The sequence below is a fragment of the Salmo salar genome, chromosome 16, assembly GCF_965601325.2.
Source record: "Salmo salar chromosome 16, fSalSal1, whole genome shotgun sequence".
Taxonomy (NCBI): Eukaryota; Metazoa; Chordata; class Actinopteri; order Salmoniformes; family Salmonidae; genus Salmo; species Salmo salar.
Window position 1 is genome coordinate 2,409,343 of NC_138306.1, and position 144,179 is coordinate 2,553,521.

General features: G+C 43.9%; 1 protein-coding gene across 2 annotated transcripts; it reads left to right on the top strand.

The window, feature by feature from the left end:
- The first annotated feature begins 363 nt into the window (after positions 1-363).
- Positions 364-75,867, top strand: LOC106573024 (LHFPL tetraspan subfamily member 3 protein). 2 transcript variants are annotated; one of them, XM_014147623.2, is made up of 4 exons: positions 364-2,093; positions 55,845-56,081; positions 73,281-73,308; positions 73,599-75,867. In XM_014147623.2, exons 1-3 carry the CDS (start codon positions 1,661-1,663, stop codon positions 73,295-73,297), a joined length of 687 nt encoding a protein of 228 aa, XP_014003098.1. In that variant the 5' UTR covers positions 364-1,660; the 3' UTR covers positions 73,298-73,308; positions 73,599-75,867. The 2 variants fall into 2 exon arrangements, with proteins under 2 accessions (XP_014003098.1, XP_014003099.1); XM_014147624.2 differs by having other exon boundaries at positions 73,284-73,308.
- Positions 75,868-144,179: the final 68,312 nt, after the last annotated feature.

Consider the following 144,179-nt stretch of genomic DNA (forward strand, 5'->3'; position numbering starts at 1 on the left):
GAGTGGCCTTATATTGTCCCCAGTACAAGGTGTACCTGTGTAATGATCATGCTGTTTAATCACCTTATTGATATGCCACACCTGTCAGGTGGATGGATTATCTAGGCAAAGGATAAATGCTCACTAACAGGGATGTAAACAAAGTTGTGCACAACATTTGAGATAAATAACCTTTTGATGAATATAGAACATTTCCGAGATCTTTTATTTCAGCTCTTGAAACATGGGACCAACACTTTACATGTTGCGTTTATATTTTTGTTCAGTATACTAGACATATAGCCCCCCCCCCCCCCTGTTATGAGCACAGCAGCAGCGGTGGCGATCAGTTCTGCACCGGTAGTCTACCATTTTGGAAAGAGACCGGGGGAGGCGCGCCGCGTGCACTAACCAAACCGGGCCAGTGCAACGGAATCTGTCTGTGATGGACAATTTCCCCCTGACCGAGCCGCGTGAGCAAAACGCTTCCGCGATTATTGTATAGGCTCCATTTCGACGAACGAACGGCTCGGATCATCTAATTGCAGTGATTTAGGAGAGATTGTCATCCGGATGCTGTTCCGTAGCCTAGCCTACAGAGGGTAGCCTACCAGAGCTAGAGTGGGTTGTGATGCATCAGTGTTTTTGACGGCTTTTCACGTAGGCTATACATATCTTCGACAATAGTGCTGAGAATATAACAGCCTATATTAAACCAGCTCATGGGACAGACAAACACAGACTTGTTATAGATTGAGAGAACGGAACACCGTCAGCGCTGACACGCTCATCTCTGTCCGCTTCCTCTGGTGAGGGTATTGAATCGTGTCTTTCTCTTTTTTCTCATCCTCCTCATCCTTCTTCCGGCATCACTGACGGAGGCTGCTGATGCTGCCGTAGCTCGTGAAAAAAATATCTGTAGCAACTACCTGGACTGGGCTGTGCGTTATCTATAGCCCGCTAGATGCTGTGAATTATCCCGCAGGATTGTGATTTGGGCTATACAAGAAGGAAAGCATCATAGACATTGCGTTTCGTTTGCTCCGGTTTGACGCCGTCGCTGTCGTAATCATTGCTTAGGAAAGAGCCATAGGCTATTGCAAAAACTGCTGTTCTATTAGCTATTGGAAGTCCTTATTATTTGTTATTGTTTTGAATCTTAAAATGAGTAATGTGTTATGGGTAATATCCGAATAACAATCTGATATTTGCTGTGTTTTTCAAGGAGGTATTCCGGAGACATACACGTGACATGTGCCAGAAGCGATGTCTGACAAACGGTTAGACGGCCATACATAGCCTATGAGAAAGGTGGGAGGAAATTATTTCTCATATAGGCTAGTTCAGGAGTCGCCACATTCTCAGAGTTATCATTTAGGCTAAATAAAGGCGCAAGCTTGCAGATTAGCTTTTGGCTATTCAGTTTATGCGCCAGCATCGGGGTGCGACGTCATGAGTTGAATATGCTTGCAAGATGTTGCCTTTGATGTGATTCATTCAGTTGCATGGGTGCATAGGCTACTTTGGGTTGCATTTATTCAGCAAACATATCTACTGACTCCTCCATTGCTCAACTAATTAATTAGTCAGTGCCCCCCTTTGCTCATAGACCTACTTTAATAGGCTTATTACCTACTTCATAAGAATACCGGGACTGGGATACAACACAAACTGTGCTACAATGATACCCGGATCGGCTGCGTCGATGCTCCCATCGATGTCTTCGGAAGATATTAAACTATACCAGCATAACTATGTCCGCAACTCCCGTGCCATCGGACTCCTGTGGGCCATCTTCACCATCCTGTTCGCCATCTTGAACGTGGTGATCTTCAGCCAGCCCTATTGGATCGGGGACGGCGTGGACACCCCACAGGCCGGCTATTTCGGCCTCTTCCACTTCTGCACCGGCGACGGGATCCAGAGAGAGCTCGACTGCACAGGGACCTTCACCGAGTTCGCTCAGATCCCTTCCACCGCGTTCAAGGCCGCGTCGTTCTTCATCGGGATGTCAATGATGCTGGTGATAGCTTGCATTGCTTCTTTCACTCTCTTCTTCCTGTTCTCCACCACCACCGTCTATAAGATCTGCGGCTGGATGCAGGGGGCCTCGGGTAAGTCAGTGAGTGCCGCTAGGTCAGCTTGTTTTTTGAGTAATGTCTTGGAAGTAGTCCTAAACCTTCCACCTGCAAGGTTTGTGTATAGCGTTTTAGGTTAGCTATATGCCTACAAATGAACTGAATATTATGTATTGTCAGCTTATCTGGCCTGGTAAAGTGATCAAAAGTTAACACATATGCCTATTATTTCAGTGTCTTCCTATGCATGGAACTAATCAAGTGTTAGGATTTCAGGTTTCATGTTAAGAAATAGACTAATGCGGACTGCCTGTGCACTGACACATTTTTGGCCCTATATTGTAACAATTCCAATGAATTAGGAAATAGCCCTATGTCTATCCATCTAGTATGTTTTCTGGTTAGGAGGGTATTCGGTCCTGCCGACTGTATGGTGGTAGGCAGGTGGTGCTGAACAAACAGCACTACTGTTTTAATCCTGTCTGAAAAGAGTGCTGAAAACAGATATGTAATGTGGCACTGTCCATTGTGCTGAAAGGAGAGCCATGTAGATTGGTTAGGTATTGCGATTGGCGCTGACAATGGTGCTGAAGGGACCTGTAGGGGTTGTAATGCTGTACTTATGTTGGTTGACTCTGACCATGGTGCTGAATGGACAGGCATGTATACTGAACAAAAATATAAACGCAAAGTGTAAAGTGTTGGTCCCATGTTTCGTGAGCTGAAATAAAAGATCCCAGAATTTTTCCATACGCACAAAAAGCTTATTTCTTTACAATTTTGTGCACAAATTTGTTTACATCCCTGTTAGTGAGCATTTATCTTTTGCCAAGATAATCCATCCACCGGAGGAGTGGCATATCAAGAAGCTGATTAAACAGCATGTTCATTACATAGGTGCACCTTGTGCTGGTGACAATAAAAGGCCACTCTAAAATGTGCAGTTTTGTCACACAGCACCATGCCACAGATGTCTTAGGTTTTGAGGGAGCCTGCAATTGGCATGCTGACTGCAGAAATGTCCACCAGAGCTGTTTCCAGAGAATTGAATGTTAATTTCTCTACCATAAGCCGCTTACAATGTTGTTTTAGAGAATTTGGCAGTACATTCAACCGGCCTCACAACTGCAGACCACGTGTAACCACACCAGCCCAGGAACAGAGTATTTCTCTCTGTAATGAAGCCCTTTTGTGGGGAAAACTCATTCAAGTGGGTGGGCCCATACCCTCCCAAGCTCACCCATGCCTGCGCCCCTGCCCAGTCATGTGAAATCCATCGATTAGGGCCTAATGAATTTATTTCAATTGACTGATTTCCTTATATGAACTGTAACTCAGTAAAGTTGTTGAAATCATTTAAAATATTGCATGTTGGGTTTATATTTTTGTTCAGTATTGGTTGGTTAGCGGGTGGTTCTGCAGGGAGAAATAGGTCACAGGTGCATGCAGTTCAGAATACACTGAGTATACAAAATGTTAAGTATACCTGCTTTTTCCATGACATGGACTGACCAGGTGAATCCAGGTGAAAGCTATGATCCCTTATTGATGTCACTTGTTAAATCCACTTCAATTAGTGTAGATGAAGGGGAGGAGACAGGTTAAAGAAGGATTTTTAAGGCTTGAGACAATTGAGACATGGATTGTGTACGGGTGCCATTCAGAGGGTGAATGGGCAAGACAAAACATTTAAGTGCCTTTGAATGGGGTATGGTAGTAGGTGCCAGGTGCATCAGTTTGAGTCAAGAACTGCATGGCTGCTGGGTTTCCTGGGCTCTGGTCAAAAGTAGTACACTATTAGTAGTACACTATATAAGAATTAGGGTAACATTTGGGACTTAACACCATCAACATACAGTATATTTACTTAGTGTTTTTATGCTAATGTGAGATAATGCTAATGTGAAATAATATTTTAGAACATTCTAGTTCAGATTTTGTCAAATTCCTGGAATCTTCTTTCCTTCCTCTCCAATCAAGCTAAACATGTAAATAAGCATTGCATCAAATGGTTCCTACTCTCTCTTTCTCTTTTTCCCACTCTCTCTCTGACCACACACACACTGAACACACACCCAAACACACATACAATCCGAATGAGAAGGTGATTATTTGGAAGGAGTCCAGGTCTATAATGTGTTATCTTGGTCTGAATAAAGGCAGCAATAAGCCAGTCTTAATGAGGGCACCACTGTGCTCGTGGTGCTGCAGTTAGAGAGATGAAAGAGACGAGGGAAACAAGCAGCCTTTTCAAACCAACAGCAGTTGTGTGTGGTGGTGGGGGGGGGGGGTATGTGGGTGTGTGTGTGCGTGCGTGCAAGGCGAGCTTCACTATTCATCAGAGTCAACTTCCATTACTTTTTGTTTCGCTCAAGGTTAGGTTAGGGAAGGCTTCTGCATATATCTGACGTGGCTTGGCTAGGGCAGTGGTGCACAGGTGGTTCACTTAACTTGCGTTCCTGATGTGACCCTTACCATAATGTTATGTTTTCTAGCCTCAAGATTAGAGAGTAATACAAATCAGTACAAGTCAATATAGGACACAACTGTTGGAAGCATTGGAGTCAACATGGGCCAGCGTCCCTGTGGAACACTTTCAACACCTTGTAGAGTCCTTGTAGATGTAGAATTAAGGCTGTTCTGCTGGCAAAAGGGAGAGGGGGGGCTGCAACTCAGTATTAGGAAGGTGTTCCTAATGTTTGGTATACTCAGTGTATGTGAGTGTATCAGTTAAGTGTGTGAGTGAGCATATATCTATATCTCTGGATCTCAGAGGTGCACTTCTCTCTCTCGGTTTAAAACCTGGGGAAAGAGCTGCGAAAAGGCTTCATGCAAAACCAAGGAAATAGGTTGCAGCGTTAATGAAAGAGTAAAAACCACCAGGAGACAGAGGAGGAGCAGTAGGGTAGAGATTCTGTTATAGCTACTCAAAATGTCTACCATTCATGTGTGTAGTGCACTCCATGCGTTTCCTAAAAAGGCGATGAGCGCATAAGTGCTCCTTTTCGGTCCCACTCGCCACTACTCCCTTCCAAGGACTCAGTTCCCTACCTAGTCTTGAAAAGCCAACCCTAGGTAACTAGGGTCTGGTTTAAATGACAGACTCTTTTGGTATAGAAAAACTACATCACTGCCTACGTCGCTACCTTATCCGCTTGAATAAAATGCTAAATAGTAGCTAGCAAGATGGACATCGTGGAGGTTCTTTTTAATGAGTGCATTTCGTGGATAGTTTGCATCAACTGCCTTGACTAAAACCGCTGCAAAGGTTTTGCCTGCAAACTTTGGTTTCAAATCGGAACGTTCTGGCATGTCTGCCTCATGAGTCTGATGTTATGGCTATGTTGGCTAGCTAAGTCCATGCGCAGAAACACGTCATCAGGTCTAATGGTCGTCTCGCGCCGAACTGCGCATACGCAAGCCATCAAATGAAAGACACTTCTTCGATATAAAGTTTCTGGCTAAATAAAAACGTTTCAGTTTGTCACTTTCACTATGTTCAACTACTTAAGACATTGGCTTAAATCTAGGTTGTGCATTTCGATATCAAGAAAATTAAAAACTAAGGAAGAATCTTTCACTTCTCTCATTGACTTATCAAACCCCAGCCTGGTCTATTTGATCTGTTTCGCAAGCGTTCCCGGAAGTCTTGCGATGTTGCGCCTCTGGGTTTAGAAACTCTGTGCTTTCTCCCTCTTTCTATCCCTCATTCTTTCTATCCCTCTCGCTCTCTGTCCTCTCTCCTCCCTCGCTTCCTATATCATCAGATCCTGCAGCTCTCCTCTTTGCAGTCTGTACACTATGTGCTCCCTCTCTCCTTTTCCCTCTCTATCCTCACTCTCTTCCTCTTATCCTGGAGATCTCCACTTGGTGCACCAATTAACAGTGAAAAGCTTAACAAAGCCATCAGTGCAGGCAGTGCCCTTAGAGGCAACCAGAGCGTGAGGTCAGTGATAATTTCTCCTCTACAAATTATGTTGTCATGTTGTGCACATTTTTATCTCCTTCCCTCTGTAGTTTCGGCTGTTGTTTTTCAGCCAGAACATTGGGAATAAGCTGTTGTTCCTGTAGTGAGAAACAAGCACATTGAAAATGACTCATTGGAGTGAACTAAGACATTACCTAGACTTAGAGAATGTGTGAGCTCAAGAACATTTAATCTATCGTACTGTTTAGGGTTATCTGCTTGTACAGATAACACTGCTTGTGCAGATAATAGCTATTTTGAGGAAGGATGGACCTATCGACACTGAGGAAGGGTGGATCTGTCAACACTGAGGAAGGATGGACCTATCAACACTGAGGAAGGATGGACCTATCAACACTGAGGAAGGATGGACCTATCAACACCGAGGAAGGATGGATCTATCAACACTGAGGAAGGATGGATCTATTGTAGGAATGACGCTGGAGAATAGAAGCAGGTATGGGGAGTTGACATTTAATTAGGAACTGACATGTAACAGGACAGGAACAGCGTCAGAACTGGGAAACACAAAGACAGATGACACACAATGCAGCAGCGGGGAACTGACAAATATAGGGAAGGTAATAAACAGGTGATTGAGTGAGTCCAGGTGAGTCCAATATCGCTGATGCGTGTGATGAGGGAAGGCAGGTGTGCGTAAATGGTGGCAGAAGTGTGTAATGCAGGGCAGCCTGGTGCCCTCGAGCGCCAGGGGGGAAGAGCGGGAGTGGGCGTGACAGTACCCCCCCCTCACCTGGGCGAGCCGGCCGAGACATGGGCGCTGGGCAAGCCCGCTGGAGGTAAACTCCCCACGAACCGGCATGGGCGTGGGAGCCTGGCAAGCCGGTTGAGGCATAGGAGCCTGACGATCCGGCTGAGGCATGAATGCCCGTCGATCCTGCTGCGGCGTGGAAGCCCGATGATCCGGCGGAGCATGACATGGGATGGGAACCTGCCGAGCCAACCGAGGCAAGGAAACCTCTCGAGCCAGCTAGGACGTGGAAGCCTGACGAGCTGGCTTAGGCACCCCCGTGCTCAGGTCTGTTCAACGCTGGTCCGAACAATCGGATTCCACGCTTCAAGATTGCTTCAATCACGTAGACTGGGATATGTTCCGCATAGCATCGGAAAATAACATTGATGAATACGCTGATTCGGTGAGCGAGTTTATTAGCAAGTGCATTGGTGATGTTATACCCAGAGGGTTAAAATATTCCCCAACCGAACTGCATACGCCGGGGACCCCTCCTCTGTCCAGGGGGGGGCGGAGGGACCTCCCGCACCTCAGTTTCTTGAAGCGGACCAGCCACCACCGGCCTGAGGAGAGACACATGAAACGAGGGGTTAATACGGTAATAAGGGGGAGCTGTAACCTATAACACACCTCGTTTATTCTCCTCAGGACTTTAAATGGCCCCACAAACCTCGGACCCAGCTTCCGGCAGGGCAGGCAGAAGGGCAGGTTTCGGGTCGAGAGCCAGACCCGGTCCCCCGGTGCGAACACTGGGGCCTCACTGCGGTGGCGGTCAGCGCTTGCCTTCTGCCAACCTTTGGCCTGTTTAAGGTACCTGTGGGCGGCCTCCCAGGTCTCCCTCGTGCGCCTCATCCATTTGTCCACCACCGGAGCCTCGGTCTGACTCTGATGCCACGGGACCAGGACCAGCTGATAACCCAACACGCACTGGAAGGGCGATAGGTTTGTAGAGGAGTGGCGGAGTGAGTTCTGGGCCATCTCTGCCCATGGGATGAACTTCACCCACTCCCCGGGCCGGTCCTGGTAATACGACCGCAGAAACCTACCCACATCCTGGTTCACTCTCTCCACCTGCCCATTACTCTCGGGGTGAAAACCCGAGGTAAGGCCGACCGAAACCCCCAGATGTTCCATGAACGCCTTCCAAACCCTGGATGTGAACTGGGGACCCCAATCAGAAACTATGTCCTCAGGCACCCCGTAGTGCCAGAAGACGTGTGTAAACAGGGCCTCCGCAGTCTGTAGGGCCGTAGGGAGACCGGGCAAAGGAAGGAGATGATAGGACTTAGAAAACCGATCCACAACGACCAGGATCGTGGTGTTGCCCTGTGACGGAGACAGATCGGTCAGGAAGTCCACCGACAGGTGTGACCAAGGCCACTGTGGAACGGGAAGGGGTTGTAACCCTCTGGGCAGGTGCCTAGGAGCCTTGCACTGAGCGCACACCGAGCAGGAGGACACATAAACCCTCACGTCCTTGGCCAAAGTGGACCACCAGTACTTCCCACTAAGACATCGCACCGTCCTACCGATGCCCGGATGACCCGAGGAGGGTGATGTGTGAGCCCACCAGATCAACCTGTCGCGAACCTCAAGCGAAACGTACACCCGTCCAGCTGGACACTGTGGTGGATTAGGCTCTAAATGCGACGCCCACTCAATGTCCGTGTCTACCTCCCACACCACCGGTGCCACCAGACAAGAGGCCGGAAGTATGGGAGTAGGATCGATGAACCGCTCCTCCATATCATACAGTCGGGACAGTGCGTCTGACTTAGTGTTCTGGGAACCCGGTCTATACGAAATAGTGGACCTAAATTGGGTGAAAAACATAGCCCACCTTGCCTGGTGCCCGGATGTACTCCAGATTATGGTGGTCAGTCCAGATGAGGAAAGGGTGTTGAGCCCCCTCAAGCCAATGTCTCCATACCTTCAGAGCTCTGACGACAGCCAACAACTCCCGATCCCCCACGTCATAGTTTCGCTTCGCCGGGCTGAGGTTCCTCGAAAAGAGCGCAGGGGTGGAGCTTCGGTGGCGTACCTGAGCGCTGTGAGAGCACGCCTCCAATCCCAGTCTCGGACACTTCCACCTCCACTATGAATGCTGAAGAGGGATCCGGATGAGCCAGCACGGGAGCCGAGGTAAACAGAGCCTTCAGGCGACCAAAAGCTCTGTCCGCCTCAGCCGACCACCGCAGACACACCGGTCCCCCATTCAGCAGTGAAGTAATGGGAGCAGCCACCTGCCCAAAACCCCGGATAAACCTCCGGTAGTAGTTGGCAAACCCTAAAAACTGCTGTACCTCCATTACCATGGTTGGAGTCAGCCAATTATGCATGGCTGTAATGCGGTCACACTCCATCACCAACCCTGATGTGGAAATGCGATATCCTAGGAAGGAGACGACCTGTTTGAAGAACAAGCATTTCTCAGCCTTGACGTACAGGTCATGCTCCAACAGTCACCCAAGTACCTTGCGCACCAGAGACACATACGCAGGGCGTGTAGCGGAATATATGCGAATGTCATCGATATAAACCACCACACCCTGCCCATGCAGGTACCTGTGAATCTCATCTACAAAGGATTGGAAGACTGCTGGAGCATTCTTCAACCCGTACGGCATGACGAGGTACTCATAATGGCCGGATGTGGTACTAAACGCTGTCTTCCACTCATCTCCCTCCCGGATACGCACCAAGTTATACTCGCTCCTGAGATCCACTTTTTTGAAGAAGCGTGCCCCGTGAAATGACTCAATCGCCGTGGCGATGAGAGGTAGCGGGTAACTGTACCCCACAATGATGGAATTTAGACCTCTATAGTCAATGCACGGACGCAGACCTCCCTCCTTCACAAAAAAGAAACTCGAGGAGGCAGGTGACGTGAAGAGCCGAATGTACCCCTGCCCCAGAGATTCAGAGACATATGTCTCCATAGCCACCGTCTCCTCCTGTGACAGGGGATACACGTGACTCCTGGGAAGTGCAGCGTCTACCAAGAGATTTATCGCACAATCCCCTCGTCGATGAGGTGGTAATTGGGTCGCCTTCTTTTTACAGAAGGCGATAGCCAAATCGGCATCTTCTGAAGGAATGCGCACGGTGGAGATTTGGTCTGGTCTCTCCACCGTCGTTGCACCAATGGAAACTCCTACACACCTGCCTGAGCACTCCTATGACCACCCCTTTAGAGCCCTCTGTTGCCACGAAATCTTGGGGTTGTGACAGGCCAAGCAGGGAATCCCCAGCACCACTGGAAATGCAGGAGAATCAATGAGGAAGAGACAAATTCTCTCCTCATGACCCTCCTGCGTAACCATGCCCAGTGGAGCCGTGGCCTCCATGACTAGCCCTGACCCTAATGGTCGACTATCTAAAGCGTGCACTGGGAAGCGTTTATCAATCCGAACAAGGGGATCCCTAAACTATGCGCAAAACCGTGGTCAATAAAATTCCCCACTGCACCTGAATCTACTAGCGCCTTATGCCGGAAATGAGGGGAAAACTCAGGAAAGGAAATCAACACATACATGTGACCAACAGGGGACTCTGGGTGAGCCTGGTGCCGACTCACCTGGGGTGTCCGAACAGTGCCCGGCCTGCCGTCTCGACTCCCTGAAGAGCCCCTTCAGCACCGGTCAGCAGTGTGCCCTCTACAACCACAGCTGGTACAGGAAAGGGCTCCTCCTGTGGTCACCTTTGCTGCAGCACCTCCTAGCTCCATGGGCGTTGGAGCGGGGGGGATGGGGGGTGAAACTGACAGGGCCCAATCCGGACGTCCGTGGGTAGCCAGCAAGTTGTCCAGCCGAATGGACATGTCCACCAGCTGGTCCAAGGTGAGGGTGGTGTCTAAAGGCTAGCTCCCTACAGACGTCCTCACGCAAACTGCACCTATAGTGATCGATCAGGGCCCTGTCGTTCCGTCCCGCGCCGGCGGCCAAGGTCCGGAACTCTAGGGCAAAGTCCTGTGCGCTCCTTGTCTCCTGCCTTAGATGGAACAGACGTTCACCCGCCGCTCGGCCCTCAGGTGGGTGGTCGAACACTGCCCGGAAGCGTCGGGTGAACTCTGGGTAGTGGTCCCTTGCCGAGTCTGGCTCGTTCCACACCGTGTTGGCCCACTCCAGGGCATTGCCTAAGAGACAGGAGACGAAGGCGTTTACGCTCTCACCTCACGAAGGAGCCGGGTGAACGGTTGCCAGGTATAGCTCCAGCTGGAGTAAGAACCCCTGGCACCCGGCAGCCGTCCCATCGTACTCCCTCGGGAGCGCGAGCCGAATTCCACTGGATCCAGGCAACGAAGGAGATGGTTGTGGGACTGGTTGGAGTGTGGCTGGTGGAGGTGTAGGAAGGCCACCTCTCTCCCATCTTTCCATTGTCGCCATCACCTGATCCATCGCGGTCCCCAGACGGTGTAATGCTGCCGTGTGGTGTTGCACGCGCTCCTCCATTGATGTCGGGAGCGCATCAGCTCCTGCTGACTCCATCATATTCCGGTGCGGGATTCTGTTGCGACATGTGTTAGAGGTCGGTGAAGGAGTCACGCGCAGGAGAGCAGAGATGTCCAAGTAGCGTCTTTAATAGGCAAGTCCACAACACAAAAAGGCCAGGTACAATACCAAAACAAGAAACCGCCATGACACAAGAGAACACAGTGCTCACGGAAGGAGGAAAACGATGCTCCTAAACTTATACATACTCAGTATAAACGTAAATAAACCTGAGGCACAACCTCAACGAGCAACATAACATGTATAATCCCGCACAAACCTAAGCAGGCAACAGGGGTAATTATACATGTAAACAGAGGCTCAGCTGGTATACCACGCTGGACCATGCGACAGCGGTGCAGGCAACAGGGGTAATTATACACACAGAAATTAAACCAAATGAACCCAGGTGTGAAAGAACCAAAGACAAAACAAATGGAAAAGGAAAAATGGCTCGGTGATGGCTAGTAGGCTGGCGATGCCGACCGCCAAGCACCGCCCAAACAGGGAGAGGAACCACCTTCGGTGGAAGTCGTGACAAAAAGGATTTTTATTTAAGGACTCATACGCGAAGGATGTACTGCTTTCTCCAGAATGGGCCCAAATCCCCATCATTTGCGTGAAGAAAAGACGGAGAAAAAGGGGGCTGAGGTCGGACTGCCTTCTGAGAATTCTTTAGCGAGTGAATAAACTTCCACTGCCATCCGTTCTATTGGCCAACGTGTAATCATTGGAAAATAAAATGGATGACCTATGATAAAGATTATACTACCAACAGGACATTAAAAACGTTAACCTCTATGGGCTAGGTGGGACGCTTGCGTAACAGCCACTTGCAGCCTGTGGCGCGATTTTCAAAACCTTAAAAATCCTATTACTTCAATTTCTCAAACATATGACTATTTTATAGCTATTTAAAGACAAGACTCTCGTTAATCTAACCACACTGTCCAATTTCAAAAAGGCTTTAGAACGAAAGCAAAACATTAGATTATGTCAGCAGAGTACCAAGCCAGAAATAATCAGACACCCATTTTTCAAGCCAGCATATAATGTCACCAAAACCCAGAAGACAGCTAAATGCAGCACTCACCTTTGATGATCTTCATCAGATGACAACCCTAGGACATTATGTTATACAATACATGCATGTTTTGTTCAATCAAGTTCATATTTATATCAAAAACCAGCTTTTTACATTAGCATGTGACGTTCAGAACTAGCATACCCCCCGCAAACTTCCGGGGAATTCGCTAACATTTTACTAAATTACTCACGATAAACGTTCACAAAAAGCATAACAATTATTTTAAGAATTATAGATACAGACCTCCTCTATGCACTCGATATGTCCGATTTTAAAATAGCTTTTCGGTGAAAGCACATTTTGCAATATTCTAAGTACATAGCCCAGGCATCACGGGCTCGCTATTTAGACACCCGGCAAGTTTAGCACTCACCATAATCATATTTACTATTATAAAAGTTTGATTACCTTTTGTTGTCTTCGTCAGAATGCACTCCCAGGACTGCTACTTCAATAACAAATGTTGGTTTGGTCCAAAATAATCCATCGTTATATCCGAATAGCGGCGTTTTGTTCGTGCGTTCCAGACACTATCTGAAATGGTAAAGAAGTGTCGCGCGCATGGCAATTTATGCAATTTTAAAAACATTACAATACATTCACAGATTTCATAACACAATGTGTTCCCAAAGGGCCCCTACTCCACCACTACCACATATCTACAGTACTAAATCCATGTGTATGTATAGTGCTTATGTTATCTTGTGTGTGTGTATGCATGTGTCTGTGCCAATGTTTGTGTTGCTTTACAGTCCCATAAGGTTTTTAAAATCTTTTTTTTAAATCTAATTTTACTGCTTGTGTCAGTTACTTAATGTGGAATAGAGTTCCATGTGATGGAGTGATGGCTCTATGTAGTGCTGTGTGCCTCCCATAGTCTGTTTTGGACTTGGGGACTGTGAAGAGATCTCTTGTGGCATGTCTTGTGACGTATGCATGCGTGTCCGAGCTATGTGCCAGTAGTTTAGACAGACAGCTCGGTGCATTCAACATCTCAATACCTCTCATAAGTATTGCTTGCCTGATGTAGAATACCTCATGATAAGCTGTAGACCAAACTATCAATCAAGAGAGTTCTCATCTATATTATTTGTAGCCATCTATTTACCACCACAAACCGATGCTGGCACTAAGACCACACTCAACCAGCTGTATAAGGCCATAAGCAAACAAGAAAATGCTCATCCAGAAGCGGTGCTCCTAGTGGCTGGGGACTTTAATGCAGGCAAACTTAAATCCATTTTACCTCATTTCTACCAGCGTGTCACATGTGCAACCAGAGGAAAAAAAACTCTAGACCACTTTTATTCCACACACAGAGATGCGTACAAGCTCTCCCCCTCAATCTGACCATAATTCTATCCTCCTGATTCCTGGTGGTAAGGGTGGTAAGGGTAGGCAACAACACGTCTGCTACGCTGATCCTCAACATTGGGGCCCCTCAGGGGTGTGTGCTTAGTCCCCTCCTGTACTCCCTGTTCACCCACGACTGCGTGACCAAACACGACTCCAACACCATCGTAATATGGACTTGGTATTTTATCAAATAAGGCAATCTTCTGTATGCCACCCCTACTTTTTCACAACCCAACTGATTGGCTCAAATGCATTAAGAAGGAAAAAAAATCCACAAATTAACTTTTAAGAAGGCAAACCTGTTAATTGAAATGCATTCCAGGTGACTACCTCATGAAGCTGGTTGAGAGAATGCCAAGAGTGTGCAAAGCTGTCATCAAGGCAAAGGGTGGCTATTTGTTTTACACTTTTTTGGTTACTACATGTGTTATTTCAGTGTTGATGTCTTCACTATTTGTCACGTCCTGACCAGCAGAGGGTGTAGTTGTGTAGTATTTTGGTCAGGACGTGGCAGAAGATGTCTGTGTATGTTTGTTCTGGGTGTTGTGTTTCTATGTTGGTCTGTGTGGCTCCCGATCAGGGACAGCTGGTTATCGTTGTTCCTGATTGGGAGTCATATATTTAGGAGTATGTTTGTCACTTGGGTTTGTGGGTGGTTGTGTTAACACTGCTATGATATTTGTAAGTAGCCTGTTAGCCTGTCTGGAGTCGTTCGTGTTTATTGTTTTCTGTGTATACTTTGCTCGAAAATATTAAAAAGATGAGTCCACATTCCTGCTGCGGTTTGGTCAATTCAACACGGCAACAATTACGACACTATTATTCTACAATGTAGAAAATAGTAAAAATAAAGAAAAACCCTTGAATGAGTAGGTGTTCTAATGCTTTTGACCGGTAGTGTAAATAAGAAACAAATAAAATAATAACAGTAGGCTACACCAAAATAAGTTTCCATTCATACAAAGTGGCAGGTAAATTGCCACAATAGAATTGCCATTGTAAATGAGGAAATACATTTTGTTTCTATTGTACAGCTTGTGAAATGGATGAAAATAGATAAATCACCATTAGTATGTTCAAAAAGGACTGAGTTGTTCCCATGATAATTGTAACGGACCAAGGTGTAGCGGGAACGTGTATACTCATCTTCTTTATTTATTTAAAAGAAGGAAAAACAAAAGAAACACGTATACAAAAAACCAACGAACGCCACTAAACAGTCCTGTCAGGTGCACAGACACAAAACAGGAGACTACCCACAAATCCCATTACAAAAACACCCCTATACATAGGACCTTCAATCAGAAGCAACGATGAGCAGCTGCTTCCAATTGAAGGTCAACCCCATTAACTAAACGTAGAAATAGAAAGACTAGAACTAACATAGAAATACACTTACATAGAACATAGACCAAAAAACCCCGGAACACATAAAACAAACACCCCTCTTACATAAGCACATAGCCCAACAAACCCCAAACCACATAAAACAAACACCCCCTGCCACATCCTGACCAAACTACAATAACAAATAAACCATTTACTGGTCAGGACGTGACAATAATACCAACCAGAGGGTGAACATACTGCATCTTGAAAGACTGTGATTGCAAGCAGGACTAAGGTAACACCAACATACATATCACCACCTTCCGGAGACACCTGAAACCCCACCTCTTTAAGGAATACCTAGGATAGGATAAAGTAATCCTTCTAACCCCCCCCCCCCCCCCCCTAAAAGATTTAGATGCACTATTGTAAAGTGGTTGTTCCACTGGATATCATAAGGTGAATGCACCAATTTGTAAGTCGCTCTGGATAAGAGCGTCTGCTAAATGACTTAAATGTAAATGTAAATGTAATATTTCAGAGAGCGGTAATGAGGTGACCAAGAATGGTTGTGCCGTCGATGTTTGCAATAGGCCCCTTGTTATTTGATTATATTCCAATACATTCTGTAGGCTACCCATTAGCCTATTCATTGGGAGATAATGAAAGTTGGGAAAACTGATAATAGCTTACTGTTTGTGTTTCCCTCCCTGAGTTGATGAGCTGCTTTTGGCAATCAATTGATTGACAGATATAGGCCTACTGTAGAACAATAAACTTTCCTCCAGTGTGGATGCTTGCCCCATGTTTTATGGTTAGGCTATGTATAATGTGTCAATATAGGTATGGTATTTGGGGTGGATGGCCATTACATAGGTGAGATTTCCATTGCAAGCTGTTATGCGCCAGCTACAGTAGGATTGGCCTACTGTACTTTCATTTTGATGCCGGCATTTTTGTTGTGGATTGAAAGCCGGTATTGTGTGGCTTTATTATTTAATTTCGTAAAACTCTCTATGCATTTTAACCTATCCAAAGACGATTTTGTTAAACTGAGATTCGAACCCATGACGACTCTGGCATAATTATGTGTGTGGCTGTAACCGCTGGACCAGACAGGCATTGATGCCACCAGTAATGGATTCTTCCTATTGCTTGCCTTTAACATATAATAAAACAATTAGTTAAAAAAAGAAAAATACCACAACCTGCAGTCTAAGGTACAGTGCAATGTAGGTAACTACAGTACTTATATTAAAATATCTCTTTGTGTATCTCTACCTCCCTCGCTCTCTGTATCTCTCTCCCCCTCTCACTACCCCCTTCTCTTCCCCCCCCCTCTCTGCACAGCTGATTAGCTTTAAAAACCACTTCTGCATTAATACCTTACTGTACTGCTTTTTAATTAACAAAGAAGCCAGTTGAACACCATTTAATTAGGGTGCTAGGAGGCATAGGGTAACCATCAGCCATGCACTTCAAACACACACAAACACATGCACACATGAAAAACATTCGCCCACACGCACTTCACACTCTCGTTTGATGGCGTCAAACACCTGAACTAGGGGTTGGAACCGGTTCAGGGAACCGAACCAAAAAAAAACGGAACAAAAAACAGAACCGGGCACGAAAGGGATCTCTAGTGAACAGAACCATTATTTTTAAAGCATGGGAACCGGTTAATAAAGCGCCTGCACACACAAGTTTGTTAGCTAGCTTTGGTCCAGGACATTCAGCTAGCCTCTGCATTGAGCCAACTCTCGGATGTTCAAAGTTCCTCCATACAGTATTTTACCACTCCTCCGTAGTTAGGTATCTAGCTACCATATAATGATGGAATTCAGTGAAGTAATGATAGGCCTACTAATATCTTAAACACATTATAATGCACATCATATTATGATGCCAAGCCTCCTCCATATCCATCCCTCTCTCTTGCTCTTTCCCCACCCGCAGCATTTCTTCACATCTTGCGCCCTACACTTGTCTGCTCATCAAGCATGTAAACAAATAGCTTGGCTGGTCCATAGAAAGCTGCTCTATCTGCACTGATTGGTGGAGTAATTTAATGATCTGAATATAAAAACAATGTCGATTTCACAATGAAAAAATTAACAGAAAGGAACGATATAAAGAATATGGTTAGGGACTGTGAAAGTCACAATGTTTGTGGAATTCAAACCAAACCGATCAATGCTGATGAATGAATACATTGTTTGTGTATATCGGTGGGATCCACCAGGTTGAATAAGAGAAAGACGTCCCGAATGACATGCCATGTCATCCTGCCTGACTCCTCCAGTGTCCCAGAGTTCCCCGCTGGGAGTGGACTATAGATTTCCTATCGGAGATAATCTCTATGATCTGAGAGTGGGAGGGACAGACACACACACACACACACACACTGCTGATGATTTATTCCAGAGATGAGGTGAGACAACAAGGACACTGTGACCCATTAAAACTCACCACACTGTAGTGACAGCAGCCGCATGTGGGTGTGTGCGAGTGTGTGCATGTACATGAGTGTGTGTGCTTGTCTGTGAGTGAGTGTTTGTGTGCATGGGTGCATGAGTGTGTGTACATTCGTGACTTTTTGCATGGTACTGGAAAGATTCTCTATGTCAGTATGGGGTCAGAAGGTTTATTTTCCGATTCATTTTTGTTTTGTTCTAATGGTAGAATTGATTAGCATAGTGTATATATAGTTGCTTGGTAGGGCATGCATGTACTATGAATTTACTCTGTTACATTAAATATCATGTTAAAATGTGTTGGACGTGCACTAACAATACAATTGTCCAATGCTGATTATTCTGCCTATTTGCTTGATCATAAAATTAAAACAATTGACAAAAAAAAGAAAAGAAAAGAAAGAGAGGTCAGAATGACCAGTGCAATACAATGTACATGATTTATTTAGTGCAACGGTCTGTCTTTTTTATTTTTCTATGGCCATTTCCATGGTTTCACAATGCATGCCTCCAAAGTGTTAGCCACATAATTAGTTAAGTCAATGACCTCTTTAAGCAGGCGGTACCAAGCCCCCACAGGCCCTTAGCCCTAATCCTGGCCTGCTTTCACATTGACACTGTTTGGTCGGTGAATCACTGACTGAAAGATACAAGCCCTCAGATCCAGTCATGGCCTCTTCCCAATGTCCAGCTCTCCATCCTTTTGATCCTCGCTGCAGCATGGTAGCCCTGCCGGCCTGGCCAATCCCCATCCTCTAATGAGGTATACAGGGTCGAGGCTTGGGACGCATCTGGACCAGTTATATAAGAGAGAAAGAGAGAGAGAGCGAGCTCTGCAGCCCCACTTCTAGCTGCCTGCTTTCTGCTTCCTGCTCTACTCTGCATACTGCAGTTAACACTGCCTGCTGCACTCTTCCCCATCCCTCCATCACCTACATCTGCTAGCTAGCTACAAACTGCAGTTATCACCGACTGCACTGCTCTCTCCCATCCATCTATCTACCATCCCTTCATCCCTCCATCACCCAGCTCTACTAGTTACAACCTTTGCTGCCTGCTCTGCACACTGCAGTTAACACTGACTGCACTTCTCCCCCATCCCTCAATCCCTCAACAAAAACCTATTCTGCAACCTGTGCTCCCTGCTCTGCTCAGCACACTGCTCCTGTTACCACTGACTGCACTCCTCCATTCATCCCTCCATCTCCCATCTTTGCTAGCTACAACCTGCAGCATTGCGTGTGTCAGATAGACAAGCCCCAATTAAGATGAATGGAATTCCAACATTCTTCTAAAACAGAGGGACGTACAGTTGAAGTCGGAAGTTTACATAAACTTAGGTTGGTCTGATGAAACATAAATAGAACTGTTGGCCATAATGACCATCATTATGTTTCGAGGAAAAAGGGGGGGGGGGGGGGGGCTTGCAAGCAGAAGAACACCTTCCCAACTGTAAAGCACCTGGTGGCAGCATCATGTTGTGGGGGTGCTTTGCTGCAGGAGGGACTGGTGTACTTTACAAAATAAATGGCATTATGAGGAGGGGAAATGATGTGGATATATTGAAGCAACATCTCAAGACATCAGTCAGGAAGTTAAAGCTTGGTCGCAAATGGGTCTTCCAAATGGACAATGACCCAAGCACTTCCAAAGTTGTGGCAAAATGGCTTAAGGACAACAAAGTTGTTGCCATCACAAAGCCCTGACCTCATTCCTATAGAAAATGTGTGGGCAGAACTGAAAAAGCGTGTGCGAGCAAGGAGGCATACAAACCTGACTCAGTTACACCAGCTCTGTCAGGAGGAATGGGGCCAAAATTCACCCAACTTATTGTGGGAAGCTTATGGAAGGCTACCCGAAACGTTTGACCCAAGTTAAACAATTTAAAGGCAATGCTACCAAATAATAATTGAGTGTATGTAAACTTCTGACCCACTGTGAATGTGATGAAAGAAATAAAAGCTGAAATAAATAATTCTCTTTACTATTATTCTGACATTTCCCATTCTTAAAATGAAGTGGTGATCCTAACTGACCTAAGAGGGGGAATTTTTACTAGGATTAAATGTCAGGAATTGTGAAACACTGAGTTTAAATGTATTTGGCTAAGGTATATGTAAACTTCCGACTTCAGCTGTGTCTTCAATGGTTCTCTTGCTGCTTCTTTCTATACATATAAAATAACACCCTGTGCTCAGTAACACGCTATTTGTAGTGGTTGCAGACTACGTAGACATTTCTTCAATAAATGCCTACAGACAGCTGTCAGCTGGGCTTTCAATGGTACCGTTATTCACCATCATTCTAGTCTTCTCACCATAAGACTAGTGAATAGTCTTCTCACCATAAGACTATGGGTGTCACACCAGTCTTCGCTTTGGCTCCCCCTCCTGTCCAGCTCAGCCGTCCGGCCCTTCACTCATCAACCCCGGACATGTCTCGTCATCATTACACTCACCTGGTTTCAATCCCCACTCTATCACTGTATATGTAACCCCTCTTCCATTTGTCTTTGTTGGTCATTGTAAATGTTACTTGTTTTCCTGAGAGGAATCTCGCCTACTATTTCCTGAGTACTTTATATTTTGCAATTTGGGGTCACCCAGTGCATTTTTATTTATGAAGAATTATTTTGAGCATAACAGGGTTTGGGTTTCGTCCCACTTTGATCTATGGTGCTTAAATAAATTCTGTAGTTTTAAACCTGCCACTGCCTCCTGCCTACTCCTCTCTACACCAGTGACAATGGTTACCTTTTTATTGTTCAGTTTTATTTTTTTAAACAGATTCATTGAAATTGACTTACCTTACTGAAATTCAGTCGCCATGTCACTCAATTATTTGCAGATGATGCATTTCCTCCTGGGCAGCTCACAGTAAGGGTCTGGTCTGGGCGGGCTCTCGTCGTCTTTTGGTCAGACGGGAATTTCCCTCACGCTTCATAAAATGTGCCACTGGATTTCCTCTCAGACCCTCACTGGAAAACTCCACAGGCAGAATCAATCATCCTGTTCGTTGACGCCAAATTGTTGTTGAAATTCTACACAGGGACACTTTAAGTCAATCTTAAATTAATCATTGTTTTTTAACAGCAAGCTGGAGAGGTCACAATCAAACTTAGATGCATAAAGTACCGGTCTGAAGTGAGCTCCACCGGAGCAGTCCCTTTACTTCTCTTATATACTGCTTACACAGACAAGTTATATATGCATGATTTAGCTTATTCATCATTCATAATTAATTCAGCATTAATGTTTGGTTCATGCATGTGACCGACCAATACCTCATGAGGCTTCTTCTCTCTAAGCTGAGACCTTGAAACTGAGATATCCCTTTCGTTCTCAAAACAAGGTTCTGGGCGTACTGCCAAATTGCAGATACTGATAGTGAGTCAATAACTTGCATGAACACAGAAATGGGTTATTAGAAAAGCACAAACACAGAACACAGAAACTGGTTATTAGAAAAGCACAAACATAAAATGTTCCATCACACAGTCATACGCAGTACCATTGCCTGTCCCGGTCTGCTAACTGATATCCCCGGTCTGCCAACTGCTTGCTTGCTAACCCGGTCTGCTAACTGCTAGCTTGCCAGCCCCGGTCTGCTAACTGCTAGCTTGTTTAGCCCCGGCCTACTAACTGTTAGCTTGTTAGCATTGGCCTGCTAACTGTCTGAATCGCCGTGTCCCCAGTCAGCCCAAACACTCACTGGACCCATATGTTCACTTGGCTACGCATGCCTCTCTCTAATATCAATATGCCTTGTCCATTACTGTCCTGGTTAGTGATTACTGTCTTATTTCACTGTGGAGCCTCTAGCCCTGCTCAATATGCCTTAACCAAACATGTTGTTCCACCTCCTACATATGCAATGACATCACCTGGTTTAAACGTCTCTAGCGACTATATCTCTCTCATCATTGCTCAATGCCTAGGTTTACCTCCAATGTACTCACATCCTACCTTACCTTTGTCTGTACACTATGCCTTGAATCTATGCTATCGTGCCCAGAAACCTGCTCCTTTTACTCTCTGTTCCGAACGTGCTAGACGGCCAGTTCGTATAGCCTTTAGCCGTACCCTTATCCTATTTCTCCTCTGTTCCTCTGGTGATGTGGAGGTTAATCCAGGTCTTGCAGTGCCTAGCTCCACTCCCACTCCCCAGGTGCTCTCATTTGTTGACTTCTGTAATCGTAAAAGCCTTGGTTTCATGCATGTTAACATTAGAAGCCTACTCCCTAAATTTGTTTTACTTACTGCTTTAGCACACTCTGCCAACCCGGATGTCTCAGCCGTGTCTGAATCCTGGCTTAGGAAAACCACCAAAAACACTGAAATCTCCATCGCTAACTATAACATTTTCCGCCAAGATAGAACTGCCAAAGGGGGCGGTGTTGCAATCTACTGCAAAGATAGCCTGCAGAGTTCTGTATTAATATCCAAGTCTGTACCCAAACAATTCGAGCTTCTACTTCTAAAAATTCACCTCTCCACAAACAAGTCTCTCACTGTTGCCGCTTGCTATAGACCTACCTCTGCCCCTAGCTGTGCCCTCGATACCATATGTGAATTCATTGCCCCCCATCTATCTTTTGAGTTCGTGCTACTAGGTGACCTAAACTGGGACATGCTTAACACCCCGGCCATCCTACAATCTAAACTTGATGCCCTCAATCTCACACAAATGATCAATGAACCTACATCCTGTGGCGTTCTGCATTAGCATCGAATAGCCCCCGTGATATGCAACTTTAGTTAGGAACAAATATACACAGGCAGATAGAAAAGCTAAGGCTAGCTTTTTCCAACAGAAATTTGCATCCTGTAGTACTAACTCAAAAACGTTCTGGGACACTAAAGTCCATGGAGAATAAGAGCACCTCCTCCCAGCTGCCCACTGCTTTGAGGCTAGGAAACACTGTTACCACCGATAAATCCACTATAATTGAGAATTTCAATAAGCGTTTCTCTACGGCTGGCCATGCTTCCCACCTGGTTACCCCTACCCCGGTCAACTGCCCGACACCCTCCACAGCAACCCGCCAAAATCTGGACCCATACAAATCAGCCGGGCTAGACAATCTGGACCCTCTCTTTCTAAAATGATCTGCCCGAAATTGTTGCAACCCCTATTACTAGCCTGTTCAACCTCTCTTTCGTATCGTCTGAGATTCCCAAAGAATGAAAAGCTGCCACGGTCATCCCCTTCTTCAAACCTATATCTATCCTACCCTGTCTTTCTAAGGTCTTCGAAAGCCAAGTTAACAAACAGATTACCGACCATTTCGAATCTCACCGTACCTTCTCCGCTATGCAATCTGGTTTCAGAGCTGGGAATGGGTGCACCTCAGCCACACTCAGTCCAAACACAAAGGGTCCATCAGAGATGAGATGGTGATGAAATAAACTGTTTCCTAGCAGAACGTAATCCCTGAATTTATGTGACAGGTACAGTATAGGAGGCTGCTAGGCTGCTGTAGGCATTATGTTGCTGGCTGGGCAGAAAATACATGATGTTGACAGTAAGGGCTTTCTCTCAATGTCGTCTGAGCTCCTCAAACTCTCCACATGTCATTAAATGTCTTTACTTCCTGCATGATCCAAATTGGTCCATTTATTTTTTCCTCAATTATGCGAAGCAGAACCTGGGATTTAGCTTAGTCTGACTGGGGATCTACTGATTGTCCAGAGTGAGTGAGCAGATGGAGCTGGTTCTGTTCTCACAGTATGGAGTCCACTTTAGGACATCCTCATCCAGCCTCATAGTATGTGTATGTGATCCCTGCAGGAATTAAACCTATGACCTTGGCACTGCTGGAGCCATACTCTTGACAACTGAGCCACACATCATCCATTTTCTGTATGTGATCCCTTGAGGCAATTGAACCCACAACTTTGGCATTGCTGGTAGAGCCACACTCTTACCAACATGCACTTACCAACTGATCCACACAGCCACAAGCTACCAGCAGCCAGCTCCCACTACTTCCACACAGTCTGGGCATGCAGTGTGGTGCCTCCAGGGAGTGACTCATCCAGTCATCCAGTTATCCTCTATAGCCAGAGTCCCTATGCCTGGAGGTCCTAGACTGGTCAGACCATGCCAGACACCAGGGACACACAGGGACACACAGTGTCTGTAGGGCAGGGCATCTTCTAGAGTCTGGAGGGCAAAGGCCCGGGGGAGAGGTCATAGTTTCCATGCCAGGTAGCCAACTGGATCATACCTAATAAACCACACTAGAGAACAACTCTTGTTATTTTTGCTTCATTGTGTTTTGGCGACATTTGGGTCAGCATTGCACCTGTGGCTCCTGTGGCTTTGGGAGAATAACATTTGTAACACTGTCCGGCTACACCGATAAATATTCATAATAATACAAATCCCCACAGGGATAAAATCTGTCTCCATCAAAATAATATAGCAAGTTCTGTTCAGAATAATACATTTACCTTTTGTTTTTGACCTGAAATGCCATCCTGACAGCCTTATGGCATTTCAGACACTAGTTAATATGCATGTTTCTAGGAAGACTGTCTGTTAAGCAAACATGCAAACTTATTTATCGGCACAAAGAGGATGTGTCACTGCAAGATGTAACAAATGATGTGAGCACAGAGATAGCTGTGCTCCAGAAAGGACAGTGGAAGCTGTGCAGGTATATAGAGTCATTGAATATTGGTCACTTTAATAATGTTTATTGTTCTGAAATTGTTTCTGTACTTAGATACAAATAAGATTAGCATTCCTGCAGCATAATTCTGTTGAGATTTTATTTGATCTCATTTTATATGTACATGCTGTATTCTCAACATAAAGTAGGTCCTCCTATTTAACTACTGCTGTACATACTTATATATCGTCCATAGGCCAAGTTAATATTCACCTAATAATAAGGAATTCCCCTTGACCACGCCCACAAATTGGGGAAAACAGACATTCTTTCCCATTGGCTCCCAGTGTAAAAGAGCCAACTTCGGCGTAAATAACAAAACATGCCGAAAAGCTGCTGTGTTGTTCAATGTACATGTAAATCTCGACCTACGGTTCGCAATGATCCCACGTAGGGAAATGGAGCCTGCGAGAAGGCTATTCGGCATGGGAGAGTGGGGAATTGTGGGGGACATTGCTCGTTCTGATATTTCTTAATTTCTTGTTTTGCTTAAAAAAAAAAAATGTATATCTTTGTATTGTATTGTTAGACATTTACTGCACTGCATGAGCTAGAAACACAAGCATTTCACTTCACCTGCTTTAACATCTGCTAATCTGTGTACGCAACAAATAAACTTTGATATGATCATAATCCCATTTCATGGCTACTTACTGTAGATGTGCTACTGCAGATGATGCAGAGATGAGAAGAACACAGCTACTGAGCCCTGCAGCGAGATGCTCACACACAGACACGGACGCAGGCAAGCAGGCAGGCATGAACACATGCACGCACGCATAGACATACGCACATGCGGGGAAACACACCAGTAGAGGCTCCTCAGAGGAGGAAGGGGAGGACCATCCTCAGTGAATTTCATAAAAATTAAAATAATGAAACATTTAAAAAGTTACCCTGTAAACTCACATATCACCAGATAATTGATTGAAACACTGTTTTGCAATGAAGGTCTACAGTAGCCTCAACATTACTCTGTAGGGTAGAATCATGGTGTAGCCGGAGGACAGCTAGCTTCCGTCCTCCTCAAATCAATGCGAGTGTAGCGAAATGCGTGTGCTTCTAGTTCGACAGTGCAGTAAAATCTAACAAGCAATCTAACAATTCCCAAACAACTACCTAATACACACAAATCTACAGGGGTGAATGAGAATATGTACATGTAAGTATATGGATGAGCGATGGCCGAGCGGCATAGGGAAGGTGCAATAAATGATATAAAATACAGTATATATACATGTGATATGAGTAATGTAAGATATGTTAACATAATTAACCTCTTGGGGCTATGTGGGACGCTAGCGTGCCACCCGTGGTGCACCCTATCAACAGCAGGTGCATTTCAAGAGCGGCAAATTTGAAACCAAATAAATGTAAAAATTCTAATTTTTCAAACATACAACTTACACCCTTTGAAAGATAAACATCTCATTAATCTAACCACGTTGTCCGATTTCAAAAAGGTCTTACGGCGAAAGCATAAAGTTAGATTATGTTAGGAGAGTACATTGACAATAGCTGTGTGTAATGTTTTGTCAATTCAAAGACAGGCGTCACCAAAACCATAAAACCAGCTAAAATGATGCACTAACCTTTGACACTCTCCATCAGATGACACTCCTAGGACATTATGTTAGACAATGCATGCATTTTTAGTTCTATCAAGTTCATATTTATATCCAAAAACAGCGTTTTACTATGGCGTTGATGTTCAGGAAATCGTTTCCCTTCAATAACCGGCAGTCAAGTCAGCACCACAAATTAAATAATTAAAATTAGAAAACATTGGTAAAATATTATATTGTCATTTAAAGAATTATAGATTTACATCTCTTGAACGCAATCGACTTGCCAGATTTAAAAATAACCTTACTGGGAAATCACACTTTGCAATAATCTGAGCACTGCGCCCAGAAAAATACGCTTTGCGATACAGACTGACCGCCATGTTGGAGAGATCTAAAATCGAAAATACTATGTAAATAATCCATTACCTTTGATTCTCTTCATCAGATGTCACTTCCAGGAATCCCAGGTCCATAACGAATGTAGTTTTGTTCAAAAAAGCTCATCATTTATGTCCAAAAAGCTCCGTGTTGTTAGCACATGATCTAAGCCCGCCGGACTTCACTTCATGAACGAGGGGAAAAAATATATTTACGTTCGTTCAAACATGTCAAACGTTGTATAGCATAAATCATTAGTGCCTTTTTTAACCAGAACATGAACCAGTGGACGAATGCATTCTCTTTTAAAACGTATTGGAACGAGGGTACCCAACATGACCTCGCGCGCCAGAGTCTAATCGGCCATCACCGTTCCAAGGCTCTTGTTCGGTCAGATCTCACAGTAGAAGACTCAAAACACTTTGTAAAGGCTGGTGACATCTAGTGGAAGCAATAGGAAGTGCCAAAACATTAATCAGCCCCTGTGTGTTTCAATGGCATAGGCTTAAAGGTAATTCAACACATCAGGTATCCACTTCCTGTCAGAATCTGTCTCAGGGTTTTGCCTGCCAAATGAGTTCTGTTATACTCACAGACACCATTCAAACAGTTTTAGAAACTTTAGGGTGTTTTCTATCCATATATAATGAGTATATGCATATTCTAGTTACTGGGTAGGATTAGTAACCAGATTAAATCGGGTACGTTTTTTTTATCCAGCCGTGAAAATACTGCCCCCTAGCCCCAACAGGTTAAAGTGGCATTGTTTAAAGTGGCATTGTTTAAAGTGACTAGTGATCCTTTTATTAAAGTGTCCAGTGATTTGGTCTCAATGTAGGTGGCATCCTCTCTGAGTTAGTGATTGCTGTTTAGCAGTCTGATGGCCTTAAGATAGAATCTGTTTTTCAATCTCTCGGTCCCAGCTTTGATGCACCTGTACTGACCTCGCCATCTGGATGATAATGGTTTTAACAGGCAATGTCCTTGATGATCTTTTTGGCCTTCCTGTGACATCGGGTGCTGTAGGTGTCATGGAGGGCAGGTAATTTGCCCCCGGTGATGCGTTGTGCAGACCGCACCACCCTCTGGAGAACCGTGCGTTTGAGGGCGGTGCAGTTGCCGTACCAGGCTGTGATACAGACCGACCGGATGCTCTCAATTGTGCATCTGTAAAAGTTTGTCAGGGTTTTGGTTGACAAGCCAAAATTCTTCAGTCTCCTGAGGTTGAAGAGGCGCTGTTGCGCCTTCTTCACCACGCTGTCTGTGTGGGTGGACCATTTCAGTTTGTCTGTTATGTGTACACCGAGGAACTTAAAACTTTCGACCTTCTCCACTGCTGTCCCTTCCATGTGGATAGGGGAGTGCTCCCTCTGCTGTTTCCTGAAGTTCACAATCATCTCCTTTGTTTTGTTGACGTTGAGTGAGAGGTTATTTTCCTGACACCACACTCTGAGTGCCCTCACCTCCTCCCTGTAGGCTGTCTCGTTGTTGGTGATCAAGCCCACTACTGTTGTGTTGTCTGCAATCTTGATGATTGAGTGATTGAGGAGGCGTGCATGGCCACGCATTCGTGGGTGAACAAGGAGTACAGGAGAGGGCTTAGCACACACCCTTGTGGGGCCCCAGTGTTGAGGGTCAGCGAAGTGGAGATGTTCCTACCTTCACCACATGGGGGAGACCCATCAGAAAGTCCAGGACCCAGTTGCACAGGGTGGGGTTGAGACCCAGGGCCTCCAGCGTGATGATGAGCTTGGCAGGTACTATGGTGTTGAATGCTGAGCTGTAGTCAATGGACATCATTCTTACATTGGTATTCATTTTGTCCAGATGGGATAGGGCAGTGTGCAGTGTGATGGCGATTGCTTCATCTGTGGACATGTTGGGGTGGTATGCAAAGTGGGTTGAGGTAAGGTGGCGGTGATATAATCCTTGACTGGCCTCTCAAAGCACTTCATGATGACAGAAGTGAGTGCTGCGGGGCGATAGTCATTTATTTCAGTCTACTTTGCCTTCTTGAGTACAGGAGCAATGGTAGCCATCTTGAAGCATGTGGGTACAACAGACTGGGACAGGGAGCGATTGAATATGTCCATAAACACACCAGCCAATTGGTCTGCGCATGCACTGAGGATGCGGCTAGGGATGCCGTCCAGCATCCTTGCGAGGGTTAACATGTTTAAATGTTTTACTCACGTCAGCCACGGAGAAGGAGAGGAGGGCGCAGTCTTTGTTAGCGAGCCGCGACGGTGGCACTGTATTATTCTCAAAGCGGGCAAAGAAGGTGTTTCGTTTGTCTGGAAGCATGACGTCGATGTCCGTGACGTGGCTGTTTTTGTTTTTGTAGTCCATGATTTCCTGTAGACCCTGCCACATATGTCTCGTGTCTGAGCCGTTGAATTGCGACTCCACCTTGTCCCTGTACCGGCATTTCGCTTGTTTGATTACCTTGCGGCGGGAATAACTACACTGTTTATATTCAGCCATATTTCCAGACCTCTTTCCATGGTTAAATGCGGTGGGTCGCGCATTCAGTTTTGTGCGAATGCCGCCATCCATCCACAGTTTCTGTTTAGGGTAGGTTTTAATTGTCACAGTGGGTACAACATCTCCAATGCACTTCTTTATAAACGCACTCACCGAGTCAGCGTATAGGTCAATGTTGTTCTCTGAGGCTGACCGGAACAGTCCGCATTATCAAAACAATCTTGAAGCGTGGCTTCCGATTGGTCAGACCAGCGTTGACTGGTTCTCGTCACTGGTACATCCTGTTTGAGTATCTGTCTATAAGACGGTACGAGCAAGATGGCGTCGTGCTTGGATTTGCTGAATTGAGGGTGGGTGGAGGGCTTTGTATGCGTTGCGGAAGTTAGAGTAGCAGTGGTCGAGAGTATTAGCCCTGTGTGTCGTGCAATCAATATGCTGATAGAATTTAGGTAGCCTTGTTCTCAAATTTGTTAAAATCCCAAGCTACAATAAATGCAGCCTCCGGATATATAGTTTCCAGTTTACATAGAGTACAGGGAAGTTCCTTGAGAGCAGTATTGGTGTTGGCTTGAGGGGGAATGTACACAGCTGTGACTATAACTGACGAGAATTCTCTTGGTAGGTAAAATGGTCGGAATTTGATTGTAAGGAATTCTAGTTCAGGTGAGCGGAAGGACATGAGTTCCCGTATGTTGTTATGAATACACCATGAGTCGTTAATCATGAAGCATACACTCCCGCCCTTCCTCTTCCCAGAGAGGTGTTTATCTCTGTTGGCGCGATGCATGGAGAAGCCCGGTGGCTAAACCGATTCCGACAACATATCCCGAGAGGGCCATGTTTCCGTGAAACAGAGAATGTTACAATTTCTGATGTCTCTCTGGAAGGCAACACTTGCTCGAATTTCATCTACCTTGTTGTGGAGATACTGGACATTGGCTAGTAGTATACTCATGAGCGATGTGCACGTGTACGGAGCCTGACCAGGAGGCCGCTCCGTCTGCCCCTTCTGCAGCACCATTGTTTTGGGTTGGCTACTGGAATTAGATCCATTGTCCTGGGTGGTGGTGTGAACAGAAGACCCACTTCGGGAAAGTCGTATTTCTGGTCGTAATGTTGGTAAGTTGCCGTTGCTCTTATATCCAATAGTTCTTTCCGGCAGTATGTAATAAGATTTCCTGCGGTAACAATATAAGAAATAATACATAAAAAAAACACTAAATACTGCATAGTTTCCCAAGAACTCAAAGCGATGCGACCATCTCTGTCGGCGACATTTTGGGTACATTGACTTTAATACAAAACATTGGATGCTAATGGTTCTCACCCCCATCCATAGTCTTACACAGTAATTATTACAACTTCCTAATTAGGACATTCTCCAATCTATCAGAACTCTTTCAGCATGAACTGACATGTTCTGCTCTCATAATAATATGAAGTACAAAGCTTGGCAGACAGCTAACATCACAATAAAGTCCCAGGAGGCAGGAGTACTGTTTGGAATCTTTATTGAAGCAATTTGTAAAATATGTATTAGAAAATGTTCAGCATTGTCACGTCCTGACCAGCAGAGGGAGTAATTGTATTAGTTTTGGTCAGGGCGTGGCAGAGGTCTTTGTGTTTTGGTATGTGTGTATACGTTCTGTCTAGCTTTGGTTTTCTATGTAGAGTTAATTGGGGTGGGACTCCCAATTGAAGGCAGGTGTGTTGAGTTGCCTTTGATTGGGAGTCCTATATTAGTAGGGTGTGTTTGTCTGTGTGTTTGTGGGTAATTGTTTTTGCACTGCGTTTGTATGCCTGCAAACTGTTCCTGTCGTCGTGAGTATTGTTTATTGTTTTCCCTGTGGATGCTTTGCGTGTTTTTTCATTAAAGAACGATGAGTATCCACATTCCCGCTGCGCCTTGGTCTTCTCTCCACTACGACACTTGTGACAAGCATACATTCACACATACAGTTGAAGTCAGAAGTTTACATACACCTTAGTCAAATCAATTTTAACTCCGTTTTTCACAATTCCTGAAATGTAATCCTAGTAAAAATTCCCCGTCTTAGGTCAGTTAGGATAACCACTTCATTTTAAGAATGTGAAATGTAAGAATAATAGTAGACAGAATGATTTATTTCAGCTTTTATTACTTTCATCACATTCCCAGTGTGTCAGAAGTTTACATACACTCAATTAGTATTTGGTAGCATTGCCATTGAATTGTTTAACTTGGGTCAAATATTTTGGGTAGCTTTCCACAAGCTTCCCACAATAAGTTGGGTGAATTTTGGCCCATTCCTCCTGACAGAGCTGGTGTAACTGAGTCAGGTTTGTATGCCTCCTTGCTTGCACACGCTTTTTCAGTTCTGCCCACACATTTTCTATAAGATTGAGGTCATAGCTTAGTGACGGCCACTCCAATACCTTGACTTTGTTGTCCTTAAGCCATTTTGCCACAAATTTGGAAGTAAGCTTAGCGCCATTGTTCATTTGGAAGACCCATTTGCGACCAAGCTTTAACTTCCTGACTGATATCTTGAAATTATGCTTCAATATATCCACATAATTTCCCCTCCTCATGATGCCATCTATTTTGTGAAGTGCACCAGTCCTTCCTGCAGCAAAGCACCCCCACAACATGATGCTGCCACCCCCGTGCTTCACGGTTGGGATGGTGTTCTTCAGCTTGTAAGCATCCCCGTTTTTCCTCCTGGTCATTATGGCCAACAGTTCTATTATTGTTTCATCAGACGAGAGGACATTTCTCCAAAAAATACGATCTTTGTCCCTATGTGCAGTTGCAAACCATAGTCAGGCTTTTTTTATGGTGGTTTTGGAGCAGTGGCTTCTTCCTTGCTGAGCGACCTTTCAGGTTATGTCGATATAGGACTGGTTTACTGTGGATATAGATACTTTTGTACCTGTTTCCTCCAGCATCTTCACAAGGTCCTTTGCTGTTGTTCTGGGATTGATTTGCACTTTTCGCACCAAAGTACGTTCATCTCTAGGAGACAGAATGCATCTCCTTCCTGAGCAGTAATGACGGCTGCATGGTCCCATGGTGTTTATACTTGCGTACTATTGTTTGTACAGATGAACGTGGTACCTTCAGGCATTTGGAAATTGCTCCCAAGGATGAACCAGACTTGTGGAGGTCTAGAAATTATTTTCTAGGTCTTGGCTGATTTCTTTTGATTTTTCCATGATGTCAAATAAAGAGGCACTGAGTTTGAAGGTAGGCCTTGAAATACATCCGCAGGTACACCTTCAATTGACTCAAATTATGTCAATTAGCCTATCAGAAGCTTCTAAAGCATGTCATAATTTTCTGGAATTTTCCAAGCTGTTTAAAGGCACAGTCAACTCAGTGTATGTACATTTCTGACCCACTGGAAATATAATACAGTGAATTATAAGTGAAATAATCTGTCTGTAAATAATTGTTGGATTAATGACTTGTGTCATGCACAAAGTAGATGTCCTAACCGACTTGCCAAAACTATAGTTTGTTAATAAGAAATTTGTGGAGTGGTTGAAAAATGAGTTTTAACCTCTTGGGGCTAGGTGGGACGCTAGCGTGCCACCCGTGGTGCACTCCATCAACAGCAGGTGCATTTCAAGAGCGGCAAATTTGAATCCAAATAAATGTCAAAATTCAAATTTTTCAAAAATACAACTATTTTACACCATTTGAAAGATAAACATCTCCTTAATCTAACCACGTTTTACGATTTCAAAAAGGTTTTACGGCGAAAGCATAAATTTAGAGTATGTTAGGACAGTACATTTACAAGAGTTGTGTGTAATGTTTTGTCAAGTCAAAGACAGGGTCACCAAAACCATAAAACCAGCTAAAATGATGCACTAACCTTTTACAATCTCCATCAGATGACACTCCTAGGACATTATGTTAGACAATGCATGCATTTTTAGTTCTATCAAGTTCATATTTATATCCAAAAACAGCGTTTTACTATGGCATTGATGTTGAGGAAATCGTTTCCCTCCAATAACCGGCAGTCAAGTCAGCGTCACAAATTAAATAATTAAAATTAGAAAACATTGGTAAAATATTATATTGTCATTTAAAGAATTATAGATTTACATCTCTTGAACTCAATCAACTTGCCAGATTTAAAAATAACCTTACTGGGAAATCACACTTTGCAATAATCTGAGCACTGCGCCCAGAAAAATACGCGTTGCGATACAGACTAGACGTCATGTTGGGGAGATCTAAAATCGAAAATACTATGTAAATAATCCATTACCTTTGATTCTCTTCATCAGATGTCACTTCCAGGTATCACAGGTCCATAACGAATGTAGTTTTGTTCAAAAAAGCTCATCATTTATGTCCAAAAATCTCCGTCTCGTTAGCACATGATGTAAGCCAGCCGGACTTCTCGTCATGAACGAGGGGAAAAAATATATTTCCGTTCGTTCAAACATGTCAAACGTTGTATAGCATAAATCATTAGGGCCTTTTTTAACCAGAACATGAATAATATTCAAGGTGGACGAATGCATACTCTTTTATAACGTATTGGAACGAGGGTACCCAACATGAACTCGCGCGCCAGGTGTCTAATGGGACATCATCGTTCCATGGCTCTTGTTCGGTCAGATCTCCCTCCAGAAGACTCAAAACACTTTGTAAAGGCTGGTGACATCTAGTGGAAGCAATAGGAAGTGCCAAAATATTCCTAAGCCCCTGTTTTTTTCAATGGGATAGGTTTAAAGTCAATACAACACATCAGGTATCCACTTCCTGTCAGAAAATGTCTCAGGGTTTTGCCTGCCAAATGAGTTCTGTTATACTCACAGACACCATTCAAACAGTTTTAGAAACTTTAGAGTGTTTTCTATCCATATATAATAAGTATATGCATATTCTAGTTACTGGGTAGGATTAGTAACCAGATTAAATCGGGTAAATTTTTTTTATCCAGACGTGCAAATGCTGCCCCCTAGACCCAACAGGTTAATGACTCCTACCTAAGAGTATGTAAACTTCAGACTTCAACTGTAAATGCATGCACATAAAGAATAGCCTGACTCCAGTGGTGACCCCGTCATTCAGTGCAGAGATAATAATTGAGTTAATAAATCCATATACATACATTGTCTCTTTTTGTTTAATGGAATAAGGCAGCTCCAAAATGCAGAGCGTTGCGCCATGATTGGCTCAGTGTTCTGTTACTCATGGGTACACTATGTCACCGCCAAGTCTAAGGGTAGACCTTGAAAATCTAGCCCCTTGGGTCCTGCCATAGAGTTACATTAGAAGTGCCCATCCAAGAATGCTCAAAGTCATTGGCCACAGATGAAATGACATCAAATCACGTTATATATACAGTAGCTTTGATTGGACTGATCGTGTCAACATCATACTTTCAAAATCTTAGCTCATGAATCAAGTCGACAATCTACTGGCAAATCCTTTTGTCACGCCCTGACCGTAGAAGCTTTTTTATTTCTCTATTTGGTTAGGTCAGGGTGTGATTTGGGTGGGCATTCTAGATTATATATTTCTATGTTGGCCTGAGATGGTTCCCAATCAGAGGCAGCTGTCTTTCGTGGTCTCTGATTGGGGATCATATTTAGGCAGCCTTTTCCCACTGGGTTTTAGGCAGCCTTTTCCCACTGGCCTGCAGAACTTTACGTTCGTTTTGTATTTTTCTTTGTTTTGTTCGGTGTTCATCTATTAAAAGTTAAGCTGTACCTTTACCACGCTGCACCTTGGTCCACTTCTCCATCTAACGACGACCGTAACACCTTTTTAATCCTTGTCACATGAAGAGAAATAATGAAGAGAAATTATAGATAAAACCTATCGGTGCTCATGGGCCATTGGACATAAACATTACACAACAAGTTGGAAATTGCTAATTCAACAATGAGTGGTTTGGAAGGAATCAGTGACAGTGGCTGTGTAGTCCCAAATCTGGGATTAAGGGACTCTTTTCCAAATTTAAAATGATAAACATTCAACATTGGCCATGCTGTCAATGAAGCATGATTTGTGCTGCGCTAAAAACAACTGTTAACTCTGAGCTGAAAAAACTTGACATCAATGAGTTCAAGACATCTGGGAAGTTGGGAATAAACGAGCTCCGACTGGGAAAATACGTTTTGAACGGTCATCCAACTCGGAATTGTAAATCCGGCCTCTTTCTAGAGATGTTATTGACCTGAGGATCAATAACATCATCATGATTCAACCTTGTTTTTCCCGAGTTCCCAGTTGTTTTGAAAGCACCATAAATCCAGAGAATGCCAGACTTTGATGACAAAACTTGCCCACAAAGGACTGCCACGCCACCTTCCTGTTCAAGTGAGCAGAGCACAACAAGGTGAGTCCAAAAATGTATTGTATGCTGCAGCATTAATTATGTAATATGCCAGGGAGATATGTATACTGTAGCTAAAAAGTAATACTAGTGTATGTTGTGTAGTAAGATGTTAGTAGCCCATGTGCCTCACCCTAATAATTTGGTCTATTTACCCCTCTTAATTCTGCCTACTGTTCTGACTTGGTGGTGCACATATAGCCTATAACCTGTTTTAGAGAAATGTAATCATCAAATATTGTAAGAGCTTCCATTGTCTGCTTATATGGCCTCTTTATTTGTCCTATGGTTCCGACTTGGTGTACAGGGAGAACACTGAGAATGGTCCATGTTTTAAATTCTGTCGCTGTACATTTCGAAAGTGCTAAACAAACAGTTATATTAACTAAATCCGTCCTAGCTCGCTCATTAATGTCTTAATTCAAATTACGGATTGCCTCTTATCCGTTTGTCATTCCCTTATGCCATAGTTTGTACATCTCAATTGTTATTAGAAAGCACATTTGTGTAAGCAAGTTAGCCATATCAGCTATGTTTTTTTAAAAGGCAGTAAATGAGGCTGAATGAACTGTTTCACTGCCAGACAAGGCTCTGCTGATAGCCAGGTGTAGCAGTGGTAAGCTGTTGGGACTGCTGCTGGAACAGCTTTATGTAGGCCCTAACTGTTTGTGGGCACCGTTTGCACCAGTACCGTTTGTACCAGCACCAGTGCTCAATTTTCCCACTAGATAGCAGTGGTGAGAGATTTAAGCATTAACGTGTGAGAGGTTGTGGTATATGGGCAATATACCACGTCTAAGGGCTGTTCTTACGCACAACGCAACGCGGGGTGCCTGGATACAGAACTTGCCGTGCTATATTGGCCATATACCACAAACCCCCGAGGTGCCTTATTGCTAATATAAACTGCTTACCAATGTAATTAGAACAGTAAAAAGTAATTTTTTGTCATACCCACGGTATACGGTCCGATATGTCACTGCTTTCATCCAATCAGCATTCAGGGCTTGAACCTCCCGGTATATAAAGACCAATATAATAATATATATACACAGATGTACAGCTATCAGAATACTTCCTATTATATTCTCTGTGTTATGCTGCCTGCAACGTAACATGATGAGCTATTGGACTGATTTGTTTTAGTGTATTTGTATCACAAAATTCTTCTATTCATCGGAGTACACTGGTTAACAATCAGAAAATTACTTTACAGATGCGATCAAATATATTGGCACCCTTTTCTTTAAAAGAAAGTTGAAAAAACTATTGGTTACATTTATTTGATTTACAACTGCACAGGACTAAAAAAATTATAATCCGCAATTGAGGTTTTTCACTTCAAAGTAAAAAATGGTCTGGACTAAATTATTAAACATTTTAATTATTTGGTTGGAGGCAATTCTCGTTTAATGTGTAATTTATCTCATCAGTGCAGTGTTAGCTAGCTAGCTACTTAGTTGTCTTTGTCATAGCTTGATAATTGTGTAGTCTAGTAATTACCGAGGTTAGCTAGTCAGCCATCGAGGTTAGCTAGCCAGCTATTTCCGTCCCCCGCGACGCCATTTTTCCTAACCCAGCCAACTATTACCGACGAGCAGCATTGTAGAAACTAAATACATTACAAGGAACGTCTTGATTAGTGTTATGTTAGCTAGCTAGCTACAAAGTTGCTTTGTATCATGACAAGGTGTAGTACTGAAACTATCGAGGTTACCTAGCCAGCTACACGTTCAAAGTCAACAACGCAGCCACTGCTAGCTAGCCTACTCCACCAGCCAGCAGTACTGTATCATTTTAGTCAATAAGATTTTTGCAACGTAAGCTTAACTTTCTGATGATTCGAGACATCTAGTCCACTTGTCATTCCAATCTCCTTTGCATTAGCGTAGCCTCTTCTGTAGCTTGTCTACTATGTGTCTGTCTATCCCTGTTCTCTCCCCTCTGCACAGGCCATACAAACGCTCCACACCGCGTGGCCGCTGCCACTCTAACCTGGTGGTCCCAGCGCGCACGACCCACGTGGAGTTCCAGGTCTCCGGCAGCCTCTGGAACTGCCGGTCTGCGGCCAACAAGGCTGAGTTCATCTCAGCCTATGCTACCCTCCAGTCCCTAGACTTCCTGGCGCTGACGGAAACATGGATTACCACAAATAACACTGCTACTCCTACTGCTCTCTCCTCGTCTGACTACGTGTTCTCGCATACCCCTAGAGCATCGAGCCAGCGGGGTGGTGGCACTGGAATCCTCATCTCTCCCAAGTGGACATTCTCTCTTTCTCCCCTGACCCATCTGTCAATCTCCTCATTTGAATTCCATGCTGTCACAGTTACCAGCCCTTTCAAGCTTAACATCCTTATCATTTATCGCCCTCCAGGTTCCCTTGGAGAGTTCATCAATGAGCTTGACGCCTTGATAAGTTCCTTTCCTGAGGATGGCTCACCTCTCACAGTTCTGGGTGACTTTAACCTCCCCACGTCTACCTTTGACTCATTCCTCTCTGCCTCCTTCTTTCCACTCCTCTCCTCTTTCGACCTCACCCTCTCACCTTCCCCCCTACTCACAAGGCAGGCAATACGCTTGACCTCATCTTTACTAGATGCTGTTCTTCCACTAATCTCATTGCAACTCCCCTCCAAGTCTCCGACCACTACCTTGTATCCTTTTCCCTCTCGCTCTCATCCAACACTTCTCACTCTGCCCATACTCGGATGGTATTGCGCCGTCCCAACCTTCGCTCTCTCTCTCCCGCTACTCTCTCCTCTTCCATCCTATCATCTCTTCCCTCTGCTCAAACCTTCTCCAACCTATCTCCTGATTCTGCCTCCTCAACCCTCCTCTCCTCCCTCTCTGCATCCTTTGATTTCCTCTGTCCCCTATCCTCCAGGCCGGCTCGGTCCTCCCCTCCTGCTCCGTGGCTCGACGACTCACTGCGAGCTCACAGAACAGGGCTCCGGGCAGCCGAGCGGAAATGGAGGAAAACTCGCCTCCCTGCGGACCTGGCATCCTTTCACTCCCTCCTCTCTACATTTTCCTCTTCTGTCTCTGCTGCTAAAGCCACTTTCTACCACTCTAAACTCCAAGCATCTGCCTCTAACCCTAGGAAGCTCTTTGCTACCTTCTCCTCCCTCCTGAATCCTCCTCCCCCTCCCCCCCCCTCCTCCCTCTCTGCGGATGACTTCGTCAACCATTTTGAAAAGAAGGTTGACGACATCCAATCCTCGTTTGCTAAGTCAAACGACACCGCTGGTCCTGCTCACACTGCCATACCCTGTGCTTTGACCTCTTTCTCCCCTCTCTCTCCAGATGAAATCTCGCGTCTTGTGACGGCCGGCCGCCCAACAACCTGCCCACTTGACCCTATCCCCTCCTCTCTTCTCCAGACCATTTCCGGAGACCTTCTCCCCTACCTCACCTCGCTCATCAACTCATCCTTGACCGCTGGCTACGTCCCTTCCGTCTTCAAGAGAGCGAGAGTTGCACCCCTTCTGAAAAAACCTACACTCGATCCCTCCGATGTCAACAACTACAGACCAGTATCCCTTCTCTCCTTTCTCTCCAAAACTCTTGAACGTGCCGTCCTTGGCCAGCTCTCTTGCTATCTCTCTCAGAATGACCTTCTTGATCCTAATCAGTCAGGTTTCAAGACTGGGCATTCAACTGAGACTGCTCTTCTCTGTGTCACGGAGGCTCTCCGCACTGCTAAAGCTAACTCTCTCTCCTCTGCTCTCATCCTTCTAGACCTATCTGCTGCCTTTGATACCGTGAACCATCAGATCCTCCTCTCCACCCTCTCCGAGGTGGGCATCTCCGGCACGGCCCACGCTTGGATTGCGTCCTACCTGATAGGTCGCTCCTACCAGGTGGCGTGGCGAGAATCTGTCTCCGCACCACGTGCTCTCACCACTGGTGTCCCCCAGGGCTCTGTTCTAGGCCCACTCCTATTCTCGCTATACACCAAGTCACTTGGCTCTGTCATATCCTCACATGGTCTCTCATATCATTGCTATGCAGATGACACACAATTAATCTTCTCCTTTCCCCCTTCTGACAACCAGGTGGCGAATCGCGTCTCTGCATGTCTGGCAGACATATCAGTGTGGATGACGGATCACCACCTCAAGCTGAACCTCGGCAAGACGGAGCTGCTCTTCCTCCCGGGGAAGGACTGCCCGTTCCATGATCTCGCCATCACGGTTGACAACTCCCTTGTGTCCTCCTCCCAGAGTGCTAAGAGCCTCGGCGTGACCCTGGACAACACCCTGTCGTTCTCCACTAACATCAAGGCGGTGACCCGATCCTGTAGGTTCATGCTCTACAACATTCGCAGAGTACGACCCTGCCTCACACAGGAAGCGGCGCAGGTCCTAATCCAGGCACTTGTCATCTCCCGTCTGGATTACTGCAACTCGTTGTTGGCTGGGCTCCCTGCCTTTGCCATTAAACCCCTACAACTCATCCAGAACGCCGCAGCCCGTCTGGTGTTCAACCTTCCCAAGTTCTCTCACGTCACCCCGCTCCTCCGCTCTCTCCACTGGCTTCCAGTCGAAGCTCGCATCCGCTACAAGACCATGGTTCTTGCCTACGGAGCTGTGAGGGGAACGGCACCTCCGTACCTTCAGGCTCTGATCAGGCCCTACACCCAAGCAAGGGCACTGCGTTCATCCACCTCTGGCCTGCTCGCCTCCCTACCTCTGAGGAAGCACAGTTCCCGCTCAGCCCAGTCAAAACTGCTCGCTGCTCTGGCACCCCAATGGTGGAACAAGCTCCCTCACGACGCCAGGACAGCGGAGTCAATCACCACCTTCCGGAGACACCTGAAACCCCACCTCTTTAAGGAATACCTGGGATAGGATAAAGTAATCCTTCTAACCCCCCCTTAAAAGATTTAGATGCACTATTGTAAAGTGGTTGTTCCACTGGATATTATAAGGTGAATGCACCAATTTGTAAGTCGCTCTGGATAAGAGCGTCTGCTAAATGACTTAAATGTAAAATGTAAATGTAAATTTGCAGGTGCTTAAAGGGGTAAAACTAGCCATTCAACCAGTTTTGAAAGGATGTTGGTAGGATAGTTTGAGACTTCCGTGACCTGACATTGTTTTGTACCGGTACTCCTTGTATAGCCTCGTTATTGTTATTTTATTGTGTCACCATTTCCTTTTTAATTGCTCATCTTTTCTTACTTTTTAACTCTGCATTGTTGAGAAAGTGCTCGTAAATAAGAATTTCACAGGTAAGTCTACACATGTCGTATTCGGCGCATGCGACAAATAAAATGTGATTCTATCCCCATCTGTTGCTCTGCCTTGCTTTCAAACATCCCCCCGCCCCTCTCTTCCTCCCTGGTTTTCCTCCCTTCCCATCCCTCTCTCTCTCTCTCCATCCATCTCTCTGTCTCTCATCTCTCTATCTCAACCTCACTCTCTCCCTACTTCCCTCTCTGGTTGCCCTCCCTTCTTCCCATTTCAAACCACAACAATCTCTGGATCACTTACACAAGGTCCTGTTAGCCATCTGAGTTTTTCCATTCCAGGGCTGTGTCTGAAAACACTACTAGCCAAATTCTTGGCTCCTCCATTCCTCTCAATGCACATTGGAGGAGAAGATTTGAGCTTTGAAAGGAATTGAGGAAACATGGGATAATGTACAGATTTGGCTGGTAACATTTTCAGACACAGCCCAGTTTTCCAATCCCAAGATCCCAGTGTTTCCAGCTGGGTGCCTGAGAATAGCCTCTTTGGGCCGAAGGGCTTCGGGCTCGAGGCTGAGGCATATGGCAGCCAGAGTCATGATGATGTGTGTGTGTGCATGTGCATATGTGTGACATGCGTAGTGGTACTGAACCATCCAGGGAACATACTGTGAGCTCTCTCACTCTTCCCTTTCCTTTCTCTCTCTATCACTCCCTCTCTCTTTGTTTCCATCACCGTTTTCATTTTTTTTTGTCCTCTCTAGCACTCTTTCTAATTGCTCATTTTATTTTCTCTACGCTCTTTCTCTTTCCCTCTCCTTCCCTTTCTCTTTCTCTCTCTCTCGCGCTCTCTCTTTCTCTTGCTCTGGAGGGAACGGGACAGAGCGAAAAGGGCAAAGCTAAAAGAGGAGCTAATGCCATCAGTTAACATCTTCTTTGATAGACAGCTGCATGCAGTCAGGTGGTGATGATGCTGTTGCTATGACTCATTGCATAATTCATCCATCCCAGAATATTACTCAGTAAATGAAGGGTCAGTTTTCACATTCAGATGTACTTACATTAATGAAATGCTTGAACAAATAAATGCTGATGTCAACTGTACTACAGTATTGTATGTTTTAGCTAGTGATATAGGATTTACTTAATTTATAATGTCAGACTTTCATTTAGAAATAAAATATAACCAGCGCATAAGACATTTGGTTTTGTGTTCTGAGATTATTAATATATCTACTACAATAAGCAGTGTTGTTTAGAACCACTTTAATATATCCCCAATTCCCTATAATTTCTGCGCAAAGCAACTTGAAGCAGTGGGATTGGGATTGAAAGAGAGAACCCTGTTTGTCACGTCATTATGAATGATTCGGGAGACAGGCGCAGGAATGCATAATAGTTTTTTTTATTACACCCAAATTACGGCGTGCCGTGTAAAGGCACGGGGACAAAGACCAAACAAACACTATACAAAACACAGGGTAGAAACCCAAACAAAAGAGCAAGGAGTACCTAGAATAAATAATACAAGTGCACAATGATTAACACACGGAACGAGACCCGTAATCATCTGTGCAATCCACAATGGCACGAAAGCCAAAACACACAACACAGGTATTCACACGCACCAACGGACATTGTAACAATAATCAACAGGACACGGGTAAACCAAGGACGCACTTATACAATTACTAATCACTGGGAATAGGGGCCAGGTGTGCGTAATGAAAGTTCCAGAGGGATCCGTGACACTGGTTGAAATGATGCAATATATACAGTATAACCAGATTACAACCAGTTGTCAACTCTGTCACTTCCTACAGTGTGTTTAAACCCCACAGTTAAACCCTCTATCCCAATATCTGGACTGACATGCTGACCAGACCGGACACGTCGCGTGCGCGAGCGTCGCAAAATACATTTAAAAATCGATATTATTCAGTTATTGCACCCACACTGCTCGCACGCGCCAACGAGCATCTGCATTGCCAAAGGCTAAAATAGAAGTCATTCCTATTTCTGATGCAGATCGCGCTGCAAGTCCTGCCTCTCCCATCTCCTCATTGGTTTACAGAAGCAGGTACCTACGTGCCATCTCCTCATTGGTTATACCCACGTGGGTGATTGAAAGACGAACTGTTTTGCCGGTCGTCGTGGTAATACTATGAAAGTTTAGATGCCAATCACCATAAAAGTTCAAAGATGAAAAAGCCTGGAAGGAGGAGAGATGACTAGAAACAATTTGGTTGACCGTTTTATGTGTGGATTAATTGTCGGATTAGAGGATCTTGTGCATTTCAGGTAAAATAACAACTCAATGTTTATATCCCAGGACAAATTAGCTAGCAACAGCAAGTTAGCTAAATAGGACAAATTAGCTAGCATGTGCAAGCTAGCTAGCTATATTGCCATACATGTTTAACGCTTTTCGACCTGTCCCCAAATTAATGTAATTGGTTCAGAGTTTGTTTTGATATTTTAACCTGCATGTCGTGATCGCGTTTGGTGTGGGGGGGACAAAATAAATGTATGCACGATGGCGCACACGCGCAGCCGGTTTGGGTTCAGTATTAGTGGTTGTGATTAAGCCTTGGTTTTGTTATCAAATCAAATGTTATTTGTCACATGTGCCGAATACAACAGGTATTCAGGACACTGGTAAACAGGACACTGGTAAACCTTACAGTGAAATGCTTACTTACAAACCCTAACCAACAAGGCAGTTAACCTCTTACATCTAGACGTTCCGCTAGCGGAACACCTGCTCCAATATCCAATGATAGGGCGTGGCGCGAATTACAAATTCCTCAAAAATACAAAAACTTCCATTTTTCAAACATATGACTATTTCACAGCATTTTAAAGACAAGACTCTCCTTTATCTAAACACACTGTCCGATTTCAAAAAGACTTTACAACGAAAGCAAAACATTAGATTATGTCAGCAGAGTACCCAGCCAGAAATAATCAGACACCCATTTTTCAAGCTAGCATATAATGTCACAAAAAACAAAACCACAGCTAAATGCAGCACTAACCTTTGATGATCTTCATCAGATGACATACCTAGGACATTATGTTATACAATACATGCATGTTTTGTTCAATCAAGTTCATATTTATATCAAAAACCAGCTTTTTACATTAGCATGTGACGTTCAGAACTAGCATACCCCCCGCAAACCTCCGGTGAATTTACTAAATTACTCACGATAAACGTTCACAAAAAACATAACAATTATTTTAAGAATTATAGATACAGAACTCCTTTGTGTAATCGAGGTGTCCGATTTTAAAATAGCTTTTCGGTGAAAGCACATGTTGCAATATTCTGAGTACATAGCCCAGCCATCACGGCTAGCTATTTAGACACCCACCAAGTTTAGCCCTGACCAAAGTCAGATTTACTATTAGAAAAGTTTGATTACCTTTGGTGTTCTTCGTCAGAATGCACTCCCAGGACTGCTACTTCAATAACAAATGTTGGTTTGGTTCAAAATAATCCATAGTTATATCCAAACAGCGGCATTTTGTTCGTGCGTTCAAGACACTATCCGAAGTGTAAATAAGGGTCACGAGCATGGCGCTTTTCGTGACAAAAGATTTCTAAATATTCCATTACCGTACTTCGAAGCATGTCAACCGCTGTTTAAAATCAATTTTTATGCAATTTTTCTTGTAAAAAAGCGATAATATTCCAACCGGGAATCTGCGTTTAGGTAAACAGAGGAAAGAAAACAAAGCATGGGGTCGACTCGGGCACGCGCCTGAGTCTCACAGTACTGTAACCAGCCACTATCCAAACGCGCTACTTTTTTTCAGCCAGAGCCTGCAAAGCCACGATTCAGCTTTTTGTCGCCTTCTGAGAGCCCATGGGAGCCGTAGGAAGTGTCACGTAACAGCAGAGATCCCCTGTAATGGATAGAGATAATCAAGAAGGGCAAGAAATTGTCAGACAGGGCACTTCCTGCATGGAATCTTCTCAGGTTTTGGCCTGCCAAATGAGTTCTGTTATACTCACAGACACCATTCAAACAGTTTTAGAAACGTTGGAGTGTTTTCTATCCAAAGCTAATAATTATATGCATATTCTAGTTACTGGGCAGGAGTAATAATCAGATTAAATCGGGTACGTTTTTTATCCGGCTGTGAAAATACTGCCCCCTAGCCATAACAGGTTAAACATAAAAAAATGTAAATAAATAACAATGGAAATATAACAAATAATTAAGGAGCAACAATAAAATAACAGTAGCGAGGCTATAAACAAGGGGTTCCAGTACAGAGGGTTCGGTTACAGAGTCAATGTGCAGGGTACCAGTTAGTCTAGGTAATTGAGGTAATATGTGCATGTGGGTAGCAGTAAAGTGACTATGCATGGAGTAGCAGCATAAAAATGGGGGGTGGGGTGTGGGCAATGCAAATAGTCCTGATAGCCATTTGATGAACTGTTCAAGAGTCTTATGGCTTGGGGGTAGAAGCTGTTAAGAAGCCTTTTTGACCGAGACTTGGCGCTCTGGTACCACTTGCCATGTGGTAGCAGAGAGAATAGTCTATGACTAGGGTGGCTGGAGTCCTTGGCAATTTTTTGGGCCTTCCTCTGACATCGCCTGTTATAGAGGTCCTGATGGCAGGAAGCTTGGCCCCAGTGATTTACTTGGCCGTACACATTACCCTTTGTCGTTCCTTGTGGTTGGAGGCCATAGAGTTGCCATACCAGGCGTTGATGCAACCAGTCAGGATGCTCTCGATGGTGCAGCTGAAGATCTTTTGAGGATCTGTGGACCCATGCCAAATCTTTTCAGTCTCCTGAGGGGAAATAGGCATTGTCGTGCACTCTTCACGACTGTCTTAGTGTGTTTGGACCATGATAGTTTGTTGTTGATGTGGACACCAAGGAACTTGAAGCTCTCACCCTGCTCTACTACAGCCCCATCGGTCCTCCTTTTTCTGTAGTCCACAATCATATCCTATGTCTTGATCACATTATGTTATGTAACACAGTTAAAAGGCAGATTGGTGCTGTGCCGCTGCAAGAATGTTAGAATGGGGCTGCTGTCTGCTGCACGTCTCCACACACACACACTGTAATAACACATGCACAAACACAAGCACACACGCACACATACACAAATACATACACACTGTAGCGACAGGCAGATTGGTTCCGTGCTGCTGTTTGAATGTTAGAATGGAGCTACTGGGTGCTGACTGTCTCAGGTGCTGCATTGTATAGCTGTAGATTATAGGGTTCCTGGGTTGATAGTGTGTGTGTATGTGTGTTTGTGCGAATGTGTGCTTGTACATGCGTTTGTGTGTGTGTGTGTGTGTGTGTGTGTGTGTGTGTGTGTGTGTGTGTGTGTGTGTGTGTGTGTGTGTGTGTGTGTGTGTGTGTGTGTGTGTGTGTGTGTTGTTACAGTGTGTTTGACATGTGTACCCCTTCAGTTCCTGTTATGACCTGGTGTCTCAAGAGACAGGAGATGGGAAGTGTGTGTGTGTGTGTGTGTGTGTGTGTGTGTGTGTGTGTGTGTGTGTGTGTGTGTGTGTGTGTGTGTGTGTGTGTGTGTGTGTGTGTGTGTGTGTGTGTGTGTGTGTGTGTGTAAAATGGGAAAGTAACTCAGTTTTGCCCCCTGGTGGTTTTAAACTGCCTTTTTAAACCAGACAATGCTGTGTTCACCATTGTTTCTATGGCAGTTCAATCTCTCGATCTCTCTCTCTCTCTCCATTTTCACACCTGTACCAGTAGCCCTCTAGCTGTGTGTACCTTTACCCCTCTCCCCATTGCCACAATGTAAAATGAATATATGTGACAAGACAAAGCCAAACCCAATGAGAGGACACCCCAGAGCTTTTCTCAGCTTTGAAATAATTACATTCATGAGACTGAAGATTTAAGCCATACATTTACTTATGCCATTGGAGTAACTTGATGACATCATAATTAAAAAAAATCATAATCTTTGTCAAAGTAGCCTATGACCTTGAGTATTATCTCATTAAATCTGACGGATGCTGGTATTACTAACGCATGATTGTATTTTAAATGCTGTTTCACAAACCCTTTAGGCCAAGTGACATCTATTCTCCTCTGTTGCACACCCAGCAACGTGGACAGCCCAGTGCATAGTCTGCTTCCCTACTTTTCAGCACAATGGACAGCTCCTCTCTCTTAACAGCTCTCTTTTCACGGTTCCAACAACTAGGGCATAACCAGACTGGTGCAGTACAGCTCGGCTTGTTTTTGCTCAGCTCAGTAGTGTGAAAAGGGTACAAAGTCAGTCCCTTTCAGTCCCGTTCCCTTCATCAAATCCCTGATGTGGAAATGTCTTAGTCCACTCTGCACTTATCCAGCCATCCCACTGATAGCATTAGATAGAACTGAACTCTCTCCTTCCATCCCAGGCTGATAACAGTCAGTACAGCCACCTGAGCTTTTGACAGTCAGCGCCAGAGGGACTGGAAGGAGAGGAGAAGAGAGGAAAGGAAAAAGTTAGGAGAAACTCTGTTCTATATGTTACTTGTTCTTTCACTCACATATGGGTCCTATCCACGTTTACGAGAAGGTACAGGAGTGATGGTTTCAGTAGCAAACGGCGACTCAGCTCGAATACTACAGGAGATCTCCTCTCTGTTGAGCAAAATGGCAATCAAGAATAGTACCAGCAACTCTCGTTACTTCCTGGTTCCCAAAAAGGAGGGAGGGGGGATACGACCCATATTAGACCTACGGGTCTTCAACAGATATCTGAGAAAGTTGACGTTTCATATGCTTACGCAAAAGGTGCCGCCTCGCTCCATTCTTCAAGGCGATTGTTTCACCACAGTCGATCTACAAGATGCCTATTTTCACATAAGCATTTTGCCAGCACAAACAATATTTCTCATGGTTGCCTTCCAGGACACGACCTAAGAATATCTTGTTGTCCCATTCAAACTATTTCTAGCCCCAAGAACATTCAGTAAATATGTGGAAGCGGCTCTGAACATAGAATATCTGGGTATCAGAATAAATGACATTTCAGAAGGGTGAGTCACATCATTCTGCCTGTTCCAATTAGGGCATACAGTAAAACTACGGACTCCGTATACTAGGGTTGATGGCCTCCACCATATCAGTCGTCCCACTGGGATTATTGATAATGAGAGATTTCCAATGCTGAGTTTCTGCCCAACACTTGTGTCCCCGTCTTCACCTCGAACAGTGGGTAAGGGTATCCTTGTCCTGCATTGCTGCTCTCAGCCACTGGAGGGACCCCTCGACATTCGCCAAAGGCTCTCCCCTAGGGGTAGTAGCTATGAGGAAGGTGATGATGACAGACTCATCTCTCACAGGGTGGGGATGAACACTCGCTAGTGTTTATCCAATTGCATAGTGGAAGCTATTGTAAGGGTTTGACACCTCTGGAGGGCTTGAGGGCTCACTCCACCAGAGGTATGGCATCATGGGAATTGTTCAAAGGCATCTCTGTTCAAGAGATCTGTATTGCGGCATTTTGGGGAACCCCCCCATAACTTCAAATCAAATCAAATTGTATTAGTCACATATTAGTCACATGCGCAGAGTACAACAGACCTTAGAGTGAAATTCTTACTTACGAGCCCATAACCGACAATGCAGTTTAAAAAAATACGGATAAGAATAAGAGATAGAAGTAATTCAAGAGGAGCAGTAAAAAATAACAATATATACAGGGGTGTGCTGGTACAGAGTCAATGTGCGGGGGCACCGGTTAGTTGAGTTAGTATGTACATGTAGGTAGAGTTCATTAAAGTGACTATGCATAGATAACAACAGAGAGTGACAGTGATGTGGAGGGGGGGGGTGAATATTCAGCGTAGCCATTTGACTAGATGTTCAGGAGGCTTATGGCTTGGGGGTAGAAACTGTTTAGAAGCCTCTTGGACCTTGGCGCTCTGGTACCGCTTGCCGTGTGGTAGCAGAGAGAACAGTCTATGACTAGGGTGGCTGGAGTGTTTGACAATTTTTAGGGCCTTCCTCTGACACCTCCTGGTATAGAGGTCCTGGATGTCTGGAAGCTTGGCCCCAGTGATGTACTGAGCCGTTCGCACTACCCTCCATAGTGCCTTGCAGTTGCCATACCAGGCAGTGATGCAACCAGTCAGAATGCTCTCAATGGTGCAGCTATAGAACCTTTTGAGGATCTGAGGACCAAATCTTTTCAGTCTCCTGAGGGGGAATAGGTTTTGTCATGCCCACTTCATGACTGTCATGGTGTGCTTGGACCATGATAGTTTGTTGGTGATGTGGACACCAAGGAACTTCAAGCTCTCAACCTGCTCCACTGCAGCCCCGTCGATGAGAATGGGGGCGTGCTCGGTCCTCTTTTTCTTGTAGTCCACAATGATCTCCTTTGTCTTGATCACAATGAGGGAGAGGTTGTTGCCCTGGTACCACACGGCCAGGTCTCTGACCTCCTCCCTATAGGCTCTCGTTGTTGTCGGTGATCAGGCCTACCGCTGTTGTGTCATCGTCAAATTTAATGATGGTGTTGGTGTCGTGCCTGGCCGTGCAGTCATGAGTGAACAGGAAGTACAGGAGGGGTGCTGATCACGCACCCCTGAGGGGCCCCTGTGTTGAGGATCAGCGTGGCGGTTGTGTTGTTACCTACCCTTACCACCTGGGGTTGGCCCGTCAGGAAGTCCAGGATCCAGTTGCAGAGTGAGGTGTTTAGTCCCAAGGTCCTTAGCTTTTTGATGAGCTTTGAGAGCGCTATGGTGTTGAACGCTGCACTGTAGTTAATGAATAGCATGTTCCTAGGTGTTCCTTCTGTCCAGGTGGGAAAGGGCAGTGTGGAGTGCAATAGAGACTGCATCATCTGTGGATCTGTTGGGGCGGTATGCAAGTTGGAGTCGGTCTAGGGTTTCTGGAATGATTGTGTTGATGTGAGCCATGACCAGCCTTTCAAAGCACTTCATGGCTACAGACGTGAGTGCTACAGGTCAGTAGTCATTCAGGCAGGTTACCTTAGTGTTCTTGGGCACAGGCACTATGGTGGTCTGCTTGAAACATGTTGGTATTACAGACTTGGTTGAAAATGTCAGTAAAGACAGCTGCTAGTTGGTCAGCGCTATCTCGCAGTACACATTTCCTGGTAATCCGTTTGGCCCTGCGGCTTTGTGAATGTTGACCTGTCTAAAGGTCTTACTCACATCGGCTGCGGAGAGCGTGATTACACAGTCTTCGGTTACAGCTGGTGCACTCATGCATGTTTCAGTGTTATTTGCCTCGAAGCGAGCATAGAAGTAGTTTAGCTCATCCGGTATGCTCGTGTCACTGGGCAGCTCTCGGCTGTGCTTCCCTTTGTAGCCTGCAGTGGTTTGCAGGCCCTGCCACATCCAACGAGCGTCAGAGCCGTTGTAGTACAACTCGATCTTAGTCCTGTATTGATGCTTTAACTGTTTGATGGTTTGTCATAGCGGGATTTCTTATAAGCTTCCGGGTTTGAGTCCTGCTCCTTGAAAGCGGCAGCTCTAGCCTTTAGCTCAGTGTGGATGCTGCCTGTAATCCATGGTTTCTGGTTGGGGTATGTACGCACGGTCACTGTGGGGACGACGTCATCGATGCACTTATTGATGAAGCCAATGACAGATGTGGTGAACTCCTCAATGCCATTGGAGGAATCCTGGAACATATTCCAGTCTGTGCTAGCAAAACAGTCCTGTAGCTTAGCATCTGCTTCATCTGACCACACCACTTTTTTATTGATCTAGTCACTGGTGCTTCCTGCTTTAATTTGTGCTTGTAAGCAGGAATCAGGAGGATAGAATTATGGTCAGATTTGCCAAATGGAGGGTGAGGGAGAGCTTTGTATGCATCTCTGTGTGTGGAGAGTGGTGGTCCAGAGTTATTTTCCCTCTGGTTGCACATACAGAAATTATGTAAAATTGATTTAAGTTGCCCTTCATTAACCTGTTAGGGCTAGGGGGCAGTATTGACACGGCTGGATAAAAAACATACCCGATTTAATCTGGTTACCACTCCTACCCTGTAACTAGAATATGCATATACTTATTACATATGGATAGAAAACACCCTAAATTTTCTAAAACTGTTTGAATGGTGTCTGTGAGTATAACAGAACTCAAATGGCAGGTCAAAACCTGAGAGATTCCTTTACAGGAAGTGGCCTGTCTGACCATTTGTTGAACTTCTTTTCCATCTCTATCATTTACTAAGGATCTCTGCTCTAACGTGACACTTCCCACGTCGTCCATAGGCGCTCAGAGCCCGGGAAAAAACAGAATGTCGTCATTCCAGCCCCAGGCTGAAACACATTATCGCCTTTCTCAAGTGGCCAATCAAGGGACACTGGGCTTAGGCGCGTGACCCGACCGCCCCCGCCTTTGGGATTTTTTCCTCTGTTTGCCGAAAAGGAGATTCCCTGTCGGAATATTATCGCTTTTCTACGAGAAAAATGTCGTAAAAATTGATTTTAAACAGCGGTTGACATGCTTCGAAGTACGGTAATGGAATATTTAGAATTTTATTGTCACGAATTGCGCCATGCGCGCGACACTTCTTTACTATTTCGGATAGTGTCTGGAACGCACGAACAAAACGCCGCTATTCGGATATAACGATGGATTATTTTGGACCAAACCAACATTTGTCATTGAAGTAGCAGTCCTGGGTGTGCATTCTGACGAAGACAACAAAAGGTAATCAAACTTTTATAATAGTAAATATGATTATGGTGAGTGCTAAACTTGCCGGGTGTCTAAATAGCGAGCCCGTGATGCCTGGGCTATGTACTTAGAATATTGCAAAATGTGCTTTCACCAAAAAGCTATTTTAAAATCGGACATATCGAGTGCATAGAGGAGGTCTGTATCTATAATTCTTAAAATAATTGTTATGCTTTTTGTGAACGTTTATCGTGAGTAATTTAGTAAAATGTTAGCGAATTCCCCGGAAGTTTGCGGGGGGTATGCTAGTTCTGAACGTCACATGCTAATGTAAAAAGCTGGTTTTTGATATAAATATGAACTTGATTGAACAAAACATGCATGTATTGTATAACATAATGTCCTAGGGTTGTCATCTGATGAAGATCATCAAAGGTGAGTGCTGCATTTAGCTGTCTTCTGGGTTTTGGTGACATTATATGCTGGCTTGAAAAATGGGTGTCTGATTATTTCTGGCTTGGTACTCTGCTGACATAATCTAATGTTTTGCTTTCGTTGTAAAGCCTTTTTGAAATCGGACAGTGTGGTTAGATTAACGATAGTCTTGTCTTTAAATAGCTGTAAAATAGTCATATGTTTGAGAAATTGAAGTAATAGGATTTTTAACGTTTTGAAAATCGCGCCACAGGCTGCCAGTGGCTGTTACGTAGGCGTCCCACCTAGCCCATAGAGGTTAAAGTCCCCGGCTACTAGGAGCGCCGCCTCTGGGAGAGCGTTTTCTTGTTTGCTTATGGCAGAATACAGCTCATTCAATGCTATCTTGGTGCCAGCCTCTGACTGTGGTGGTATGTAAACAGCTACAAAGAATATTGATGAGAACTCTTTTGGTTGGTAATGTGATCTATAGGTTATCATGAGAAACTACCTCAGGCGAGCAATGGCTCGAGACTTCCTTAGATATCGTGCACCAGCTGTTGTTTACAAAAAGACATAGGCCGCCGCCCCTTGTCTTACCAGACACCGCTGTTCTATCCTGCCGGTACATCGTATAACCAGCCAGCAGTATGTTGATATCGTCGTCGTTCAGCCACGACCCTGTGAAGCGTAAGATGTTACAGTTTTTAATATCTTGTTGGTAGTTTAATCTTCCCAATAACTTGTCAATTTTATTGTCCAAAGATTGCATGTCTGCGAGCAGAATTGAGGGGAGTGGGGGTTTATTTGATCGCTTCCTACTCCTCAGAAGGCAACCCGCCCTCCGGCCTCTCTTTCTCCGCCTCCTCTTCACGCAGATCACTAGGGTCGGGGCCTGTTTCCAAGGGAGCCGTACATCCTCCGCCTCGGGCTCATCAGAGTCGTGAAAAAAGAAAAAGGATTCTGCTAGGCCATGGTGAGTAATCGCAGTCCTGATGTCTAGAAGTTATTTTCGGTCATAAGAGACGATAGCGGCAACATTATGTACAAAAATAAGTTGCAATCAACGCAGATAAACCAACAAAAAATCACAATCGTTAGGGGCACATAAAACTTCTGCCGCCATTTTACCTTGATGAGGTTCTACCGACTGGACGTCTCTGCGCCCCTCGTTAGCACATATAGTGCTTGTTGTCGGGACTTCTGAGGGTTGATCCTGTCTAGACTTGACTTCAGAGAGTATATGAGCACTATATCCCCAGAAGTAAAACACTGAACGAGTAATTGGAATAGAACTTAGGGTTACTTAACATAACCCCGGTTTTATGATAGGTTAAAACCTCTCTGGGGTATGTGGGACGCTCCCACCCACGGGACACACTATTCAACAGCCAGTGAAATAGCAGGGCGGCAAATTCAAAACAACAAAAATCTCATAATTCAAATTTCTCAAACATACAACTATTATATACCATTTTAAAGATACACTTCTCATTAATCCAACCACATTGTCTGATTTCAAAAAGGCTTTACGGTGAAAGCATAACATTAGATTATGTTAGGACAGCGCTGAGACAGGAAAAACCACACAGCCATTTTCCAAGCAAGGAGAGGCGTCACAAAAACCAGAAATACAGCTAAAATTAATCACTAACCTTTGACGATCTTCATCAGATGACACTCCCAGGACTCAATGTTACACAATACATGTATGTTTTGTTAGATGAAGTTCATATTTATATCCAAAAACCCCATTTTACATTGGCGCGTGATGTTCAGAAAATGTTTTGCCTCCAAAACATCAATTTACAAAAATACTCATCATAAACGTTGATAAAATTTACAACAGTTATTGAAAGAATTATAGATACACTTCTCCTTAATGCAACCGCTGTGTCAGATTTCCAAAATAGCTTTACGGCGAAAGCACATTGTTCAATATTCTGAGTACAGAGCTCAGCCATCAAAGCAAGCTATACAGTTACCCGCCAAGTTCTGAAGTCAACAAAACTCAGAAATAGTGTTATAAATCTTCACTTACCTTTGCTGATCTTCGTCGGAATGCACTCCCAGGACTCCCACTTCCACAAGAAATGTTCATTTTGTTCGATAAACTCCATATTTATGTCCAAATACCTCAGTTTTGTTTGCGCGTTCAGATCACTATTCCAAAGGCATAATGCGCGAGCGGAAAACCCGAGACGAAAAGTCAAAAAGTTCCATTACCGTTCGTAGAAACATGTCAAACGATGTTTACACTCAATCCTTATGGTCTTTTTATCATAAATATTTGATTCCAACCGGACAATTCGATTCCAACTGGACAATAGCGTATTATTACAGATAAAAAAGAAGGAACGGCGTGCCTGCGTACCCGCGCAGTAAACAACTCATTGGTCTCAGGCAGTCCACTTGTTGAGTCAGCTCTTATTCTCTCCCCAGTAACAGTAGAAGCATGAAACAAGGTTCTAAAGACTGTTGACATCTAGTGGAAGCCTTAGGAAGTGCAAAATGAACCCTAAGTCACTGTATACTGTATAGGCAATCACTTGAAAAACTACAAACCTCAGATTTCCACACTTCCTGGTTGGATTTTTCTCAGGTTTTTGCCTGCCATATGAGTTCTGTTATACTCACAGACATCATTCAAACAGTTTTAGAAACTTCAGAGTGTTTTCTATCCAAATCCACATAATATGCATATCCTACCTTCTGAGCCTGAGTAGCAGGCAGTTTACTACGGGCATGCCTTTCATCCGGACGTCAAAATACTGCCCCCTACCCTAGAGAAGTTAAGAGTGAGGTCTCTTCACGCTTTGTGTAAGAAAGACGAACATGTACTTATAAGTAGATAAGAGCGGACTACGGCGCCTTATATGGGAAGTGGAGTGGTCCACTATTGGCCGTTGCTCCTGTCTGTCTACGACAGACGTTGTGTGATTGGATCTTCCATTCCATCATGTGCGATCTCGCTCATAATATCATAGAACCGGGTGATGTTAAGTTATTTTTGGTTTGCAGTTAGACTGCAGCTCTGCAGCAGCATACAGCTCTGCTCTTTCCTTCTCATTTTTTTCACTCTCTGTCTGTTGCTATCCTCTCTCTCTCTCTTTCCGTCACTATCCTCTCTTTCTCACACACTGTTTGTCGCTATCCTCTCTCTCTCTGTCGCTATCCTTTCTCTCGGTCGGACTGCATCCTCTCTCTCTCTGTCTATCACTATTCTTTCTCTCTCTCTGTCTGGCCTTATCCTTTCTCACAAACACTCTCTCTCCTTCCTCTCCTTCTCTCTCCTCTCACTCCCTCCTGATGTCTTTCAGGAATATTAAAGACCGCAGCAGTACTGTGCTCGTGGAGCAAAGTAGCTCAGTTGTAGTTCCTTTCCCTCTTCTGTAGAACCTAAACCATTGTGAGAGGAAGGAGAGGATGAAAGGAGGTCAAAGTACTAAAGGGAAGATTTAGGGAAAGGGAGGAGATGAGAGCATGAGAGTCCAAATTCACATACACATCCTCATTTACACTGTATCATGAAGACAACACACCTACACACCTACACCCACCCACCCAGCCAGACATACACACACACAAACACCCATATACAGACTCAAACACACACACAAAAACAGTGTCAAGGGATGTGAGGGAAGTTGTGGGGGTGAGGAAGTGGAGGAACATGTTGTATTATTAATGTTGAAATGCATTCTGGGTAACTGTGCAGTCAGCTCCTTTTCCACCTTCTTCTTCTACTGCCACAGCATCAACTCACAGACACACACTCTAACGCATGCACACACACACACAAACTCTCACGCACACAAAAACACACACTCTCACGCACGCACAGATGCATGCACACACGCACACACACATACACCTTATCCAAGTTGAAGATCAGGGAGATTCTTCCCCTTGGGCGAAAACCAAACCGCTATCAAGAAGAAGCTGCTTAATATTGAAGATGGAGTGGCGAAGGGGTGAAAGTCAAATTCAAAGGAGCACATTTGTGCATGGTCTGTGTGTCTCTTCAGTGTGTGTGTGCTATGCATGGAGTTTCTGAGAGGGGGTATGAATATGTCATGTAGCAGAACAAGACAAACTAACAGTCTAGCTCAGCCCAGACTGTCAGTTCACTGACCATCACACATATAGAAGATAGCAGGGAAAGACTTGGAGGAATGATTTCATAACATCAACCTCCTGTTACTCTTAGCGTCTGGCAAAACTTTTCAGCCTTGTTGCTGTTGTGCAACTGACTAGGTATCCACTTTCCCCCTGCGAGCTTGCAGATATAAACTCTTGTGGTTCCCAGGAGAGCAGAGGTCTGGAGAAGAGATCGATAGATGAATGCATTAATAGCAAACAGGGAGAAGCCTGCTAGGTGATGATAGAAGGGCAAAGACTTAAAGCACTGGAAATAATATTTGTTTTTTCTCTATCATTCTCTCTCTGTATCTCTCTCTCTCTCTCTCTCAACCCTCCTTATTCCACTACTTTCCTTCGCAATACCCCGACTCATCTTTCTCTTCCTCTTCCTCTCCTCCCACCTCTCATCCCCTCACCCCTCCAACTCCTCTCCTCCCTTCACCCCTTCTCCCCCCTCCTCCTCTCCTCCCTCCCTCCAGGTGTGTGTCTGGTGATGGGCTGTATAATCTACCCTGATGGCTGGGACAGTGATGAGGTGCGGAGGATGTGCGGTGAGCAGACAGACAAGTACTCCCTGGGAGCATGCTCTATGCGTTGGGCTTACATCCTGGCTATCATGGGGGTCCTGAATGCCCTCATGCTCTCCTTCCTGGCCTTCGTATTGGGCAACAGGCAGGACGGACTCATGACCGAGGAACTGCTGGCCGAGAGCAAGGGTAATACTGGAGAATAGTCAATGCAGTCCATTAGGACGCATTAGGACCCGTACACGCTATTGCTCCACCATACCTTTATTTGGATAGTTACTTGACAATGTCTTAATCATAAGTAGGGAACTAACCAAATAAAGGTATGGTGGAGCAATAGGAGCATTTTGGAGCAAATTATGTGCTGTGCGGTTCCTATAAGGAGTGTAGAATACACTGCAAGCAAGCAGCACACAAACAGCACACAGATACACACACACACTGTCGTGACATGACTATCATTAACCTGCTAGGGCTAGGGGGCAGTATTGACACAGCCGGATAAAAAACGTACCTGATTTAATCTGGTTACTACTCCTGCCCAGTAACTAGAATATGCATATAATTATTGGCTTTGGATAGAAAACACCCTAAAGTTTCTAAAACTGCTTGAATGGTGTCTGTGAGTATAACAGAACTCAAATGGCAGGCCAAAACCTGAGAAGATTCCATGCAGGAAGTGGCCTGTCTGACAAGTTGTGTTTCATCTTGGCTCTTTTTATTGAAGACTGAGGATCTTTGCTCTAACGTGACACTTCCTACGGCTCCCATAGGCTCTCAGAGCCCGGGAAAAAGCTGAACGATATCGAGGCAGCCTCTGGCTGAAACACATTATCGCTTTTGGCAAGTGGCCGATCAGAGTACTATGGGCTTAGGCGCGTGCCCGAGTCGACCCCATGCTTTATTTTCTTTCGTCTGTTTACCTAAACGCAGATTCCCGGTCGGAATATTATCGCTTTTTTATGAGAAAAATGGCATAAAAATTGATTTTAAACAGCGGTTGACATGCTTCGAAGTACGGTAATGGAATATTTAGAATTTGTCACGAATTGCGCCATGCTCGTCACCCTTATTTACCCTTTCGGATAGTGTCTTGAACGCACGAACAAAACGCCGCTGTTTGGATATAACTATGGATTATTTTGAACCAAACCAACATTTGTTATTGAAGTAGAAGTCCTGGGAGTGCATTCTGACGAAGACAGCAAAGGTAATAATATTTTTCTTATAGTAAATCTGACTTTGGTGAGTGCTAAACTTGCTGGGTGTCTAAATAGCTAGCCCTGTGATGCCGGGCTATCTACTGAGAATATTGCAAAATGTGCTTTCACCGAAAAGCTATTTTAAAATCAGACATATCGAGTGCATAGAGGAGTTCTGTATCTATAATTCTTAACCTCTCTAGGCTAGGCGGGACGAATTCGTCCCACCTACGTAACAGCCACTGCTATCCAGTGGCGCGATTTTCAAAACCTTAAAAATCCTATTACTTCAATTTCTCAAACATATGACTATTTTACAGCCATTTAAAGACAAGACTCTCGTTAATCTAACCACACTGTCCGATTTCAAAAAGGCTTTACAACGAAAGCAAAACATTAGATTATGTCTGCAGAGTACCAAGCCAGAAATAATCAGACACCCATTTTTCAAGCCAGCATATAATGTCACCAAAACCCAGAAGACAGCTAAATGCAGCACTCACCTTTGATGATCTTCATCAGATGACAACCCTAGGACATTATGTTATACAATACATGCATGTTTTGTTCAATCAAGTTCATATTTATATCAAAAACCAGCTTTTTACATTAGCATGTGACGTTCAGAACTAGCATACCCCCCGCAAACTTCCGGGGAATTCGCTAACATTTTACTAAATTACTCACAATAAACGTTCACAAAAAGCATAACAATTATTTTAAGAATTATAGATACAGACCTCCTCTATGCACTCGATATGTCCGATTTTAAAATAGCTTTTTGGTGAAAGCACATTTTGCAATATTCTAAGTACATAGCCCAGGCATCACGGGCTCGCTATTTAGACACCCGGCAAGTTTAGCACTCACCATAATCATATTTACTATTATAAAAATTTCATTACCTTTTGTTGTCTTCGTCAGAATACACACCCAGGACAGCTACTTCAATAACAAATGTTTGTTTGGTCCAAAATAATCCATCGTTATATCCGAATAGCGGCGTTTTGTTCGTGCGTTCCAGACACTATCCGAAATAGTAAAGAAGTGTCACGCGCTTGGCGCAATTCGTGACAATAAAATTCTAAGTATTCCATTACCGTACTTCGAAGCATGTCAACCGCTGTTTAAAATCAATTTTTACGACATTTTTCTCGTAGAAAAGCGATAATATTCCGACAGGGAATCTCCTTTTCGGCAAACAGAGGAAAAAATCCCAAAGGCGGGGGCGGTCGGGGTCACGCGCATAAGCTAGTGTCTCTTGATGGGCCACTTGAGAAAGGCGATAATGTGTTTCAGCCTGGGGCTGGAATGACGACATTCTGTTTTTTCCCGGGCTCTGAGCGCCTATGGACGACGTGGGAAGTGTCACGTTAGAGCAGAGATCCTTAGTAAATGATAGAGATGGAAAAGAAGTTCAACAAATGGTCAGACAGGCCACTTCCTGTAAAGGAATCTCTCAGGTTTTGACCTGCCATTTGAGTTCTGTTATACTCACAGACACCATTCAAACAGTTTTAGAAAATTTAGGGTGTTTTCTATCCATATGTAATAAGTATATGCATATTCTAGTTACTGAGTAGGAGTGGTAACCAGATTAAATCGGGTATGTTTTTTATCCAGCCGTGTCAATGCTGCCCCCTAGCCCTAACAGGTTAAAATAATTGTTATGATTTTTGTGAACGTTTATCGTGAGTAATTTAGTAAATTCACCGGCAGTGTTCGGTGGGAATGCTAGTCACATGCTAGACACATGCTAATGTAAAAAGCTGTTTTTTGATATAAATATGAACTTGATTGAACGAAACATGCATGTATTGTATAACATAATGTCCTAGGGTTGTCATCTGATGAAGATCATCAAAGGTTAGTGCTGCATTTAGCTGTGGTTTGGGTTTATGTGACATTATATGCTAGCTTGAAAAATGGGTGTCTGATTATTTCTGGCTGGGTAGTCTGCTGACATAATCTAATGTTTTGCTTTCGTTGTAAAGCCTTTTTGAAATTGGACAGTGTGGTTAGATTAACGAGAGTCTTGTCTTTAAAATGGTGTAAAATAGTCATATGTTTGAAAAATTGAAGTTTTTGCATTTTTGAGGTTTTTGAATAACGCGCCACGGGATTACACTGGCTGTTACATAGGAGGGACGATTTCGTCCCACATACACTAGAGAGGTTAACCTCTTACATCTAGATGATCCACTAGCGGAACGCTTCGCAAATTTCCAATGATAGAGCGTGGCACGAATTACAAACACCTCAAAAATCCCAAAACTTATATTTTTCAAACATATGACTATTTTACACCATTTTAAAGACAAGACTCTCCTTTATCTAACCACATTGTCCGATTTCAAAAAGGCTTTACAACGAAAGCAAAACATTAGATTATGTCAGGAGAGTACCCAGCCAGAAATAATCACACACCCATTTTTCAAGCTAGCATATAATGTCACAAAAACCAAAACCACAGCTAAATGCAGCACTAACCTTTGATGATCTTCATCAGATGACACTCCTAGGACATTATGTTATACAATACATGCATGTTTTGTTCAATCAAGTTCATATTTATATCAAAAACCAGCTTTTTACATTAGCATGTGACGTTCAGAACTAGCATACCCAACGAAAACTTCCGGTGAATTTACTAAATTACTCACGATAAACGTTCACAAAAAAACAAAACAATTATTTTAAGAATTATAGATACAGAACTCCTTTATGCAATCACGGTGTCCGATTTTAAAATAGCTTTTCCGTGAAAGCACATTTTGCAATATTCTGAGTAGATAGCCCGGCCATCATGGCTAGCTATTTTGACACCCACTCAGATTTACTATAAGAAAAATTGGATTACCTTTGCTGTTCTTCGTCAGAATGCACTCCCAGGACTTCTACTTCAACACCCAATGTTGTTTTGGTTCCAAATAATCCATAGTTATATCCAAATAGCTGCGTTTTGTTCTTGCGTTCAAGACACTATCCGAAGGGTGACGCGCCGGCGCATATCGTGACAATTTTTTTTTAAATATTCCATTACCGTACTTCGAAGCATGTCAAGCGCTGTTTAAAATCTATTTTTATGCCATTTTTCTCGGAAAAAGCGATAATATTCCGACCGGGAAACCCTGTTTTAGTTCAAAGACAGAGAAAATAAAAACATGGGGTCGCCTCGTGTACGCGCCTCAGTCTCATTGTACTCTGATCGACCACTTACCAAAGGCGCTAATGTTTTTCAGCCAATGGCTCCAAAGACATAATTCAGCTTTTTCCCGCCTTCTGAGAGCTTATGGGAGCCGTAGGAAGTGTCACGTTACAGCAGAGATCCTCAGTTTTCAATAAAGAGAGTGAAGAAGCCCAAGAAATTGTCAGATAGGCCACTTCCTGTAAGGAATCTTCTCAGGTTTTTGCCTGCCATATGAGTTCTGTTATACTCACAGACACCATTCAAACAGTTTTGGAAACTTTAGGGTGTTTTCTATCCAAAGCCAATAATTATATGCATATTCTAGTTTCTGGGCAGTAGTAATAACCAGATTAAATCGGGTACGTTTTTTATCCGGCCGTGCAAATACTGCCCCCTACCCCCAACAGGTTAATTCTTAACTCAATGTTGTTATATCCTCGGGTAAAACGGGGGCTTTTTCCTCATTCTCACACACTCTCTGGGCTCCTTGGGGAGTGGATAGTTACGAGGCAAGGTATCAGAATTACTATGATCTCGTTAGAAAACTAAAATCACAAAAATATTATTTTTATCCTTGATATTTTCTACACAACGTAAAGAATGTAAACCTAATAAACACAGTGTAAAAGCTCTTGAAGTTACAATGTTTTTGTTATAACGTGTTTATAATAATTTTAATGACATCACAAAATAGATATACATTTTCCATATTCCATTCGAATGTTGAAATATATTGTCCCAGTGTCCATTGTTTGATGTTGAAGTTTTTAGGCGGCAAACTCTTCTGTAACACAAAGAGACATTCCATTTACCCACATTAGACCCCAAAAGGAATCATCGGCTGCCTAAAGTTTGCGATCGACGTGAGGTATCATAAAACCCCATTATCCCCCCTATTGACGCTGATCCACCGAAACCTGATCCTTGGACCCTCACAGGAGAGTCATGACAACACACACACACTCATGTGCAGATGCATGATAAAACACACACATATGAGAGTACACTCTTAGAAATAAAATGTGGTAAGTAGAACCATATACAGTGCCTTCAGAAAGTATTCACACCCCTTTACTTTTGTTGAGAATTTAAAGTGGATTACATTGAGATTTTGTGTCACTTATCTACATACAATACACCATAATGTCAAAGTCCACATTTCTTTGTAGAACATTTTAGAAATTAATTCAAATGAAAAGCTGAAATGTCTTTAGGCAATAAGTATTCAACCCCTTTGTTAGGGCAAGCCTAAATAAGTTCAGGAGTGAGTACATGCATAATAAGTTGCATGAACTCATTCCGTGTTCACTAATAGGGGTTCATGTGATTTTTGAATGACTACACCATCTCTAGAACCCTACACAGGTCCCTCAATCGAGTAGTGCATTTCAAGCACAGATTCAACCACAAAGACTAGGGAGGATTTTCAATGTTTCGCAAAGAAGGATACCGATTGGTAGATTTTGTAAAAACAAAAAAAGCAGATGCTGCGTATCCCTTTGAGCATGGTGAAGTTATTCATTAGGCTTTGGATGGTGTATCAATACACCCAGTCACTACAAAGATACAGGCTTCCTTCCTAACTCAATACTAACCTAAATGACAGAGTGAAAAGAAAGAAACTTGTACAGAATACAATTATTCCAAAACATGTATCCTGTTTGCAACAAAGCAATTAAACATGAACTGCGTAACTATCTGTGTACAGGTGTTTTTGAAGACCCCTCTGGCAAGAATGCAGTATTTTTTGTTGTTGATTTGAACATGATATCCCAGAAACTCCAGCTCTCATTGTTATTCGAAGCTGGGATGAAGTAGCATCAACGTCCGCTCTGAGACTGTGTGGCTGTGTTATCTAGTGACAACCCAAAAGAGTCAGGAAATTTGAGACTGTGCGATAACAGTTACGGACAAGATTGAAGATAACTCAATTCCATTTGAGCAACAATGTCTTCAGGACAGGTACACTTTTTATACATGTTGTAATATTTACATTGTCAGCCAGAAAGGTAGATAACGTGAGACAAAGTAAGGGATAGAGAGAGAGACACAGCTGCGTGTGAGCTCTAACATTTTTCAACATGTTTTTTTTACCAAAAAATAGATTTTAAGTTAGATAACCTTGGATTTTTCTACAGGGACATATACAGGATACTACCCTCCACAGCATAACCTTCACTCCAGATTCAAAACTCCAAACCTACAACCTAATTTTGGACAAAATTACCTGGACGGATTACTACTACCAAGGATTCATTTTCCCTAGCTATACAGAGGGTGTTCTGGCAAACAAACAGCAACTGAGGACACCATCCAACCTGGAACCGAGACAGACCAGATGCAACTTCAACTTCATATTTTCTACAAGAAATCTGTGCATGTACACCCTGGCCCATCTACTGTTGCTAGCCCCAATTCTGATATCTGCTTCACTGATTTCTGCTCTGGTAAAAGCCTGGGTTTTCTGCACATTAACACTAGAAGCTTATTACCTAAAATGGATCAATTGAAAGTGTGGGTTCACAGCTCCAATCCAGATGTGTTGGTCATTACTGAGACGTGGTTAAGGAAGAGTGTTTTGGATACTGATGCTAAACTTTCTGGTTATAACCTTTTTTGGCAAGACAGATCTTCCAAAGGTCGGAGAGTGGCAATCTTTACCAAGGATCACCTTTAGTGCTCAGTTGTCTCCACCAAGTCTGTCCCCAAACAATTTGATTTGCTGGTTTTAAGCATTACACTTTAAAATAGCTCTACGTTGACTGTTGCTGGGTGTTATCGTCCTCCATCAGCACCGGCCTGTACCCTACCTGCCCTAAGCTCTCTCCTGGCCCCTTAAGTCTGAATTTGTCCTGATAGGTGACTTAAACTGGGACATGCTTAAATTACCTGACCAAGTCCTAATGGGACTCCCTAAATCTTTCTCAGATTATTACCAATCCCACAAAGTATGACTCCAAACACCCAGAAAAGGCTACTTTCCTCAATGTTATCCTCACAAATAATCCTGACAGGTATCAGTCTGGTATTTTCTGTAATGACCTTAGTAATCACGGTTTTACAGCCTGTGTTCGTAATGGCTGCTCTGTCCTGATTTATCATAGACGCTTGCTAAAAAACTTTAATGAGCAAGCCTTTCTTCATGACTTGGCCTCTGTAAATTGGTTTAGAATCAGCTTGATCTCCTCTGTCGAAGACGCTTGGACCATCTTAATTTGATATATTCAGTGGTATTGTTAACATACACACCCCCATAAAGAAAATGAGAATTAACAACAGGGTAGCCCCTGGTTCCACCGTGATCTTGCAGAGTTACTCCACCTCAAGAATTGCATTTGGCGAAAAGCTCGGCACACATATTCAGGCAGACTGGCTCTCGTTCAAGCAAATGAGAAATGAGTGCACTCAGGCTATCCAGAAGGCCAAAGTTAGTTACTTTAAAGAGCAATTCTCTCTCTGTGGGTCTAACCCCAAGAAGTTCTGGAAATGGTTAAAGACCTGGAGAATAAACCCTCTGCCTCACAGCTGCCCATGTCCCTTAATGTTGAGGATGTGGTTCTTATCTGACAAGAAGCACATGGCTGAGCTCTTTAAGGTCCCCAAAGCACACACATCCCTAGGTCGTTCGTCTTTTCAGTTCGCTGCAGCTAGCGACTGGAACGAGCTGCAACAAACACTCAACCTGGACAGTTTTATCTCTTATTTCAAAGACTCAATCATGGACACTCTTACTGACTGTTGTAGCTGCTTTGCGTGATGTATTGTTGTCTCTACCTTCTTGCCCTTTGTGCTGTTGTCTGTGCCTAATAATGTTTGTACCCTGCTACCATGTTGTGTTGCTATCATGTTGTCATGTTGTGTTGCTACCATGCTGTGTTGTCATGTGTTGCTGACAGGCTGTTGTTGTTGTCTGAGGTCTCTATTTTATGTAGTGTTGTGTTGTCTCTCTTGCCGTGATGTGTGTTTTGTCCTATATTTTTATTTATTTATTTGTATTTTTAATCCCAGCCCCCATCCTCGCAGGAGGCCTTTTGGCTTTTGGTAGGCTGTCCTTGTAAATAAGAATTTGTTCTTAACTGACTTTTCTTGTTAAAGGTTAAATAAAAAAAATAGCAATGTCAAGGTAGCTAGCTAACTTAGTTATTTGTAGCTAGCTACATGGTTGATAATAGCTACCATGAGTTTCACTGCCTGGTGCAAGATAACAATATGACCAGTGCCGACCCGTCATTCAGGGCTCTGCCCCACATGTTTAGGCCTGTTTTGCATGTTATTTTCGGATTAATACATGTCATATATCAGTTTGCAAACAATGTAAAAAAAATAGATATATCATACAAACATCGTCTCTTTTTTCCCTCTTGATTAAGGCAGCTCCAAAATGGAGTTTCAGCCTAGCTTAGTGCTTTTTGTGGTGGTGGGGGAGCCATCGGAAAATACGTAGCATATCGGTTGCAGAGGCGGAAATCCCGGGGGGGACGGGGGACACACGACCCCCCCATCCTGGGAAAAATATGATTTGTCCCCCCCAATATATCACTGAAACATAACTATGTAATTTAAATAATATTAATAATACGCAATGAAAGCAATTGTGCTGATTATAGACACTTAATAGCGTGTTTTTAAGTTTCAAAAGATTGCGACCCCCCCCCCGCCCTTTGCCTCACAATGGTTTGATCCACTGCCAGTTCCTTAGCTTGCTACGTAACTGCCGTGAGGTTCATCCAGTCAATCGCGCACACACACACTAGCTGAATATGCAGAGCTAGCGCGCAAATATTAACTATTAAGCTAGCTAGTACCTATTCCATTTATGTGGCGTCGTCAAAGATGGAATCAGCATGCAGATGATGTAAGTTAGTGCTTCAAAGTCCCTGTGATAAGGTTAGCGATAAACTGAAGTCCAAACTGAACAGAACTACACTCTCTTCTACCATTGTCTTAAATATATTTAATGGTCTCGTTGCAAAAGCTAAATTGTCGCAAGGGAACTTTTATTTATTTATTTTATTTCACCTTTATTTAACCCGGGTAGCAAAGATTATAGCAAACACCCCTGAAACTGAATTGGTGCTCGCTAGCTTTGCAAATTCAGCTATTGTTGGAAGCCAGCCAATATGAAACAAACTATTAAAATTACAAAAGGTTGCAGCATATGTTGTGTAAATGGTGAACTCATACAGCTGTCAACTCTTGTCATTTTAATCCGTTTCACATTTGCTAGCTACCTTTTAGATCGAAGCCCATATAGAATGATTGAAGATGATAGAAGCCCATCTCCTACTGTAAATAACCTACACACTGTGTGTGTAGCCAGCCAGCCAGCCAGGTAGAAAAATGGCAGAAAAATAAAAGACGGACATCAGAGTATTTTTCAATACACCAAAACGCATAGTAAGAACCCTAGTAGCCTAATATCTCAAAGACTAGTTGATAAAATGTTCATAAGAAAGAAATTAAATTCTAATGGAAATGTTTCACAATGATGTCATTAGGCAGAGCAGGCAACAGATGGCACACAGACAGCAGAGTTGGGGACAGATATGCAGGGACAGACTGGCAGAGACAGGGAGTCTCAGGTAAGTTTGTTGAGTCTTTGTTTGGCAACATTATGAAAGGTTCTCAATTTTTTTTACTTGTAAAATAGGAACATAATTGGAAAATGCCATGGATACCCCCACTCTCAACTTAAACTGGTGACTGAACTAAGATTTGTTAAAGGCAATGGTATTGCTGTTGTGATTTAGTTGTGTAGTTTTGGGTACCGGTAGTTAGGAGTATGGCAAACACCTTATTTCTTTGGTTCCTCAATATACATTTACCATATTACAATGTAGGCTATGTGTTACAGCACTACTTTTGGTGTCCCCCTCAGGAATTGCTCTTGAGAAAATTTCATGTAATTGTCCCCTCCAAAGTGGATATCAGATTTTCGCCCCTGATGGGTTGGTAATGTTCTCTAGTTGCGCCGTGATTGGCTCAGTGTTCTGTCACTCATGCGGACACTACAGCACCGCAGGATTTACGGGGAGAGCTCTAAAATTCAAGCCCCTTTGGTGCTGCCATAGAGTTACATTAGAAGTGCCCATCCAAGAGGCTCAAGGTCATTGGGCACAGATAAAATGATGTCAAATCACGTTATATAGCTTTGATTGGACTGATCAACATAATATTTTCAAAATTTTAGCTAGCAAGCTAACAGTCATCATGAATCAAGTCGACAATCTACTGGCAAATCCTTTTCAATCCTTGTCATATGAAGAGAAATAATGAAGAGAAATTATAGATAAAACTAATAGGTGCTCATCGGCCATTTGTCATGAACATTATACAAAAAGTTGGAAATCTTAAATTGAACAATGAGTGGTTTGGAAGGAATCAGTGGCTAACTGCAAGCATTGCAAAGCAGTCACTAGCCTGCTATTCAGTGGAGTAAGTGTGTGGTCCAAGTCTGGGTTTAAGGGTCTCTTTTCCAAGCTTAAAAGCATAAACATTCAACATTGGCCATGCTGTCAATCCAGCATGACTTCTGCCATGTTCAAAACAACTGTAAACTCAGAACTGGGAAATCTCAGTGTCACGGTTGTCGTAGGATGAATGAGCGGACCAAAGCGCAGCGTGTGTATCATTCCACATTTTCTTTATTAAACTGCGAAACTATGCAATACATACAAATAAACTAAAGAACAAAAACCAACAAACCGTGACACAGAGGTGAAACATACTGTAACGCTCGTCGTTGAAGGGGGACCAAAACGCAGCGGGTAAAGTGCTCATCCTCTTATTTATTAAAGAAAACACTTAATCAACACAAAACAAACGGCGAAAACAGTCCAGTAAGGTGCATAGACTATACTAGAAACAACCACCCACAAAACCAAGTGAAAACAAACACAACTAAATATGGCCTCCAACTAGAGACAACAACAACCAGCTCACATAGAACTAGAAAAGCTAGATAAACATAGAAATAAGAAAACTAGAACCTAAACCCACAATACCCAACCACACAAAACAAACACCCCCTGCCACGCCCTGACCAACTACAATGACAAATAACCCCTTTTACTGGCCAGGATGTGACAGTACCCCCCCCCCCCCCCCCAAAAGGTGCAGACCCTGAATGCACCTTAAAACAAAACCCACAAAAACAACCCCAAACCTAAAGGGAGGGAAGGGAGGGTGGCCACCGTCAACGACGGTTCCTGTGCTTCACCCCCACTTCCCAATCCTCCCACCATGGAGGTGGCTCTGGCTCTGTCCGTAGCTCCTATTCAGCAGACTCTGGGCTGCGCAGCATCGCTGGAGGCCCCGGGCTGAGAGGCGTCGCTGGAAGCCCCGGACTGAGAGACGTCGCTGGAGGCCCCGGGCTGAGAGGCGTCGCTGGAGGCCCCGGGCTGAGAGGTGTCGCTGGAGGTCCCGGGCTGAGGGGCGTCGCTGGAGGCTCCTGGCTGAGGGGCGTCGCTGGAGGCTCCGGGCTGGGGAGCGTCTCTGGAGGCTCCTGACTGGGAACCGTCGCTGGAGGCCCCGGGCTGAGAGGCGTCGCTGGAGGCCCCTGGCTGAGGGGCGTTGCTGGAGGCTCCTGGCTGAGGAGCGTCTCTGTCGGTTCCGGACTGTAGGCCGTCTCTGTCGGTTCCGGACTGTAGGCCGTCTCTGTTGGTTCCGGACTGTAGGCCGTCTCTGTCGGTTCCGGACTGTAGGACGTCGCCGGAAGCACTGGACGGGGAACTGTCGCCGGAAGCTCTGGACGGGGAACTGTCACCGGAAGCTCTGGACAGGGAACTGTCGCCGGAAGCTCTGGATGGGGAACTGTCGCCGGAAGCTCTGGACGGGGAACTGTCGCCGGAAGCTCTGGACGGGGAACTGTCGCCGGAAGCTCTGGACGGGGAACTGTCGCCGGAAGCTCTGGACGGGGGACTGTCGCCGGAAGCTCTGGACGGGGAACTGTCGCCGGAAGCTCTGGACGGGGAACTGTCGCCGGAAGCTCTGGACGGGGAACTGTCGCCGGAAGCTCTGGACTGGGTCTGCGCACTGGAGGCCTGATGCGTGGGGCTGGCTTAGGAGGCGCCAGACTAGTAACCTGCACCACAGGGCTAGTGCGAGGAGCAGGAACAGGACGTACTGGGCTGGGCAGGCGCACTGAAGGCCTGATGCGTGGGACTGGCTTTGGAGGCGCCAGACTAGTAACACGCACCTCAAGGCTAGTGCGGAGAGCAGGAACAGGACGCACTCGACTGGGCTGACACACTGGGGGAAGAGTACGAGGAGCAGGAACAGGATACACTGGGCCATGAACCCTCACCGGCGGTCTGATGCTTGCAACTTGCATCACCGGTCCTGGCTCAATGCTGGCTCTAGCATGACACCTGTGAGGAGCTTTCACCAAGCGCACCGGGCTGTAGCTGCGCACTGGCGATACTGTGCGTATCTCCGCATAACACGGTGCTTGCTTGCTCCGTCGCTCCCCATAGTAAGCACAGGTGCTCCTTCATGCCCTTTCCACCAGTACCTCTCTCCGGAATCTCGCATCAAGCTCCTCGCTTGATTGCTTGACTGGCTCCTCTTTGCTCCACGGATCTCCCCGGTACGCCTGGGAAGTTAGGTCAGGGCTCCCCCCTGACTCAGCCCAACTCCCCGTATGCCCCCCCCCCAAACAATTTTTTAGGGGCTGCCTCCTCACCTCCTGAAATGGAGGATATAATGCCCCATACCTCCGTTGTTCCCGCTTAGCTTCCTCCAGCTCCTCCTTCAGGCACGGTTGTCGTAGGATAAATGAGCGGACCAAAGCGCAGCGTGTGTATCATTCCACATTTTCTTTATAAAACTGTGAAACTATGCAATACATACAAATAAACTAAAGAACAAAAAACAACAAACCGTGACGCAGAGGTGAAACATACACTAACTCAAGAACAATCTTCCACAAACCCAGGTGGGAAAAACACCTACGATCTTGTCATGTCCTGACCCTAGTAAGATGTCATTTTCTATAGTAGAGTAGGGCAGGGCGTGACAGGGGGTGTTTTGGGTTGTTCTATGTTTTCTATTTCTATGTTTAAGTTCTAGTTTTCTATTTCTATGTTGGGATTGTTTGGGGTTGATCTCTAATTGGAGGCAGCTGATCCTCATTGCCTCTGATTAGAGGTCATATTTAAGTAGGGTTTTTTCTCATTGTTGTTTGTGGGTTATTATCTTTTGAGTAGTGTGTTTTCCTCTCTGCGTCACGGTTTGTTTTTTTGTATATTCAAGTATTTAAGTGTATTGCATTTCAGTTTCACATTTAATAAATATGTGGAACTACGAACACGCTGCATTTTGGTCCGCTCCTTCAAACAGCTGTGACAGATCTCCAATTAGAGACAACGATGACCAGCTGCCTCTAATTGGAGATCATCCCAAACAAAACCCAACATAGAAATACAAAACTAGAACATAACACCATAGAAAACTAAACTAGAAAACCCCCCTGTCACGCCCTGACCTACTCTACCATAGAAAATAACAGCTTTCTATGGTCAGGACGTGACACTCAGACTTCAGTGAGTTCAAGACAACTGTGAACTCTGAGAAAAAATTGGCTCCGAACTGAAGATAACTGACGTCATGATTCGACCTTGTTTTTATCCGAGTTCCCAGTTGTCTAGAAAGCACCATGTATCCAGAGAATGCCAGACTTTGGTCTCTTTTCCCCTCATAACTTAGCCTACTGTTCTGACTTGGTGGTGCACATGTAGCCTATAACCTGTTTTAGAGAAATGTCATCAGTGAATATTGTAAGACCTTTCATTGTCTGCTTATATGCCCCCTTTATTTATCCTACGGTTCTGACTTGGTGTACAGGGAGAATACTGTAAGAACGGCCCATGTTCTGATTTCTGTCGCTGTACATTTCAAAAGTGCTGAACAAATAGTTTGTGACTATGTACGTCCTAACTCACTCATTAATGTCTTATTCGAAATTACGGATTGCCTCTAATCCGCTCGTCGTCCCCTTATGTCATAGTTTGTACATCTCAATTGTCTGTAGAAACCACATTTGTTTAAGCAAGTCAGCCATATCAGTTATGTTTTTTTAAAAGGCAGTAAATGAGGCTGAATGAACTGTTTCGCTGCCAGACAAGTCTCCGCTGATAGCCAGGTGTAGCAGTGGTATGGTGTGGTCAGCTTTATGGCCCTAACTGTTTTTTGGCACCGTTTGTCACCATTATGCTGCAATGAATGTATTGTTTAGTGTTGCGTTGTGTAGTGGCTTTGCTGGCATGCATAAAAAAAAAAAAAAATCCCCACCAAGATTTACATGCTTAAATCACCACTGAAAGTTATGATAGCTTTAGTACATTAGTTATCACACTTGCATAAAAAAGCTGTGTAAAATAATGAATTTTGACTGTCATAGCTCTTTATGGAAAATAACCTTGGATTTGGCAAGTCCTTTGCCTTTCTCTGACTCCTATACTAGGTAGCTAGCTAATATTATTATGGGCATGGCTCCTTGTCTTGATTCTTGAGAGCTATGGCTATGAAGGTGTGTATTGATTGTAAAAGTGTAATTTTGACTATCATAGCTCTCCATTCATGGAAAATAACATTGGCTTTGGCATGCATTCAATCCTTGTGACTCCTAGCTATAATAGCTAGCTAATAACATCATTGAGAAAACCCGTCACTCATTGTGCACACCACAAAATGCAGTGGGAAAATCCGACCCGACTGGGAAAATGAATACCAGAGAATACAGCAGTTCTCAGACAAGCTAGGGGCGCACTATTGTCACTGTTGCATACTTTGGATGACCACTAGTGACTTACACGGAACCCAAACCGGCTGCGCGCGTGTGCGCCATCGTGCATACATTTATTTTGTCCCCCTACACCAAACGCGATCACGACACGCAGGTTAAAATATCAAAACAAACTCTTAACCAATTACATTAATTTGGGGACAGGTCGAAAAGCATTAAACATTTATGGCAATTTAGCTAGTTAGCTTGCACTTGCTACCTAATTTGTCCTATTTAGCTAGCTTGCTGTTGCTAGCTAATTTTCATGGGATATAAACATTAGGTTGTTATTTTACCTGAAATGCACAAGGTCCTCTACTCCGACAATTAATCCACACATAAAACGGTCAACCGAATCGTTTCTAGTCATCTCTCCTCCTTCCAGGCTTTTTCATCTTTGAACTTATATGGTGATTTGCATCTAAACTTTCATAGTATTACTACACCAACCGGCAACACAGTTTGTCTTTCAATCACCCACTTGGGTATAACCAATGAGGAGATGGCACGTGGGTACCTGCTTCTATAAACCAATGAGGAGATGGGAGAGGCAGGACATGCAGCGCGATCTGCATCAGAAATAGGAATGACTTCTATTTTAGCCCTTGGCAACGCAGACGCTCGTTGACGTGCGCGAGCAGTGTGGGTGCAATTTTGCAACGCTTGTGCACGCGACGCGAGATCAAGTTGACAGAGTTTGAAGAATTTTTTTAAGAATAATGATAAGAAGAAAAAAAGTGTAGTATGCATTTCAATGAGACTTCTGCAATTTCTCTCACTCACTCACTCACTCACTCACTCACTCACTCACTCACTCACTCACTCACTCACTCACTCACTCACTAATCAGGCCTTTATGGTAGAGTGGCCAGACGGAAGCCACTCCTCAGTAAAAGGCACATTACAGCCCGCTTGGAGTTTGTCAAAAGGCACCTAAAGGATTCTCAGACCATGAGAAACAAGATTATCTGGTAAAAAAAAACAATATTGAACTCTTTGACCTGAATGCCAAGCGTCATGTCTGAAGGAATCCTGGCACCATCCCTACGGTGAAGCATGGTGGTGGCAGCATCATGCTGTGGGGATGTTTTTCAGCGGCAGGGAATGAGAGACTAGTCCAGAGTGCTCAGGACCTCAGACTGGGTCTAAGGTTCACCTTCCAACAGGACAATGACCCTAAGCACACACCCAAGACAATGCAGGAGTGGCTTTGGGAAAAGTCTCTGAATGTCCTTGAGTGGTCCAGCCAGAGCCTGGACTTGAACCCAATCAAACATCTCTGGAGAGACCTGAAAATAGCTGTGCAGCGACGCTCCCCATCCAAACTGACAGAGCTTGAAAGGATCTGCAGAGAAGAATGGGAGAAACTACCCAAATCAGGAGTGCCAAGCTTGTAGTGTCATACCCAAGAAGACTCAAGGCTGTATTCGCTGGCGAAGATGCTTCAACAAAGTACTGAGTAAAGGGTCTGAATAGTTATGTAAATGTAATATTTAAGGTTTTTAGAAAGAATACATTTGATGAGGCAAAAATTGATGGGATTGATGAGGCAAAAAAACTATTTTATCAATTTTAGAATAAGGCTGCAACATAACAAAATGTTGAAAAAGTCAAGGGGTCAGAATACTTTACGAATGCACTGTAAGTACTGTATATGTAAAATTATTAAGGGAATACCAGATACATGCACAAATATTCCCATATAGGTACAGTTTTAATCATTCTCACATCTTCCTATCGTTTTACATTTATCAGATTACCCACTCCTAATGTTGAAGTTTAAGCACTGAGGTAACCACTAATGCTCAGACACCATTTAACAGAAAAACATTTACTATAAAAAACGTATTCAGAACAGTTCTATGTAGAACTGTTCTTGCCTCCCAAATAATCGTCAAACAATACTTTCTTCCAAAAGGGGTTCTTCAGATGAAAATGGTTCTTGATATAACTCTATCCTTACGCAAACAACCCCGTTGGGGAGTGGGATCACTGTGTAGGTTTTAATGGAACCAGACAATCGAGTGAGTGAGAGAGAGAGAGAGGTTAATTGCAGAAGTATCTTTGAAACGCATTCTACACTCATGTGACACACAATGCTGGTTGTTATAGATACTATACACACCACTTATCAGTGTATTTTTGCTAAAACAATCTCTATTTATCTCTCTCCCCCACTGGCTCTATACCTCTCCCCTTCTCTTCTCGCACAGAAGCTGGGAATGCCTAAAACATCCATAGGTAAGTGATCCAAAATACAGTGAAACTGCCCTCACTGACAAACTACATTTTGGCTCCCAGAAATGTATTTATGATTTCAATTAGCAGTGGGGGCCACTTCGCATAAAACTATCATGTCCTATTTAATTGAATATGATTCCAACAGGCTTGATTGGCATGGAAATGTAATATGTGTCCTCACTGTGCTATTATGGGACTACAGAGGAAATGGGTCGTAAATTGAAATGTCTGTGCATAAACAATTTAATTTGTCACACCCTAACCATGTCCCCTTTTTTTTCTCCCCCCAGGTGTGTTTCCTAGTATGTGTTCACCGTTCATCACTCTCCAGCTTTTTACCCATCACCCCCAGAAGAGGACAGCACACAATGGCTGTGGGAGAGAGAAGAAAGGGAGAGAGAGGGGGAGAAAGGAGGGAAGAGGATAGCTATGGAACTAGATGCCTCCACTCCATTCACACTTGCACATTCACACTGTAATATTCCACCCCTCACCCTCTAGTTTATAATATATACTGTATGTACATACGTGTGTCTTTGTTGTCTGTCCTGCTCATAGTCCTAGCCCTATCGAGCATCTCTACCCCACACTACTCCCTTATCACTGAGCCCGTAGAACCCCAGTAGAGACTGACAACCCTTACACAACCAATAATCAACCAAGACAGGGACAGAGACTTTGACTGACCAATTGAAGACGTATGGATTATCTGCAAGAATATGGATGGGTTGTACTAGGTTGAAGTATTATACTGATACAAATACACAAACAAGGTAGTACAGTTCACACATACATAAATGCATGTGGGTGAGCAAATACACACACATACTCATGTAAAGTCACACGCGAATACATATCCTTAGACTTTAACCTTGTAATAAATCCATACGCTAACACGTTGAGCAACAGTAGATATTGTATATTAGTGTACCATGCCATGCCATCTCCTGTATATGTGTTTATGTTTTAGCTGTGAAAAGAAGGAAATTACCTATTCTCATGTAATATTGGGTGTAACTTTACAATATCTCAACATAATGTGTGAACTCTTACAAACAAAACCTATCCCTCCTCATTCTCCCCCTCTTCCTCAATAGCCGTCTTTACTATAGCACTGTTGTCTAACGTGAGTGGCTACGGTTACTGTATATAGATATTCACTGAAAATAATTCTAGTTTTACAAAGTTGGGGCTGAAATATATGTATAAATACTAAAATATAAAAGAAGCACTGTTGTTAGAATTCAGTTTGTTACTCCATTTCAAGCGTACGTCGTCGATGCCCAGCTCAGCTCGTTATGCACACTACTTGCATTTGAGGAGAATCTCAATGTTTTGTAGTTTGTGGTATGGTATATTCTTATTCACTGTGATGGGGGAGGTATATGACTGTATGTCTGCTCCATATCTTGTAGCTGTTGGGTGAATGCGTGTTTGTATGAGTGTGAATTTAGGGGGGTGGGGGTGGGTTGGTTCTAATATCCTTGTGGGGATCTAAAATCCCCAAAAGTCTCCATGATAGTAAAATAAGGAAAATTGTCCACCGGGGAGAAACTTCCCATGTCCCCATGAGAACAAAGGCTATGTTAGGTTTAAGGTTAGGGTTATATTTAGTGTTAGGAGTTATGTTTTGGGTTAAGGAAAATATGATTTTTAATGGAAATCAATTTTAGGTCCCCACGAGGATAGAAGAACAAAACCTGTGTGTGTTTTTTAAATGCACCTTTTTAATGTACCAAGTCTCATAACGACTCTTATACTATATAGTCCCGAACATACAGATTTATGTATTTCCCTCTGTCTTGATCTCTCGCTTTTGCGCTCACTTTCTCTCTCTTGCTCTTTCTCCATCTCATTCTCTCTCTATTGCACTCTCCCTCTCTCTCCCCCTTTCCAGCTGTCTCTCTCTTTCTATCTCTCTCTGTCTCTCATGTTTTTATGAATGAGTGTGTTTGTTAAATGCACCTTTTTAATGTACCAACACATCAACTCTCTCTCTCCCTGTCTCTCATGTTTTTTCAGTATGAGTATGTTTGTTAAATGCACCTTTTTAATGTACCAACACACCAGCCTCATCTCATAACGAGTCTTATGCTATGTAGTCATGTATATATTTATTTATTTCCCTCTCTTGATCTCTCACTTTCATTCTCTCTCTCTCATGTTTCTTTTTCAGTATGTGTTCATAATTCATTATGGGGACGGCAGGTAATATTAATTGTGGAGAGGGTCATATGTAATAATTGATTGATTGATCTATAAGGCCTGGTGAAGTTATTTAAGTCCTATACCTCCATCATGAGCTGAGCAAAAAGAGGGGGAGGAGAAAGGGGATGAATATGAGAAGGAAGAGGTGTGAGCTAATAGTGTTAATACTGTAGGAACAAAAGGCCTGTCCCAGCCTCACCTGTATGTATATATGTACCACCAATGTAAATATATTACAGATACCAAACATTAAGCAAATACATGGAAGAGAAGAGTAACGGCAATGGAATAAATAAAGTTATTATAAAGAATATATGAATATGATTAATAAAGGTTTTCACTGTAGAACAATGGTGTGTTTGCCCTGTGTTTTTTCATGGATTTGCATAGATTTTGTGGGTACTGCAGTAGTGATCACTGGGGGCTCCCGAGTTGGCGCAGCGGTCTAAGGCACTGCATCTCAGTGCTAGAGGTGTCACTACAGACTCTCGTTTGATTCCAGGCTGTATCACATCTGGCCGCGTTGTCGGGTTGGCTGAGGTTGCCCGTCATTGTAAATAAGAATTTGTTCTTAACTGACTTGCCTAGTTACATAAAATCATGTTATGGGACCTTTGGCACCCTATGCTGTCTAGTTATAGAAACTAGCACTAGTTCGACATGAGACAGACAAGCAAGTGTACGGTTTTCTTACCCTGTTTACATCAATTATGTATATAAACCCTGGATTGCTGATGTTATGTATTGGCCACCAGGCGGCCATATTGGCACTCCCCAGAAAAAGCAGGGATGAATGGAATTCTACAGTATTTCAATTATATGTTTCAAAGACAAAATTACATGTATTTAAGTTGTTTTTCTTCTTGTAGTGGGGACAGTAACATTAGAACTTAATTTTGTATTTGTATGTTTACATAATATAAATTAAAAGTATGCATTAAGGTGTCTGTAATAGAATAAACATGGCACTGGGATAGCGATGAGATTCATAGCCACTGTTTACAGGCTCCTGGCCAATTCTGATCTGAACTTTTTTTGTACATCATGTTTCCGTCATCATTTCCTATGATCGAAAAAAGCTTCTGGACATCAGAACAGCAATCACCATTGATCTGGACGAAGACTTCTACTTATTCTGCACAGGACATACTGCTCACCTTGGACCTGTCCCTAATCCCTGACACTATGAAGAGGAAAAAACGTTGCTATAGATTTCGCCGTCCGGCCACATTGATGTAACTACAGTGACGAGTCCTACCCTCTACCCTCTGTTCTATCGGTGAATGTTCAATTGCTGGAGAACTGACGAGTTCCGTTTGAGAATATCATATCAATGGTACATTAAGAACTGTAATATACTATGCTTTTCGGAGTCATGGCTTAACAAGGACCTGGACATAGATAATATACAGTAAGCTGAGTTTTCCATGCATCGGCAGGACAGAACAGCAGCGTCTGGTAAGATCCGTGAGGGTGGGGTGTGTCTCTTTGTCAACAAAGACTGGTGCGCGATCTCTAATATTAAGGAAGTCTCAAGGTTCTGCTGGCCTGAGTTAGAATACCTCAAGTTTTCATCTATATTTTGCGTAGCTGTCTATTTACCACCACAAACTGATGCTGCATTGTTGGGAAGGGCCCGTAAGTAAGCATTTCACTGTAATTCTACCCGTGTTGTTTACAAAGCATGTGACAATTAAAATGTAATTAGAAAATATTTACAATGGTGGAGGAGTGCCAAGATGGAGGTGCAGTGGCTTCAAAACAGCGCCTCCTGTCAGTCATCTAGTGTATATGCACTGTGTGTACAAAACACTAAGAACACCTTCCTCATTTTGAGTTGCACTCTCCAACCCACTTTTGCCCTCAGAACAGCCTTAATTCGTTGGGGCATGGAGTCTACAAAGTGTCGAGGTGTTCCACAGGAATGCTGGCCCACTTTGACGCCAATGCTTCCCACAGTTGTGTCAAGTTGACTGGATGTCATATGGGTTGTGGACTATTCTTGATACACACAGGCAGAAAGAGCTGTCATCTTTGTGTATGAGGATATTCTACCTTTGAGACATAGGTACTGGACCACAGGCTGACAGACTCATGATCACATAGCAATACTGCAGGAACTCATGTAGGTTCCTCAATCTCAGAATCAATACAATTGTCACGCCCTGACCATAGAGAGCCCTTGTTTCTCTATGGTGTAGTAGGTCAGGGCGTGACGAGGGGGTGTTCTAGTTTAACATTTCTATGTTGGTGTTTTGGTTTGGTTCCCAATTAGAGGCAGCTGGTAATCGTTGCCTCTAATTGGGGATCATATTTAAGTAGCTATTTTTCCCACCTGTGTTTGTGGGATCTTGTTTTGTGTTTGTGCATGTGCACCACGTAGTCACGTTTCGGTGTTCGTTTATTGATTTATTGTTTTTGCTTAAAGTTTCACTTTGTAATAAATATGTGGAACTCAACATACGCTGCACCTTGGTCCCGTTCTTCTGACAACAATTTAACAGTGGGACTAGGCAGGGGACCACGAGGGGTGCACGTTTTGGTTTTTGCCCTAGCACTACACACAGCCAACTCAAAGCTTGATAATGAGTTGATCATTTGAATCATCTGTGTAGTGCTTCAGCAAAAAAACTAAATATGCACCCCTTGGGTTCCCGAGGACCGAGTTTGGGAAACACTGGTATAGCCATATCTGTCGTGTCCGTTTATGACTGAATGTCTGAGCGGCAAAAGCCCACACCACCTTAGAGAATGTAAACTATGAAGCAGAGCACATGCAGTGGAATTGTTCAGTCAATCAGATTAAGAAATAGCTTCAACCGGAGATTAGCAGCGAGTCTGAGATCAACTTCACAACTTGTCACAAGGTATTCTGTTTCACAGAAAAAGTCTGTCATGTGAAGTCGATATGAATGGTTTGTTTGTTTATGTCTGAGACAGAGAGAGATTATATCAAGCAGCTTTCAGTGGTTGGTGGGTATACTATGCTTTATTTATTTTAATTGTTACGGTAGGCTTACTTTCTATGTTCTCTGTAGGCCTGCCCTAACTACATGTACAGTGGTTGCTCCGCTAAAAGTTTTTCAATTATGCTGCGGGACATAGTACGCTACCCTGCGTCAGTACTTCATTGCTCCAGACCAGCGCAAGGGTGAGTTAGAGCATTGATTATGCTTTTGGGTCCCAAGGCGCTACTGTGTCTTTTACTGACAATGAATTGGCGACATAAACCAAATAGAAACTGATAATGGTGCACGACTTCAGTATTTCTTACTAAAACTGTTGTTACACTAAGGTTTTTATTCTATGAGGTTTTTATTCTATGAGAAACTTAAACTACAATTAGGTGTGGAAATGTTAGGATTATTTTGCTCTTACTGTAGCACTGTAGCCTACTCCCAACCAGTTAAACTGTATAGTGCCTGATTGGCACAGTGGTCTAAGACAACGCATGCAAACTACATTGCTACAAATGCTGGTTCAATACCTGTGCTGGCTGTGACCGGGAAACCCATGAGGCGATGGTACACTTTTGATTTCTCTCCCTCTAAAAACAGAAATATATCGTTATAAATAACAAACTGACCTTATTTACCAATTAGTAACAATATCTCACCCCCTGTTCAAGAATGGCCTTTTTCTTGTTCATTTTATGTTATTTGAAAACAAAATCATCCCCAAAATATTGTTATTTAAAAAAAAAAAGATTATTATTGTTATTATTAATTTAGAATTATATAAAAAAATGTGGATATTCTCACAGATATATTATTATCCCTGTTATTAGCAGGACAATATACAGTTGAAGTTGGAAGTTTACATACACCTTAGCCAAAAAACGTAATTTCCGGACTAATGAGCGTACCTGAATATAAGTCGCACCCACTGAATAAAAAAAAAAAGTATTATTTCGAACATAAATAAACCGCACATGTCTATAAGCCGCAACACCTCGGCCGTCTGCTCTCTGTGTGTTGACCCAGTCTTCGAGCTCATTTTCTAGTTCGGGCCATCTGTTTTTCTTCCCTCTGAAAGCTTTAGTTGTCTTTTTGCACTGAGTCAATTCCTCACGCTGCTGTTTCCAATGTCTTATCATCGACTCATTAAGACCAAGCTCCCGTGCAGCAGCTCTATTTCCTTTTCCAACAACCAGATCAATCGCCTTCAACTTGAAAGCTGCATCATATGCATTTCTCCGTGTCTTTGCCATGATGAGGGTGACAAAAGGATTACCGTAATCAGAATGATGGGAAGTTTGAGAGTGCTCGATTTAATCTAAAACAGTAAACAAAAAAGTTGTTTGACCTTAACCCATTCGGCATTTCATTGGTCTAATGAAAGCTTCATGCCGCCAAAAAACTGAGCACGTCACAGAATGTGTTTTTTGGAAGAAAAATTTTGAAAGCGGGAAAAATCCATATACCAGCCGCATCATTGTTTAAGCCGCGAAGTTCAAAGCGTGGGAAAAAGTTGCGGCTTATAGTCCGGAAATTATGGTACATTTAAACTCAGTTTTTCACAATTCCTGACATTTAATCCATGAAAAAATTCAGCTGTCTTAGGTCAGTTAGGATAACCACTTTATTTTAAGAATGTGAAATGTCAAAATAATAATAGACAGAATGATTTATTTAATTTTTTATTTCTTTCATCACAGTGGGTCAGTAGTTTACATACACTCAATTAGTATTTGATAGCATTGCTTTTAAATTGTTTAACATGGGTCAAACGTTTTGGGAAGCCTCACACAAGCTTCCCACAATAAGTTGGGTGAATTTTAGCCCATTCCTCTTAAAGGAGCTAGTGTAACTGAGTCAGGTTTGTAGGCCTCCTTGCTTGCACACGCTTTTTCAGTTCTGCCCACAAATGTTCTATAGGATTGAGGTCAGGGCTTTGTGATGGCCACTCCAATACCTTGACTTTGTTGTCCTTAAGCCATTTTGCCACAACGTTGGAAGTATGCTTGGGGTCATTGTCCATTTGGAAGACCCATTTTCAAACAAGCTTTAACTTCCTTACTGATGTCTTGAGATGTTTCATTTTCCTACCTCATAATGCCATCTATTTTGTGAAGTGCACCAGTCCTTCCTGCAGCAAAGCACCCCCACAACATGATGCTGCCACCCCCGTGCTTCACGGTTGGGATGGTGTTCTTCAGCTTGCAAGCCTCCCCCTTTTTCCTCCAAACATAACGATGTTCATTATGGCCAAACAGTTCTATTTTTGTTTCATCAGACCAGAGGACATTTCTCCAAAAAGTACGATCTTTGTCCCCATGTGCATTTGCAAACCGTAGTCTGGCTTTTTTATTGCGGTTTTGGAGCAGTGGCTTCTTCCTTGCTGAGCGGCCTTTCAGGTTGTCGATATAGAGCTTGTTTTACTGTGGATATAGATACTTTTGTACCTGTTTCCTCCAGCATCTTCACAAGGTCCTTTGCTGTTGTTCTGGGATTGATTTGCACTTTTCGCACCAAAGTACGTTCATCTCTAGGAGACAGAATGCGTCTCCTTCCTGAGTGGTATGACGGTTGCGTGGTCCCATGGTGTTTATACTTGCGTACTGTTGTTTGTACAGATGAACATGGTACTTCAGGCATTTGGAACTTGCTCCCAAGGATGACTTGTGACCAGACTAGTGGAGGTCTACAATTTTCTTTCTGAGGTCTTGACTGATTTATTTTGATTTTCCAATGATATCAAGCAAAGAGGCACTGAGTTTGAAGGTAGGCCTTGAAATACATCCACAGGTTCACCTCCAATTGACTCAATTAGCCTATCAGAAGCTTCTAAAGCCATGACATCATTTTCTGGAATTTTCCATGCTGTTTAAAGGAAAATCAACTTTGTGTATGTAAACTTCTGACCCACTGGAATTGTGATACAGTGAATTATAAGTGACATAATCTGTCTGTAAACATTTGTTGGAAAAATTACTTGTGTCATGCACAAAGTAGATGTCCTTGTCACGTCCTGACCAGTAAAAGGGGTTATTTGTCATTGTAGTTTGGTCAGGGCGTGGCAGGGGTGTGTTTGTTTTGTGTTGTCGGGGTTTTGGGGTATTGTTCTATGTTTTGTATTTCTATGGTTTTTCTATGTTGTATATTTCTTTGTGTTGGCCGGGTATGGCTCTCAATCAGGAACAGCTGTACATCGTTGTTGCTGAGTGGGAGTCATACTTAGGTAGCCCTTTTTCACCTGTTTGTGGGAAGTTGATTTTGCATAGCTGTGTGTAGCCTGCAATACTGTGCGTTCGTTCGTTTCCTTGTTTTGTTTTGTTTCGTGTTCAATAAAAGTTAAGATGAGCACTCAACCCGCTGCGCCTTTGTCTACTCCGTACGACATCCGTTACAGTCCTAACTGACTTGCCAAATCTATAGTTTGTTTAGTGGTTGAAAAACGAATTTGTAAACTTCCGACTTCAACTGTATATTGGTCATATTGGTCATGGCTCCTGAATGGCGCACAATGGGATTGCCTTGCAGTTCTCCAGCTGTATCCACTGAAATAGCGGTGGACGCACGAGCTTCAAAGCAGGAGGGCAGGGTTGCACTTATAATGGTGCTGACTAGGAAAACTGTCCTGCTGTTCTTAGTGCCAGTCTGCACGTTCAAACTAAAACAATGTAACTAATAATGGCGCAAAAAAATGCCCCATAGGTATGAATTAGGAGGGCAGTTGATATTAAATATTAAAGCATTAGACCTCTCACTAAAGGCGTCAGTCAAAAGTTATACTTAAATCCGAACTGAATTTAACGAAAAATGACATGAAACACACATTTGTAAATCCCAAACTCTAAAAGTAATTGGAAAAGTAGATACAAATTATTTGTGACGTGGTTACAATAAAGAATGTAAACAAGATGTAAAGAAGATGTTGTGTTTTTATTTACAGTAGTGATGGACAGCTGGTGGCATTTTGAAAACAGGTTTTCAAACAGTTGTAGCCCGATTAGCAGGACAATATACTCTTTATAGCCTGGCTACTGTAGGTGTGAACATCCCCCTACCTGTATTCGATGCTTAAGTATTCTGAAGTGTTATATTTCTATCTCAAAACAGCAGTACAGTATTTCTTCATCAACATCTTTACAACATCTTTACGCTTTTGTTAAAGTAGTAAAAAAAATAATGGTAAACTGCCTGTTACTCAGGCCTGTTACTCAGGCCCAGAATATAGGATATGCATATAATTGGTAGATTTGGATAGAAAACACTCTAAAGTTTCCAAAACTGTTAAAACAATGTCTCAGAGGAGACTGTGTGAATCAGGCCTTCATGGTTGAATTGCTGCAAAGAAACCACTACTAAAGGACACCAATAAGAAGAGACATGCTTAGGCCAAGAAACACAAGCAATGGACATTAGACCGGTGGAAATGTCCTTTGGTCTGTAGTCCGAATTGGAGATTTTTGGTTCCAACCACCGTTTCTTTGTCAGATGCGTTGTGGGTGAACGGATTATCTCCGCATGTGTATTTCCCAACATAAATCATGGAGGAGGATGTGTTATGGTGTGAGGGTGCTTTGCTGGTGACACTGTCTGTGATTTGTTAAGAATTCAAGGCACACTTAACCAGCATGGCTAACACAGCATTCTATAGCGATACGCCATCCCATCTGGTTTGGGCTTAGTGGGAATATCATTCCTTTTTTATAAGGACAATGACCCAACACACCTCCAGGCTGTGTAAGGGCTATTTTACCAAGAAGGAGAGTGATGCAGTGCTGCATCAGATGACCTGGCCTCCACAATCCCCCGACCTCAACCAAATTGAGGTGGTTTGGGATAAGTCGGACCGCAGAGTGAAGGAAAAGCACCCAACAAGTGCTCAGCCTATATGGGAACTCCTTCAAGACATTCCAGGTGAAGCTGATTGAGAGAAGAGTATGCAAAGCTGTCATCAAGGCAAAGGGTGGTTCTTTGAAGAATCTCAAATATAAAATATATTTTGATTTTTTTAAACACTTTTTGGGTTACTACATGATTCCATATGTGTTATTTCATAGTTTTGATGTCTTCACTATTATTCCACAAAGAAAATTCCTTGAATGAGTATGTATTCTAAGACTTTTGAATGGTAGTGTATATATAAAACACGTCTTAACGAGTGTTTCCATAAGTCCACGCAAGTTTCTTCAACTGTCTTCTGACTGTGATTAGAGCGATGTTGATGTTGCGCGGTGATGCCAGCAGATTACAGATGGCCTTTGCCGATCCCTCATCATCTTCATTCATCAGTAAGTCGATGGATTAAATAGTGTTGCTGGAAATGGAATACAATGTAAAGTACAATACATTTACATTTACATTTAAGTCATTTAGCAGACGCTCTTATCCAGAGCGACTTACAAATTGGTGCATTCACCTTATAATATCCAGTGGAACAACCACTTTACAATAGTGCATCTAAATCTTTTAAGGGGGGGGTTAGAAGGATTACTTTATCCTATCCCAGGTATTCCTTGAAGAGGTGGGGTTTCAGGTGTCTCCGGAAGGTGGTGATTGACTCCGCTGTCCTGGCGTCGTGAGGGAGCTTGTTCCACCATTGGGGTGCCAGAGCAGCGAACAGTTTTGACTGGGCTGAGCGGGAACTGTGCTTCCTCAGAGGTAGGGAGGCGAGCAGGCCAGAGGTGGATGAACGGAGTGCCCTTGTTTGGGTGTAGGGCCTGATCAGAGCCTGAAGGTACGGAGGTGCCGTTCCCCTCACAGCTCCATAGGCAAGCACCATGGTCTTGTAGCGGATGCGAGCTTCGACTGGAAGCCACTGGAGAGAGCGGAGGAGCGGGGTGACGTGAGAGAACTTGGGAAGGTTGAACACCAGACGGGCTGCGGCGTTCTGGATGAGTTGTAGGGGTTTAATGGCACAGGCAGGGAGCCCAGCCAACAGCGAGATGCAATAATCCAGACGGGAGATGACAAGTGCCTGGATTAGGACCTGCGCCGCTTCCTGTGTGAGGCAGGGTCGTACTCTGCGAATGTTGTAGAGCATGAACCTACAGGATCGGGTCACCGCCTTGATGTTGGTGGAGAACGACAGGGTGTTGTCCAGGGTCACGACAAGGCTCTTAACACTCTGGGAGGAGGACACAAGGGAGTTGTCAACCGTGATGGCGAGATCATGGAACGGGCAGTCCTTCCCCGGGAGGAAGAGCAGCTCCGTCTTGCCGAGGTTCAGCTTGAGGTGGTGATCCGTCATCAACACTGATATGTCTGCCAGACATGCAGAGATGCGATTCGCCACCTGGTTGTCAGAAGGGGGAAAGGAGAAGATTAATTGTGTGTCATCTGCATAGCAATGATATGAGAGACCATGTGAGGATATGACAGAGCCAAGTGACTTGGTGTATAGCGAGAATAGGAGTGGGCCAAGAACAGAGCCCTGGGGGACACCAGTGGTGAGAGCACGTGGTGCGGAGACAGATTCTCGCCACGCCACCTGGTAGGAGCGACCTGTCAGGTAGGACGCAATCCAAGCGTGGGCGGCGCCGGAGATGCCCAGCTCGGAGAGGGTGGAGAGGAGGATCTGATGGTTCACGGTATCAAAGGCAGCAGATAGGTCTAGAAGGATGAGAGCAGAGGAGAGAGAGTTAGCTTTAGCAGTGCAGAGAGCCTCCGTGACACAGAGAAGAGCAGTCTCAGTTGAATGCCCAGTCTTGAAACCTGACTGATTAGGATCAAGAAGGTCATTCTGAGAGAGATAGCAAGAGAGCTGGCCAAGGACGGCACGTTCAAGAGTTTTGGAGAGAAAGGAAAGAAGGGATACTGGTCTGTAGTTGTTGACATCGGAGGGATCGAGTGTAGGTTTTTTCAGAAGGGGTGCAACGCTCGCTCTCTTGAAGACGGAAGGGACGTAGCCAGCGGTCAAGGATGAGTTGATGAGCGAGGTGAGAAGGTCTCCGGAAATGGTCTGGAGAAGAGAGGAGGGGATAGGGTCAAGTGGGCAGGTTGTTGGGCGGCCGGCCGTCACAAGACGCGAGATTTCATCTGGAGAGAGAGGGGAGAAAGAGGTCAAAGCACAGGGTAGGGCAGTGTGAGCAGGACCAGCAGTGTCGTTTGACTTAGCAAACGAGGATCGGATGTCGTCAACTTTCTTTTCAAAATGGTTGACGAAGTCATCCGCAGAGAGGGAGGAGGGGGGGGGAGGGGGAGGAGGATTCAGGAGGGAGGAGAAGGTAGCAAAGAGCTTCCTAGGGTTAGAGGCAGATGCTTGGAGTTTAGAGTGGTAGAAAGTGGCTTTAGCAGCAGAGGATGCCAGGTCCGCAGGGAGGCGAGTTTTCCTACATTTCCGCTCGGCTGCCCGGAGCCCTGTTCTGTGAGCTCGCAGTGAGTCGTCGAGCCACGGAGCAGGAGGGGAGGACCGAGCCGGCCTGGAGGATAGGGGACAGAGGAAATCAAAGGATGCAGAGAGGGAGGAGAGGAGGGTTGAGGAGGCAGAATCAGGAGATAGGTTGGAGAAGGTTTGAGCAGAGGGAAGAGATGATAGGATGGAAGAGGAGAGAGTAGCGGGAGAGAGAGAGCGAAGGTTGGGACGGCGCAATACCATCCGAGTAGGGGCAGAGTGAGAAGTGTTGGATGAGAGCGAGAGGGAAAAGGATACAAGGTAGTGGTCGGAGACTTGGAGGGGAGTTGCAATGAGATTAGTGGAAGAACAGCATCTAGTAAAGATGAGGTCAAGCGTATTGCCTGCCTTGTGAGTAGGGGGGGAAGGTGAGAGGGTGAGGTCGAAAGAGGAGAGGAGTGGAAAGAAGGAGGCAGAGAGGAATGAGTCGAAGGTAGACGTGGGGAGGTTAAAGTCACCCAGAACTGTGAGAGGTGAGCCATCCTCAGGAAAGGAACTTATCAAGGCGTCAAGCTCATTGATGAACTCTCCAAGGGAACCTGGAGGGCGATAAATGATAAGGATGTTAAGCTTGAAAGGGCTGGTAACTGTGACAGCATGGAATTCAAATGAGGAGATAGACAGATGGGTCAGGGGAGAAAGAGAGAATGTCCACTTGGGAGAGATGAGGATTCCAGTGCCACCACCCCGCTGGCTCGATGCTCTAGGGGTATGCGAGAACACGTAGTCAGACGAGGAGAGAGCAGTAGGAGTAGCAGTGTTATCTGTGGTAATCCATGTTACCGTCAGCGCCAGGAAGTCTAGGGACTGGAGGGTAGCATAGGCTGAGATGAACTCAGCCTTGTTGGCCGCAGACCGGCAGTTCCAGAGGCTGCCGGAGACCTGGAACTCCACGTGGGTCGTGCGCGCTGGGACCACCAGGTTAGAGTGGCAGCGGCCACGCGGTGTGGAGCGTTTGTATGGCCTGTGCAGAGGAGAGAGAACAGGGATAGACAGACACATAGTAGACAAGCTACAGAAGAGGCTACGCTAATGCAAAGGAGATTGGAATGACAAGTGGACTACACGTCTCGAATGTTCAGGAAGTTAAGCTTACGATGCAAAAATCTTATTGACTAAAATGATACAGTACTGCTGGCTGGTGGAGTAGGCTAGCTAGCAGTGGCTGCGTTGTTGACTTTGAACGTGTAGCTGGCTAGGTAACCTCGATAGTTTCAGTACTACACCTTGTCATGATACAAAGCAACTTTGTAGCTAGCTAGCTAACATAACACTAATCAAGACGTTCCTTGTAATGTATTTAGTTTCTACAATGCTGCTCGTCGGTAATAGTTGGCTGGGTTAGGAAAAATGGCGTCGCGGGGGACGGAAATAGCTGGCTAGCTAACCTCGATGGCTGGCTAGCTAACAATTATCAAGCTATGACAAAGACAACTAAGTAGCTAGCTAGGTAACACTGCACTAGTCAAATCGTTCCGTTGTAAAGTATTAGTATCTACAGCGCTGCTAGTCGGTAACGGTTGGCTAGCTGGCAGTGGGTTAATGATGACTAGGTGTGTTGACTAAGTCAGGCGCCGCATCGCGGCTGGCTAGCTCACATCGATAATACTCAAACTCAAACTACACAATTATCTTAGATACAGAGACAGCAAAGACAACTATGTAGCTGGCTAACTAACACTAACACCACACTAATCAAGTCGTTACGTTGTAATGTAATAGTTTCTGCAGTGCTGCTAGTGGGTAGAAGTTGGCTAGCTAGCAGTGATGACTAGCTAGCTAGCAGCTAGCAGTGTTGACTACGTTAGGAGGACGAAGATAGCTAGCCTCGATAATTACTCAATTACTCTAAACTATACAATTATCTTTGATACAAAGACGGCTATGTAGCTAGCTAAGAAGAATTGCTCAGATCAAACAAATCAAGCCGTTGTAATGTAGTGAAGTGTAATATTACCTGTGGAGCGAAGCGTGGTGCTACTGCTCGCTCCAAACCAAACATACAATGTAAAAATGTGCAGCATACCGCAAAGACCAGCAGTCGATTTATTTAAGCATTATTTTTAGCATGATTAGACGTACTTTACAGTATTGTTGCCTAGTGTTCATTTTCCAGGGCTTTCGCGTTCGGCGTAGCACAGCATCTGATGATAGTGTTTGCGAATAGCACTGTCCATGACCGAAATCCCCAAGTCTAACAGTATTTTTGAAATGTCTCCAGTAGATTTTCCGTTCCTCCTGAAAGCCCTAATATGCTTTTTTTATTTAATTTTTTATTGTGTCAGTAGGCTTTCTTTCTATGTTCTCTGTAGGCTTGCCCTAACTACATGTAGTGTACATTGCCTTCGGAAAGTATTCAGACCCCTTCCAGTTACAGCCTTATTCTAAAATTGATTAAATTAATAAAAAATTATCATCAATCTGCACAAAAGTGACAAATGACAAAGCAAAAACAGGTTTTTAGAATTTTTTGCAAATGTATTCAAAATAAAAAACTGAAAAAACTTTTTTACATAGCATTTCCTATGAGACTCAAAATTGAGCTCAGTTGCATCCTGTTTCCATTGATCATCCTTGACATGTTTCTGATTGGAGTCCACCTGTGGTAAATCCAATTGATTGGACATGATTTGGAAAGGCACACACCGGTCTAAATAAGGTCCCAGAGCTGACAATGCATGTCAGAGCAAAAACCAAGCCATGAGGTTGAAGGGATTGTCCGTGGAGCTCCGCGACAGGATTGTGTCAAGACACAGATCTGGGGAAGGTTCCCACATTTTTTTTGCAGCATTGAAAGTCCCCAAGAACACATTGGCCTCCATCATTCTTAAATGGAAGAAATTTGGAACTATCAAGACTCATCCTAGAGCTGGTCGCCGGCCAAACTAAGCAATCGGGGGAAAGGGCCTTGGTCAGGGAGGTGAACAAGAACCTGATTGTCACTCTGACAGACATCCAGAGTTCCACTGTGGAGATGGGAGAGCCTTCCAGAAGGACAACCATCTCTGCACCACTTCACCAATCAGGCCTTTATGGTAAAGTGGCCAGACGGAAGCCACTCCTCTGTAAAAGCCTCATGACATCACTCTTAGACTCTCAGATCATGAGAACAGGATTCTCTGGTCTGATGAAACCAAGATTGAACTCTTTGGCCTGAATGCCAAGCGTCACATCTGGAGGAAACCTGGCACCATCCCTACGGTGAAGCATGGTGGTGGCAGCATCATGCTGTGGGGATATTTTTCAGCGTCAGTGACTGGGGGACTAGTTAGGATCAAGGGAAAGATGAAAGGAACAATGTACAGAGAGATTCTTGATGAAAACCTGCTCCAGAGCACTCAGAACCTTAGACTGGGGAGAAGTTTCACCTTCCAACAGGACAATGACCCTAAGCACACAGCCAAGACAACAGAGGAGTGCCTTCGGGACAAATCTCTGAATGTTCTTGAGTGGCCCAGCCAGAGCCGGGTCTTGAACCCAATTGAACATCTCTGCAGAGACCTTAAAATAGCTGTGCAGCACACTCCGCATCCAACCTGACAGTGTCATGTCTTTGGCATCATTAAACTGAAGACTGTTATTTTATCAAATCAATTCTCTGTAATTATTATTACGTGATTAAATTGATCATGTAAATGTAATTAACCTGCTGGGGTGTAGGGGCAGTATTTTCACGGCCGGATGAAAAACGTACCCAATTAAAACAGGTTACTACTCTGGCCCAGAAACTAGAATATGCATATTATTAGTAGATCTGGATAGAAAACACTCTGAAGTTTCTAAAACTGTTTGAATGGTGTCTGTGAGTAAAACAGAACTCATATGGCAGGCAAAAACCTGAGAAAAAGTCAACCAGGAAGTGGAGGATCTGAGAATTGTAGTTCTTTCTAGTCCCTTTCGAAACTACAATATCTGTGGGGTTACGTTCCACTTCCTAAGGCTTCCATTGGCTGTCAAAAGCCTTCAGAAAGTTGTTTCAGCATTCTCCTGTCACTGGGCAGATAATAGGAGCTCAGTTACTGACTGGACTGCCTGGCAACAAAGGGATTGGATATGCGCTGTCCCACGAGCAGGCTGTTCCTTCTTTTTCTCCTTGAATGAATACGCTATTGTCCAAATGGAATATTATCGCAATTTTACGTTAAAAATTCCATAAAGATTGATTTTAAACAGCGTTTGACATGCTTCTAAGAACGGTAATGGAACATTTTGACTTTTCGACTCTGGTACCGCGCTCGCGCGTTATGCCTTTGAATAGTGCTGTGAACGCACGAACAAAACGGAGGTATTTGGACATAAATATGTATTATTTAAAACAAAAACAAAATTTCTTCTGGAAGTAGCAGTCCTGGCAGTGCATTCTGACAAAGATCAGCAAAGGTAAGAGAATATTTCTAATACTAATTCTGAGTTTAGGTTGCACCGAACTTGGCGGGTGTCTGTATAGCTCGCTGTGATGGCTGAGCTATGTACTCAGAATATTGAAAAATGTGCTTTCTCCGTAAAGCTATTTTAAAATCTGACACAGCGGTTGCATCCAAGAGTAGTCTATCTGTAATTCTTTAAATAATTGTTATATATTTTGTCAACGTTTATGATGAGTATTTTTTGTAAATTGATGTGCACATTCACCGGAGGGTTTTGGGGGGAATACATTTTCTGAACATCACGCGCCAATGTAAAATGCTGTATTTGGATATAAATATGAACTTTATCGAACAAAACATACATGTATTGTGTAACATAATGTCCTAGGAGTGTCATCTGATGAAGATCGTCAAAGGTTAGTGCTTCATTTAGCTGTGTTTTGGGTTTTATTGACACATGTCCTTGCTTGGAAAATGGCTGTGTGGTTATTTTTGTCTATGTACTCTCCTAACATAATCTAATGTTTTGCTTTCGCTGTAAAGCCTTTTTGAAATATGACAATGTGGTTACATCAAGGAGAAGTGTATCTTTAAAATGGTGTAAAATAGTTGTATGTTTGAGAAAGTTGAATTATGACATTTTGTTGTTTTTGAATTTCCCGCCCTGATATTTCACTGGCTGTGGCTAGCATCCCACGTAGCCCATAGAAGTTAACCTCTATGGGCTAGGTGGGACGCTTGCGTTCCACCTACTCAACAGCCAGTGTAATCCCGTGGCGCGTTATTCAAATACCTCAAAAATGCAAAAACTTCGATTTTTCAAACATATGACTATTTTACACCATTTTAAAGACAAGACTCTCGTTAATCTAACCACACTGTCCGATTTCAAAAAGGCTTTACAACGAAAGCAAAACATTAGATTATGTCAGCAGAGTACCGAGCCAGAAATAATCAGACACCCATTTTTCAAGCTAGCATATAATGTCACATAAACCCAAACCACAGCTAAATGCAGCACTAACCTTTGATGATCTTCATCAGATGACAACCCTAGGACATTATGTTATACAATACATGGATGTTTTGTTCAATCAAGTTCATATTTATATCAAAAACCAGCTTTTTACATTAGCATGTGACTAGCATGTGACTAGCATTCCCACCGAACACTGCCGGTGAATTTACTAAATTACTCACGATAAACGTTCACAAATGCATAACAATTATTTTAAGAATTATAGATACAGAACTCCTCTATGCACTCGATATGTCCAATTTTAAAATAGCTTTTCGGTGAAAGCACATTTTGCAATATTCTCAATAGATAGCCCGGCATCACAGGGCTAGCTATTTAGACACCCAGCAAGTTTAGCACTCACCAAAGTCAGATTACTATAAGAAAAATGTTATTACCTTTGCTGTCTTCGTCAGAATGCACTCCCAGGACTTCTACTTCAATAACAAATGTTGTTTTGGTTCAAAATAATCCATAGTTATATCCAAACAGCGGTGTTTTGTTCGTGCGTTCAAGACACTATCCGAAAGGGTAAATAAGGGTGACGAGCATGCCGCAATTCGTGACAAAAAAAATCTAAATATTCCATTACCGTACTTCGAAGCATGTCTACCGCTGTTTAAAATCAATTTTTATGCCATTTTTCTCATAAAAAAGCGATAATATTCCGACCGGGAATCTGCGTTTAGGTAAACAGACAAAAGAAAATAAAGCACGGGGTCGACTCGGGCACGCGCCTTAGCCCATAGTACTCTGATCGGCCACTTGCCAAAAGCGATAATGTGTTTCAGCCAGAGGCTGCCTCGATATCGTTCAGCTTTTTCCCGGGCTCTGAGAGCCTATGGGAGCCGTAGGAAGTGTCACGTTACAGCAAAGAACCTCAGTCTTCAATAAAAAGAGCCAAGATGAAGAACAACTTGTCAGACAGGCCACTTCCCATATAGAATCCTCTCAGGTTTCTGCCTGCCATATGAGTTCTGTTATACTCACAGACACCATTCAAACAGTTTTAGAAACTGTAGGGTGTTTTCTATCCAAAGCCAATAATTACATCCATATTCTAGTTACTGGGCAGGAGTAGTAACCAGATTAAATCGGGTACGTTTTTTATCCGGCCGTGTCAATACTGCCCCCTAGCCCTAACAGGTTAACCTCTATGGGCTAGGTGGGACGCTAGCGTGCCACCCGTGGTGCACTCCATCAACAGCAGGTGCATTTCAAGAGCGGCAAATTTGAATCCAAATAAATGTCAAAATTCAAATTCTTCAAAAATACAACTATTTTACACCATTTGAAAGATAAACATCTCCTTAATCTAACCACGTTTTACGATTTCAAAAAGGTTTTACGGCGAAAGCATAAATTTAGAGTATGTTAGGACAGTACATTTACAAGAGTTGTGTGTAATGTTTTGTCAAGTCAAAGACAGGGTCACCAAAACCATAAAACCAGCTAAAATGATGCACTAACCTTTTACAATCTCCATCAGATGACACTCCTAGGACATTATGTTAGACAATGCATGCATTTTTAGTTCTATCAAGTTCATATTTATATCCAAAAACAGCGTTTTACTATGGCATTGATGTTGAGGAAATCGTTTCCCTCCAATAACCGGCAGTCAAGTCAGCGTCACAAATTAAATAATTAAAATTAGAAAACATTGGTAAAATATTATATTGTCATTTAAAGAATTATAGATTTACATCTCTTGAACGCAATCAACTTGCCAGATTTAAAAATAACCTTACTGGGAAATCACACTTTGCAATAATCTGAGCACTGCGCCCAGAAAAATACGCGTTGCGATACAGACTAGACGTCATGTTGGGGAGATCTAAAATCGAAAATACTATGTAAATAATCCATTACCTTTGATTCTCTTCATCAGATGTCACTTCCAGGTATCACAGGTCCATAACGAATGTAGTTTTGTTCAAAAAAGCTCATCATTTATGTCCAAAAATCTCCGTCTTGTTAGCACATGATCTAAGCCAGCCGGACTTCTCGTCATGAACGAGGGGAAAAAATATATTTACGTTCGTTCAAACATGTCAAACGTTGTATAGCATAAATCATTAGGGCCTTTTTTAACCAGAACATGAATAATATTCAAGGTGGACGAATGCATACTCTTTTATAACGTATTGGAACGAGGGTACCCAACATGAACTCGCGCGCCAGGTGTCTAATGGGACATCATCGTTCCATGGCTCTTGTTCGGTCAGATCTCCCTCCAGAAGACTCAAAACACTTTGTAAAGGCTGGTGACATCTAGTGGAAGCAATAGGAAGTGCCAAAATATTCCTCAGCCCCTGTGTTTTTCAATGGGATAGGTTTAAAGTCAATACAACACATCAGGTATCCACTTCCTGTCAGAAAATGTCTCAGGGTTTTGCCTGCCAAATGAGTTCTGTTATACTCACAGACACCATATACTCACTCTCCATCTTTTCCCAATGCCAAACCAGTGTGTCTTATTTGCAATGAAAATATCGCTGTTTGCAAATAATTCAATCTCAGACTAATTATGAATCTAAGCATAGAACTTTCAGTGGTCTTCCCACCCCATACAGAGGCCCGATGCAGAAACATTGAATCGTTAACTGCAAGCTCCACACACAGCTTTTTTTGATGACATATTCTGTAACTTAAACGGGTTAAATCTGCAGTTACAAGGAAGAGGGAAACAGTCACGAACAAGGTGGAGAAATTTGAGGCCTTTATTAGGATGCTTGAGTTGTTCGATTTGGACCAGGCCGCAGCATTGTCACAGAGGTAACGGAAGATTTCATCAAGCAGCTGAGGGACAATTTATCCACAAGATTTGAAGACTACAGCATGCCCAATGATATCATTGCATTTATAAGTGATCCTCTCACAGTCCGCCCTGGTGGAGAATTCTCCTCCCTTGCTAAGAATGCCCAAGGATACTTTTACATTGGTACGATTGTCCTCAATTTGATTATGCTGTAACAACACACAGAAGCACCATGACAAGGATCTCTATTTATTTAAGTGTGCAGATTAGGGCTTTCAGGAGGAATGGAAAATCTACTGTAGACATTTCAAAAATACTGTTAGAATTGAGGATTTTGGTCGCGGACAATGCTATTCACAAACACTATCATCAGATGCCTGTGCTACGCCAAACGCGAAAGCCCAGGAAAATGAACAGGTATAGTAGGCGACAATACTGTAAAGTACGCCTAATAATGCTAAAAATAAGGCTTAAATAATTTGACTGCTGGTCTTTACTGTATGCTGCACATTTTTACATTGTATTCCATTTCCAGCAAGACTATTTAATCCATCGACTCACTGATGAATGAAGATGATGAGTAATCGGCAAAGGCCATCTGTAATCTACTGGCATCACGGCACAACATCTAAATCGCTCTAATCACAGTCAGAAGACAGTTGAAGAAATTTGTGTGAACTTATGGAAAGGCTCGGTAAGACATTTATATATATATATATATATATATATATATATATATATATATATAGGCACACACTACCGTTCAGAAGTTTGGGGTCACTTAGAAATTTCCTTGTTTTTGTTTGAGAAACAGACGCCTCACAAGTCCTCAACTGGCAGCTTCATTACATAGTACCCGCAAAACACCAGTCTCAACGTCAACAGTGAAGAGGCGACTCCGGGATGCTGGCCTTCTAGGCGGAGTTCCTCTGTCCAGTGTCTGTTCTTTTGCCCATCTTAATCTTTCATTTTTATTGGTCAGTCTGAGATTTGGCTTTTTCTTTGCAACTCTGCCTCGAAGGCCAGCATCCCGGAGTTGCCTCTTCACTGTTGACGTTGAGACTGGTGTTTTGCAGGTACTATTAAGGATTAACCCCTTTTTTTCCAATTTTCGCCTAAAATGATACCCAAATCTAACTGCCTGTAGCTCAGGCCCTGAATCAAGGAGATGCATATTCTTGGTACCATTTGAAAGGAAACACTTTGAAGTTTAAGGAAATGTGAAAGGAGGTGCTGACTTGTGAACCCTCGACAACTACTGTGATTATTATTATTTGACCATGCTGGTAATTTATGAACATTTGAACATCTTGGCCATGTTCTGTTACAATCTCCACCCGGCACAGCCAGAAGAGGACTGGCCACCCCTCATAGCCTGGTCCCTCTCTAGGTTTCTTCCTAGGTTTTGGCCTTTCTAGGGAGTTTTTCCTAGCCACCGTGCTTCTACACCTGCATTACTTGCTGTTTGGGGTTTTAGGCTGGGTTTCTGTACAGCACTTTGAGATATCAGCTGATGTAAGAAGGGCTATATAAATACATTTGATTTGATTTCAATGTTGTAGAATAGATCTGGTAAAGGATAATACCAAGTATTTTTGTAGCCCAGGTGCAATTTAGATGTTGGCCACTAGATTTCATTAGTGTATGTGCAAAGTTTTAGACTGATCCAATGAACCATTGGATTTCTGTTCAAAATTCTGTATCAAGACCGCCTAATTTGTTTATTAATAACTTAATGTTCAAAATTGTGCAACCTCCTCAAACAATAGCATGGTATTATTTCACTGTAAATTGGACAGTGCAGTTAAATTAACAAGAATTTAAGCTTTCTGCCAATATCAGACATGTCTATGTCCTGGGAAATTCTCTTGTTACTTACTACCTCATGCTAATTGCATTAGCATACATCAGCTCAACCATCCCATGGAATGGACACCAATCCCGAAGAAGCTAATGAAGCTGCCAGTTGAGGACTTGTGAGGCATCGGTTTCTCAAACTAGACACTCTAATGTACTTGTCCTCTTGCTCAGTTGTGCACCTGGGCCTCCCACTCCTATTTCTATTCTTGTTAGGGACAGTTTTCACTGTTCTGTGAAGGGAGTAGTAGACAGCGTTGTACGAGATCTTCAGTTTCTTGGCAATTTCTCGCATGGAATAGCCTTCATTTCTCAGAACAAGAATAGACTGACGAGTTTCAGAAGAAAGGTCTTTTTGGCCCAAAAAATTGCTTTTCTTTCAGAAACAAGGACATTTCTAAGTGGCCACAAACTTTTGAACGGTAGTGTATATACATATTTTCAGAACATTAACCATGTGTGTGTTATCTTGTTTTGTACTGTTCTGTAGTTTCGACTCAATGATTCGTCTGACAAAGAAATGTGTGTTCTGCAGGCCCAGGCATGGATCAAAGCTGGCGAGAGTATTTGTATCATTTTATTAACGAAAGCATATAGATGTTGATGAAGAAGCCACGTTTGCCTCTGGATCCATCCCAGTTGGTATCAATTTGTACATATTAGTTTAACCGCAATATTTGTTGTATTATTTTTTTCCGTCTTTTATGGTGGATTAAACTGTAATTGCAATCAACTTTCTATGGATTGTTTAAAAAAGATTTCTATTTTTGCACGCCTTGATCTGTTTCACATGTCTTTGATTGTCTCCACCCAGCTCCAGGTGTCACCTGTTTTCCTCATTAGTCCCTGGGTACTTATTCCTGTGTTCCCTGCTTGTCTATTGACATTTTGTCAAGTCAACCAGTGTGTTTTTTTTGTTGCTCTCCTGGTTTTTCCTTTTTCCTCTCTGTTTTTACAAGTCCTCCCGGTTGTGACCCTTTCCTGTCTGGACTCTGTACCCGCCTGCCTGACCATTCTGCCTGCCCTGACCTCGAGCCTGCCTGCCACTCTGTATCTTCTGGACTTTGACCTGGTTTTGATCTTATGCCTGTCCAGGACCATTCTCTTGCCTACCCTTTGGATTATAATAAATATCAGACACTCAAACCATCTGCCTCCCGTGTCTGCATCTGGGTCTTGCCTTGTGCCCTGATATATTTGGAGATTTAATTTTCAAATAACCTAATGTGAGGGAGGAATAAGGCCATTCTTGAACATAGGGTGAGACATTCTTGCTAATTTGTAAATAAAGCTAGTATGTTATTTAGAATGATTTATTTCTGTTTTTAGAGGGAGAGAAACCAAAAGCCCACCGTCGCTTCATGGATTTCCCAGTCACAGCTGGCAATGGGTATCGAACCAGCATCTGTAGCAACGCAGTTTGCACTGAGATACAGTGGCTTAGACCGGGAGGCCCCACCCACAAAGTGTTTAATGTTGATCAATTGCCTTGCACAAAGTATATATTGTCCTGCTAGTTGCCCATGATGGCTTTGTACAACGTGACCGGTCGGGAGATGGCTACAGTACTACAGTAAGAGCAAAATAATCCTCAGATTTCCACACCTTCATTGTATGCTAACCAATACCCAAACGGCGATTCAGTGAAAATAAAAATCTCATTGATTTCTCAAGACCAGCCTCCATGCTTGTCTCAGAGTAGTGTTGTCTTGACCTCTGAATGCTGTCTTCTCTCCTTTCGACTTGGCTCTTCCATTCATTTTGAAAGAGTATTTTCCAGTAAGCATAATCACTGCTCCAACTCCCCCTTGCCCTGGTCTGGAGCAGTGACGTAGGGTACCGTACTAAACCACATATTACCTCTAAGTCCCGCCGCAAAATCTCAACTTGTAGTTGAGCAACCACTGCATCTGATGTTAGAGAAGCTTCCTTTGAAGAACACTCTGAGTTCTCTTGGATAAAACTCTCCAACCAGGTGATGTAAAGCCATAGCAAGTGAGTTTCAAAATGTAACAATTTATGATCAATAACATCAAAGGCTGCACTGAAATCTAACACTACAGCTCCAACTATCATTTTATTATCCACTTATTTTATCCAGTCATCTGTAATTGGAGTCAGTACAGTACAAGATGAGTGCCCTTCTCTATATGCATGCTGAAAGTCAGTAGCTAACTTGTTTTCTGAAAAATAGCATTGTATTTATTCAAACACCAGTTTACTAAGAAAAGGCAGCAAACTGATTGGGCTGCTGTTGGAGCCAGCAAATGTTGCATTACCATTTTTAGGCAGTGGAATGACTAAGGATTCCTTCCACGCCTTTGGACACCCTCACTCCTTTAGGCTTTGGTTATAGATGTACCAAATAGGGGTGGCAATACAGTCTACTACCATTCTCAATAGTTTCCCTTCAAGGTTGCCTATTCAAGGTAGCTTATGACTGAGTGATAACAGTCGTTTTTCACCTCTCCAACACAGACTTCATCAAATTCAAAACAGGCATTAGTCACAGATCAAACACTGCTATTGTCCTCTCTAGTTGGTTGAGTGATAACCTGGGTGATGTGACAGGCATTATTCACAGATCCAACACCATTGTTGTCCAATCTAGTTGGTTGAGTGATAACCTGAGTCATGTCATAGATCCAACACTATTGTTGTCCACTCTAGTTGGTTGAGTGATAACCTGGGTCATATTACAGGCATTAGTCACAAATCCAACACTATTCTTGTCCACTCTAGGTTGTTGAGGGATAACCTGGGGCATATTACAGCCATTAGTCACAGATCCAACACTACTGTTGTCAACTCTAGCTGGTTGAGTGAGAACCTGGGTCATATTACAGGCATTAGTCACAGAAACAACACTGTTGTTGTCCACTCTAATTGGTTGAGTGAAAACCTGGGTCATATTACTAGTGTTGGATCTTTGACTAATGCCTGTGAAACGTGCCAGGTTATCACTCAACCAACTGGAGTAGATCACATAATTGTTTGATCTGTGACTAATCACAGATCAAACAATTATGTGATCTACTCCAGTTGGTTGAGTGATAACCTGGCACGTTTCACAGGCATTAGTCAAAGATCCAACACTAGTTGTGTGCACTCTACTTGGTTGAGTAATAACCTGGGTCATATTTCAGGCATTAGTCACCGATCCAACACTATTGGTATGCACTCTAGTTGGCTGAGCGATAACATAAGTCATATTAAAGGAATTATTCACAGATCCAACACCATTGTTGTCCACTCTAGTAGGTTGAGCGATAACCTGGGTAATGTTACAGTCATTAGTCACAGATCCAACACTATTGTTGTCCACCCTAGTTGGTTGAGTGATATCCTGTCATACTACAAGCATTAGTCTCAGAAAAAACACAATTGTTGTCCACTCTAATTGGTTGAGTGAAAACCTGGGTCATTTCACAGATCCAACACTATTGTTGTCCACTCTAGGTGGTTGAGTGACAACCTGGGTCATGTCACAGATCCAACACTGTTGTTGTCCACTATAGATGGTTGAGGTGATAACCTGGGTCATATTACAGGCATTAGTCACAGATCCAACACAATTGTTGTCCATCCTATTTGGTTGAGTCATAACCTTCGTCATGTGACAGATCCAACACTTGTTGTCCACTCTAGTTGGTTGAGTGATTACCTGTGTCATATTACAGGCATTAGTCACAGATCCAACACTATTGTTGTCTACTTTAGTTGGTTGAGTGATAACCTGGGTCACATTACAGGCATTAGTCACAGATGCAACACTATTGGTATGCACTCTTGTTTGTTGAGTGATAACCTGGGTCATGTTACAGGCATTAGGTTACAAATCCAACAAAACTGTACTCCACTCTAGTTGGTTGAGTGATAACCTGGGAAATGTCACAGGCATTAGTCACAGATCCAACACTACTGTTCTCCACTCTAGTTGGTTGAGTGATAACCATTGTCATGTTTCAGGCATTAAACACAGATACAACACTATTGGTATGCATTCTAGTTGGTTGAGTGATAACCTGGGTAATGTTATAGGCATTAGTCACAGATCCAACACCATTGTTGTCCACTCTAGTTGGTTGAGTGATAACCTGTTTCATAGTACAGGCATTCGTCACAGATACAACACTAGTGGAATGCACTCTAGTTGGTTGAGTGATAACCTGGGGTCATATTCCAGGCATTAGTCACAGATCCAACACTATTGCTGTCCACTCTAGTTGGTTGAGTGATAACCTGGTTCATATTACAGCCATTAGTCACAGATCCAATGCTATTGTTATCCACTCTAGTTGGTTGTGTGATTAGCTGGGTCATATTACAGGCATTAGTCACAGATCCAACACTATTGGTATGCACTCTAGTTGGTTGAGTAATATCCTGGGTCCTGGATCCTGGGATACAATTTAAGATGGAATAAACTGTGTTCAATACCGGATTAAAACAACGTGAAGTGTGTGACCTGGAGCGCGCATCAAACAGTATAGTCCACTCGGCTCGACCCTCGTTCTTAAAAGCCGTACTTCTTCATTTCTCTAAAGAAAAACATCAACCAATTTTTAACGACTGTTGACATCTCGTGGAAGCAATAGGAACTGCAACCAAGTGCTACAGAAATCTAGGTTTCCATAGAAAACTGGAAAACACAGTCGCCTCAACAAAGAAAATCCTGGATGGTTTGTCCTCGGGGTTTCGCCTGCCAAATAACTTCTGTTATACTCACAGACATAATTTTAACCGTTTTAGAAACTTTGGAGTGTTTTCTATCCAAATGATATGCATATCCTAGCTTCTGGGCCTGAGTAGCAGGCAGTTTACTTTGGGCATGCTTTTCATCCAAAATTCCTGAATGCTGCCCCCTTTCCCCAAAAAGTTAATTAACAAAATTTGGATATGAATGTGCAAATAATCAGGAATGATTTGCAAGGAAGGTGGATCCTTTTGAATATGAAAGTGGATGAAAAAGAGATTTGGCTCATTAATCTATATGGTCCAAATCAGGTTGATCCACAACATTTATAGAAATGTATTGAACTTACAGGCAACAAATGATCTAATCATTATGGTAAGAGACTATAACACAGTGTTAAGTACCTCAATGGACCGTAAAGGTAATCACTCTACAAACTATCATCACCGTGCCCTTAAGGAAATCACAAATATTATGGCCACATTAGAAATAGTGTATATTTGGAGACTAAAAAACCCAGACCTAGTGAGATATACATGAAGGAGACTTAATCAAGCTAGTCGTCTTGACAACTTTCTTGTCTCTTTCTCTCTTGCATCAAAGGTTAAAAAAGTTTTAATAGGAGACAGAATGCGATCGGATCATCATCTAATTGGCATTCACATAACTCTTATAGAGTTTTCACGTGGACGGGGATATTGGAAATTTAATAAAAGTTTACTAGAGGACAACTTATTTTTAACCAGTTAACCATTTTTTTCCAGTATAATATAGGTTCAGCAAATTCACTTATTGTTTGGGATACCTTTAAATGTACCTTCAGGGGTCATTCATTTCAATATTCATCAATAATAAAAAAGCAGTTTCTGGCTAAAGAAACAAGACTAACAACGGAAATCCATGAACTAATAGTACAGGTAGATAGCAATAAAAATGATACTACAGAGATACCCAATAAGTTAGAGGAAAAACAAAAAGAACGATCTAATATAATCTATTACAAAAATAAAGCAAACAGGATGGAATATGGCAAAAAATGCACAGAATTCTTCCTGAATCTCCAACACAGGAACGCAAAAAGAATTTGCAGAAACTTGTTACTGAAGACGAAGTCATCTATGATTCTCCAAATGATATTTTAAAAGAGGAAGCAAATTATTTTAGGCAGATGTTCTCTTTTCCATCTCATCCTCACCCACTGAATGAAGATTACGGTAAGGAATTCTTTCCAAATAATATAGAAAATGGAAAATTAACAAATGTACCGAAATATCAGTGTGAAGGCCAAATTACAGAGGAATAACTTTTTGAGGCTATTAAATCCTTTCAGTCTGGAAAAACCCCAGGGCTTGATGGCATACCGGTAGAGGTATATCAAGTATTTTTTGATATACTAAAAGCTCCATTGTTAGATTGTTTTAACTACTCCTATAGAAATGTTAGTCTGTCAGATACTCAGCAGGAAGGTCTGATTTCTCTGTTATTAAAACAAGACCCAGATGGCAAATATAAAGACCCAGTCTATCTAAACAAACTGGAGGCTCCTTACACTTCAATGTTGTGATGCAAAAATACTAGCAAAATGCATAGTACTCAGAATTAAAAGGGTTTTACCAGGTATTGTTCATCCTGATCAGACAGGTTTTTTACATGGACAATATATTGGAGATAATATACGACATCTACTACAAATAATAGAACATCATGAAACATATAAGAAGCCAGGAATGGTATTTATAGCGGATTTTGAAAAGGACATTTCAAAATTTAAGACCGGATTTTATTTATAAAATCCTGGATTTTTCAAATGTCATTAATTCTCTTATAAAATGGGTAAAAATAATGCATAGCAACCCCAGGTGTAAAATAGTAAATAACGGCTACTTCTCAGAGAGTTTTGAATTGTCAAGAGGAGTTAAATAAGGGTGGCCGCTGTCACCATATCTATTCGTTATGGCCATCGAAATGCTAGCTATTAAAATCAGATCCAATAACAACATTAGAGGATTAGAAATCCAAGGCTTAAAAACAAAGGTGTCCATGTATGCTGATGACTCAAGTTTTATGTTAAGTCCGCAAGCTAGATCCCTGCAATTTCTCATTAATAAAGATCTTGATAACTTTTCTGTACTCTCTGGACTAAAACCTAATTATGGTTAGTGTACAACATTACATTTTGGATCCTTACAAAATACAACTTTTACATTACCCTGCAGCTTACCAATAAAATTGGCTGATGGTGAAGTAGACATACTCGGTATTCATATAACAAAATATACTGCTCAAAAAAATAAAGGGAACACTTAAACAACACATCCTAGATCTGAATGAAATAAATAATCTTATTAAATACTTTTTTCTTTACATAGTTGAATGTGCTGACAACAAAATCACACAAAAATAATCAATGGAAATCCAATTTATCAACCCATGGAGGTCTGGATTTGGAGTCACACTCAAAATTAAACTGGAAAACCACACTACAGGCTGATCCAACTTTGATGTAATGTCCTTAAAACAAGTCAAAATGAGGCTCAGTAATGTGTGTGGCCTCCACGTGCCTGTATGACCTCCCTACAACGCCTGGGCATGCTCCTGATGAGGTGGCGGATGGTCTCCTGAGGGATCTCCTCCCAGACCTGGACTAAAGCATCCGCCAAATCCTGGACAGTCTGTGGTGCAACGTGGCGTTGGTGGATGGAGCGAGACATGATGTCCCAGATGTGCTCAATTGGATTCAGGTCTGGGGAACGGGCGGGCCAGTCCATAGCATCAATGCCTTCCTCTTGCAGGAACTGCTGACACACTCCAGCCACATGAGGTCTAGCATTGTCTTGCATTAGGAGGAACCCAGGGCCAACCGCACCAGCATATGGTCTCACAAGGGGTCTGAGGATCTCATCTCGGTACCTAATGGCAGTCAGTCTACCTCTGGCGAGCACATGGAGGACTGTGCGGCCCCCCAAAGAAATGCCACCCCACACCATGACTGACCCACCGCCAAACCGGTCATGCTGGAGGATGTTGCAGGCAGCAGAACGTTCTCCACGGCATCTCCAGACTCTGTCACGTCTGTCACATGTGCTCAGTGTGAACCTGCTTTCATCTGTGAAGAGCACAGGGCGCCAGTGGCGAATTTGCCAATCTTGGTGTTCTCTGGCAAATGCCAAACATCCTGCACGGTGTTGGGCTGTAAGCACAACCCCCACCTGTGGACGCCGGGCCCTCATACCACCCTCATGGAGTCTGTTTCTGACCGTTTGAGCAGACACATGCACATTTGTGGCCTGCTGGAGGTCATTTTGCAGGGCTCTGGCAGTGCTCCTCCTGCTCCTCCTTGCACAAAGGCGGAGGTAGCGGTCCTGCTGCTGGGTTGTTGCCCTCCTACGGCCTCCTCCACGTCTCCTGATGTACTGGCCTGTCTCCTGGTAGCGCCTCCATGCTCTGGACACTACGCTGACAGACACAGCAAACCTTCTTGACACAGCTCGCATTGATGTGCCATCCTGGATGAGCTGCACTACCTGAGCCACTTGTGTGGGTTGTAGACTCCGTCTCATGCTACCACTAGAGTGAAAGCACCGCCAGCATTCAAAAGTGACCAAAACATCAGCCAGCAAGCATAGGAACTGAGAAGTGGTCTGTGGTCACCACCTGCAGAACCACTCCTTTATTGGGGGTGTCTTGCTAATTGCCTATAATTTCCACCTGTTGTCTATTCCATTTGCACAACAGCATGTGAAATGTATTGTCAATCAGTGTTGCTTCCTAAGTGGACAGTTTGATTTCACAGAAGTGTGATTGACTTGGAGTTACATTGTGTTGTTTAAGTGTTCCCTTTATTTTTTTGAGCAGTGTATATAAATAAGTTCTCCACAATGAATTTCAATAGAAAACTTGTAAAAATAAACAAGATCCTGCAACCATGGAGAGGTACATACCTGTCTATTTATGGAAAAATTGCCCTGATTAACTCCTTAGTCATATCTCAGTTTACTCACTTACTTATGGCACTGCCTACTTCTGATGATTCGTTTTTCAAATCATATGAGCAAAACATATTACGCTTTATCTGGGACGCTAAACCAGACAAAATAAAATTAACCTATCTATATAATGAATATGAATTGGGTTGGTTTAGATTATTAAATATAAAAGCACTAAACCTCTCTCTAAAAGCTTCACTCATTCAAAAGTTTTATTTGAACCCTAAATGGTTCTCAAGTAGATTAATAAGAAAAGCCCACCATTGTTTAAAAATTTCCTTTTTGCCTTTGTGCAGATTGCCATGTCTCATTTTCGATTAATTGAAAATGATACTTTTTTCAAAGTATCTGTCTTTTTCAAACAAGCATTGCAGAGCTGGCTACAATTTCAATTTCATCCCCCTGAAAAGATAGAACAAATATCACAACAAATATTATGGCTGAACTCAAATGTGCTGGTTGATAAAATACCTGTATTTAAGGGAAAGATGTTTGAAACGGGTATTTTGTTCTTAAATTATATTGTAAATTGTAATGGTAGAGTTATGTCCTTCATGGAGTTATCAGAATTGTACGGGAAGGTCTGCTCAATCCAAGAGTACAACCAATTGATTACAGCATTGCCCCAAAAATGGAGAAGGCGGGTGGCAGCGGGAGGAGGTAGGGAAATGGTCTGTCTGCCCAATATAAAGGATCAAACCTGGCAGAGGAATAAAAATAGCATAAACTGGAAAGTATACCAGTTTAATTTGAGGACCAGGATGTTGACAACTGTGCCATACAGATTGCAAAATAGTTGGGCGTACCGATTCCATGGTACAGGGTGTATGAGTTGATATATAATACAATGCAAGATTCAAGACAAAATTATTACATAACATTTTTGCCACCAACAAAATGTTGAATATTTGGGGCATAAAATTATCGACACTCTGCAGATTTTGTTGTGAGGATACAGAATCAATAGACCATTTACTTTGGTATTGCCCTCAGGAAAACTGTTTCTGGTCTCAGGTTCAGGAATTGCTGAAAATGCATAGCATTGATCTAAAATTTACTCTAGAAATAATACTGTTAGGAGATCTACTAATATACTAATATTCTTAGTAAAAGTATTTATCTTCAACACGCAATCTGTAGATTCTATTCGATTAGATAGATTGAAATTGTACGTTAAACATCATAGCATAGTTGAAAGATATGTGTTGCATAGAAACACGAAGTGGGTGGCCAGCAGAGATAGATTGTCACGTCCTGACAAATATAAGTTGTTATTTTCTATGGTAGAGTGGTCAGGGCGTGAAAGGGGGTGTTTTTGTGTTTGTTCTATGTTTTCTATTTCTATGTTGTAGTTCTAGTTTGTCTATTTCTAGGTTGGGGTTTATTGGGTTGACCTTCAATTGGAGGCAGCTGGTCCCTGTTGCCTCTAATTGGAGGTCATATTTAGTAGGGGTTTTTCTCATTGTTGTTTCTGGGTTATTGTCTTTTGAGTAGTGTGTTGTCCTCTCTGCTTCACGTGTTGTTGTTTTTTGTAATTCAAGTTTATTAGTTTCACTTTTAACCTGTCTGGGCTAGGGGGCAGTATTTTCACGGCCGGATGAAAAACGTACCCAATTTAAACAGGTTACTACTCTGGCCCAGAAACTAGAATATGCATATTATTAGTAGATTTGGATAGAACACACTCTGAAGTTTCTAAAACTGTTTGAATGGTGTCTGTGAGTATAACAGAACTTATATGGCAGGCAAAAACCTGAGAAAAAGTCAACCAGGAAGTGGAGGATCTGAGAATTGTAGTTCTTCTTTCTAGTCCCTTTCGAAACTACAGTATCTGTGGGGTTACGTTGCACTTCCTAAGGCTTCCATTGGCTGTCAAAAGCCTTCAGAAAGTTGTTTCAGCCTTCTCCTGTTACTGGGCAGATAATAGGAGCCAGTTACTGAGTGGACTGCCTGTGGACAAAGGGATTGGATATGCGCGGTCATGCGAGCGCACCGTTCCTTCTTTTTCTCCTTAAATGAATACGCTATTGTCCGGTTGGAATATTATCGCAATTTTACGTTAAAAATACCATAAAGATTGATTTTAACCTCTCTGGGCAAGGCGGGACGAATTTGTCCCACCTACGTAACAGCCACTTGAAGCCTGTGGCGCGATTTTCAAAACCTTAAACATCCTATTACTTCAATTTCTCAAACATTTGACTATTTTACAGCTATTTAACCTGTTTAGGATAGGGGGCAGTATTGACACGGCTGGATAAAAAACGTACCCGATTTAATCTGGTTACCACTCCTACCCAGTAACTAGAATATGCATATACTTATTACACATGGATAGAAAACACCCTAAAGTTTCTAAAACTGTTTGAATGGTGTCTGTGAGTATAACAGAACTCATTTGGCAGGCAAAAACCTGACAAGGTTTCAGGCAGGAAGTGGCCTGTCTGACAAGGTGTCGTTCTTCTTGTCTCTGTTTATTGAAGAGTGAGGATCTTAGCTGTCCCATGACACTTCCTACGGCTGCCATAGGGTCTCAGAAGGCGGCAAAAAGCTGAATCGTGGCTTTGCAGGCTCTGGCTGAAACAAAGTAGCGTGTTTGGGTAGTGGCTGGTTACAGTACTGTGAGACTCAGGCGCGTGCCCGCGTCGACCGAAAGCTTTGTTTACTTTCCTCAGTTTAGCTAAATGGACATTCCCGGTCGGAATATTATCGCTTTTCTACGAGAAAAATGGCATAAAAATGGATTTTAAACAGCGGTTGACATGCTTCGAAGTACGGTAATGGAATATTTAGATTTTTTTTGTCACGAATTGCGCCATGCGCACGACCCTGATTTACCATTTCAGATAGTGTCTGGGACGCACGAACAAAACGCCGCTATTCGGATATAACGATGGATTATTTTGGACCAAACCAACATTTGTTATTGAAGTAGCAGTCCTGGGAGTGCATTCTGACGAAGACAACAAAAGGTAATCAAACTTTTATAATAGTAAAGCTGATGTTGGTGAGTGCTAAACTTGCCGGGTGTCTAAATAGCTAGCCCGTGATGCCTGGGCTATGTACTTAGAATATTGCAAAATGTGCTTTCACCAAAAAGCTATTTTAATTTCGGACATATCGAGTGCATAGAGGAGTTCTGTATCTATAATTCTTAAAATAATTGTTATGCTTTTTGTGAACGTTTATCGTGAGTAATTTAGTAAAATGTTAGCGAATTCCCCAGAAGTTTGCGGGGGGTATGCTAGTTCTGAACGTCACATGCTAATGTAAAAAGCTGGTTTTTGATATAAATATGAACTTGATTGAACAAAACATGCATGTATTGTATAACATAATGTCCTAGGGTTGTCATCTGATGAAGATCATCAAAGGTGAGTGCTGCATTTAGCTGTCTTCTGGGTTTTTGTGACATTATATGCTAGCTTGAAAAATGGGTGTCTGATTATTTCTGGCTTGGTACTCTGCTGACATAATCTAATGTTTTGCTTTCGTTGTAAAGCCTTTTTGAAATCGGACAGTGTGGTTAGATTAACCTCTATGGGCTAGGTGGGACGCTTGCGTCCCACCTACGTAACAGCCACTGGCAGCCTGTGGCGCGATTTTCAAAACGTTAAAAATCCTATTACTTCAATTTCTCAAACATATGACTATTTTACAGCTATTTAAAGACAAGACTCTCGTTAATCTAACCACACTGTCCGATTTCAAAAAGGCTTTACGTGAATTTACTAAATTACTCACGATAAACGTTCACAAAAAACATAACAATTATTTTAAGAATTATAGATACAGAACTCCTCTATGCACTCGATATGTCCGATTTTAAAATAGCTTTTCGGTGAAAGCACATTTTGCAATATTCTAATTAGATAGCCCAGCCATCACGGCTAGCCATTTAGACACCGACCAAGTTTAGCCCTGATCAAACTCCGATTTACTATTACAAAAGTTTCATTACCTTTGTTGTCTTCGTCAGAATGCACTCCCAGGACTGCTACTTCAATAACAAATGTTGGTTTGGTCCAAAATAATCCATCGTTATATCCAAATTGCGGCGTTTTGTTCGTGCGTTCCAAGACACTATCCGAAATGGTAAATCAGGGTCGCGAGCATGGCGCAATTTGTGACAAAAGATTTCTAAATATTCCATTACCTTACTTCGAAGCATGTCAACCGCTGTTTAAAATCCATTTTTATGCAATTTTTCTCGTAAAAAAGCAATAATATTCTGACCGGGAATCTCCGTTTAGCTAAACAGAGGAAAGAAAACAAAGCTTTCGGTCGACGCGGGCACGAGCCTGAGTCTCACAGTATTGTAACCAGCCACTATCCAAACGCGCTACTTTGTTTCAGCCAGAGCCTGCAAAGCCACGATTCAGCATTTTGCCGCCTTCTGAGAGTCCATGTGAGCCGTAGAAAGTGTCACGTAAGAGCAGAGATCCCCTGTAATAGATAGAGATAATCAACAAGGCCAAGAAATGGTCAGACAGGGTACTTCCTGTACAGAATCTTCTCAGGTTTTGGCCTGCCAAATGAGTTTTGTTATACTCACAGACACCATTCAAACAGTTTTAGAAACTTTGGAGTGTTTTCTATCCAAAGCTAATAATTATATGCATATTCTTGTTTCTGGGCAGGAGTACTAATCAGATTAAATCGGGTACGTTTTTTATCCGTCCGTGAAAATACTGCCCCCTAGCCATATAACAGGTTAAAATGGTGTAAAATAGTTGTATGTTTGAGAAAGTTGAATTATGACATTTTGTTGTTTTTGAATTTGCCGCCCTGATATTTCACTGGCTGTGTCCCGCTAGCGTCCCACGTAGCTAGCGTCCCACGCTAGCATCCCACGTAGCCCATAGAAGTTAATAAATATGTGGATCTACGAAAACGCTGCATCTTGGTCCGCTCCTTATAACAACTGTGACAGAATCACCCACCACCGAAGGACCAAGCAGCCTGGAAGGGAGCAGCAGGAAAAGTGGACTTGGGAGTAGGTATTGGACTGCAAGGGATCCTGGACATGGGAGGAGATCCAGGCAGTATGGGATCACCTTCCATGGGAACAGGTGGAGGCAGCGAGAGCAGAGCGGCGATGAGAGGAGGCACGATTCCAACGAAGAGGCAGGTGCGAGTAGCTGCCCCCAAATTATTTTGGGGGGGGCACACGGGGAGTTGGGCAGAGTCAGGGTGGAGTCCTGAGCCAGCTTCCCGTGTTTACTGTGGGGAGCAAGCAACGGAGCAGGCACCATGTTGTGCGGTGATGCGCACTGTGTTGTCAGGGCGCATTCACAGGCCGGTGCGATCTGTGCCTGCACCCTGCAGTTGTTGAGCTGAGTTGAGCATCCAGCCAGTGCGGGTTGTGCAAGCCATACGCTCCAGGCCTCCAGTGCACATCTGCGGCCCAGTACGTCCTGTGCCTGCTCCTCGCACTCTCCTTTCAGTGCGCAGTCATAACCCGGTACAGCCAGTGCCTGCTGTGAGCACTCGGCCCTTAGTGCATCTCCCCAGTCCGGTGAGACCGATTCCTGCTCCTCGCACTATTCCTCCAGTGCGCATCCATAATCCGGTACAGCCAGTGCCTGCTGTGAGCATTCGGCCCTTAGTGTGTCTCCCCAGTCCGGTGAGACCGATTCCTGCTCCTCGCACTCTCCCTCCAGTGCGCCTCCATAGCCCAGTACGTCCTGTGCCTGCTCCCCGCACTCGCCCTGAGGTGCGTGTTTCTAGTCTGGCGCCTCCTATGCCAGTCCCACGCATCAGGCCTCCAGTGTGCCTGCCCAGTCCGGGGTGTCCTGTTCCTGATCCCCGCACTCGACCTGAGGTGCGTGTTACCAGTCTGGCGCCACCTATGCCAGTCCCACGCATCGGACCTCCAGTGCTTATCCCTAGTCCGGAGCCTCCAGCGACGCTCCTCAGCCCGGAGCCTCCAGTGACGCTCCGCAACCCGGAGCCTTCAGCGGCGGTCCGCGACCCAGAGCCTTCAGCGTCGGTCCGCGACCCAGAGCCTTCAGCGGCGGTCCGCGACCCAGAGCCTTCAGCGGCGGTCTGCGACCCAGAGCCTTCAGCGGCGGTCTGCGACCCAGAGCCTTCAGTGGTGGTCTGCAGCCCAGAGTCTTCAACGGCGGTCTGCAGCCCAGAGTCTTCAGCGGCGGCTTTTAGCCCAGAGTCTTCAGCGGCGGTTGGCAGTACGAAGCCTCCGGCGATGATCCATGGTCTGGTTCCTCCGGACATACAGAAGCGGGGGGATCAGCGGGTGGGGGGGTACTATGCCCAGAACCAGAGTCGCCGCCATAGACATTATTCACCCACCCTGACCCTCCCTTTGTGTTTATTTTTTATTTTATTTTTTGGGGGGGGGTTGTTGTTTTTTTTATTTTTTTGTAGGTGCATTTGGAGTCTGCACCTTTGGGGGGGGGGGGGGTACTGTCACGTCCTGACCAATAATTTGTTATTTTCTATGGTAGAGTGGTCAGGGCATGACGGGCTGTGTTTCTTCTATGTTTTCTATTTCTATGTTGTAGTTCTAGTTTGTCTATTTCTAGGTTGGGGTTTATTGGGTTGAACTTCAATTGGAGGCAGCTGGTCCTCGTTGCCTCTAATTGGAGGTCATATTTAGTAGGGGTTTTTCTCATTGTTGTTTGTGGGTTATTGTCTTTTGAGTAGTGTGTTGTCCTCTCTGCGTCATGGGTTGTTGTTTTTGTAATTCAAGTTTATTAGTTGTATTGCATTCAGTTTCACTTTTAATAAATATGTGGAACTACGAAGACGCTGCATCTTGGTCCGCTCCTTATAACAACCGTGAGATAGATGGGATGGGCTGAGGGAAGCTGAGGGTTGGTATTTGGAATTGGAGACAAGTGGGAGTGGAGTTGCTGTGTGTGAGAGAGAATGATGGTCAAAAGAGAAAGGAGAAATAAAAGTCGAAATAAAAGTCAAAATACAACATAATAAAAGTACATTTGAATGACACTAAGTGGCAGTGTTTTTATAACTAATGCCGGTTTGCCTGAGGCTGATGCCGTGCAGGTGTTTGTACACATGCATATACACACACTCTCATTCAAATAAACACATACAAGAACACACACATACATGTAATAGTGCAATACATGCACATAAACATATACAGTTGGCATTGCTGTTATGATTTCAGATGTCCTTTGATTTAAATTAATTATTTTGTTTGATTTTTTTTGCATTGTTGTTTGCTGTTTTCTTCTGTCTTTTCCTTTTTTCTCTTTAGTTCATTCTCTTGGTTGTTGGTGTATTGGGGGTGGGGAATGGAATTTATTTTAATTTTATTTTTTCTTCCGGGGGGGACTTTGGGAGGGGTCTCGAATGGTTGAGGGACAGCTATTGGGGAACTGTGTGGGGATCTTAGAGGGTTCGGGTTTCACAAGATTGTGATAATGAAAAAGGAAACTGACATATATTTTATATCACTATCATGCACATGCACCCTCACATATAAGGATGGCTCTGTTGCAGAAAGACTGATACATGTTTGATCGTGTATGTCACGTCCTGACCAGCAGAGGGAGGTATGGTATCAGTTTTGGGTCAGGATGTGGCAGGTTTTTTGTATGTTAAGGGGTTTGTGTTGGTGATTAGACTCCCAATTGAAGGCAGGTGTATTGAGTTGCCTTTGATTGGGAGTCTTATATAGTGGTGTGTGTTTTTCTTTGGGGTGGTGGGTAGTTGTTTTTGCACTGCGTTTTGTATAGCCTGCAAAACTGTTGCTGTTGTGAGTATCATTTATTGTTTTGTTTTTTCACTGTGGATGCTTTGCGTGTGTCTCATTAAAAGAAAATGAGTATCCACAACTCTGCTGCATTTTGGTCCTCTCTTCAACACCACGACATAACCTGTGACAGAACTACCCACCACCAAAGGACCAAGCAGCGGAGAAGAGGACAGAGGCAAGTGAGGGAGGAATGTTGGAAGCAGCGCGCTCGGGAGGTGATGGATTCCTGGTTGCTGGAAGTATTGACGGAAAGGATTGACTGGACATGGGAGCAGTTGCGGGTCCACTGTGACAACCTGCCTGGGAGGCAGGTAGAACCTGAGAGGCAGCCCCAAGAATTTGTTAGGGGGGGGCACAAGGGCTATTTGGCGGGGCGAGATTGGAGCCCCAGGCCAGCTCCCCGTACCCTTGTAGGGCAGACTGGACAGGTCCCGTGCTTTGGGGTTGGGGCTGTGGTGAGGCCTGGGATTTTCAGGCCGGTAGGCACAGTACCAGCGCCCCGCATGTGCCAGGGTGAAGTAGGCATCGAGCCGGAAGGGGTGATCCCAACCCTGCGCTCAAGACCGCCAGTGCGCCTCTACGGTCCGGTGTTTCCCGCTAAACGCACTAGCATGGAGGTGCGTGTCTCCAGGCTGGCACGTCCAGTACCAGCCCCACGCATCAGGAGTCTAGTGCGTCAGCCCAGCCCCGCCAGTCAAGAGTCACCAGAGCTGCCCGCCAGTCAAGAGTTGCCAGAGCTGCCCGCCAGTCAAGAGTTGCCAGAGCTGCCCACCAGTCAGGAGTCGCCAGAGCTGCCCGCCAGTCAGGAGTCGCCAGAGCTGCCCGCCAGTCAGGAGTCGCCAGAGCTGCCCGCCAGTCAGGAGTCGCCAGAGCTGCCCGCCAGTCAGGAGTCGCCAGAGCTGCCCGCCAGTCAGGAGTCGCCAGAGCTGCCCACCAGTCAGGAGTCGCCAGAGCTGTCCGCCAGTCAGGAGTCGCCAGAGCTGCCCGCCAGTCAGGAGTCGCCAGAGCTGCCCGCCAGTCAGGAGTCGCCAGAGCTGCCCGCCAGTCAGGAGTCGCCAGAGCTTTTTTTGTAAAGAAATGTTTTTCTCGAGTCTTGGTGGTTCCAAACTTATTCAATTTAACAATGATGGAAGCCACTGTGTTCTTGGACCATCAATGCTGCAGACATTTTTTGGTACCCTTCCCCAGATCTGTGCCTCGACACAATCCTGTCTTGGAGCTCTACGGACAATTCATTCAACCTCATGGCTTAGTTTTTCCTCTGACATGCACTTTCAACTGTGGGACCTTATAGGTGTGTGCCTTTCCAAATCATGTCCAATCAATGGAATTTACCACAGGTGGACTCCAATGAAGTTGTAGAAACATCTCAAGGATGATCAATGGAAACAGGATGCACCTGAGCTCAATTTCGAGTCTCATAGCAAAGGGTGTGAATACTTTGTAAAAATGTGTAAAAACGTGTTTTAGCTTTGTCATTTTGGGGTATTGTGTGTAGATTTAAAAAAAAAAGTCAAATTTAGAATAAGGCTGTAACGTAACAAAATGTGGAATAAGTCAAGGGGTCTGAATACTTTCTGATTGCACTGTATGAATAGAAAAGTTGTGTACAGCAGTAGTTATATTGGATGAGCCATGACTAGAATACAGAATATACATATAAAGTGGGTAAGACAGTTTTGTAAACATTATTAGTGACCAGTATTCAATGAGTCTATGTAGATTATTATGTATCATTGTTTAAAAATATATATATGTTTGTAAAAAAGATGATGTTGTCTATATCCGCAAGTCCACCAATGTGATTTTAGAATAACTGTGTACTTAAACATTCCACGTGCCTCAACATTCCAAACCCTGGTCACATAATTTATCTTCAAATAAGGTTTTACCGGGCCATTTCGCATTTTTGTAACTTTAATGTTTGTATTTTTCTTTTTCACACATACACACACAAGATAACTAACTCCTATGGTGTTATTTTTGATACTGTACACTCCGAACAATAAAATATATTGTATAATGTGCATTTTACAGCCAGTAAAAACAAGAAATTAAAGAGGGAATGGGTACGTCAAGTTTTTCCGGCCTTGTTTTAACTCTAAAGCAAGAGGTACTGCAATTTTGATAAGTGGACACATCCCCTTTTGTGTCAGCAACACCATGTCTGATCCCTCAGGCAGGTTTGTTTTGGTGCAGGGGCATATGTATTCAGAGTTTTGGACCCTATTGAATATTTATGCTCCTAACTTTGATGACCATATGTTTATTCAGAATGTCTTCCTTCAGGTTGCTCAAGCACCAGCAGGATGGCTACTGGCTGGAGGAGATTAAAATGTTTGTTTAGATATAGTTCTTGATAGGTCCTCTGATAAACCCTCTCCTCTTACCAAAGCCGCCAAGCTTACCATGTCATTTATTAAGGATCTCAATTTACTAGACATCTGGAGACAGATGCACCCACAGTATAGGGACTACTCTTTTTATTCACACCCACACAACAAACACAAACATAGATAATGTTTTGCTATCAACCCAACTGTTTCATAGAGTGTTGGATACTGATTATCTCCCCAGATTGCTGAGTGACCATTCTCCTCTGTTATTATTCCTACCAAGGTAAATGGAGCATATAGATGAAGGCTAAATTATACACTCCTGAAGCAACCTGAATATTGTGCATTCATCAAAGAGCAGATCAATATTTTTACTTTGACAAACAAACCCTCTGCTCCTTCTTTGGGACACCTTGAAAGCCTATCTGAGGGGACAGATCCTTTCCTATACTAAAGGGTTGAAGAGAAAACACGGTGCTGAACTGAATGTACATGACTCTGAAATCTCTGAGCTAGAGAAAACCTACCAAAGAGGCCAGACTAAAGATCTATACAGGCTTATGATAAATAAAAAACTGAAATATAATACTCTGAACACGTATCAAGCTGAGAGGGCCATCACTAAATCAAAACAGCCTTACTATGAACTTGGAGAGAAAGCACACAAAGTATTGGCATGGCAACTGAAAGCAGAAGATAGTAAAAGGACAATTAATTATATAGAAACACTTACTAATTAGATATTTGATCCTACTGAAATGAAAGATACTTTTAAGAAATACTACGAGGTCCACTATTCTTCCTAATCAAGTGATGATCTATCAGAGATTGACTCTTTTCTCTCAATCTCCTATGCCTGTCAGAGGAAGACAGAGAGCGCCTGAGTGAACAGTTCTGTCATTGGGGACTACTCTTGGAGGCCATTAAATCTTTACCTTCTAATAAATATCCTGGGGAGGATGTCTTCCCTCCAGAGTTCTTTAAAGAATTTAAGGAGCTGTGGATCCCCTACCTTATGGAGGTACTTCAAAAATCCAGGGAGGACAACTAGATTCCAGAGTCTTTCTCTCAAGTAGCGATTATAGTAATCCACAAGAAAGGAAAAAACCTGCTAAAGTGTGCCTCCTATAGACCAATCCCTCTCCTTAATACAGATTGTAAACTGGTCACCAATATGCTATCTAAGAGACTGGAGTCATGTCTCCCCTGTTGGTCAACCCAGATCAGACTGGCTTCATAATTTAATAGATTGTCCTCCAATAATCTCAGAAGATTCTTTGATATAATTCACCTTGCTAACAAAAACAAAATACCTAGTGTTGCAGTCTCCCTCGACTCCAAAAAGGCCTTTGATAGGGTCGAATGACCATATCTCTTTCGCATTTCTGAAAAGTTTGGTTTAGGCACCGTGTTTGTAAATTTGATAAAATCACTATACAAATCTCCTAACACTAGGATCACTACCAATGGGATAAGTATGTGTAGTTGCACACTGAACACTAGATGGCAGTGTAAATCAATACATTAACCAATGGGAAACAGTCCGTTTGGAACACAACATATAGTTATTGTGTCTATCAAGCTTTGATCTATAGTCTTTGGGCATGTTTTATTATATATCCATCTTATGTTCGGTAACAATTCCATGGTTCTGTATAATACATTGAATCATGCACTGATTATAGAGCAGACTGTAAGAATGTAAATTGATATGAAAACAGAAGAGAAGCGCATCGCAGAAGTGCAACTCTACCCACAGCACAGAAGTGGGTAGAGAACATCGGTGTCTTAGCAGCCGTATAATAGATGGTCTGATAGATAATAACTCTGAACTCTACCCCCCCAAATAGCATGAGTTGCTTTGCCAGAAAACTGCCAGACTGGGAATAATTCCTTGTAGTTAGTCAGAGCAAAAGTTATTTGTGTGACCAAGTCACTCTGGATGGTTGGCAGCAACGTAGGCTATGACTTAGAATTTATATACTTCTGTATTCTTCTAAAAACAATTGTATGGCTAGAGGGCTTGCTGGGTGTCTCTGTGGTAGACAGATTTATCAGAGAGCAGTATGTGGTGCCATGTGTTCCCTCAGGGTGACCAGAACAAGAAGGGCCATACCTCCACCTCAACAGCTGTTCAGGGGACGCAGGCAGAACTAGGGCTTTGTATTAAATAATGTATATATTGACATATTGCAAATGAATAAAAGTAGTTCCCCATGAAAAAGAACCAGGGCTCTGGGGTGATCCAGACTCATTACCCAACTTTTTTTGTAAAGAAATGTTTTTCTCGGGTCATCATGGCAATACAATTTTACTCTTTTTAAACAAAAAAAAGTTATTTTTCCTCATATAAGACAGCAGAATATTGATACCAAGCCAGTGTACCGGCCTGCCATGGCAACAATTTCACACTCACAGTCATGCGTTTTAGAGTTGCTGGACAGCGAGCTATCTGTATCTCAGTGGATCTCTCTCTCTCCAGATGCTGTTGTCTAGTCTGCCATGTCATTTGAAGTCCAGCTGCCAGTCAGGGGATAATTAAACCTCTCTCCCTCTGTCCGTCTACTAATCACTCAGCTCCACAGACAGGCTCCATCTCCAGCTAACAGCCCCAGCTATAGGTCTCTCTCTCCTTCCTTCCTTCCTTCCTTCCTTCCTTCCTTCCTTCCTTCCTTCCTTCCTTCCTTCCTTCCTTCCTTCCTTCCTTCCTTCCTTCCTTCCTTCCTTCCTTCCTTCCTTCCTTCCTTCCTTCCTTCCTTCCTTCCTCCAATCCCTCCCTCTCCCCTTGTCAATCAACTGGCCTCTCAACCCCAGAATCAGCTCCAGTCTCCAGCTTAGGCCCTAATGATGAAGGAGCTTCACTTCATCCTGGGCAGCAACAGGTGAGAGATGGATAAGATGCGTCCCCCCCTTTTCGCCCAACTCAGAGAGCCACATTTACTTTTAGATCAATTGATAAAATAAACTCTTCCTCTGGTGATTTTAAAAGTCAATGAGATCCAGTCAGACATGCAGTTTAAAATTACCTCGCTAAATGATTTAAACTAATTCCCTATTATGTGATTGTTAACACTAGTGATTCATTTGTCCCAGAGTCTAATACACTTTCAAAAGCACTAAACTAAACCATTTGAAAGGCTTCTCTGTCAGTGTCCTATAGTGCACTTCTTTCCCTTTCTTCATTTTTTCTTATTTACAATTTCACAATTAATTCCCATATCAAATCAAATGTTATTGGTTGCGTACATATATATATATATATATACAAAATTAAATCTAGAATCTGCTTCCTATTTTGCAACAAAGCCTCCTTCACTCACGCTGCCAAACATACCCTCATAAAACTGACTATCCTACCAATCCTCGACTTCGGCGATGTCATTTACAAAATAGCCTCTAGCATTCTACTCAGCAAACTGGATGCAGTCTATCACAGTGCCATCCGTTTTGTCTCCAAAGCCCCGTATACCACCCACTACTGTCATCTGTACGTTCTCGTCGGCTGGCCCTCACTACATATTCGTTGCCAGACCCACTGGCTCCAGGTCATCTATAAGTCTTTGCTAGGTAAAGCTCCTCCTTATATCAACTCACTGGTCACCATAACAACACCCACCCGTAGCACGCGCTCCAGCAGGTATATCTCACTGGTCATCCCCAAAGCCAACACCTGCTTTGGCCACCTTTCCTTCCCGTTCTCTGCTGTCAATGACTGGAACGAATTGCAAAAATCGCTGAAGTTGGAGACTTATATCTCCCTCACTAACTTCAAGCATCAGCTATCTGAGCAGCTTACCAATCGCTGCAGCTGTACACAGCCCATCTGTAAATAGCCCATCCAACTACCTACCTCAGCCCCATATTGTTTTTATTTACTTTTTTGCTCTTTTGCACACCAATATTTCTAATTGTACATCATCATCTGCGCAACTATCACTCCAGTGTTAATTTGCTAAATTGTAATTACTTCGCGACTGTGGCTTATTTATTTCCTTACCGTCTTACTCCATTTGCACACACTGTATATATATTTTTCTATAGTGTTATTGACTGTACTTTTGTTTATCCCACATGTAACTCTGTGTTGTTGTTTTTTGTCGCACTGTGTCACGAAGTCTACCGAAGGTGGCTCCTCTCCCTGTTCGGGCCTACTAGCTGCCACCGATCCACTTTTCCTTTACGTTTGGTTTTGTCTGTTTTGTGTTACACCTGTTTTGAGTTTAGGTAATTAGTGGGGTATTTAGTCTTGCTATCTAGGTTTAGGTTTTGTGTGGGATTGTTCGTTGTTACCTGTCGTGGGGTTTTGGTGTTGTTTTCCTCATTTATTTTTGTGGAAGAACGTTATTTTGTTTCTGGACTGTGTTCCGACCCTTGTTGAGGTGGACATAATTTTTTGTCTGGTTCGTTTTTCCTTGTTCATCGCCTGGTTATGGTATTGTTGGACTTAGGAAATAAGACACCCTACTACACATCTTTGGTCTCCTGCGCCTGACTTCACCCCATCACTCTATTGAGTTCTGACAGAATCCCGCACCACAAATAATGGAGTCAGCAGGAGCGGACGCGCCCCACTCATCTATGGAGGAGCGTGTCGCGCAACACACCACCATCCTACATCGTCTGGGATCAGCCATGGACCAAGTCTTAGCAAGAATGGAGAGTTGGGAGAGCAGCGCTCTCCCTACACCACCTTCAGCTGTTCTCCAACCTGCACCACCACCATCATCGACGGCGTCCAGCCCCAGCGGGATTAAACTCACTCTCCCGAGGGAATACGATGGGACGGCTACCGGGTGTAAGGGGTTCCTGCTCCAGTTGGAGCTTTACCCGGCGACCGTTCACCCGACTCCCTCGGGAGAGGAGAGCGTCAGCGTCCTCATCTCCTGTCTTACTGGTAAAGCCCGGGAATGGGCCAACACAGTTCTGGGAGGGTCCGGAATCTGCTAGGGACCATTACCCAGAATTCACCCGTCGCTTCCGGGCTGTGTTCGATCATCCACCGGAGGGCAGAGCGGCGGGTGAGCAGCTGTTCTATTTATGACAGGAGACAAGAAGTGCGCAGGACTTCGCGCTGGAGTTCCGGACCCTGGCCGCTGGCTCGGGGTGGAATGAGAGGGCCCTGATGGACCATTATAGGTGTAGCCTTAGTGAGGACGTCCGCAGGGAGCTGGCATGTAGGGACTCCACTCTGACTCTGGACCACCTCATCGACATGTCCATAAGATTGGACAACTTGCTGGCTGCCCGCGGGCGTCCCGATCAGGCCCTCTTCGTTCCACCTCCCAGCACTCCTGCTCCAACGTCCATGGAGATAGGGGGTGCTGCAGCTAGGAAGACGGGAGGGGGAGTCTTTTCCTGCACCAACTGTGGTCGGAGAGGGAACACTGCTGACCGGTGCTGGTGGAGCTTGTCCGGGAGTCGAGATGGCAGGCAGAACACTACTCAGACACCTCAGGTGAGTAAGCACCAGGCTCACCCAGAGCCCCCTGTCGGCCATATACATGTATTGGTTTCTTTCCCTGAGTTTTCCCCTCATTCCCAGCATAAGGCGCTAGTCGATTCAGGCGCAGCTGGGAGTTTTATGGACCGTGGGGTTGCGAGTAAGTTAGGGATTCCTTTGGTTCAGTTGGACCAACCCTTCCCCATGCACGCCTTAGATAGTCGACCACTTGGGTCAGGGCTGGTCAGGGAAGCCACAGTCCCACTGGTCATGGTAACGCGGGGGGGGGGGGGGGGGGGTCATGAGGAGTTGATTAGCCTCTTCCTCATTGATTCACCTGCGTTTCCGGTGGTGCTGGGGATTCCCTGGTTAGCTGATCACAATCCTAATATTTCATGGAGAGAGGGGGCTCTTAAGGGGTGGCCAGAGGAATGCTCGGGTAGATGTGTGGGAGTTTCCATCGGTGCGACTACGGTGGAGAGCCCGGACCAAGTCTCTACTGTGCGCATTCCCTCAGAATATGCCGATTTGGCTATCGCCTTCAGTAAAACGAAGGCGACTCAATTACCACCTCATCGACGAGGAGATTGTGCGATAGACCTCCAGGTTAATGCTGCACTTCCCAAGAGTCACGTGTATCCCCTGTCACAGGAGGAAACGGTGGCTATGGAGACATATGTCACTGAATCATTGAGGCAGGGATACATTCGGCCCTCCATGTCACCCGTCTCCTCGAGCTTCATTTTTGTGAAGAAGAAGGATGGAGGTTTGCGTCTGTGCATTGACTATAGAGGTCTAAATTCCATCACAGTGGGTTTCAGTTACCTGCTACCTCTCATCGCCACGGCGGTGGAGTCATTTCACGGGGCACGCTTCTTCACAAAACTGGATCTCAGGAGCGTGTATAATTTGGTGCGTATCCGAGATGGAGACGAGTGGAAGACCGCGTTTAGTACCACATCTGGCCATTATGAGTACCTCGTCATGCTGTATGGGTTGAAGAATGCTCCAGCCGTTTTCGAATCCTTTGTAGACGAGATTCTCCGGGACCTGCACGGGCAGGGTGTGGTGGTATACATCGATGACATTCTGATCTACTCCGCCACACGCGCCGCGCATGTGTCTCTAGTGCGTAAAGTGCTTGGGCGACTGTTGGAGCATGACCTGTACATCAAGGCAGAGAAATGTGTGTTCTCCAAACAAGCCGTCTCTTTTCTGGGGTATCACATTTCCACATCTGGAGTGGTGATGGAGTGTGACGCATTTCGGCTGTGCGTAATTGGCCGACTCCGACCACGGTGAAGGAGGTGCAGCGGTTTTTAGGGTTTGCCAATTACTACCGGAGGTTTATCCGGGGCTTTGGGCAGGTGGCGGCTCCCATTACCTCACTGTTGAAGGGGAGACCTTTGTGGTGGTCGGCGGAGGCGGACAGAGCTTTTGGTCATCTGAAGACTCTGTTTACCGATGCTCCGGTGCTGGCGCATCCGGACCCCTCTTTGCCATTCATAGTGGAGGTGGATGCGTCCGAGGCTGGTGTTGGAGCCGTGCTGTCACAGCGCTCGGGCACGCCCCCGAAACTTCGCCCCTGTGCTTTCTTTTCAAGGAAGCTCAGTCCGGCGGAGCGTAACTATGATGTTGCTGGCTGTAGTAAGGGCCCTGAAGGTGTGGAGACATTGGCTTGAGGGGGCGCAACACCCTTTTCTCATCTGGACTTACCACCGCAATCTGGAGTATATCCGGGCGGCGAGGAGACTGAATCCTCGTCAAGCTAGGTGGGCGATGTTTTTCACCAGATTCCGTTTTACTATCTCGTATATACCAGGTTCCCGTAACGCTAAGACCAACGCACTGTCTCGTCCGACGATACTGAGGAACAGTCCATCGATCCCACTCTTACTTCCAGCCTCTTGTCTGGTGGCACCGGTGGTCTGGGAGGTGGATTCGGACATCGAGCGGGGGTCACGGTCAGAACCCACTCCACCACAGTGTCCTGCGGGTCCGAAGTATGTTCCGCTTGGTGTTCGTGATCAATTGATCAGGTGGGCGCACACGCTACCCTCCTCGGGTCATCCGGGGATGGAGCGCACGGTGCGGGGTCTTAGAGGGAAGTACTGGTGGTCCACATTGGCAAAGGACGTGAGGTTCAATGTCTCCTCCTGTTCGGTGTGTGCTCAGTGTAAGGCTCCTAGACACCTGCCTAGAGGGAAATTATAGCCCCTCCCCGTTCCACAGCGGCCTTGGTCCCACCTGTCGGTGGATTTCCTCACCGATCTTTCTCCGTCTCAGGGGTACACCACGATCCTGGTTGTTGTGGATCGGTTCTTTAAGTCCTGCCGTCTCCTTCCTTTGCCCAGTCTTCTTACGGCCCTACAGACCGCGGACGCCCTGTTTACTCACGTCTTCCGGCACTACGGGGTGCCTGAGGACATAGTATCTGATCGGGGTCCCCAGTTTACGTCCCGGGTATGGAGGGCGTTTATGGAGCGTCTGGGGGTCTCGGTTAGTTTGACCTCAGGTTTTCACCCCGAGAGTAATGGGCAGGTGGAAAGAATAAATCAGGATGTGGGCAGGTTCCTGCGGTCCTATTGCCAGGACCTGCCCGGAGAGTGGGCAAGGTTCGTGCCATGGGCCGAGATGGCTCAGAATTCTCTCCGCCACTCTTCTACCAACCTGGCGCCATTTCAGTGCGTGTTGGGTTACCAGCCAGTCCTGGTACCCTGGCATCAGAGCCAGACTGAGGCTCCTGCGGTGGAAGACTGGGTGCAGCGCTCAAAGGAGACCTGGAGGGCCGTCCAGGAATCCCTTAAACGGGCTGGTGGATGGCAGAAGGAGAGCGCTGACCGCCACCACAGTGAGGCCCCCGTGTTTAAGCCAGGGGACCGGGTCTGGCTCTCGACCCGGAACCTGCACCTCCGCCTGCCCTGCCGGAAGTTGGGTCCGTGGTTTGTGGGGCCATTTAAAGTCCTGAGGAGAATAAACGAGGTGTGTTATAGGTTACAGCTCCCCTCTTACCCCTCGTTTCATGTGTCTCTCCTCAGGCCAGTGGTAGCTGGTCCACTGCAGGACATTGAGGTGCGGGAGGTCCCTCCGTCCCCCCTGGACATCGGGGGGGCTCCGGCGTACACAGTCCGTTCCATCTTGGACTCCAGGTGTCGGGTGGGGGGCCTGCAGTACCTCGTGGATTGGGAGGGGTACGGTCCAGAGGAGATGTGCTGGGTACATCACTGTTGCATGAGTTTCACAGCCTCCATCCGGATCGCCCTGCGCCTCGCCCTCCGGGTCATCCTCGAGGCCGGGGGGTTGTTTTGTTTTCCTGATTTATTTTTGTGGAAGAACGTTATTTTGTTTCTGGACTGTGTTCCGACCCTGTTGAGGTGGACATTATTTTTTGTCTGGTTCGTTTTTCCTTGTTCATCGCCTGGTTATGGTATTGTTGGACCAAGGAAATAAAACACCCTACTACGCATCTTTGGTCTCCTGCGCCTGACTTCACCCCATCACTCTAGTGAGTTCTGACACACTGCTTTGCTTTATCTTGGCCAGGTCGCAGTTGTAAATGAGAACTTGTTCTCAACTGGCCTACCTGGTTAAATAAAGGTAATATACAAAAACTTACATTTTGCAGTTGTTGTCGCAGGTGCAGCGAAATGCTTGTGTTTCTAGCTTCAGCAGTGCAGCAATACCTAACAACACTACACACAAATCCCCAAAATTGAAAGCTCCTATCCCGGAGGAGTTTCAAGTTAAAAAAAATCTAATCCTTTTACATTGTGATGCACAATGCATCAGACAATCCAATGATTACTCTGACCATCAGTAAACAGTGTCAGTGTTGCACAGAGTCAGTAATAATTTGCACAAATGCACTATTGATATTATCCCGTTCAGCTCTTAAAATGTACAGTTATTGATGTTTCTTACACACACACACACACACACACACACACACACACACACACACACACACACACACACACACCATCTGTGTGTCTCTGTGCATCTTTCTCCCATGATAGGTTGTGTGTGTATATGCGCACCCATGGCATTCTGCCCTTGAGCAAGGCAGGTAACCACCAACAACAACTGCTCCCTGGTCGCGGATGACGTGGTTGTTGATTAAGGCAGCCGCACCACTCAGAGAGTTTGGGTTAAAGAGGGTTTGGGTTAAAGACACATTTTAGTTGAATGCCTTGTTGTCCTTGTGTGTGTGTGTGTGTGGTCTCTGCTCATTAAAGACAGTGTGGTCATTAGCTGCCTGGTGTCTTCAGCTGAGGGCAGGACCCTGTTCACAGTCCAGTGTGCCGTGTTGTCAGGGAGGACGTGGCATCACAGCAGCCTACTAAGCGTGCCAAGGTCCTGCTGTTCTACCCCTCTGTACACTAACTACAGCACTGTGTAATATGTCGAATCCTGCTCTTTTTCTTTGACAGATATCTCTGTCCCAAAGCATTGAGGGTCATATCTACCCATGTAATGCTGTTCATTATACTGCTCTTTCCTCCTACCCGTCTCCCTGTCTCTGTTAGAGTGATTCATTACTGTCCTCTGGCAGAGCATAGGTTGATGGCTGCTCTCTTTCCCTCTCCACCACACCCCTGTCATTTGTATTTGTATTTATTATGGATCCCCATTAGCTGCTGCCAAGGCAATTTATACAATTTTGAAAACATTACAAAACATTCACAGACTGTGTGCCCTCTACCACTACCACAAAAATACAGTATAAAATCCATGTGTGTGTGTGTGTGTGTGTGTGTGTGTGTGTGTGTGTGTGTGTGTGTGTGTGTGTGTGTGTGTGTGTGTGTGTGTGTGTGTGTGTGTGTGTGTGTGTGTGTGTGTGTGTGTGTGTGTGTGTGTGTGTGTGTGTGTGTGTGTGTGTGTGTGTGTGTATGCATGTGTCTGTGCCTATGTTTGTGTTTGTGCCTATCTGTTGCTTCACAGTCCCAGCTGTTCCATAAGGTGTTTTTTTTATCTATTTTTTAAATCAAATTTTACTGCTTACATGAGTTACTTGATGTGGAATAGAGTTCCATGTAGTCATGGCTCTATGTAGTACTGTGCACCTTCCATAGTCTGTTCTGGACTTGAGGACTGTGAAGAGATCTCTTGTGGCATGTCTTGTGTGCCTCAGTAGTTCAAACAGACAGCTCGGTGCATTCAACATGTCAATACTTCTCATAAATACAAGCTGTGATGAAGTCAGTATCTCCCCAACTTTGAGCCAGGAGAGATTGACATGCATATTATTAATATTAGGTCTCTGTGTACATCCAAGGGCCAACCGTGCTGCCCTGTTCTGAACCAATTGCAATTTTCCTAAGTCCTTTTTTGTGGCACCTGACCACATGACTGAACAGTAGTCCAGGTGTGACAAAACTAGGGCCTGTAGGACCTGCCTTTTTGACAGTGCTGTGAAGAAGGTAGAGCAGCGCTTTATCACGGACATACTTCTCCCCATCTTAGCTACTGATGTTTCAATATGTTTTGACCATGACAGTTTACAATCCAGAGTAACTCCAAGCAGTTTAGTCACCGCCACTTACTCAATTTCCACATTATTTATTACAAGATATAGTTTAGTAAATTATTTGTCCCAAATACAATGCATTTAGTTTTAGAAATATTTAGGAGTAACTAATTATTTGCCACCCACTCCTCAAAGCCAGTGGCAACTCATTAGCAAAGATTGACAAATGTAATGGGCCTAAACAGCTGCCATGGGGAATTCCTGATTCTACCTGGATTATGTTAGAGAGGCTACCATTAAAGCACACCCTCTTTGTTCTGTTAGACAGAACTCTTTATCAACAATATAGCAGGGGATGTAAAGCCACAATGCATACGTTTTGCCCCAGCAGCAGAATATGATCGATAATGTCAAAAGCTGCACTAAAGTCTAACAAAACAGCCCCTACAATCTTTTTTTGGTCAATTTCTCTCAGCCATTCATCAGTCATTTGTGTAAGTGCTGTGCTTTTTGAATGTTCTTCTCTATAAGCATGCTGAAATTTTGTCGAGTTGTTTACTGTAAAATAGCAATGTATCTGGTCAAACACCATTTTTTCAAAAAGTTTACTAAAGGTTGGTAACAGGTTGATTGGTCGGCTATTTGAGCCAGTAAAGGGGGATTTACTATTCTTAGGTAGCGGAATGACTTTTGCTTCCCTCCAGGCCTGGGGGCACACACATTCTAGTAGGCTCAAATTGAAATTATGGCAAATGGGAGTGGCAATATCATCCGCTATTATCCTCAGTAAGTTTCCATCCAAGTTGTCAGACCCCGGTGGCTTGTCATTGCTGATAGACAACAATCATTATTTCACCATTGCTTAGTTAGGATGAAAATTATTATTATTGACCACACCAAAACATACTGTACCTCTCGATGACATTTAGGGTGTGCATGTGTGTGTGCGCCCCAGACTGCCTTATGTTGGTATGGCAACGGCAGCTGTCGAGTAGAGCTCAGGTGAGCAGCTGGTGTCTGACTGACCCGGTCACCTGTGCCACAGCGTCATACATACAGACACTAGAAAAATGGTCACTGGTGACATATTAATAAACATAAAACTGGTCACTTGTGGAACAGTGTCAACAGAAATCTCCCAGAAGAAGAGGAGTATGTGATCATACTATTGTTGGGTGACGTGCCTAATCATTTCTACACTCGTTCTCCCCTCACCCACGCAGAGAGGTATTACTATACTTGTGAGAACTTTTTGAGGAACAACAATTGATTCCCATTCAAAATCCTATTTTCCCTAACCCTAAAATACTTACATTTTAGTCATTCAGCAGATGCTCTTATCCAGAGCGACTTACAGTATTGAGTCCATAAATGTTTCATACTGGTCCCCCTTGTGAATCGAAACCACAACCATAGCGTTGCAAGAGCTATGCTCTAACAACTAATCTACACAGGACAGCAAAATATATATAGTGTAAGATAGATAAGCTTAGCTGATGTTTGTATTCAATACAAAAATACATAATAAAAGGTAAAATGCATTTAAAATATTCCATGCACCAAAACTGTTGAATACAGAAACTGAAATAAAATATGTTACAACCATGCTAGCTAGCATCGACACTTGATTGCAAATGGCTAATGCACATAAGCATTACAAATGGATATAGTAAAAATACGTGCTAAGTAACCATATTTATAACAAGAGTCGTATTGAGGAGACCAAGGCGCAGCGTGTAGAGTGATCATACTTTTCTTTAATGAAACACTTAACCAAATAACAACAAAACGACAGCCAATAGTTCCGTCAGATACACTTGACAAAACGGAAAACAACTACCCACAACAACACATGAAAAACAGGCTGCCTAAGTATGGCTTCCAATCAGAGACAACAATAAACAGCTGCCTCTGATAGGAAACCATACCTGGCCAAAACATAGAAAATGAAAACATAGAATGCCCACCCACCTATCACACCCTGACCTAACTAAACAAGAAAAGCACAGCTCTCCTAGGTCAGAGTGTGACAATATTAATAATAGCCTTTTTTATAAGTGGCTGTAACAGTTGTTAAAATACTTTGTGAATTTCACCAGGTTCATATTAATATAGCATGTTGATTTGTTATTATGCATGCCTTCATGCTGGGAATAGAGGAATGTGTACTTACGTTTTGCCCTGCGTGTTCCTGGGAATAGGGGAGTGTGTATTTACGTTTTGCCCTGCGTGCTCTTGTACTTTTGTACTTTTTAGGACGATATTAACATTCTGAATTCATGTGGTTACTAGCTAAATCAGGTATTGTATGTGCGAACGATGACTAGCTCCTCGACTGATCCCGGTCTTTTGTATTGTGCGTCTATTATGTAGAAAGAGGCGCCATTTGGCAGAACATATGTGCTCTACAAATGTTTTCTTAAAAAACAACCTGATCTCCGAAGTCCATGTCTATCGCCTAAATCACACACAGCACAGAGTTACAGCGTGGCAGTACACATGAGGACTGGCAAAATCACGTTGACGACTTCTGGTATAGCACTGAAAGCATACAAACACACACACACAACTCCCTATTCCTCATTTTTCTTCTATTCCCCATGCTGCGGAATCAATCTGCTGTGTGTACATTGACACATAGCAGGCCCTATTGACTTTCAAGACAGAATATCTCATCTATCCCTTCTGCCTGTCTGTGAGCAAGGTCTTCATATTGTGTAATAGAAAAGACGTTGTCTGAGTTGAATGGAGATGACGAAATAATGACTTTGAATCCAAACATTTCACACTAACGCTGCATTGCCTTGTGACAGGTGGCGTCACCATTGCTAGTCCCTCAATTGATAGGAGACGTTGTGCTATATGACATAATACTATGACCAACCCTTTAATCATTTAGAAATACAGTGCAATTGGAAAGTATTCAGACCCCTTGGCTTTTTACACATTTTGTTATATACAGTTGATGTCGGAAGTTTACATACACCTTAGCCAAATACATTTAAACTCAATTTTTCACAAATCCTAGTAAAAAATTCCCTGTCTTAGGACAGTTAGGATCACCACTTTATTTTAAGAATGTGAAATGTCAGAATAATACATTTACATATAAATGTACATCATTTAGCAGACGCTCTTATCCAGAGCGACTTACAAATTGGTGCATTCACCTTATGATATCCAGTGGAACAACCACTTTACAATAGTACATCTATATCTTTTTGGGGGGGAGGGCAGGGGGGGTTAGAAGGATTACTTAATCCTATCCCAGGTATTCCTTAAAGAGGTGGGGTTTCAGGTGTCTCCGGAAGGTGGTGATTGACTCCGCTGTCCTGGCGGTGTGAGGGAGCTTGTTCCACCATTGGGGTGCCAGAGCAGCGAACAGTTTTGACTGGGCTGAGCGGGAACTGTGCTTCCACAGAGGTAGGGAGGCGAGCAGGCCAGAGGTGGATGTGCGCAGTGCCCTTCTTTGGGTGTAGGGACTGATCAGAGCCTGAAGGTACGGCGGTGCCGTTCCCCTCTCAGCTCCGTAGGCAAGCACCATGGTCTTGTAGCAGATGCAAGCTTCAACTGGAAGCCAGTGGAGTGTGCGGAGGAGCGGGGTGACGTGAGAGAACTTGGGAAGGTTGAACACCAGAAGGGCTGCGGCATTCTGGATGAGTTGTAGGGGTTTGATGGCACAGGCAGGGAGCCCCATCAACAGCGAGTTGCAGTAATCCAGCCAGGAGATGACAAGTGCCTGGATTAGGACCTGCGCCGCTTCCTGTGTGAGGCAGGGTCGTACTCTGCGAATGTGGTAGAGCATGAACCTACAGGATCGGGTCACCGCCTTGATGTTAGCGGAGAACGACAGTGTGTTGTCCAGGGTCACGCCAAGGCTCTTAGCACTCTGGGAGGAGGACACAATGGAGTTGTCAACTGTGATGGCGAGATCATGGAACGGGCAGTCCTTCCCCGGGAGGAAGAGCAGCTCCGTCTTGCCAAGGTTCAGCTTGAGGTGGTGATCCGTCATCCACACTGATATGTCTGCCAGACATGCAGAGATGCGATTCGCCACCTGGTTATCAGAAGGGGTGAAAGGAGAAGATTAATTGTGTGTCGTCTGCGTACAATGATAGGAGAGACCATGTGAGGATATGACAGAGCCAAGTGACTTGGTGTATAGCGAGAATAGGAGAGGGCCTAGAACTGAGCCCTGGGGGACACCAGTGGTGAGAGCACGTGGTGCGGAGACGGATTCTCGCCATGCCACCTGGTAGGAGCGACCTGTCAGGTAGGACAAAATCCAAGAGTGAGCCGCGCCGGAGATGCCCAACTCAGAGAGGGTGGAGAGGAGGATTTGATGGTTCACAGTATCAAAGGCAGCAGATAGGTCTAGAAGGATGAGAGTAGAGAGAATGATTTTTTTCAGCTTTTATTTCTTTCATCACTTTCCCGGTGGGGAAGAAGTTTATATACACTCAATTAGTATTTGGTAGCATTGCCTAGAAATTGTTTAACTTGGGTCAAACGTTTCGGGTAGTCTTCCACAAGCTTCCCACAATAAGTTGGGTGAATTTTGGCCCATTCCTCCTGACAGAGCTGGTGTAACTGAGTCAGGTTTGTAGGCCTTGCTTTCACATGCTTTTTCAGGGCTTTGTGATGGCCACTCCAATACCTTGCCACAAATTTGGAAGTATCCTTGGGGTCATTGTCCATTTGGAAGACCCATTTGCGACCAAGCTTTAACTTCCTGACTGATGTCTTGAGATGTTGCTTCAGTATATCCACATAATTGTCCTTCCTCATGATGCCATATATTTTGTGAAGTGCACCAGTCCCTCCTGCAGCAAAGCACCCCCACAACATGATGGTGCCTCCCCCATGCTTCACGGTTGGGCTTGCAAGCCGCTCCCTTTTTCCTCCAAACATAATGATGGCCATTATGGCTGAACAGTTCTATTTTTGTTTCATCAGACCAGAGGACATTTCTCCAAAAAGTACGATCTTTGTGCCCATGTGCAGTTGCAAACCATAGTCTGGCTTTTTTATGGTGGTTTTGGAGTAGTGGCTTCTTCCTTGCTGAGCGGTCTTTCAGGTTGTGTCGATACAGGACTTGTTTTACTGTGGATATGGACACTTTTGTACCTGTTTCCTCCAACATGTTCACAAGGTCCTTTGCTGTTTTTCTGGGATTGATTTGCAAAGTACGTTCATCTCTAGGAGACAGAACGCGTCTCCTTCCTGAGCGGTATGACGGCTGTGTGGTCCCATGGTATTTATACTTGCGTACTATTGTTTGTACAGATGAATGTGGTACTTTCAGGGGTTTGGAAATTGCTCCCAAGGATGAACCAGACTTTTTTTTCTGAGGTCTTGGCTGATTTCTTTTGATTTTCCCATGATGTCAAGCAAAGAGGCACTGAGTTTGAAGGTAGGCCTTGAAATACATCCACAGGTACACCTCCAATGGACACAAATGATGTCAATTAGCCTATCAGAAGCTTCTAAATCTATGCAATTTTTCGGGAACTTTCCAAGCTGTTTAAAGGCACAGTCAACTTACTGTATGTATACTTCTGAGCCACTGGAATTGTGATACAGTGAGTTATTCGTGAAATCATCTCTAAACAATTGGTGATTGATTGAAAAATCACTTGTGTCATGCACAAAGTTGATGTCCTAACCGACTTGCCGAAACTATAGTTTGTTAACAAGAAATTTGTGGAGTGGTTGAAAAACGAGTTTTAATTACTCCAACCTAAGTGTATGTAAACTTCTGACTTCAACTGCAGCAGCCTTTTTCTAAAATGGATTAAATTGCTTTTTACCCTCAATCTACACACAATACCTCATGATGACAAATCAAAAACTGTTTTATAGACATTTTTGCAAATGTATTACAAATTAAAAACTGATTTATTACATTCACATAAGTATTCAAACCCTTTATTCAGTACTTTGTTGAAGCACCTTTGGCAGCGATTACAGCCTCTAATCTTCTTGGGTATGACGCTACAAGCTTGGAACACCTGTATTTGGGGAGTTTCTCCCATTCCTCTCTGCAGATCCTCTCAAGCTCCGTTAGGTTGGAGGGGGAGCGTCGCTGCACAGCTATTTTCAGGTCTCTCCAGAGATGTTCGATCGGTTTCAAGTCCGGGCTCTGGCTGGGCCATTTAAGGACATTCAGAGACTTGTCCTGAAGCCACTCCTGCATTGTCTTGGCTGTATGCTTTGCGTCGTTGTCCTGTTGGAAGGTGAACTTTCCCCCCAGTCTGAGGTCCTGAACGCTCTAGAGCAGGTTTTCATCAAGGATCACTCTGTTCTTTGCTGCATTCATCTTTCCCTCGATCCTGACTAGTCTCCCAGTCCCTGCCACTGAGAAACATCCCCACAGCATGATGCTACCACTACCATGCTTCACCGTAGGCCAAAGAGTTCAGTCTTGGTTTCGTCAGACCAGAGAATCTTCTTTGCCAAAAGGCACCCAAAGGAATGTTAACAAACTCCAAGCGGGCTGTCATGTGCCTTTTACTGAGGAGAGGTTTCTGTCTGGCCACTCTGCCATAAAGGCCTGATTGTTGGTGTGCTGCAAATACGGTTGTCCATCTGGAAGGTTCTCCCATCTCCACAGAGGAACTCTGGAGCACTGTCAGTCACCATCGCGTTCTTGGTCACATCCCTGACCAAGGCCCTTCTCCCCCGATTGCTCAGTTTGGCTGGGCGGCCAGCTCTTGGAAGAGTTTTGGTGGTTCCAAACTTCTTTAATTTAAGAATGATGGAAGCCACTGTGTTCTTGGGGACCTTCAATGCTGCAGACATTTTTTGGTACCCTTCCCCAGATCTGTGCCTCGACACAATCCTGTCTTGGAGCCCTATGGACAATTGCTTGAACCTCATGGCGTGGTTTTTGCTCTGACATGCACTGTCAACTGTGGGACCTTATATAGACAGGTGTTTGCTTTACCAAATCATGTCCAATCAATGGAATTTACCACAGGTGGACTCCAATCAAGTTGTAGAAACATTTCAAGGAGAATCAATGGAAACAGAATGCACCTGAGCTCAATTTTGAGTCTCATAGCAAAGGGTCTGAATACTTATGTTTTTAATTTTTTTATACATTTGCCAACATTTCTAAAATTCTGTTTTCGCTTTGTCATTATGGGGTATTGTGTGTCGATTGAGGACCTTTTTTTTATTTCATCCATTTTAGAATAAGGCTTTTAACGTAATGTGGAAAAGGGGAAGGGGTCTGAATACTTTCCGAATACACTTGATAAAGGGTCTATGGGTTTTAGCTTGTTGTAGCTTGCCTGCTGCAAGCTAGCTTCACTGATAAACACAGGGATGAAATTCTAGCTAGCTAGCTAAGGATGTTGGACACTGCACTGATAAACAGTGTGTACCTTGTCACTTATCCCTTGTGTAGACTTAACATTCTATATACTCCCCTTGTCCTAAGGGTCAAAAATGACATGCCTTTACTAAACCCCTAAAATAAAGCAGCTTCATTTAATTTTAAAACCCAAATATATTTTGCATGAAGAAACAACCTGTCATTCATCCCAAACTTTGTGAATATCTGGGTTTTGCCTCTTCACAATGCAGGAAGACTACATTTAATCAGTGGACACGACTCGTTTTTATTACAACACACCTGTCACAATATTTATTATTATTATTAATATTTTTTTTGCTAAAGGTACTGCATAGGTGTAAACACATTTTTTTTAGCAAGAGATGGCACTTGTATAGCCTATGAAAGTAGCAGAAATGTGCAGAAAGTAGTTTTGAATGTATTTTACTGAAGGGAAACAATAAGTCTTGAACTTTCTTGGCAACATAGTGATATATTCTTATATACAGTACAATGAGGAATTCAACTACAAAATACTAGTCTTCTCCCATCTTTTTCGAACTATTGCCACCACACACAAGGTCTATAAACAACAACAATAAATAAGAATAAAACAAGATAATAGATACAAAACAAAAATGTGAAGAACATAAATCAATCAACTCTAATTAGCACATGTAGGACAGTATGCAAGTGTTTGCAGATGTATTTCTCACATGTGCAGCACATAGTATTTGTTTTACAGTCCTTCTTTGGGGGGCAGAATTGGCATCTCCTCCTCTTGCCTGCCCCAGCTGCAGCCTCAGATGGATAAGGACAAGATTCAGCCCCCTGAACAGCTTTCACAAGCACTCCAGAGGCTGCTGTGCGGGGCAGGAGCTCCCTTCTTTGAATGTGCGGGGTTACAAGTGCCTTTCCCAGCTGCTCCAGGAACACCCTCCTCTTGTTCCGCTTATCAGGCATCCAGGTAGGGCTGATCTTGTTCCATATCACGAAGGCATTGTATGAGGACACATCAGTGATGTTATGGAAGATGACCAAGGGCCAGCGGGCAGTCATCCTCCTGCAGCTGTAAGTTCCAATCACCTTGTCCAGGTTGTCCACGCCTCCTTTGTTGTGGTTGTAGTCCAAGATGATGGCTGGCTTCCTGTCCTCACGATCACTGATCTCAGCCGTTTTGTGCAGTGTGCTCAGGAGGACCACATTCTTGTTCCTCTTTGGGAGGTAAGACATAGAGTGGTGATGGGGGTGAAGGCAAACTTTGATGAGAAGGCCTCTCTCCCCCTTTTTGCAAGGAGTGCAGGGGGGAACTCTTGTTCTTTCTAACTGTGCCAGCCATGGCGATCTTCCTCTTCAGGAGCTGCTAAATGAGTTCATAAGAAGTGAAGAAATTGTCACACTTGACATTGTGCCCCCTCAGGCCATCTGTCACATCAAGCACAACCCGTATCCTCTGGTTCTTCTCCAGGCCTCCACTGGTCGGCTTCCCTGTGTAGACTTGCATCTTCCAAGTGTAGCTGGATTGTGCATCACAGGCCACCCATATCTTGATGCCATAAATGTATCATCTCCAGGATGATTGTTTTCGATGGCTGGTGTGATGAACATGTAGAATGTTAAGGCTTTGTCCTGGGCATGGGCAACTGCATGTCTTGTGGGCCCTGGGGTCATCCTTATGACAGTTTGTGCTACCATCCTGCCCTGGTTGTCATATGGTGACAAGGACCATATTATTTTAATGTTCTTTGACAAAAATGTCTCTCTTTCAGCTTGGGGTATTTCTTCCCCATCTTCTTCTTCAGATACCTCCTCTTCTAAATCATTGTTCTCTTGTTCCTCCTGGACATCTGAAAAAATCTGATCTACGACCTGTTGGGCACTGAAACGTGCACTCATGGCTTCAGCAAAGAGAGAACTGGGGGGGACTGTCATCTGCAGCACCTTTTATAGCCTCTGACTGCATTCCCCATTATTAAACAATGCTTTCAAGAAAGGTTTATTTGTCTGAAATGTTGTTTATTTTGTCTGTAAACTTGAGTCGTGTGGGGTCGGGGAGGGGAGATGCTGCACATGAACAAGAAAGTTTTAGTTTTGTCAATCAGTTCAATCAGTAGCACACAATCTCAATTTCTCATTGTGTGTGTGTGTGTCTATGTGGTTTTTGTGGTGTGTAAATGATTTTAGAACTTCCGGGTCAAAAATGACCCTAAGACAATCTTTGTACCCTGGTGGTGTACAGCTATCATGGAAATATGAACAAAGGCGATGTTTCACTTTTTCTAATGTTGGGATCACTCTAGGAAAAGTAATCAAATCTCAAGTAAAAAAAAACTATTTAGGGGGTTTTCTCTGGTGTTAAACATAGTGTCGGGTCATTTTAGACCCTTAAGACAGCACAAGGGTTATTTACGATCGTTTGACAGCTTGCTGAGGAAGTTGTAGACACGTTCCCAGCAGTCAGTCCATACTTCTGCGTGTTTTCCATACATCAATTTCTACATTGTAACGTTGGGTCAGCTAAACTCACAGTGAAGCAGCAGACTGGATACTGTACTGACTCAGGACAGAGCAAGCAGTTTCCTGCTTCATTAAAACTTGTTCACTGTAATAAAATAATGTTACTACAGTACCTAGCTCTCTAGCTTGCTTATGGAAGAAGCATTGCATTTAGTGTCGCATTAGCTGGTTGGTTAGCTTCTCTTTTGTTGAATATGAAGTGACTGGTTCAGGCTTAGCTAGCAAGTTATTTACAGACAGTTTTCCTGTACATGATCAAACTTCAGAAATATAATAAACTCCTTTGCTAGATGTAAAATTGTGTGACTAAGACCTTCTATAAATTAAGCTTGATATCTTGATTAATTTAGACTTTTTTGGGGGAAATGACTTTTGTTGCTTAGTGACATGATAAAATTCATGGTAAGAAGTTGCTGCCAAGGGTGCCAAGTTAGCAGGCACACTCGACGAAGGGGCGCAGTGGATCCCTCGGACTCGACAACTAGCATTTGAGATTGAGCACTCGATATGCTTGTTCACGAGTCAAAGCGTTCGGTTTGAGATTCCTCCGGATAGAGGATGATACAGCTGGCTAATTACTATGGTAACACTTCCTATGAATAACCTTTTCATAATGCATTGTAACAATATACCACCTCATGAGCTAGGCATTAAGTATTATAAACACATGTAAATTGACTTAGGTTTTCATAGGTACGGCTGCCAATTTGTCATTAATTCTGCCTTGTGTCTGGATTATCAACAAGGGACTTTTAACACTCTTGAGTCTAAGCCTTCTACTAAGATAACATATGGGATGTTTTAAGATGCTCATACCATGGATTATTTAGTTATTTGACAATTGTAGGACCCCTGTAGGTATACAAAAAATATATTTAAAATATATTTGATAAAATATAGAATTTTGCTTTACTCCTATTATCCCACAGAAAGGCAATGAATAATACATTCATACATGGCAAAACAGATCAAAATGAACTTGGTTTTGAAGTGCATGTCCTATATCTTAGAGATAAGAAATCTTAGAATAAAAGGGAAAGTAATATATTTAACCCCTTTAATATTGTCACATTATACCCCCTATTAAATTCTATTTATTTTTAACTTCTTTGGGATAGGGGGCAGTATTTTCACATCCGGATAAAAAACGTACCCGATTTAATCTGGTTACTACTCCTGCCCAGAAACTAGAATATGCATTTAATTAGTAGATTTGGATAGAAAACACTCTAAAGTTTCTAAAACTGTTTGAATGGTGTCTGTGAGTATAACAGAACTCATATGGCAGGCCAAAACCTGAGAAGATTCCATACAGGAAGTGCCCTGTCTGACAATATACTGTTGCATCTCTATCAACATTACAGCATCTGTGCTGTAACGTGACACTTTCAAAGGCTTCCATTGGCTCTCTAAAGCCGCCAGAAAGTGGAATGGGGTGTCTGCTGTCTCTGGGCAAAGTACAACAGCAGAGTTTGTAAGTGGTCAGCCTGGGGACAGTGAGACTGAGATGCGCGTTCACGAGACTTCTCCATTTTTTTTCTTTCAGCCTTTAAATGAATACAACGTTGTCCAGTCGGAATATTATCGCTATTTTACGAGAAAAATAGCATAAAAATAGATTTTAAACAGCGTTTGACATGCTTCTAAGTACGGTAATGGAATATTTTGAAATTTTGTCACGAAATGCGCTACCCTTCGGATAGTGACCTGAACGCACGAACAAAACGGAGGTATTTGGATATAACTATGGATTATTTGGAACCAAAACAACATTTGTTGTTGAAGTAGAAGTCCTGGGAGTGCATTCTGACGAAGAACAGCAAAGGTAATCCAATTTTTCTAATAGTAATTCTGAGTTTAGTGAGCCCCAAACTTGGTGGGTGTCAAATTAGCTAGCCTGTGATGGCCGAGCTATGTACTCAGAATATTGCAAAATGTGCTTTCGCCGAAAAGCTATTTTAAAATCGAACATAGCGATTGCATAAAGGAGTTCTGTATCTATAATTCTTAACCTCTTACATCTAGACATTCCGCTAGCGGAACACCTGCTCCAATATCCAATGATAGGCGTGGCGCGAATTACAAATTCCTCAAAAATACAAAAACTTCAATTTTTCAAACATATGACTATTTCACAGGATTTTAAAGACAAGACTCTCCTTTATCTAACCACACTGTCCGATTTCAAAAAGGCTTTACAGCAAAAGCAAAACATTAGATTATGTCAGCAGAGTACCAAGCCAGAAATAATCAGACACCCATTTTTCAAGCTAGCATATAATGTCACAAAAACCCAGAAGACAGCTAAATGCAGCACTAACCTTTGATGATCTTCATCAGATGACACACCTAGGACATTATGTTATACAATACATGCATGTTTTGTTCAATCAAGTTCATATTTATATCAAAAAACAGCTTTTTACATTAGCATGTGACGTTCAGAACTAGCATACCCCCGCAAACTTCCGGGGAATTTGCTAACAATTTACTAAATTACTCACAATAAACGTTCACAAAAAGCATAACAATTATTTTAAGAATTATAGATACAGAACTCCTCTATGCACTCGATATGTCCGATTTTAAAATAGCTTTTTGGTGAAAGCACATTTTGCAATATTCTAAGTACATAGCCCAGCCATCACGGGCTAGCTATTTAGACACGCGGCAAGTTTAGCACTCACCAATATCAGATTTACTATTATAAAAGTTTGATTACCTTTTGTTGTCTTCGTCAGAATGCACTCCCAGGACTGCTACTTCAATAACAAATGTTGGTTTGGTCCAAAATAATCCATCGTTATATCCGAATAGCGGCGTTTTGTTCGTACGTCCCAGACACTATCCGAAATGGTAAATCAGGGTCGTGCGCATGGCGCAATTCGTGACAAAAAAAATCTAAATATTCCATTACCGTACTTCGAAGCATGTCAACCGCTGTTTAAAATCCATTTTTATGCCATTTTTCTCGTAAAAAAGCGATAATATTCCGACCGGGAATGTCCATTTAGCTAAACAGAGGAAAGAAAACAAAGCTTTCGGTCGACGCGGGCACGAGCCTGAGTCTCACAGTACTGTAACCAGCCACTACCCAAACGCGCTACTTTGTTTCAGCCAGAGCCTGCAAAGCCACGATTCAGCGTTTTGCCGCCTTCTGAGAGCCTATGGCAGCCGTAGGAAGTGTCACGGGACAGCAGAGATCCTCAGTTTTCAATAAAGAGAGTGAAGAAGCCCAAGAAATTGTCAGATAGGCCACTTCCTGTAAGGAATCTTCTCAGGTTTTTGCCTGCCATATGAGTTCTGTTATACTCACAGACACCATTCAAACAGTTTTAGAAACTTTAGGGTGTTTTCTATCCAAAGCCAATAATTATATGCATATTCTACTTTCTGGGCAGGAGTAGTAACCAGATTAAATCGGGTACGTTTTTTATCCAGCCGTGAAAATACTGCCCCCTAGCCATAACAGGTTAAAATAATTGTTATGTATTTTGTCAACGTTTATCATAAGTAATTTAATAAATTCACCGGAAGTTTTCGGTGGATATGCTAGCTCTGAACATCACATGCTAATGTAAAAAGCTGTTTTTTGATATAAATATGAACTTGATTGAACAAAACATGCATGTATTGTATAACATAATGTCCTAGGATTGTCATCTGATGAAGATCATCAAAGGTTAGTGCTGCATTTAGCTGTGGTTTGGGTTTATGTGACATATATGCTTGCTTGGAAAATGGCTGAGTGATTATTTGTGTCTATGTACTCTCCTAACATAATATAATGTTTTGCTTTCGCTGTAAAGTCTTTTTGAAATCGGACAATGTGGTTAGATTAACGAGAGTCTTATCTTTAACCTCTTGGGGCTAGGTGGGACGCTAGCGTGCCACCTGTGGTGCACTCCATCAACAGCAGGTGCATTTCAAGAGCGGCAAATTTGAATCCAAATAAATGTCAAAATTCAAATTTTTCAAAAATACAACTATGTTACACCATTTGAAAGATAAACATCTCCTTAATCTAACCACGTTTTACGATTTCAAAAAGGTTTTACGGCGAAAGCATAAATTTAGAGTATGTTAGGACAGTACATTTACAAGAGTTGTGTGTAATGTTTTGTCAAGTCAAAGACAGGGTCACCAAAACCATAAAACCAGCTAAAATGATACACTAACCTTTTACAATCTCCATCAGATGACACTCCTAGGACATTATGTTAGACAATGCATGCATTTTTAGTTCTATCAAGTTCATATTTATATACAAAAACAGCGTTTTACTATGGCATTGATGTTGAGGAAATCGTTTCCCTCCAATAACCGGCAGTCAAGTCAGCGTCACAAATTAAATAATTAAAATTAGAAAACATTGGTAAAATATTATATTGTCATTTAAAGAATTATAGATTTACATCTTTTGAACGCAATCAACTTGCCAGATTTAAAAATAACCTTACTGGGAAATCACACTTTGCAATAATCTGAGCACTGTGCCCAGAAAAATACGCGTTGCGATACAGACTAGACGTCATGTTGGGGAGATCTAAAATCGAAAATACTATGTAAATAATCCATTACCTTTGATTCTCTTCATCAGATGTCACTTCCAGGTATCACAGGTCCATAACGAATGTAGTTTTGTTCAAAAAAGCTCATCATTTATGTCCAAAAATCTCCGTCTCGTTAGCACATGATGTAAGCCAGCCGGACTTCTCGTCATGAACGAGGGGAAAAAATATATTTCCGTTCGTTCAAACATGTCAAACGTTGTATAGCATAAATCATTAGGGCCTTTTTTAACCAGAACATGAATAATATTCAAGGTGGACGAATGCATAGCCTTTTATAACGTATTGGAACGAGGGTACCCAACATGAAGTAGCGCGCCAGGTGTCTAATGGGACATCACCGTTCCATGGCTCTTGTTCGGTCAGATCTCCCTCCAGAAGACTCAAAACACTTTGTAAAGGCTGGTGACATCTAGTGGAAGCAATAGGAAGTGCCAAAATATTCCTAAACCCCTGTGTTTTTCAATGGGATAGCTTTAAAGTCAATACAACACATCAGGTATCCACTTCCTGTCAGAAAATGTCTCAGGGTTTTGCCTGCCAAATGAGTTCTGTTATACTCACAGACACCATTCAAACAGTTTTGGAAACTTTAGAGTGTTTTCTATCCATATATAATAAGTATATGCATATTCTAGTTACTGGGTAGGATTAGTAACCAGATTAAATCGGGTACATTTTTTTTATCCAGACGTGCAAATGCTGCCCCCTAGACCCAACAGGTTAATATGGTGTAAAATAGTCGATTGTTTGAGTAAATTGAATTGTGGTATTTTAGTTGGTTTTGTATTTCACGCCGTGCGATGCCATTGGCTGTTGGCTAGGAGTTCCGCAGGCGGAACGGGGTTCCGCTAGCAGAACGTCTGTCCTCAACATTAACTCCCGGTAACGGGTTACATTCAGACGAGTCCCATGAAGCTTGTGCCCGGCGTAGAGCAAAACAGACAATGTGGTTGTGTTCATGAGAGTTTCAGATTTCAGTATAGTTTCTAGCTGTTTAAATCGTTTCTAGCCAGTTCAGAGGTACAGACATTTTTGTGAGAAGGAAGGAAAACATTTTTGGCAAACGGAGGGGTCAGACTTGGGACGAGTCGCGTGAAGCTTGTGTTCCATAGACCAAAATAAAGCATATTTTGATAATGAGGTTCAAATAGTTTGTAGCTCAAACTGTTCAGACTACAGACAATTTTGTGAAAAGTTACTTTCAATATCCTCTCATGTCTGACAAACACGGGCACTGACAAGAGGGATGGCAGTGCAGGAGCAGTTAATAACAACACCAGACCAGATGTAGAGAGGAGAATGAAGAAGAAAATCGAGAAGTAGAGATGGCTGCCAAAGATCCGTTTTATAGCCACACCAGACCAGATACAAAGAGTAGAGGGAAGAAGAGATAGGGAAGCCAAGGGCCAGCGTTATAGAAATGCTTGACCTTTGTCTCTGCTCACTTTAGAGCAACTGGCTGATCTGCTGAAAGACAGCCAGCGGGCAGCAGCCCTCTGGTGTCCAATTGTCTGAGTCTGTCTGGTCCTGGGTTTGCTGACATTAGCTGTTCCTCAGGAGAGAGGAACTTCTATTGTCGCAGGAGAGAGTGAGCGCTTTAACATGTATGTGAACAGCAGATCCTGCTGTACCGAGACGAGAGCCTGGATAGAAGAAGCAGCCAGCTGCCCTTCAGGTAACCAGCACAATCTCTGAGTCTCTCTTACTGCCTGGTTCTGGGTTTCCTGACATCAGCTGTTCATAAAGAGACAGAGCGACTGCTATCACTACCATACTGTGATGAACTATATAGCTCAGAACTAGAGTGGGGTAGATGTGCATTTTATGGCTGACTGACTAACTCAATGTGAACATGGCAGAACTCCTGGAACTCCTCTCCATGTCCAATCCATTTCCACTTGCTGCTCTGTTCACCCCTTCTCTTCTTCGCCTCTTCCCAGAAATCACTTCTCTCCTCCCTTGCTTCTTCTCACTGGTGCATTATCCATGGCCAATCAGCTAGCATTGCCAGCCCTGCTCACTGATGCTGTCACGCCCTGACCAGGTGAACTCTTCTATTTTGGTCAGGGTGTGGCATTTCTATAGTTTATTTTCTATGTTTTGGTATAGCCTTGCTTTGGGGCGTATTTCTATGTTGGGTTCTGTAGATTCACAATCAGAGACAGCTGTCGCTAGTTGCCTCTGATTGGGGAATCATATTTAAGTTCCTTTTCCCCCCACGATGTTTGTGGGTTGTTGTCTCTTTTTGTTGGAGCAGTAGCGATACGTTTATTCTCTGTTTTGACCGTGTTATTTCAGTCTGTAATAAATAACATGAGTTCGCTCCCAGCTGCGCCTTGGTCCACTTCTTCCTTCCTGCACGACGATCGTTACAGAACAACCCACCGAACCAGGACCAAGCAGCGGGAGGAAAAGGAGCGCGAGAGATGGGCTCGCGAGGGAAAGGAGTTCTGGACCTGGGAGGAGATCATGTCGGGGAAAGGACCCTGGCGGAAGGATTCCCAGGTCGAGGAGGTGATGCCAGCCGGTGGAAGGAGTCGCAGGCGGCGGTCGAGGAGGCCCGGAAGACACCCCCAAGACCTGACCTTGGGGGGGCTAATGGGGTGGTCCGGAAGGGCAGAGGAAGAGCCCAGACCACTGCTCTCGTGGGGGATAACGGCGAAGGAGGAGGCAGAGATGTGGCAGGTCCTGGAGGACCTGCGTAGGGACAGCGTGGAGGAAGAGCCTTGGGTAGCAGAGGTGCGCACGGTATCGCCAGTGCGCCTGCACAGCCCAGTGCGCTCTGTGCCAGCGCCCCACATTTGGCGGGCTAGGGGGAGTGTTCAGCGAGGACGTGTTGTGCCGGCTCAGCGCTCCTGGCCTCCGGTGCCCCTACTCGGTCCGATGTATCCTGCGCCGAGGACGCGCACTGTGTCTCCGGTACGGCTGCACAGCCCAGTGCGTTCTGTGCCAGTGCTCCACACTTGCCAGGCTAAGGTGGGTGTTGAGCCAGAACGGGTGATGTCAGCTGTGCACTCCAGACCTCCAGTGCGCCTCCTCGGTCCAGGATATCCGGCGCCGCTTATGCGCACTGTGTCGCCGGTGTGCGGTCACAGTCCAGTCCGGCCCGTCCCTGCTCCCCGCACCAGGTTAGTGGTGCGTGTCCCCAGTCCTGTCCGGCCCATCCCTGCTCCCCGCACCAGGTTAGTGGTGCGCGTCCCCAGTCCAGTCCGGCCCGTCCCTGCTCCCCGCACCAGGTTAGTGGTGCGTGTCCACAGTCCAGTCCGGCCCATCCCTGCTCCCCGCACCAGGTTAGTGGTGCGCATCCCCAGTCCAGTCCGGCCCGTCCCGGCTCCCCGCACCAAGCTAGTGGTGCGCGTCCCCAGTCCTGTCCGGCCCATCCCTGCTCCCCGCACCAGGTTAGTGGTGCGCGTCCCCAGTCCAGTCCGGCCCGTCCCTGCTCCCCGCACCAGGTTAGTGGTGCGTGTCCGCAGTCCTGTCCGGCCCATCCCGGCTCCCCGCACCAGGTTGGTGGTGCGTGTCCCCAGGCCAGTCCGGCCCGTCCCTGCTCCCCGCACCAGGTTGGTGGTGCGTGTCCCCGGTCCTGTCCGGCCCGTCCCTGTTCCCCGCACCAGGCCCACGGCGCGTGTCCACAGTCCGGCACGGCCTGTGTCCGGTCCACCGGTGACCAGTCCTGTTCCGGTCGGCGGCTCCGCTCCGGAGCCTGAGCATGCCGCTCCACCGTGGTCCAGTCCGGGCCAGAGGGGTAGGGTTAAGGTGAAGGCGGGGGAGAGAACACGCCCGGGGCCAGAGCCTCCACCGAGGGTGAGGCGCCCACCCGGGTCCCCCCCCTAATAGACTTTAGGTTGGTGCGCCGGGAGTACGCACCGTTGGAGGGGGGGTACTGTCACGCCCTGACCAGGTGAACTCTTCTATTTTGGTCAGGGTGTGGCATTTCTATAGTTTATTTTCTATGTTTTGGTATAGCCTTGCTTTGGGGCGTATTTCTATGTTGGGTTCTGTAGATTCCCAATCAGAGACAGCTGTCGCTAGTTGCCTCTGATTGGGGAATCATATTTAAGTTCCTTTTCCCCCCACGATGTTTGTGGGTTGTTGTCTCTTTTTGTTGGAGCAGTAGCGATACGTTTATTCTCTGTTTTGACCGTGTTATTTCAGTCTGTAATAAATAACATGAGTTCGCTCCCAGCTGCGCCTTGGTCCACTTCTTCCTTCCTGCA

Bases quoted from the DNA above. Each gene is read 5' to 3' on its own strand.
- LOC106573024 (XM_014147623.2), top strand. From the start codon at position 1,661: ATGATACCCGGATCGGCTGCGTCGATGCTCCCATCGATGTCTTCGGAA. The intron at 2,094-55,844 runs GTAAGTCAGTGA...CCCTCCCTCCAG, and splicing joins CTGGATGCAGGGGGCCTCGG to GTGTGTGTCTGGTGATGGGC.